Consider the following 142,783-nt stretch of genomic DNA (forward strand, 5'->3'; position numbering starts at 1 on the left):
TGAGCGACTGAACTGAACTGAACTGACCTTGGTATAGGGCTCCATATATCTATGACGGAAAATGTAAGTGGTACAAGAGTATACGATGAAAAATAAGCCTCCCTCTCACTGCTGTGCTCAAGCCATCATACTCCCTCTCTTCCTAAAGACAGCCTCTCTTTCCAGTTTCTTTCGCATCTTTTCAGGTATATGGGCCTGTGGAATGAAACAAAATCCCTTCCCAGATGACACTAGTGGTAAAGAAACCTGCCTGCCATGGGGGTATAAAGAGACACGGGTTCTATCCCTGACTCAGGAAGATCCCCTGGAGGAGGGCATGGCAACCCACCCCAGTATTCTTGCCTGGAGAATCCCTTGGACAGAGGAACCTGATGGGCTACAGTCCATGGGGGTGGCAAAGAGTTGGACATGACTGAAGCAACTTTAATGCATAGAGGGGACAGGACTCCTTAACATGTGGTCAAGACATATGTATCTGGGCCATCCACATGCGAGTTAAAAAAAAAACAGTACAATGGCAGCAGGAATCTTAGTAACTTGTGAGAATATCAGCAAAGCTGCAAATGCTAGGGATATTCATTACAAAGGGTATGATAATTTCTTGGTTTACAAAAAGTCTACACATACATCAATTCAATAAATACTTATTAAGGGTCATTACGTATCAATAGAAATTTCTAGTAAATGATATTTGTGGAATCTAGGTTATGGATAATTTGTCAGAGTTAAAATAACTACACATTTTTGTGATTATTATGATTTTTATCTTATGTGAACAAGATCTAGTAGCTTTCAGTTCATTTTCAATTATTTTTCAAATGAAAACAAAGTCAAATTTTATTTTAAAATAGAATTTATTGAATACATAGTGAATTCAATACACTAAAAAAACTTTTTCTTGTCAGTATTGGCACATAATGAAGAGATTTAAAGCACTGCCAAATTAACACTTCAAAAATTTTTAAATCATGTTCCATAAAAAAATAAAGCCTAGTAGTATTATAAAAGTACTAATTTACACTAACATATCAAAGGTTTAAAAGAATTCCACACTCAAAATTTTAAGAAGTAAAAATTCAATCATGTATTTTAAAATAGGTTCTCATGTGATAAAAAGACAACAGAAGGTATAAAAGGGGCAAAATCCACCTAATTTATACTGACTTGTCTCACTGGGAAATCCTATAGGCTGACCAGGTAAATTTTAGATATTGAAAAAAAAATCCATATTCTGAAGGAAAAGCAGTTGTTTATATTTTATGCCTAATCAAAGAAATACATGATGACATTAAATATTCTACATTTTTTCTTTTAGTTGTCCCTTAATTGCCAACAATGTAGGACTATTCTAAAAAACCTAGTTTAAAATTTTTTCCCCCAATAAACATTTTCTTAGATACAAAAGCTGTCCTTAATTATGGAAACATTAAACAAGGACATTTATAATCTTTACTGTAATATGGCCACTATAATACTCTTGTGATCGAATCATAAGATTCGTAATTTCTTTCAAATTCCAAAATGTTCAGTAATTTGATTCAGATCTCCTGAATTTACAGAGTATCTTTCTTGCAGGAAGCATAAAATGATTTTTGTTCAGGATTTTGATTTTATTTTCATTACCCTCCCCAACCCCCTTTAGAGTTACCTCTGAGGTAAATAGAGCACTGAAAACATCAACAAATTTTTAAACTGCAAAACTGGTTATCTGGCATCATCTTGAATAAATTCAGCATTTTCCCTTGTTAATGGGAAAATACAAAGCCTTCAAACTAGTATAATCCACTAGTTTGAAAAGCAATTTCTATTTTTGAAGTCTCATTAACTGAGATTAGGTTGAAATTTTAGAGACAAATCTTAAATAAATTAGTTCAAATATGAAAATAAATTTTGCTTATACCTAAGGCAGAAATTGGGCTTTCCAGGTGGCGCTAGTGGTAAAGAACCTGCCTGCTGATGCAGGATACACAAGAAACACAGGTTTGATCCCTGGGTCGGGAAGATTCCCTGGAGGAGAGCATGGCAACCCACTCCAGTATTCCTGCCTGGAGAATCCCATGGATAGAGGAGCCTGGTGGGCTATGGCCCAGAGGGTTGCAGAGTCAGACATGACTGAAGTGACTTAGCATGTACGCACACAAGGCAGAAATTAAAAGAGCAAAGGAAAACTGAAAAGCTCATTTGTATTTACTACAAATGTACCATTTCATCAAAATCTCTATGAACATGTAACTAAAATCAGTGAATGCCAACAGAAGAGTTAAAACTTTCTTCCTTCAAAAGAAAAATAAATTGCTGAGTCTACAAATAAGATATTGCTAATCTAAAAAAAATCTACAAGCTAGAAGAAAACAATGTAGCAGAATTTCAAAGTCCTTTCCCACAAAACTCATGTTTACCTTTGTTGAACTGAAGTAAAAATCATCTGCTTTTACAGTTTGAGAAAAAATGATACAGTCTTCTAAAGGTAAACTTTCATCTTTCCTATCCTCTGTTCATATTTTGATTCCCCAAATAAAATATTTCTGCACTTTACTGTAATTTTTATAAATATTTTCAGTTCAGTTGCTAGAAGGATTAAGTAATACAAAGTTGACACTGAAGACAAAGAAACTTAAGGAATTTCACTTTTTGTTTTTTCTATTTAATCAGTAAGATTTAAATAGCAAACTAGAACAAGATTTTACCTTCTTACTAGTGGTTGGATAAAGTAGAATTTGTATCAAAGAACTAAAATTCCAGTTTTCTAGGTATAAAATTTTCTGTAGCATTCTTCATAAAATGTGGTCGAAGTTTTTGAATATCCTAAAGCTGGAATAAGAATGCAGATAACTTTACTTAAGAAACCTGTATTTTTGGCAAACATTTTATTGATATTATAAATGAAAATATAGTTGGGAGCTTTCACCTGGCACTTAATCTGTTCTTCTCTCTATCCGAGTCTGCCAAATAAATTAGACTCTTTGGAAAAAAGTCAAACTTGATATTATGGAGGCAAAATCATCATGAACTCTTACTTGTCAGATAGTTATTTGTCATTTATTTGTCATAAACCAAGTGACCCATAAGTCTATTAAGTAGAAAGAAGGGCTGTCAAGGGAGCTTCTATATCTGTAAATTACTCAGTAATTTAACAATCTGGGAAGATATCAATGAATCAAAAGCATCTAATTCCCTCAAATGTTAAACTTAGGTCAAACATCAAAGGTTTGATCCATTTTTGAAAGGCATTAACTTTATCTTTTAATCAGTTAAACTGGCCTTAGAATGAAAAATTGTAGATGTGTTCACATATCTTATACATTATTTACAGAGAAATACAAAATCTTGCTATCTTTGCAATCACTTTTCATTTGGGGATTTCTTAAGAGAAAAGAAAACAGACAATTTGACCTATGACTCGCAGGATAATGTTCAAGTTCACATATGAGATTGAACAAAGAAAGAAAATTTTTTCAAGTTGGAAGGTAGCAGAGTGATTACTTGGTCTAACAAACTCATTTTGCAGAAGAGAAAACTGAGATACAATTGCATTGAGCTAATAAAATTTACTCAAATTTTGTAATTAAATTGAGACTAACACCCAGTATCTTGTCTTCTGTCTCCAATTCTTTCCTCTGAAGCACAGTTTGTACATTAGTAAACCATGCTTCACCCAAATTTTAAAAAGCTAACAGTGGTCTCCCATGGGGAAAGGAGTAGGAATGGGGGAGGGGGCGGCAGATAGAGGAAGGGATTATTAGAGATGTTAATACTCAAGCAATGAGTCATATGTATTAATATATAATTTTCTAAGAAAAATAATTTTTACAAAATATTAAGTCTTAACATTAGCAGATCCAAACTTCAGAGATCAGAAATACCACAGTGGAATTACAGGTTAGTTTAGAAATTTAAGCTACATCTTCAAGGAAACAGAAGACCACTGAAAAATGTGGATTTCAATTTTTGTTTCCTTTCAAATGACTAGTTTTATATGTTTCTCTATAAATGGAAAAATATTCTAATATAACATATGCAATCTGAAGTAATTTAGGTTCTCAAGTTTAAAAAAGGATTGGGATTTTTTAAAACTTATGCTACAAAAATACACTTTTATCTGTATTCCCAAATCATGTATTTCTAACCTCTGCAGTGATAAAAGGTCCAAAATTCCACTGCTGAACTGCCTTCTTGAATGATCTTAAACAGTTAGTTCTATAGAGCATAAAGTTTGCATAATTCTTTACAGTAGTATCTGCTCGGAAATTCACTTTGACAAATACTTTTATCTATCATTAGAGTTGAAAGAAACAGACTTTAGTAAGACAAGTACAGGGGTGGGTGAAGAGTTTTTTTTTTATAAAAATATACTATATATAATACATCCTGAAAACTACACAGACCATATGCTTTTATTTAATGTGAAGGCACAACTTTAACATAGTTAAAAGCAATTGTATTTTAATTATTTGTCATGTAATTGTCAGTACCAGCTCTTACAGATACATATTTGCAAGCATATCATTGAAGTTTCTTTCAGATTGTCAATTCAAAAGTCAATTTAAAAAGTCAAACTCTATTTGTAGAAAATCAATCGACACATTATTGCACGTCCACATAATATTATTGTTGGACAATCTGTTCACCAGCAGTCCCAGGGTTTTCTTCATTTGTTGCAGAGTCCAGATGGTCCATCATCTAGGCATAAATAAAAGATGTTAGGAAATGTAAATTTTCAACTTGCCCCCAGTCACTAACTTGGCAAAAGGATTCCGAGTTTAAAAAAAAAAAAAAAAGAAAAGACACAGTGTTCCACTGAACCAAGCACTCCTTTTGGAGCAATGTACTATTTCCACAGCCACATTCCTCAGGACATGCTCAGGGTGACAACTCCTTCAGGAAGCCTAATCACTGGACTCAGGGCCAATCTGATAAGTGCTTTCTCTGGATCTTCCACTATTTCCACCTCCCAATATGAATATCACCCTGTGTGGCAGTGGAGACTCCACCACAAGATATTCCTGATGCTTATTGTAGGACTCTATTTCAAGCAGTGTCCACTCCTAGAGGTAGAAAACTAAAACTGGCTCCAAAAATCACTATGCTGGTTCAGGGACAGTGTAACCTGGTTGATGCCTTGAATATTGACCTTAGGATAATTTAAAAATGACATATGAAATTTTTAAAAGATTGTATGAAAAAAATTTCTACTAAGAAAAAAGAAATTAAAAGTACTTAAAGGTCAAATGATATCTAAAAACAAAATCAAGAAGAATACATTTGCTATAGACTATTTTAGCAGAATTACCAGTTAAAACTTTTCTCAAATGATCACTTCAACTCTTCTCATATTCTCACAAAAATTTATCATATTTGGGAATATGATAACTGCTTAAATATTTTCAGTGTTTTTACCCTGTTCTTCATATAAAACTACCTAAAAATAGAAAAAAAACAATTTCATGTCTTTCTGAAGACTGTCAAAGATTTTTAGATTAGTGATTAAATTTAAATACTGGATTTAGAAAAGGCAGAGGAACCAGGGATCAAATTGCTAGATCATTGAAAAAGCAAGCAATTTCCAGAAAAACATCTACTTCTGCTTTATTGACTATGTGAAAGCCTTTGATTGTGTGGATCACAACAAACTGTGGAAAATTCTTCAAGAGATGAGAATACTAGACCACCTGACCTGCCTCCTGAGAAATCTGTGTGCAGGTGACGAAGCAACAGTTAGAACTGGACATGGAATGAAAGACTGGTTCCAAATCGGGAAAGGAGTATGTCAAGGCTGTATATTGTCACCCTGCTTACTTAACCTATATGCAGAGTACATCATGAGAAATGCCAGGCTGTATGAAGCAGAAGCTGGAATCAAGATTGCCAGGAGAAATATCAACCTCAGATATGCAGATGACACCACCCCTTATGGCAGAAAGCGAGTAAGAACTAAAGAGTCTCTTGATGACATCGAAAGAGGACAGTGAAAAAGTTGGCTTATAGCTCAACATTCAGAAAACAAAGATCACGGCATCCAATCCCATCACTTCATGGCAAATATATGGGGAAACAACGGAAACAGTGACAGACTTTATCATCTTGGGCTCCAAAATCACTGCAGATGGTGACTGCAGCCATAAAATTAAAAGACGCTTGCTCCTTGGAAGAAAAGCTATGGCCAACCTAGACAGCATATTAAAAAGCAAAGACATTACTTTGCTGACAAAGGTCCATTTAGTCAAAGCTATGGTTTTTTCAGTAGTCATGTATGATGTGAGAGTTGGACTATAAAGAAAGCTGAGCGCCAAAGAATTGATGCTTTTGAACTGTGGTGTTGGAGAAGACACTTGAGAGTCTCTTGGACTGCAAGATCCAACCAGTCAATCCTAAAGGAAATCAGCCCTGAATATTCATTGGAAGGACTGATGCTGAAACTGAAACTCCAATACTCTGGCCACCTGATACAAAGAACTCACTCATTGGAAAAGACCCTGATGCTGGGAAAGATTGAAGGAGGGAGGAAAACGGGACAACAATGGATGAGATGGTTGGATGGCATCACCAACTCAATGGACATGAGTTTGAGTAAGCTCTGGGAGTTGGTGATGGACAGGGAAGCCTGGTGTGCTGCAGTCCATGGGTTGCAAAGAGTCGGACACGACTGAGTGACTGAACTGAACTAATGTACTTTTTCCCTTCTTCATCAAGAAGTAGAAGACAAGCAAGATAAATATTCCTATTTTTAAAATCTGCATCTAAAGGCTTTAGTGTTTTTGGGGAGAGGGAGCAGAGAAAAGAATAATTCCAAATGGGGTCTCTGGAATTTGCCAGACAAAGAAGAATACAAACATGAGCTGAAGCTTTCAGTTGACAACTGTCTCAAGTGATGGAGTCAGATTATAAAATCCAAACCTGCTTATATTCTATGAATCATTTCAAGCCCCTAAACAATCAGTTTTGTGGTCCTCTATTTGCCAAAGATATCCCTAAGATTATAGTAACTGCATATTCATAGCACTTCTGGAGTGAGGGAGTAAAGCCCAAATCAGGACAAGTAATAGAAAAGATGAAGTTGTTGAAGAGCTGATTTTAGTTACAATTTAAATGAGAGGGAAAGGAGAAGCATATAAGATATATTTAGGCCCCTTTTTTCCCAGCAATGTAGACACTCTGGGTGTAAGAGGCTGGAGCTGTGGGGACAGAGAACTGAAGAATGGATGGTGGGGAAACACTCTTCTCCAAGACCTGCCGATCCTGGTAACTGTCACCTAATGAAGTAATAGTCTACACACTCTAAGTTATAATATGCTTCTTCTTTCCTAATCCTTTAGACACTTGATCTTAGCCAAAAGGCCGAGAAGCGATTTTCCTAATCCTTTAGTACCTCATTGGTACTGTAATTTAATTTCTAAATAAAGAGATATTAAAAAAAACACAAAACTTGTAAAACCAACTTATTGAGAAGGAATATCTCTACTCTGCATTTATTTTTCATCACTGACTTTTCAATAAAAACAGTACAGAAACAGAGAAGTGCAAACTTGAAACAGGTTTTTAAAAACACAACAAAAATTAACATAGGTATAAAATTAACTGGCAAAATTCATGTAAATTGTTTTATCACAATAAATAATTATTTTTTCATAGTAAATAAGCAAGCTCAAGTTGGAAAGATGTCCTCTGAAATTGGGTCAGCTAACCTGGCATTTACTGATAGCTCTGAACCAATCTCCTGAAACAGACTAATAAAAGTGCTCATGCTGCTGCAGTAACTGGAGAGCAGCTGACACTACAGCAGAGCTGTTCTACGTATCTCTATATTTTGACTTGTCAGTTACAGCTTGTGACTTCTAAAAATAATTAGAAGCACTAGTGACATTTAGCAGAGACAAACTCACTGTTTACTGAATATTAACAAACTGAAAACTTACTTCCCACCCATTGGAGGTTGCTGCATAAATCTAACTCCACTGATTTAGGATTAGAAGCAAAAAAAAATTCTCCCCAAACAATTTTCTATTAATTGTTCTATGTGCCAGAATAATTATGCCATGGCTTCAAGTTTCTCTCTAGAGAAAGAACACCTTAACTTTCTCTACACTCACTAGAAAATAAATGAAACTCAATACTGTAGCTCTTGAAGCAATCCAGAAAAAAAAGATCATAAGAAATACAGGGTAAGTAGCTTTTAGCTATAGCAAAGAATATAAAATTAAGATTTCCAAAGTAGTAGTATATTAGTGAAATCCTATAGAAAAACATTACTTCCCTTGATCAGAGAAATTCATGGAAGGGCTAAAAGACTTCAAGTAAAATACTAAAGTATTTCTATGAAGTCTCTAAGTTTCAGTAATGAAAGAGGTATAATTTGTCCTTTGAAAACCACGTAAAAAGGTCATCAGGGCTAGCCGTGAATTAAAAATTTCCAGTGGAAAGTCCTGCTTTCTGCTACTCTTACACTCAGCTCTACTATCAGGGATTAGAATGAACCAAATGATAGCGGCATAAACAAACGTGCCACCACCTGAGACTCTGGTTTTAATTTGTGTTACTTACTTTACATTTGATTTTTTCAAACAGCAGCCAGAACTTTTGGCACTTGCAAAATGGTTCTATATAAAGACTGTAGAGATATAGAAGTCTAGTTCAGTATTTAAAAAGTGCCATACTTTTACACCTTGTAACAATTCTGGCAATTTTTTGAAGACTGCTAAAACACAATCCAAAAATTTATACACACACACAAAAGTGATTAAAAAGTTCAGTGGATTAAGGACTGAACATTCTAATTACTTTGCATGAATAATACCAATAAATATAGACTGAGAATTTACAGTGTGTAAAACAGTGTTATCAGCACTGTGGGTTCCTAACATCTAGGAGCTAATTAGTGAGGGTGTGCGTGCTCAGTCATGTCCGATTCTCTGTGATACTATGGACTGTAGTCCACCAGGCTCCTCTGTCCATGGGATTTTCCAGGCAAGAATACTGGAATGGGTTGCCATTTCCTACTCCATGAAATCTTCCCGACCCAGGGGAACGACCCATATCTCATGTCATCGTTAGCAGGCAGTTTCTTTACCACTAGTGCTACCTGGGGAGGCATTCCTTCATAAATATCTACACTACAAGGCAGATTTTAATAAGTATTTAACATCAAAGTCTAAAGAAAGTATGGAGAAAGGTGAACCTAATTTCAAATGGAGAACTCCTGGGTATCTGCTTAGAGATGGCAGATTTTGACCTGGGAGTTACATAAGAGATACTCTGGGAACAGACAATGGAGGTAGGGGAGAAGAGTGAACTGTTAGCCAAAGAGATGAACCAGTAACTACCTGAGGGTTGTCTTCAGGGCTGACCCTCAGGTCTCTCCTACACTAAATTTCGACATAGCCTGCCTTTATTTTACCAGACTTGTTGAGGTTCCCTGTTCTTCTTCCAAAGCCTCTACCAGCTTTATCTGATTTCAACATCCACTTGCCTTTCAAGGCCTTGGGCTAATTGATCTCTTTAGATTAGGTTCTCCTACCTGCCTGTAGATCCAACCTCACTTGATGAATGAGGAATCTTTAGAGATTAACTTGCCAGAACTGATGCCAAAGTCTATCATACTACTGTCTCCCACAAATAACAGCATTCAAGCTAAATTAACTTGGACCTTAAAGGTTAGACAAAAGAAATGAGAGGTTTTCTTTTTCACATTAACAGAAGGCATCACATTCTGTAACTTTTATTAAGGCTGTGTGTGTGTGGTGTCTGACTCTTTGTGACTTTATAGACAGTAGCCCACCAGGTTCCTCTGTCCATGGACTTCTCCAGGCAAGAATACTGGAGTGGGCAGCCATTCCCTTCTTCACACAATCTTCCCGACCCAGGGATCGAACCCGGGTCTCCTGCATTGCAGGCAGATTCTTTACCATCTGAGCCATGAGGGAAGCCCTAGCTGTAGGGAAAAATAGACTATCTCCTGGTAGCAGTTTATAATATTCTGCAACTAGCTCGCCTAAAAGTTCGGCAAATGTCCATTCGTAATATTTTAAAATTTAGGGCACTGTGGGAAAATGACCATGTTTAACAAAATCTTTTCTCTGAGGCTTGTGATGGCCTTTCACAAGTAAGTTAAGAAAGCAGATTTAACAAATATCCAAAGTTTTAATATTCAAAACAGGAAAATGGAAATCAGTTAATGAAGAGAAAGATGATCACCAAAGCAACAAATTAAACCAAACAAAAAAACTCAATTCATACAAATAATAATAGCAAATACATTTATAGTGCTAATGATGTGCCATATACTGTGCTAAGCAGTTTGAATCTGTTACAACAACTCTGTGAGGTAGGCTGATTCCCATCCCATCTTACATTGGAGGAAACTGAGGCACTGAGAAGTTAAGTAACTTGCCTAATGTCACATTACTAATAATTAACAAAACTTCAAACTTAGGTGGTCTGGCACCAGACTCCACACTGTTTATTACTATGTGGTATTTGAATTCTGAATGTCTTACCTAATGAAATTATGATGTGTGTGCGTGTGTGTTAGTTGCTCAGTCATGTCCAACTCTTCACAACCTCATGGACTGTAGCCCACCAGGCTCCTCTGTCCATTGGATTCTCCAGGCAAGAATACTACAGTGGGATGCTATTTCCTTCTCCAATGAAATTATGATACCACACTACAAGTGAGAAGTGTATAATCAAAACTGTCCTAACTTTTCAGACTCTTTAAAATGGATTTTCCTACAATCAATTCTTTTAGTTAGCTTCTGTGTCTTACAGTTAAGGCCCTGGAATCCACGGTTCTGGGGTGCTTACTATGGCTTTGGGTCTAGCTCCAATGATCTTAAACTTTATAGTAGCTGCTATGAATGGAGAAGGCAACGGCAACCTACTCCAGTACTCTTGCCTGGAAAATCCCACGGACGGAGGAGCCTGGTAGGCTGCAATCCATGGGGTCGCTAAGAGTCGGACACGACTGAGCGACTTCACTTTCACTATTTACTTTCACGCATTGGAGAAGGAAATGGCAACCAACTCCAGTGTTTTTGCCTGGAGAATCCCAGGGACGGGGGAGCCTGGTGGGCTGCCGTCTATGGGGTCGCACAGAGTCGGATACAACTGAAGTGACTTAGCAGCAGCAGCAGCAGCTGCTATGAAGTAGAATCATCATTTCAAAGTCATGATTTTTAAGAGTAAAATTCAGATGGTCCAGGGCAGAGCACTTATTCATAGGGAATATAAATGCATCCCTTGGTTGAAATCCATTCTTACCTAGCATCTCCTTTCTCCTCAATAAACAGCATAGAAAGGAGGAAAGGTGCTTATAATAAACCACTGCACCCTTAAAGCTGTACTAAAGGAGAAAGAAAAATTTACAAGTAAAAATGAAATACTGGTGATGAAAATAACAGCAAACATACTTAATTCCATAAGACAGTACCATGTGCTCTCACTAGCTGTCCCAAATTTAAACGCTAACTTAAAAAAGACTTAATGCCAACCCTAAACAAAGTTTCCCTGTGTTGAACATCCTCCTCCTGATTTACCTCATACTCAGTTAATAAGTTAAGTGCCCCTAAAAGTAGAAATATCTTGGTCACAGTTCTGTCCTGAGTCTTTTCTTCTGCCTCTACATTCTCACTCACTCAGAGTATGCTAGTAACACTCCCAAATTTCTGTCTCTAATTAGGCCTATCTCCTGCATATCAGATGTTTATTCAACTGCTGATTTCTCTTTTCCTGGTAGTCCTCTAGGTATTTTGAAATTTCCAACACTGAATTCATCATCTTATCTCAAATCTGTTGCCCTTCTTAATCTCAGTGAATGGTATCACTATCTACCCACTCAGTTACTCCAGCCAAAAACCCTGGATTCTACTTTCTTCTCTTCTCCCTAACTGAATCTATCACCAGGTCGCATTTATTAGGCTTCTAAATTTCTCTTGACTTTGTTCACTTCTCTGAGTACCGTGTTAATTCTGGCTACTACAGCTTCTCATTTTAATAGCTGCCTCAAGTTTTGCCTTCTTTCAATCCATTTTCTAGATTTCTTAAAACTCTTAAATGGTCTCCAATGTTCTTAGGAGAGGGTCCAAGCTCTTTAATGTGGCTTGTAAGTCCACACAGCCTCTTTCCCTTGCTTCCTTCTCCAGTCTTCATTTCCTGCACTCCCCTATTCTTATTCAATAGGATGGCCATTCTAACTGCCATGTGGTTCCTAAATCTGTCAAAGCTCTTCCCTCTGAGCCTTTGAAGTCATGGTTCTTTCAACATGGAACACAAGGCTCAGTCTTAAAGCTTCAACATAAACATAACATTATTTTAAGAAGTCTTCCTTGCCCACATCACCTTTGACTGTCTCAAAACCATAAGCACTGGTGTCCCACCTCTAGTCTTCAAGGCACCCTGCCATAACTAATGCATTCATCACACTTTATTGTTAGTGACTCTATCTGTATCCTCCAAGAGACTCTAACTTTCAAGAGGCTATGAGACTAGGCTCGTTTCTAACTTGTTCATCTTTTATCATCAGCACCTAAAATAGTATCTGGCTCATAGACCTGCTCAATAAACATTTGCTAAATGAAGAAACAGATAACTATTTTTAAAAAAAATGATGACAAACAGCACCTCTTCGGATATGACTTTCAAAACTAGTATTAGAGTTTGTGCTGTAGGACATACTTTCACTTTGAAAAAAATCTATAAAACATTCCATGTGAGTGTCATCTTCATGGAAGTTACAAGCTACCTTATTAGTTGAGTCAAGGACCTTGTGGCCATAAACTAATTCAATGTGTATAAATACAAGTTGAGAAACTGGAATTGGGAGGTAGGAAGGGCAGGTATTCTAATCTCAAAGAAATTGCAAGACTTATCCCAAAGAATTCTAGGCTGGTGCTTTTTTCAATTCTGTTAATAGTAGTCTAACTTAATGTGCAAATCACCTCTTGTTAAATAAAGAGGACACTAGAACCAAGCACAAAATGGATATGAACTTTGAACTGTTTGTCTACTAACGGAATTACAGCTATCTACCCAAAGTATCTTTAGTTTTGTTCATGCGATCACTGAAACAAAAGCATGAGAGTGGATGGTGGAACATAGTTTGCTGTAATAGGGCAAAGCAGAGTTAACCGCCTCATGAAGGAATCAATGCCATGACCCTGACCTCAACAGGCTAGAGTTTCCCAACTCTCTTTAATTTCAATGCAAACAAACAAACTTTAGAGGAATACCGATAACATTTAGGAAAAGAACAAAGGGCTTTAACTTCAATGAAGAAACAACTCAAACATCATAGATTCTGCTACCTGGATATCCTCTGTTGTAGGAATTTTACAGAAAAGGCAGTCTTGATCCGTTTAAACCTGAAATGAGTGCCTACTTTCATTTGGTTGGGCCCATTTAGATGCTGGAGAGAGTATACTTTTTAATCTGCAAAACCTGAGGACTCTTACTATAAATAGCTAGTGGTGTCAGCATCAAAATTTAGTACTTAAACATGGCTCTTATCTTTCATGAAGTCGACTTTTGTGTGGATTCTGAAAAGTCATGTTGAAATGCTGTTTTGATTTTCCCTGATGCCCTCCCATACTTCTTGGTACTTTTATCTTGAGTCACCAGAATTTTGGCATCAGATTGCAGTGAGGATGAGAAGTGATGACGCAGCAGGTGACAAGTAAGGGGGTAGTGATGGAAAAAAACTTAGGACACCCTGATAAATTCAAGGCAACTTTTAGGCATGTAAAAGCTTTGAGAATAAATATATAAAGCTTTGATATATACAAGTAGTTCCCAACCAAAGTTAGGCAATGTCATAACGTGGTAACCAAGATATAAGCACATACCTGATAGCTGCTACCTTTCCAGAACTTTTTCATTTCCTTTCGTCTCCAGGCAACAAGTGAGGCAGTAATAAGTGTGCAAGGTACTAAGTAGAGGAGAGCAGGTTGCCCCTTTTTCATCAGCACCAGAACAACAAAGGTAAGAATCATGCCAATGGCATAGGCTGCAAGAATATCAAGTATCAGTCATTTCCATGCTGTCAACGGTGGATTTTAATACCCTCACTGAAGTACTGGTTTTCAATATTTCTCAGAATGTTTTTGCCCTATGACTTCTTCTCATAATTTCATTATTATCCTAGAGAGTAGTCAGGAGAGACATTCTACAGAGCTTTTGAAAAATGTGGAAACTGTTTAGTATTTCCACTAAAATTAATCATTAATAACATAATTAATCCTTAATCATTGATAATGAATTCAAGAAAGTCTCAGTTATCTGCCACTATTAAGGATCTTAAGTTGTTCCACATATTAGATAACTAAAATCTGTGCCTACAGGTACCAAAGGTTGTTTTAAAAAATCTTTCTAATATTGATTATATACTTCCTGGTCATCTTCAACAACTGCATATCAAACTTCATTTGATCTTTTATTAATGACTCTGGGTCTCATTAGGAACACTGGATCTCAGACAACTGGAACTCGTAGGGCTTTTACGGACAATGCAGTCCACCTTCTCGTTTTATAGATGATGCAATGGAGGACCAGTGAAGAGAGTTGCCCAAAGTTACAACGGAGGAATACTGAAGTAAAATGAGGCAATGGAGGACCAGTGAAGTTAAGGGAGTTGGCCTAATTTACAGTCTTTTTTTGTCTTTTCACTGAATGTTTTTTTATTCGATCACACTGACTAGTGCTGCACGCTAACATGTTAATGCCTTTAGGGAGTATCATACTTAATGGCCTCAGACTGCTTTTATTATTTCGTTATAATTTTCCCCCCTTTCTTCATCCTTTCACTAATTTAGCTGTTCTTTCTCGTTGTCAGAGTAACTATTTCTAGAAAAACCCTTTTCTAACTGCTGATGTACACTTTCAATTTACAAGATTTAATTCCATTGTGGAATTAAAAACCTTTCTAGAACAGTATCTAAATGGCTATGGTGCAGGCCTTTACCTAAGAATAAAGAATTTTGGTGTATGGATTTTGAGATATATATTTGACATGTTCAGAAGTAGAAAAGTATTTTTTGGCTTATTGCTTGTTCTTGTCTGTTTTCAACAAAAGAAGCAAGACAAGTAACAACTACCTCTGCTGTCCCAGGTATTATTGTGCCCATAAGTTTATTTATATTAATATGCAATTATTACACAGAATTTTTTAAAAACCTAGTATTATACTAGTATCAACTACCTATGTGCCATATGCTCTAGTAAGCTTTTTATGTGTAGAATCTTCTTTCATATATAATTTCCTTTTCAAACATCAAAAACCTTGTGATATAGGGTAGTAAACTCTATCTCTTTTTGATGGAAAAAGCATCCTATTAAGTAATGGTGAAGAATTAGAATCCAGGACTCCTTACTTTTAGACCTTTTCCTACAGGTGATACAACTCAATATAACAAAAAGAAAAAACAAAAAATTTACCAATTGTGGAGGAAACATAGTATATAGAAGAACCAATCTCAACATCAAATCTTCTACAGTATGCAATCAACAGGCCTAAAGAAAATTTCACATGACAGTCTTAAAATAACAATAGCAATACAAATGCAGTTGTTAACTATGGTAAAAGTACATGTTGCGTTGTATTTAACATTCATTTTTGCGTCATTAGAACATTAAAGTACCTCAAATTAGGACAAAATTTTATATGCTGATTTCTTTAAACTTAATACCATATATTAAGCATTTTCCTAAGCCATTAAACAGTCTTTAAAAACATAATTTTTATTAGTTAGCACACTGTCTTCACCAATTCTATGCTATGTGCTTCTAATAGCACATGGTGTGGAACTGGTAAAGAGAAGAGTAAATTTAAAGACATTCAAGAACTTTAAGGTTACTTAATAGAAAGCATTCCCTACTTTACCAATTACGTGAGAGGAGACTCACTGGGCTAAGAGAGCTGCTACACTGGACTTTGCCATCCAGCTCACATGGCAACACTATTCGTTTCTCGATCTAGCTTTACTATGTCAATGGCAGGGCTTTTTCAGAAGAGCCAGTACTCTTTACCTAGGCACAGCCTGTTAGTACACAAGGAGACAGTAAGAAAAGTGAGGAAGGATGCACTACCAGCTGACTGAGAAACATTATTAATCACTTCTATACTATATTATTCCTGGGCTGGGATTAAGTTTATTCTATAGGTAGCCCAGTGAGGAACAGGCCAAACTGCAGTAACTATCAGAGCAGACATTCTAGGAGAAGGCAATCAATTCCACCAAACACTGTATTTTTTTGGTATTATAATGCCCTACAAGCTGTTGTTCTACAGTGTTTTCCTCTTTATCACGACCTTGCTTAGTTTAAATAACTTAGTTTAAACAAATAACTATTGTTTTAAAACATAAGTAACAGAAATTATAATATATTTGGCATTATTAAATTCAACTTTTAAAGGGGATTTATGATATACTTTCTTGGTGATCCTAGTTACTTCTAAGGCATTTTTTGAGCCATGGGAGATATACTTTGGTTGTTACTATTTGGGCTTTATCTTCTATCCATCAAAACACTTTTTCTCCATTCCTGTCACTGATCCCAGCTCTAGCATTAGCCAGAAATACTTAAAGAGCAGGTAACTTTTAACATTTGATATCTGATACTGCACATCTGACAATTTTAAATCATCAGTCTACTTTCACTCAAATTGTTACAAACAACTGCTTACCTGGTACAATGATGTCTCCAAAACCCAATATTGAAACTGGCATGAGACACACACTCATTACTGAGAAATAGGCCAGTTTTGGTACCCTGATGACTACTGGTAACTGTAATTACAAAAAAAAAAAAAAGAGAGAGACCACCAATAAACCTCTTAGGAATCTTTACCCATATCTTCAGAAAGGGAAGGATTGATGTTAGAATAACTTAATGTTTTAAAATTAACATTTTAGAAATATGAGGAGGAAAAAAGCTTGAAATCAGAGAACATAAATTAGACATATATATACTCTGAATATATAGAAAGCTTGAAAGACATAGATATGCAGTTATGGAGTAACAAAACCCAACACACATGTAGGGTTAAGAGTATGAATCCAGTATCCCCATATCTAACGTTTTTTCTTTCCTTTTTACCAAAAATAGAGGACTCAGGCCTTGAAAGAGATTTTTTTTTTTTTTTTTTTTTTTACAATCTGGATTTTTTTTCCCCAAAGAAGAGTCTTGTCTGAGAGGGTATGATTTAAAGTCCAATGAACATATCTGAAATACAATCCTTACTTTCTCATGGGGAGCTGATGGTTGAGCAGTGGCTTCCACCAAGTTTCCATCATTCTAGGATGAAACCCAAGTCAATAGGTATTTAATAATTTAGAATAACTAACAAAAGGGCTATATTTTGTGAGAAACAAAGCTTTACAATACCTTAACATGCACTACATGACCAATGAATTACACAGGAAGGCAAAATTATTAACTGGACACACACAAAATGGCAGCCATTTGTACTTAATTGCCACCCCTACCTTTTCATTATTTCCAAAAGGTCCAGCTGCAAGTTCAACCATGATACTCTCACCATTCTAAAATTAAGAAAGGTAAAAGAAATTGTTCAATCACTTAAAGTGAACAATCTGTCAGTATTCATGACCTAGGGCTTCCCAGGTGGCGCTAGTTGTAAAGAGCCTGACTGCCAATGCAGCAGACTCGAGATATGTGGGTTTGATGCCTGGGTTGGGAAGATCCCCTGGAGAAGGAAATGGGAGCCCACTCCAGTATTCTTGCCTGAGAAATCCCATGGACAGAGGAGCCTGGTGTGCCCCAGTCCTTGGGGTCGCAAAGAGTTGGACATGACTGAACACACACACACACACACATTCATGATCTCCTGCCATGGCTATGGCCTACCATAAGCTGATGGAAAGTCATCTGTAGACTGATTTTTTCCTAAAATGGTCTCTGTAGATAGCAAAAATTGGAGTTATCTAAAACAAATTTCACCTAGCATGCTACTCCACTTTATTAGAACTCAACAAATAAGAGAAACTTACAGATAAACCACACAAAAATTATTCAACTGAAGGTTTGAGCACAGATTTATACTGACAACTAATATCCAGCATTTCCTCTATGGGCTATACATTTTAAGTGCTTTTACTTATGTCATATACTATGCGTCTTAGTTATTTTTAGCAATAACAATGAACAGGGACAGAAGAAATACTGAAATTTTTTATATACAGATTTGTAATAAATTGATGACTTTATTTAAATACATATTTAACCTTCTGTCTACTCACCACAATAACAATGAAGCCAAACTCGAAAAGATCAAGAACTTGAGAACATGTTTCTATCCTGACTCTTGTCCAATTTCAGCTTTGCCTGCTCTTAATGCACCAATCAAAGCATTAACCTTAGCAGAATTTTTTCCTTGTGCATGTCTAAGGTCTTTTTATGTGGGCTGTGTGAGAAATTCATTAAAAAGTTCTTTCCTGACAGCAAAGTCTACTGGGGAGAGGGGAAACATTTAGATGGAGCAAGCTAAGACTGCATGAGCACCCATCTTACACTTAAAATAATGCCCCAAACAGGTCATGGGAAGATAAATAAATGCTGAATTTTTAGGAGAATTTGACTGATTAGCTATACTATTTTCCATGGGTGTGGAGAGCATAGAATAAATTACCTGAGTTTACTTTTAAGAGGATTTCACTGATACCTGAGTTGAGTAGAAAAAAGAATAAATTCCTTGGCTACAGAAATCTTTCCCTCATGTTAAGCTTTGGGTTACAGAAGGGTTAAATCACAGGAGTTTATGAAAATAAACTAATATTAAATACAGTTGCTTACAGGAAACTCCTATGATGTGATTCAATTTCCAGATAAAGAGCTTATTTTGGTTCATTTTCAAATTGCTATTTAAAACATTTAACTGAAGATTATTACTGACATCCTCTCATACATTCAAAGATATCTACCTGAGAAACTACTATTTGCAAGACACTATACCAAGTATGGTGGTAGATGAAGGAAAAAAAAAACCAAGACAGGCTCTTACCACCTGTACTCCTACGGCTACCTGCCCTAACTCATTAAAAATCTACTAATACCAGGGTCAAGAAGATATTTAGAATGTCTACTATTTAATTCTTGAAACTTACAGTGAAAACCACAAAAATCAGAAATCATGTATCTGATTTTCATTTTGATTTGCCTAACAAACCAAACTGAGAAGACAGTATTAAGCTAAATCTACAAGAGTGAACTCCAAAGAGCACATCAATCTTTTCCATTGGATCATATTACTAGAAGTCACACTTCTAGTCAGTGGGATCAAAGATGAAAAAAAAAGAAGAAAAATTCCCTAGGCACAAAAGAACGAAGACTCAAAGACATCTTTACTATTACCATATATACCTTTAAAATCCTGACATTTTTATGTGTACAGAATGGACATAGTTTGCTGGCAGACAAGTTTGGCATTTATAAAGCGATACTAGTGTTAAAACACAATGGAAAATTTATTTTTAGAAAAGAGTTTAGTTATAGCTTTTATGTTCACTGTGCAATGTAAGTGTCATATGGTATGAAAGTGTTAATCACTTAGTCATGTCCAACTCTCTGCAACCCAATGAACTGTAACCCGTCAGGCTCCTCTGCCCATGGAATTCTCCAGGCGAGAATACTGGAGTGGGTTGCCATTTCCTTCTCCAGGGGATCTTCCCAACCCAGGAATCAAACTTTGGGCTCCTGCATTGCAGGCAGATTCTTTACCGTCGGAGCCACCAGGGAAGCCTAAACAGGTAGTCATATGGTATGACTACCCAGTAACCTATGGGAATGGTTTTGTAGAAAGTGCGCTTTACTTTCATTATGAGATCTGTGATGGAGTGACTTATAGAAATATTTTTAAACCAAATAAATTGACACAAGCTAGAACAAGTTTAGACTGAACTTCAAAATATGCTTTAGTAAATTAACAGTTTTTGCTATAATTCATAATACCAGTTCTATGCTTTTTTAGGTTACCATTGCAAATTAAGTCAATGAGCCAGATGGTTCACCATTAAAGCATGAAAAGGTACTAGTATTTTGGGACAGTTAATTACATTTGTTACCTAGTTGCAATTTTAGCTCCCCAATGGGGCATATGTTTGTCTTATGCCATCATAGCCAATATCAGAAATGTAGATATTTCACAGATAGCAGAGGTTAAAGAATAAAGAACTACTAGGGGAAAAAGCAGTCATTATAAAATACTAAATGTATGAAAGTGACAAAGGATAAAAAAATGATATAAAGTTAGAAAGTGAGACTCAAAGTGGGAAAAGTAGAAGAGTTAAGCAATAATTAGTAATATATTCATGAGATAAGAATAGGGACAAGGTAGAAGAATTAAGCAATAATTAATAACACATTCATGAGATAGGAATAGGGACAAGGTAGAAAAACTGGGCCAATAATGAAGGACTACCACACTCACCCAACACCTCTCCCTTTTTCTAAGGACAGCACCATGATTTTATTGAGGAGCTAGTGGTATAGCTGAAACTTGAAACCTAGGAGTTTCAAGTTGCTGATTCTAACCTCGTGGAAAAAGCCAGTCTGAGACAATGAAAAGGTGGACAGAAGCAGGAAGGAAGAGTATGTGCTCCTGGGTCTAGTTTCTCCTGAGGACAGGCCCTCCCTGGCCTTTGCACGTATTCTGAATAGATGGGACCTCTTTCATATAGAAAAGTTAGGCTGGATTCTGGCAGAAGCAACCAAAAGAATTCTACTGATGGAAACAGAGGATAGAATGCTAGCAATACTCGCTCACTCAAATGATTAGGAAACTGAGGGCTAAGTGACTAGCAGCTCAGGGTTATAAAGTTACAGATCTACACTTTAGGTCTCTAGACTTCCAGTGTTGGGCTCTTTCTTAGTCTCACACTAGGGTTACAGAAATGAAAGAAGCAATGACAGCTTTTCATTCTTTTTTGCTGTCTGTATTATCTACAACAAATATTTATTATTTTATAAAAGTAAGAAAAGTTACTTTAAAATGTGTAGGAAGAAAACTTATAGACATTCTCATGTTTACATCAATCAGGAAGCTTTTTTTTTTTTCTTCAGCAAAATGGTGTAAAGGCTTAAAAATATCCTCTATTAAAATATTAAAAGGCCTTTTTTTTTTTTTAAGGAAATGGCACGGATTTATGCATCCAGTCTAGAATCCATTTCTTTTTTTCCAGGAATCTTCTCTAGTCCATTTCAAAACCCCAATGACCTTAGTGAGCAAATTTACAAGGGGAAAAAAAAAAATTTAACTACTAGTGATTGGCTTTCTGGCTATCCAACTTGCCGTCTCTCAGGACACATCCCATGTTCAAGACAGCTTATGGCAACACACATCTCTGCAGATAGGAAGGTGGTGAAAGACTTCATTTCTACCTCTAAAAACTTCTCTCTGTGGCAGTAGGAGAAATGACAGCCACCCAAAGGCCACCTTCTTCTTTGATCCTTTCACGGATGCACAACCGTCCTAAACTAGCTGAGTATATATACCTGTGAAACATTAGTGTTAAGATATTGCCCTTGACAAAGACTGGTAAGATGGGGCCAAAGTGCAGAAAGCGACAGTTTTTCCCTCGGTTTGTTTCACTGTTAGTGTCACAGTTTTTAAGAGTTCCTGGTGCCACATGACAATCCACAACTGACGATAAATTCCGCTCAGATGAAACCGAAGTCAAGTAATTCATCCTTCTACAGAGCACATTAGTGATAGCTTAACTGGTTTCGCAGGTTTCAAATCCCTAGCGTCCAATGAAAGTCATTAAGAGTTCTCTAGAAAGAAATATGTACAGTTGCTAAAGGGACCGTCCAGGGTATCGTCTATAACTATTTCAGTTAGCTTGGTGTCAATGCTTTGCCTATGGCTGTTATTTGGTTCAATGGCAGAATAAGGTGATGTAAAAGGCCAATTCTCTTAAGAGAATTAGAACCCAGTCAATGGTAAACATCTGGAAAGTCAATACTCTAAGAGCATATTTAAGATTCTAATCATTTAGTATGTTTCCTATGCATTTAAAAATATCATACCTTTGTGATGAATGGTGTTATGAAAACAAAAAATACATCATAGAGGAGAAGAAGGCCCAGAAGTATCACACATGACTGTTGAAGAAACAAACAAATTTAAAGGTCAAACTTCTCATATTTAAATTAAGAGGTATTATTTTGCAAATACAAATAAACATGTAACATACATTTAAACACTACTTTTTAAGGCATTAATGTTTATTACTATTTGTAGTTTTATTCTATAAATCACATTAAAACTTTATCTGTTTCAACCCACTCTTTTAAAAAAGAATCACTGAAACAAAGAAATGTTCTTCCCTGATTTTAGTCTTGTACGGATTATATGAATTTGGCATAGTATGTGAATGATTAAAAATATTTTATGTTAAAAAAAAATATGTAGAAGATCAGTGGTCTCCTGGGTTGGGGATTAGGACTGATTGATAAAGGGCATGATAGAGCTTTTGATGAGGTAAGAAATATTTTATAATCGATTGGGATAGAGGTTACAAAGTTACATATTTGTAAAGTTTTGATAATCTGTACACTTAAAATAGGTGCATTTAATTATATGTAAATTATACCTTAATAAAATTGTTTTAAAAAGAAAGCAATATTTTAGCTAGCAAAGTAGTTTACTTTACCTTGAAGTTGGGTAACTTCAGTGTTTTAATTAAATTCAGACAGAAAGCAATCCCCAAGATATCCTGTAAAATCCAAGCCCACCTAAAATCAAAAGAAATTACTCTATTGTTTTACCCAGTTATTTTTAAGTGGAACATTTCAAAAGAAACATATCACTAAAGCAATACTGTTCAATTGCTATGATTTGACTATTCAACTATTAAGTAGCAGTTGTAACAACAGAAAAACCTCTTAGAGTCTCCATATTTTATTGTTCTAGTAGAATAATGAATACTACTGTGCTAAGAAAAAGTTGAAAGCCTGCTTCAGAAGTATATCAGACAAAGGTACATATTTATCCTTAATCTTTGAATTTTACATGTCTCTTTTTAGAAAGGTAGCTCATAACAAAGGATACGATGTTAATATACATCCAGATAGCTAAAGCATAAAGGAAATGAGAGCTACACATCAAACTCTACCAGAAATAATAGCATGAAAAATTACCAACTGATTATCATACTTGGAGCTGCCTACAATTGTATGAACTTTGCTCCCAAATTTTGGGCCATTACATCCTTTGGGGTTTTAATAATTTTATTAATAAACTGTTAAAATTATTTTCTGTTTATCCTTCCTGCAAACAGACAGAAACCTGTATATTTTCTTATATTTTTTTCTTTCTCACATGAAAGGTAGCATATGCTAGATATTCTTGCATATTCTTTGGCTTTTTTCAGTTAAAAATATATCCTGGAAATCACTGCATATCAATTCACAGAAATCTTCGTTTTTGACAGCTGCATTGCACTTCACTGTGTGGCTATACCATAAATAAGTGTATTTTTGAAGCCTATTTCAGTTTAGATGTCTAAATCCTAGTTTACATTTCCTTCTCTAGACAACCTCAAATCCATTAGCACAAGGTTTCTTTATTTAAGTATTTAGCATGTTTCAAGACTAGGATGTTCTGGGGGAAAAAAAATCCATGATGAACAATTATCAAGGCAAGATATGAAACAACCCATCCTTAGTCTAAGCTAAAAGGAAATACAATGAGTATTCATACCTATCTTCATTTCGAAATACAGCCCAAACAACAGCTACTGCTATGCACAGTCCAGAGAGAAGATAAAGTCTCACTTCAAAGCTCTTGCCACAACAGGTAATCCTAAAAGACAGTTTGAAATAAATTAATTTACCCTAAAGATGAAATACAATGTTCACTTAATGTAACAAATGAATGTCTGCCACAGTGAGAAGAAGTTTTTGAAAAGTCAATTTTAAAGCCTTGACTTTAACTACAATGAATGATGCATAATAAAATATTCACCAGTTCAATAGAACTGTGTTGATGAAAATGCTCTATATCTGTGCTGTCCAATACCACAGCCATTAGCCACATGTAGTTATTTAGTACTTGAAACGTGGCTAATGGGGCTGGGCAACTGAAGTTTTAATTTTATTTAATTTTAATTATTTTTAATTAAAATAGCAACATGCATATTGGACTTCACAGGTTTACAACAAAGCTCCTATTTTTTCCTTGTATTGTTTTAAATTACAAAAACCAATATTATGGGCTTCCTCACAAGAGATACATACGTGCATCGTCCCCATTGTATCTTACGAACTAGTGCAGCAAGACAGTTGTACAGACTCATCGCTGATGCTATGCAGAAAATTGCTATCATAACATAAACTAGAAAAAAAGACACCAAATTATATGAGAAGAGAGGAAACACGATAAGGAAACATGATAAGAAAACTTTTATACAATTAATATTAGTTCTTTAGCTTTCTTATTAGATTGTAATACTTTCAATGCAGTGAACATATCATAATCTGAATTGGTTACTAAACTGAACATACTTAGATCTTGAGCTTTAAGAGTGGTATTTCACGTGTTGTTTCAGCTCCACTACACATTACTAGGATTTCTTTACGGGTTGAAGATAGCTCTGCAGTTTTTTTTCTTTTTTAAAAAATTTTATTATCACAGTTGATTTACAATACTGTATTAGTTTCGGGTGTACAGCTTCAGATTCTTTTCCATTACAGGCTATTACAAGATATTAAATATAGTTCCCTGTGCTATATAATACTCATTGTTTATCTTTATAATAGTCGGGTATATCTGTTAATCCTATACTGCTACTTTATCCCTTTATCCCTTCCCTTTTAATTGTAAATTTCTTTTCTACGTCTATCTTTCTAATTTGTAAATAAGTTGATCTGTATTATTTTTTAGATTCCATATACATGATATCATATTTGTCTTTCTGTCTGAGTTAACTTAGCATAATAATCTTTAGGTTCACCCATGTTACTGCAAATAGCATTATTTAATTGTTTTTTAATGACTGAGTAATATTCCATTATATATATATATCTCATACCTTCTTTACCCATTCATCTATTGATGAGCATTTAGGTTGCTTCCATAATTTGGCTATTGTAAAAAACGCCACAATGAACATCAAAGTAGAAAGACAGTATTAGCTGCTCAGTCGTGTCCAACTCTTTGCAACCCCGTGGACTATAGCCCACCAGGCTACTCTGTCAATGGAATTCTCCAGGCAGGAATACTGGAGTGGTTTGCCATTTCCTACTCCAGGGAATTTTCCCAACCCAGGGACTGAACCTGGGTCTCTTGCAACACAGGCAGATTCTTTACTGTCTGAGCCACTAGGGAAGCCCCAGTGAACATAGGGTGCATATATATGTTCTATTTAGTTTTTTGTTTTCTTAGAATAAACATCCAGAAGTGGAATTCCTGGATTATACGTTAGCTCTATTTTTAGTTTTTAAGGAACCTCCATACTGTTTTCCATAGTGGCCACACCAATTTATATTCCCACCAACAGTGATAGGAGGGTTTCCTTTTCTCCACACCCTCTCAAAAATTTTATTATTTGTAGACTTTTTGAAGATGGCCATTCTGACAGGTGTGAGATGAAACCTCATGCAGTTTTGATCTGCATTTCTCTAATAATCAGTGATGTTGAGCATCTTCTCATGTGCCTATAGGCCATTTGTATGTCGTCTTTGGAGAAATGTCAATTAGGTCTTCCGCCCTTTTTCTGATTGGGTTGTTTGTTTTTTTGATATTGAATTGTATGAGCCATTTGTGTATTTTAGATATTAACCCCTGTTGGTTGCATCTTTTGCAAATATTTTCTCCCAGTTCATAGGCTGTCTTTCAGTTTTGTTTATGGTTTCCTTTGCTATGTAAAAGCTTTAAGTTTTATTAGGTCCCATTTGTTTATTTTTGCTTTTATCTCTTTTGCCTTCAGAGACTGACCTAAGAAAACATTGGCAGGATTTATGTTAGTAGCTGTGCATTTTATCATTCAATGATTCAAAGTCACATGTTTGTTAAAGATGTCTATGAAGTGAGTTGAAGACATTTGTATTTAATTTAAATGTAGCAAATGGAAGAATTAATAAACCACTTAAAATACTTTTTATTTATTTTTTTAGTGGAAATGTTTTACTTTTTTAAAAAATTTACTTATTTTAATTGAAGGATAATTATTTTACAATATTGTGGTGGCTTTTGCCATACATCACCATGAATTGGCCATAGGTATACATGTGTCCCTAAAATATTTTTAAAGAGCTTAAAGGGGAGAACTTCCACCTACCTTAGACATTAATCATGATGTCTACATTTTCCTATGGTGGAATTCATCTCTAATAACTTTACATGTGGTAAAACCAAATCCACTTAAACAAACCTCATTGTCTAGGTATGATATTAAGGTATTAAAATTTACAAATGTTCTTCTATATTAGCTATACTTGGTTGAAAATTACTTAAAATTAAAAAATTTGATCTTGCTGTTGTTAAAAACAAGAAGAAATTATCATACTCTAAAAGTATTGCTTTGTGAAATTTTTCAAAATTTTACAATGGAAATATACATTTTAACTGAATTTTGCAAAACCACTAGATTTCAGAAAACTATAACTTTGTTTTGTATGTGAGAAAAGACAGCAAACTAGAGACAGTAAATATTAAGAAATGGCATCTATTCTAGCCATAAGGAACCATTTGAAAGTATATTAAATTTCACAATATCACACACCATTGTCAGAGTCACAATTAGACCCCATGTCATGGGATAACCATGAGGTTTAATGATCTTCCTCCTCCTACACTGAAAATTACAGTTATAAACAGGGTCAATTTTTAAATAGTGATGAGTTTAAGGAAATCCCTTACCAAAAACTAAAACGTGCGTTAGGGTAAAGTAGAGAAATCTCTTTGTTCTATTAAAGACCACTAAATATATCAACTGAGGGTCAGACACACAATTGAAGGCTGAGAATTTATAACAGAAAAATTAGCTGTGCAATGACGACCTAATACAAATACCACACTGGTATCCACTCTCCCTGCAACATATTGAAATATGAGTGATATTCCAAGAATAATTTTTTCTAATTGGAAATATATATAAGTATAGTTTTAAAACTGCTACCATAGGAGAGGAGAAATTGAAAACTAAGGTGAAACTAACCCAAGGCCCCAGTTTTCCAGAAACTTATACTATTATTCTCTAAATAAACATTTTGTAGCCTGTGGTGGTTTTCACAAAGAGTTTTTGGCTAAGTCTCATTAGGCACACTATCTTTTTCCCTGGGCTCCTTTCTCTTTCTGCTATGTGTTGGCCACAAATGGCAAATTTCCATTTTATCAGAACACTAAGTAGACTGTTCAGGGGATGGGCAAGCCATGACCCCTTCCTTCCTAAAGGAAAAAGTATCATTTACTCTCTAGACTACAAGCAAGTACCTGTGTGTTTTTAGATGTAGTATGATCTTAATGTTCACACAAGTAAAACAAAATTTAAGCAATACAACATTTTGATTTGCAAACTGACAAAAAGGACCAATCACACTTTAGGAATAAGCAGAAGCAATAAATTCATAATTTGAATAATCTTCTATTATATTTCATGCAATTGTATATAGCTACCAAGAAATCCTTAGTCTGCTGCTTAGATACCCCCAGTCTATTTTGCTTTATCTGCAGAGACAAAAACTTAGGGACCGTAGCAATTCTTTCAGGTTGTCCATGAAGCAGTGTTCTTATTTTGAGTCACAGTGTATTTTAAATCAGAATTTTTTTTTAATCCCAGAGTAATAGCGACCTAACACTTTCGACAGTTTAAAAGTTAATATCACTTTTTAATTATTCACTTAAGTTTTCCAGTTGAATGCCTTAAAGGAAAAGATAAATCTGGCAAAGTAAATGAAAATATTGTATGCTAAAAAGTAGCAAATGTAAAATGATTTCTTACCCAACCATTTGTAGAAGAAATAAAGTAAGACCATCATAATACAGCAGATGACCACAAATATTATAACTGTTAGAGGACTAAAAGTAAAATATTCTTCCTTCTTTTTCCTCATTTCTCTATCTTCAGTGTTTGTCATTGCCTTCATGTTTTCCCTGCATAAACACACACAGAAACTTCAGCAATCTCTGCCAAGTACAGTTATTTTTAAAATCTATCTGTAATACTAACTTAAAGTTGTTTCTGATTACAAAGTTAACATACTTAAACAGTTATCACACCATGAAGAAATACTTAATCTAGAAGTAAAAACTCTCTATAATTCTACCCTTCAGAGTTGGTGTGTTATTAACCACTAACTTTTGAAACTATTTTTTTCTGGAGACAAAACTGTTGAAACAGAAGATATTTATTACATAAAAAAATTAATGTTTTTGGTGATGTTTATATTATCTAATTTGGAAACTACACTGATGTAATGTTTCAAATAAAAACCAATTCTTTTTACACACTTAATATTACCAACTTGCAGGTAGTAAACTACTTTTAAAAGCAGCTTCTCTTCAATGTAAAAACACTAACTTATTCTATCAGTCAGCTCAGTATTCACTGTAAGTCTGTATGGTGCTCTTCAACATATTATGAAGGATTCAAAAGAAGTTCAAGACATCGCTTTGTCCTACCCTGATTCAAGGTAGCAAAATATTGTTTTAATTCTCCCAATACCCCTTCTGGGGTCACACAACTAGTGAAAGGCAGACAACAGGAGCTGAAGAGGAAAGGGCCACAAGCTTCTTTTATTGAACAGTTTCTGTTCTGTCACCTTGTCTCTTCCCAGTTACATAGAAGCCACTAACGTACTTTTCCAGCGCCAGTCCCTTCAACTCTGGTCTACTAAAATGGTATTCCTGATCACCTCTTGGCCTTTTGGCTAAGATCAAGTGTAAAGTGGTGTTCCCTGTTCCTTTTTCATATATCCTGATCCTTTTCACCAAGTCTGGGCTCAATACAAACTTTAGGTTAAAAAAAAAAGATTTATTTCTATCAACTTGCTAAATTGCTTATTTATCAACATGCTACTTTATGAGAAAACTGCATATCAAGATGGTTACTATTCTACACATCTGTGACTCTAGGGAGGCTGCCTGGGAAAGGAGCAGGGAGAAGGTTTGAGGAGGAACACACAGTACCTCCCTCAAACCATAGCACCAGATGACAGCGTATTAACAGAGTTTCAACAAAAGTGGTACCTGAGTGGGTAAACATGCCCACCTTTGGATAAATCCATTGCAAACATTTATTTAAGGACATTTCTATCACAGAACCCATATAAGGCACAATAACCAAAAGGCTATATATTCATATTCAGTTTATACCAGGTAATTTATTGAAGGAAAATATATTCTAGGTTTATATCATGTTAAAATAATACAACTCATCTTTTTTTAAAAAACTGTATTCAAATCAGGTCGAGAGCCACAGGCAATAGGAAGCTAAGCTTTCTTTCCTGTCATCTTGAGTTTATGATGAGGACCAGTTATATGCATGCATGCTCAGTTGCTCAGTTGTATCTGACTTCTTTGAGACCCCATGGGCTGTAGTGTGCCAGGCTCCTCCATCCCTGGGATTTTCCAGGTAAGAATACTGGAGTAGGTGGCCATTTTCTTCTTCACCAGTTATATGAGGGCTCATTATAACAGCAGTTTAACTCTCTACTGAAAAGTCTTTATACTGAATCAAGGCATTTTTCATTTTTGCATAAAGTACATCTTTCATTTGGCAGGTTAATTCTGGGTTATGAGGTCCTGTTCTGGTAAACTTTTCCCTCCCTAAGCCATATTCTCTTTTCCCTTCTCTTTCAGCCTAACTCTCTTTACTTGCTAAATAATTGTTCCTGTGTTATTTTTTAAAATTAAGATATAGAAGACATATAACATTAACTTCAGGTGTATTACACAATGATTTGATAATTGTATATATTGCAAAATGATTACCACAGTAAGTTTAGTTCACACCCATCAGCACAGAGTTAAAAAGATTTTTTTTTTCTTGTGAGGAGAACTTTTAAGAACTACTTTATTAGCAACTTTCAAATATGCAGGACAGAATCATTAACTATGGTCAGTATGTTGTACATCTACAGGACTTATTTATTTTATAACTGGAAGTCCGTACCTTTTGAACACCTTCACCCATTTTTCCCACCCTCCACCTCCCCACCTCTGGTAACCACCAATCTGTTCTCTGCATCTATGAGTTCATTTTTTTAGAGATTCCACACATAAATGAGATGTTCAGGTATTTATCTTTGTCTGACTTATTTTACTTAGCATAAGTAATACCTTCAAAATCCAGCCATGCTGTTGTAAATGGTCTTATGTCAGTAACTCTACTTTTTATGAAATGTTTTCCATTTTATCATTGATTAATACTCTTCCTCTATACTGTCACTCCCAACCACAACATACACACTTAGTTTTTTCTATCTTTATCCTACTTTCAGAATCGGTCACTTCAATTTCAAAATCCTTAACTCTGCAGGTAAAAGATCTCTCTTCTCCCAACCTAGTTACTGAAGGCAATACATTTTTTGTTTTTGTCCATCATCATGTTTTATGATTAAGTCAACTTGTATGTACTGCTCTCCCACCTCCAATTTTCTTGAGGAGGAGCCCATCCTGACAGGTACATTAAGCTTGCCTTGCTAACTCAAAGCCCATGGACCAGTTTGTCAAAAAATGCAGAATCTCAGCATTCACCCCAAGCCTACTAAATCTTAATTTTTAAAAATTTTAATGGACATGGGTTTGGGTGGATTCCAGGAGTTGGTGATGGACAGGGAGGCCTGGCGTGCTGCGGTTCATGGGGTCGTAAAGAGTCGGACACGACTGTGCGATTGAACTGAACTGAATGAGATCTTAAGACAGTTTGTATTCACATTACAGCCTGAGCAGCACTACTCTAGAAAAGAAACAGTTTACATACTAATGTAAGTACAGTGAGAATCTATATTAAATGGAAAAACATTTTCAATGAATCAGCAGCTTTTCAGAAATTATAACATTTTACCATACAATCTAGAAAATGATTTTGGAGATCTTCCATACTAGGCTTTATAAAGATTAACAGTGAAAAATATAATGCTAACTTATGTGAAGACATGTGACTAACACATGCTGAAATGTGTTTTCCAAATATGTAAAATATTTTAAGCTCAACATTCTAGGAATCTATGCTTGTTAGATTTCTCTTACTGTAAGTCAATCAAATTTTAGTATTTTAAGAAATTACAAATAAGCTTATTAGCTTTAGCTGGTGTCAAATAAGCCCTTTTTAGTGGAATCTACAGATCAATTCACAAGGTGAACATATTGTCCTTTATGCATAAAATAATGTGCTCTGAGCACAATTTTTTACTCAGAGTTAAGAAAATGAACTGATTCTTCTAAACTACACTGCCTTTGCTGCTGCTGCTGCGTCGCTTCTGTCGTGTCTGACCCTTAGCGACCCCATGGACTGCAGCCTACCAGGCTCCTCCGTCCATGGGATTTTCCAGGCAAGAGGACTGGAGAGGGGTGCCATTGCCTTCTCTACACTGCCTTTAATCTACAGCAAAAGGTACATAACTGTAAGAACACTGGGTTTAGGTTGTTATTAAATAGATAAATCCAAATTTCATGTACTTTTGAAATTTCTATATTTAAATTAAAATATGGACATGCTTAATTAATATCCAATTCCTAAAGCACTGACTAGAATGGTGAGGTCACATTGTAATGATTCAACTCAGGAGGAGCTGAAAAAATTCCCATCCTGTTTATTTTCTTTTAATCTAAGCGAATAGGTACATTAGGATGCTAACTATCTCCACCTTTTCTGGGTGAGGTAATTAAACATTTTAATTTAAGAGACTTTGGTGAAATTTCAATGTTTCCTTGCCAGCAGAAGAACAAGAGGAACCTACGACTTTCTTCTTCTCAGTGAAAAGTTAAAGATTTATGTGAGGACAAACCTGCAATCTAACGTTGTCAGCACTATATTCTGAGAACAAGTAGAACTTTAAGTGTTGTTACATGATAAAATGATTAAAGACAATAATTTTTTAACCATTTATCTTAAAAACAATGAAGTTTAATTAAGCTTACAATTCAATTAGCCCGCTCCAGTATCCTCCTAATGCCACAGTGAATACAGCAATTACAAAAATAACCACCATAGTATAGTCAAAGTTAGGCCACGATGGAGAATACATTTTCACAATAATGTTATCTCCGAGAGTCTGAAATGCAAAATAACAGTTAATACACTGGAATTCACTTTCTTTTTACTATAGAGTACGGAAGCAATATTCCAATTTCATTCTGGAATGGACAGGATATATAAGACAGTCAAGAATAACAGAATTATTTTGATAACACAATATAGTCTCTTGTCAAAATTATGAGGCTTTGCTTTATTAAAAGCAAAAGTGTGGTGTTTCACACATTGACATTGTGTTCAAGGATTTAAAATTAAGATAAATGAGATGACACAAAGATTTTAAAGAGGTTGAAACAAAGAAATATCCTCTCAAACATCAAGACTCTGAAATACCTTGCGCTAAATGGGGAGGGGTTGAATAAGACTTGAATGAGACTAGCAAGTTCCATCTTACTAGCAAATGGAACACATATAATAATTTAAATATCAGTGGTTTAAAGCACAAAATTGTACTATTTATAAACTTTATCTAACAGATAATTATTAATTTACCTGCTTCATATCTTTAAAGTCTTTGTGGTTTATAAATGCAATCAATATTTTCACATCAAGATATTCAGATTTGTTCCCTGAGGGAGGAAACTAAAAGAAAAAAAAACATATTATGAAAACTTATGAACTACTAGTAAAGTAAAAATTATTAAATACAAATATCTCTTTAAAGTTATAAAACAATGTTTCATGTGTTTTTTCTTAATATTATAATATTAAAAAGGATTCAAACTGGAATCTTTTCAGCATAAATTTAAACTGCTATTTTATACACACACACACACATTCCTAACATATCTTGTCTATTTTAGGAATGGAAAAGAAACAAAATTTTCCAATTAAACACCTCTTATATCCAGAATGTTTAAGAATACTACCATCATATTATTCAAAACTCAGCCCCTATAGCACAGGGAACCCTACTTAATGTCATGTGGCAGCCTGAATGAGAGGGGAATTTGGGGGAGAATGGATACATGTATATGTATGGCTGAGACCCCAATCAGTCAACCCTAAAGGAATCAGTCCTGAATATTCATTGGAAGGACTGATGCTGAAGCTGAAACTCCAATACTCTGGCCACCTGATGCGAAGAACCGACTCATTGGAAAAGACCCTGATGCTGGGAAAGATTGAAGGTGGGAGGAGAAGGGGACAACAGAGGATGAGATGGTTGGATGGCATCACTGACATGATGGACATGAGTTTGAGTAAGCTCTGGGAGTTGGTGATGGACAGGGAAGCCTGGCGTGCTGCAGTCCATGGGGTCACAAAGAGTCAGACACGACTGAGTGACTGATCTGAACTGAGACCCTTCACTGTTCAGAATCTACCACAACATTGTTTGTTAATCGGCTACATCCCAATGAAAAACAAAAAGTTTAAAACAAAACCCAAAAAACCTCCCAAAACACTCAGCCCCAAACCACACACAAAGAATATAGTTCAGTTCCTATAAAATTTGATATCAAGAACTCAAAAAAAGTTATTATAGTTTAATAACTTACTAGGACACTGTTATTGGCAACCAACAAAGCTTCAGCACCTCCTGTTTGTGCAATTCTGGCTTTTTCCAGAAAATGGCAGGTTCCCCACTGTACCACAACTGCTTTGTTCTTTATTCCATCAGGAGGAATATCAGAAATGTTGCAGAGTGGTGTGGTAGTCAGATTCATCAAACTAGTGGAAGTCTGGAAAGAAGAAATATCTTTAATATTATATATATCATATTTCACCCTAAAGGCATTCAAAGAGAGTATCAACATTGGTTTAACACAAAGTTCCTTTAAATTAGAAACATTTCATGACAATCAGGCTTTGAGGTAGGTATTTTTTAATTTTATAACTTTTTTTTCTCATAAAGAGAAAAATACTAAAGCAAAAGCAATAAATATTTATTAATCACAACATTATAATTAGGTTACATACTGAAACATTATAACCACTCATTTTCACCATTCAATATTTTGTTATAAATAAATAGAAACTGTGATTTACTTACTGCATTTTCTAGGGTACTTGGAAGAGATGTCCAGTGAGGGTTATATAGCATGCAGTAGTCCTTAGATGGTGAAGGTGTGCCATTTCCAGAGGCATGGAGGATTGCTTCGTGAGCAGCTGTCTGGGACACAAACAATAATTTTCACGGTGGCAATGATTCAGCTTGCCAAGGACTAAGGATTTTAATAAAACTATTTATATACAGGTTTGACCACATTTCCTTAAGGGGTAAGGTCCTCCAATGAACTTCTTTGAGGAAATAGTAAAACTGTACATGAAACATTCTTTACATCAGAAAACATTCTTTAAGGAAGTCACTTTCTTAATTGCCCTTTTTATAAGGGCCATATCCCAGGGAGGAATCTTGTTATGATGTCATAACTTCGACACTCCCTTCACACCCTGAAACTTTACTTCCCAATCTCTCATGAGTTATTATTTCATTATTCATATTCTAAAAAGACAATGCACCTGAAATCCCTTAACCTATGTTACCTTCCATATTCTATGAGTTACTAGGGTAAACTTTAAAAAAAAATTTTTTCCCCTTTTATTTTTGGCTGTGCTAGGTCTTTGTGGCTGGCAGGCTTTTCTGTGGTTGTGGCAAGCTGAAGCTGCTCTCCAGTTGCAGGGTGCGGGCTTCTCATTCGGTGGCTTCTCCTGTGACAGAGCACGGGCTGGAGGGATGCAGGCTTTAGTAGTTGCCACATGTGGGCTCAGTACTTGTGACACAGGGGCTTAGGTACTCTGTGGCATGTGGGATATTCCACGTGTCTCCTGCATTGCAGGGTAAACTTCTAAGTGCTATTTTTGGAAATGAACCAGGGAAACTAGAAATCTCAAGTTTTCAAGACCCTGCAAAAAATCTATTCAAAAAGACCAATCTAGAGTTTAAAGTGAAAAAAGAAGATCTAGAAGAATGTTCTTTCCTTACGCTTCATTTCCCACTACTGAGAAAGAAGAGAGACAAGAGGTAATAAGTGACTAAGAGAATAACCATAGTACATGGGGGTAGGGGGATGGGAGTGGACCTGTGATATGAAGAAACAGCCCAAGACAACTACAATACTACTCCACATCACAATTCCCTTTAAACTTGGATCAATCCAGATCCTTCCTCTCTCCTTTGAGAAAATCTTACGCTACAACCAAAGGGAGAAAAAAGATTGTTTGGCAGTTAAAGATGATGTACTACTAAGCCTCTGCCACTAAAACATGCACCAACAAGAAATTGCTGCTATTTGACCATTTTTGACCTATTAATTTTGTAAATTTGTAATTTTGGTAAATACAAATAAGTCAATCTAAATATCTAAGAAGTACAGAAATGTTCTAATCCATGCTCTCCTACCTAAAATCTCCTGTGAACATTTGGGATTTGAGGGCTTTCTGGCATACTTGGGACTTCCTTAGCTTATGGATCTAAGCAAGTGTAAGGAATTCTTCAAACATGCCATCAGATTACATAAAATGTTACATAAGGAAATTATTTCTGGAAAAAAGAAATGCAGTTTTCATTCAGCTAAATACTTGGTGGCTGTGAATGGATTCTGACAGCAGAGGTGGACTGATCTGTTGAAATTCTTACTGAATCTATTGTTTGGGATTGTTTGATGTTCAAGCTATGCCCAATTTGGTCAGTTTGCAAATATGGCCTCTTCCACCTTGCTTGTTTTATCCTTTTGACAAGATCCCATTAGTCTTTGAGGACTTCCTTGTTTCTAGGCTGAATTTATCCTTTACCTGTCACAGATCAGAACCAGTCATTCTCCTAAGCTCCTTTTGGAAAGCACTGTATTTAAATCAGGATTTGGTTTTAACCAAAAGCAAATGAAAAATGAAAGATAAAAGAAGCTAAAGGTAAAGGAGAAAAGGAAAGATACACCCATCTGAATGCAGAGTTCCAAAGAATAGCAAGGAGAGATAAGAAAGCTTTCCTCAGTGATCAATGCAAAGAAATAGAGGAAAACAATTGAATGGGAAAGACTAGAGATCTCTTCAAGAAAATGAGAGATACCAAGGGAACATTTCATGCAAGTTCAGTTCAGTTCAGTCACTCAGTCGCGTCCGACTCTTTGCGACCCCATGGACTGCAGCACGCCAGGCTTCCCTGTCCATCACCAACCCCTGGAGCTTACTTAAACTCATGTCCATTGAGTTGGTGATGCCATCCAACCATCTTATCCTCTGTCATCCCCTTCTCCTCCTGCCTTCAATCTTTCCCAGCATCAGGGTCAATAAAGGACAGAAATGGTATGGACCTAACAGAAGCAGAAGATATTAAGAGGTGGTGGCAAGAATACACAGAAGAACTATACAAAAAGATCTTCATGACCCAGATAACCACAATGATGTTATCACCTACCTAGAGCCAGACATTTTGGAATGCGAAGTCAAGTGGGTCTTATGAAGGATCACTACAAACAAAGCTAGTGGAGGTGATGGAATTCCAGTTGAGCTATTTCAAATCCTAAAAGATGATGCTCTGAAAGTGCTGCTGTGAATATGCCAGCAAATTTGGAAAAACTCAGCAGTGGCCTCAGGACTGGAAAAGGTCAGTTTTCATTCCAATCCCAAAGAAAGGCAAGGCCAAAGAATGTTCAAACTACCACACAATTGCACTCATCTCACACGCTATCAAAGTAATACTTAAAATTCTCCAAGGCAGGCTTCAATAGTACATGAACTGAGAACTTCCAGATGTTCAAGCTAGATTTAGAAAAGGCAGAGGAACCAGAGATCAAATTGCCAACATCCATTGGATCATCGAAAAAGCAAGAGAGTTCCAGAAAAACATCTACTTCTGCTTTATTGACTACGCGAAAGCCTATGACTGTGTGGATTACAACAAACTGTGGAAAATTCTTCAACAAATGGGAATACCAGACCACCTGACCTACCTCCTGAGAAATCTGTGTGCAGGTCAAGAAGCAACAGTTAGAACTACACATGGAACAACAGACTGGTTCCAAATCCGGAAAGGAGAACATCAAGGCTGTATACTGTCACCATGCTTATTTAACTTACATGCAGAGTACATCATATGAAATGCCAGGCTGGATGAAGCACAAGAAGGAACCAAGATTGCAGGGAGAAATATTAATAAATATTAATATGCAGATGATACCACCCTTATGGCAGAAAGCAAAGAAAAACTAAAGAGCCTCTTGATGAAAGTGAAAGAGGAGAGTGAAAAAGTTGGCTTGAAACTTAACATTCAAAAAACTAAGATCATAGCATCTGGTCCCATCATTTCATGGCAAATAGATGGGGAAACAATGGAAACTGTAACAGACTTTATTTTCTTGGGCTCCAAAATCACTGCAGATAGTGACTGCAGCCATAAAATTAAAAGACACTTGCTCCTTGGAAGAAAAGTTATGACCAACCTAGACAGCTTATTAAAAAGCAGAGACATTACTTTGCCGACTAGTCAAAGCTCTTGTTTTTCTCAGTATGGATGTGAGAGTTGGACCATAAAGAAAGCTGAGGGCTGCAAAATTGATGTTTTTGAACTGTGGTGTTGGAGAAGATTCTTGAGAGTCCCTTGGACTGCAAGGAGATCCAGCCAGTCGGAAATCAGTCCTGAATATTCCTTGGAAGGACTGATGCTGAAACTGAATCTCCAATACTTTGGCCACCTCATGTGAAGAACTGACTCATTGGAAAAGATCCTGATGCTAGGAAAGACTGAAAGCAGAAGGGGACGACAGAGGATGAGACAGTTGGATGGCATCACCAACCCAATGGCCGTGAGTCTGAACAAGCTCCAGGAGTTGGTGATGGACAGGGAAGCCTGGCGTGCTGCAGTCCATGGGGTGACAAAGAGTCAGACACGACTAAGGGAATGAACTGACTGACTTGGTTTTAACTGTGTCTAAGGCTGCTGAAGTGGGTATAACCTTTACAACAGACAATTGGCAATATCAATCACACTTTTTTTATTGGATACAGTTGCTTTATAATGTTGTTTAGTTTCTGCCGTCACAACAAAGTGAATCAGCTACATGTGCATATATATTCCCTCTCTCTTGAGCCTTCCTCCCACCTCCTCAAACATTTTTTAATATATATAATTCACTGATTCATATCCTAGTTGTATTAATATTACACAATGCACAAGATTGTAGAAAGATAAACGTCCAGGGATATTCACTGCAATATTATCTGTTATAGCAAAAACAAAAAACATCTTCTACAGATGAGGATCCATTACATTATGGTATGTATTGTACACAGCTTTAAAAAGAACGAACTTGTAGAAATACATATCCATAGTGAGAAAAGCAAATTCTAGAAATATATTTACAATGTTTCCTATTTTTATAAAAACAAAGCTCCCTATATGTACCTGTACATTTATGTAAACTTAAAGAATGACAGAGACACATGCCAGCCTGTTTAAAAAAAAAAAAAAGAGGAAAACAAAAGCAAAGATGAAGATGTAAAAAGACTGGAAAGAGAAAATTAAAAAAGGAAAACACAATCAAAGAAAACAAAAAGGTATGAAATCCCTCTCTTGCCATCCTGCCCACAGTCACCCCTTAGGGGCTTTTCTCATGTCTTTCCAGATACTATATATGAATATTTAAGATAGATAGGAAGATAGATCTCAAATATATACATGGTTTGTTTTACACATATGGAATCATATTATATATACTACTGTATAGCTTTTCTAAAATTTATTTTTAAAAATTTATTTTATTGAAGTATAATTGATTTATAACACTGAGTTAATTTCTACAGTAAAGTGATTCAGTTCTACATATATATATACATATTTTTTCATTATGATTTATTAGAGAATATTGAATATAGTTCCCTGTGCTATACAACAAGACTTTGTGGTCTATCCTATATGTAATAGTTTGCATCTGCTAATTACAAACTCCCAATCCTTTCCTCCTCAACACCCCTTCCGCTAAGCAAGTCTATTCTCTATGTCTGTGAGTCTGTTTCTGTGTCACAGATAAATTCATTTTTATCATATTTTAGATTCCACATGTGAGTGATATCACTCTGTCTTTCTCTTTCTAACTTACTTAGTATAATCTAGGTCCACCCATGTTGATACAAATGGCATTGTTTCACTCTATCATGGCTATGAGGTATTCTGTTGTTTATATGTACCACATCTTCTTTATCCACTCATCTGTGAATGAACATTTAGGCTACTTCCATGTCTTGACTACTGTAAATAGTGCTGCTATGAATATTGCATTGCATGTATCTTTTTGGGCTTCCCAGGTGGCTCAGTGGTAAAGAATCTGCCTACCAATGCAGGAGACATGGGTTCGATCCCTGGGTCAGGAAGATCCCCTGGAGTAAGAAATGGCAAGTATCTTTTTGAATCATAGTTTTCTCTGGATATATGCCCAGGAGTGGGATTGCAGGATCATATAGCAACTCTAGTTTTTTGAGGAACCTCCATGCTGTTTTCCATAGTGGTTGCACCAATTTACATTTCTAACAACAGTGTAGGAGGGTTCCCCTTTCTCCACACTCCCTCCAGTACTTGCTATTTGTAGACTTTTTAATGATGGTCATTCTGACTGGGGTAAAGAGGTACCTCACTGTAGTTTTGATTGGCGGTTCTCTAATAATTATGGGCTTCCTGGTGGCTCAGACTGTCTGCAATGCTGGAGACCCGGGTTCGATCCCTGGATCGGGAAGATCCCCTGGAGAAGGAAATAGCAACCCACTCCAGCACTCTTGCCTGGAAAATCTCATGGACAGAGGAGCCTGGTAGGCTACAGTCCATGGGGTCGCAAAGAGTAGGACACAACTGAGCGACTTTACTTGCTTACTCTCTAATGATTAGCAATGTTGAGAATCTTTTCATGTAATTGTATGTTAGCCTATATGTATTCTTTGGAGAAATGTTTATTTACCTCTTCTGCCCATTTTTCAACTGGGTTGTTTGTTTTAATGTTTCTGAGCTGCATGAGCTATTTGTATATTTTGGAAATTAAACCTCTACAGGTCACTTCATTTGCAAATACTTTTTCCCAGTCCATAGGTTCAACTTTTCATTTTGTTTATGGTTTCCTTTGATGTACAAAAGTTTGTAAGTTTGTCAGATCCCATTTGTTTATTTTTGCTTTTATTTCTATTGCCCTGGGAGACTGATCAAAGAAAACACTGGTATAGTTTATGTCAAAGAATATTTTGTCTATGTTCTCTTCATAAGAGTATTAAAGTGTCATGTCTTATATTTAAGTCTTTAAGCCATAAAATTTAAATTTTATATGTCAGATTTTCCATATTGATACATATACACTATATTCTTTTACACAAAATATGGTATTGTATGTATGTATGTAAAAATATGTCTGATACTCAGCATTACTTTCATAATTACAAAAGCTAAGGGATTTTTTAAAAAGTTTAAAAGTATAAGAAAATACAAAGATGTCCAACTATGAGAAACATTTATTGCTACAGAGGAACTACAATCTTCCTATGATGGTAGAAAACTACTATTGACATAAGCAAAACTCACTGATATGGGAATTACTAAAGTAAAACACGGAGAAGGCAATGGCACCCCACTCCAGTGTTCTTGCCTGGAGAATCCCAGGGACGGGGGAGCCTGGTGGGCTGCCGTCTATGGGGTCGCACAGAGTTGGACGCGACTGAAGCGACTTAGCAGCAGCAAAGTAAAACACAAATTTTAATGGAAGATTAGTATAAGAGAGGAAAGTATACCCACACATAATTGTAGAATAGTTAGTATTGGTTATGGAACATGCAGTAAATTTCTTGAACAAGCTAATATACCCAAACAATTTAAGCATTTCCACTACAATTTAATAGCTCGGTAAAATTTCTCATAGAGATTTTACAGCTTTGAACATTGAGTTTATCAACAATAGACTTCATGTGTTTTTGGAAGTATAGGTCTGGGATAGAATGGCAGTTCACCATTTACTGGCTAGGTTACAAGTCATTTAACCTGTTCTGGGTGTCATCATTAGATTGTTTGGGGTGGGGAGGCGTGGTGGTGCATGGCTTGAGGGATCTTAGGTCCCCAACCAAGAATTGAATATGGGCCCTGGCAATAAAAGCACCGAGTCCTGACCACTGGACTGCCAGGGAATTCCCTCTTCAGCTTTGGTAGGACAAAAATGTCCAGACCTCACAGAGCTGTCACAATGATTAAGTTAGATCATGCAACTGTTAACACATATTAAGCTCATAATAAATGATAACTGTTACTATTAATAATATATCTAGCACCTTGCCATGTACTTGTACCATGCAGGAGAAATACAAGATGATTAGCGGTTGCTTAGGGCTTGGCAGGGGAGAAAGCAATGGCAACCCACTCCAGTACTCTTGCCTGGAAAATCCTATGGATGGAGGAGCCTGGTAGGCTGCAATCCATGGGGTCACTAGGAGTCAGACACGACTGAGCAACTTCACTTTCACTTTTCACTTTCATGCACTGGAGAAGGAAATGGCAACCCACTCCAGTGTTCTTGCCTGGAGAATCCCAGCGACGGAGGAGCCTGGTGGGCTGCTGTCTATGGGGTCGCACAGAGTCGGACACGACTGAAGTGACTTAGCAGCAGTAGCAGCAGGGCTTGGTAGAAGGTGAGAATGGGAGTGATAGCTACACTATCACTATCAAGAAAGTTTCTTTCTTTCTTCCTTTTTTTAAAATGGACTTTATTTTTCAGATCACCTTTAGGGTCACAGCAAAACTGAGCAGGAAGTATGGTGTTCCTACATCTTTCCTTACCACACAAACTCATAGCCTCCCTCCAACCTCTGTTATTAACATTTGTTACCATCTATGAATCTACACTGACAATTCATTACCACCCAAAGTCCATAGTTTACATTTATAGTATCCCCTGGTGTTTTATATTCTATTGGTTGACAAATATATAATGCCATGCATCCACCATTACAGTATCACATGGAAAAAGAAATAGTTTCACTATCTTAAAAATCCTCTGTGCTCTACCTATTTGGTTTCTTTTTGAGGTGATGTCAATGTTTTAACATTGACTGTAGTAATGGCTGCACCTATCTGTAAATATTTTAAAAGCCACTGAATTGTTCACTTTGAGTGGGTGAATTTTACGGTATATAAATTATATCTCAATAAAGCTGCTCCCTCCCCCAAGAAACACTAAATAAGCAATTATAGTCTTGTTGGGAAGATTAAAAACAAACCTGAAACAGATAATCACAAACAGAATATGATTAAAGACAGAGTCTCTAGTAAAAGCTTTAGTGGTTCTGAGGCTTGTTGGAAGGGCTTCACTGGTGGCTCAAATGGTAAAGAAAGTCCACCTGTAACACAGGAGACCTAGGTTCAGTTCCTGGGTCGGGAAGATCTCCTGGAGCATGGAATGGCTACCCACTCCAGTATGCCTGGAGAATTTCCATGGACAGAGGAACCTGGTGGGCTGCAGCCCATGGTGTTGCAGAGCTGGACACAACTGAGCGACTAACACTTTCACTTTTCACTTCAGGGTGCGGGAAATGCAAATTCTTGGACCCTATTCCAAGATCTACTGAATCAGAAACACTGAGAAGTTTACTTTTAATAAGCCCTTATGGAAATTTTGATGCTTGTTAAAAAGTTTGAGTACCACAGCTGTATGGAGAAGGAAAGCGCAACCCACTCCACTATTCTTGCAGGGACAGAGGAGCCTGGTGGGTTACACAGTCCAGAGGGTTGCAAAAAGAGTCAAAGATACGACTCAGTGACTAAACAACAACAATAATCACAAAACCAAAGCTATGTGGATGGTGCTTCTCAAGATTTAATGTGCATACAAATTACTTGTTATCATATTAAAATGCAGATTCTGATTCAGTGGGTCTGGGTGGAATCTGAGATTCTGCATTTCTAACAATGCAGGTGATTGTTAGGTGATCCTGCTGCTGCTGCTCTACGGACTCAACCTTGCGCAGCAAAAGCAATAAGGGAACAAGAGCGCAGTCATCCCTCAGTAACCGAGCGAGATTGGTTCCAGGACAGATAACGAAATCCAGGTATGTTCCTATCCCACAGATTTGCTTCCACACAAATTCAACCAACTGTAGATCACAAGCATAGTAAACATATTGAAAAAAATCCAAGTATAAGCAGACGCACACAGTTCAAAACCACGTAGTTCATGGGCCAACTGGCAGAAACCACATCACTGTGGGCCAAATAGGTTGGGAAGCATAGAGGCCTGAAACACAGTGTCCCTTCAAACATCACAAATATCAAATCAGGTGAGACTGGTGGTCCACCCGTGCTAGTACTATATCACCTGAGAAAGACCCTATGGTGGAAGGACACCTTCCTTTACAGCTTGCCAGTTAGACACATGCTTCAAAACATCTGAATTCTCCTTTGTAATCACTTGTGGGCTGGTCTTCTGTGACTTGACACAACTCTTAAAAAATGTTTATATTTTCAACCAGTAATGAAAATATCCTCTTAGTAAGAAGCTTAGAATCAAAAGTTTGAAGTGATTTAGGGTAACAAAATCTAGTCCCTTTATTTCATAGCTCAAACAGGTCCAAAATGATCAAAATCAAGTGGTCTTGGGGACCAGATTAGAAAAGAGCTCTCTAAAACCCAAACCAGCCATCTTTCAACTCTGCTATCCTTCAAGTTCCTTTATGCAGCTAGACCCCCCCTCCAGTATTAACATTGGCCACATATATCTCTGCATTAGCTGTTAACTCCTTTCCTGCCATGATACTGGGAATGGGTCTCCTACCACTACTCAAATTTCTCTAATACCCAATTAATTCCTCCTACACCCTAAATATCCCAAACTCGAACTTATCTTTTCCGTGTTACTGTTGTTCAGTCGCCCAGTCATGTATGACTCCTTGTGACCCCACGGACTGCAGTAAGTCAGGTCTCCCTGTCCCTCACCATCTCCCAAAGCTTGCCCAAGTTTATGCCCATTGCATCATTAATACTATACAGCCATCTCATCCTCTGATGCCCTCTTCTCTTTCTGCCCTCAGTCTTTCCCAGCATTAGGGTCTTTTCCAATGAGTCAGTTCCTCGCATCAGCTACCCAAAATATTGGAACTTCAGCTTCAGCATCAGTCCTTCCAATGACTACTCAGGGTTGATCCCTTAGGATTGACCGGTTTCATCTCCTTGCTGTCCAAGGAACTTTCAGAAGTCTTCTCCAGCATCACAGTTTGAAGGCATCAATTCTTTGGTGCTCTGCTTTTTTTTACAGTCCAGTTCTCCTACACTCTTTCAAGTAACCCCACTTCTAGGACTCTAGAGTTTCATGGAATTCCTTTCCCTATGACAAGTGCTCCTTGTCATAGGTAAGGTTTGCTTACCCCAAACCTTCCATCTTAATGCCAGTTCCTACAACCATTAGTTGTGGAGTCAAGTGTTCTTCATGGCCATTGAATCATCAGTCTTACATCCATGTCTTTATATTCCACATCTTGCTTGAGCTCACGTGCAAGGGAAGCAAGTTTACTTGACCACAGTGTGAACCAGTAAAACAGTATTTCCTGTTTTTCTGATTCAAATTTATCTCACATAAAACTTCATGGGATGTCTGTTGTTCATGAACATTGCCAAATTTACTTTATTCAGATCACTTGACTTCAATCATATTCCATATCACCTTCTTTTCAAAACAATGCTTCTTTTTTTTTGATTGGTTGCACTGGGTCTTTGTTGCTGCTTGTGGGTTTTCTCCAGTGAGTGGGGGCTACTCTTCATTGCAGTGCTCGGGCTTCTCATTGCAGTGGCTTCACCTGTTGTGGAGCATAGGCTCTAGGGGGCGTGGGCTCAGTAGTTATGCTTGCAGGATTTAGAGCACTGGCTCAGTAGTTGGGGTGCACAGGCTCAGCTGCTCCATGGCATGTGGGATCTTTCTGGACCAGGGATCGAACCCATGTCTCCTGCATTGGCAGGTGGATTCTTAAACCACTAGACCATGGACTTGGGAAGACCAAGTCTATCTTAATGTTATAGTTGCCTATTTTGACCATTTTTCTCCTAAATAACTTGCGGTATGACAAGAGTCAAATGATTACTGAAAGTCTAAACAAATAACCCAACTGTAATAGAGTATACTATACTCACATCCTTGCAGGTACACTATCTCCCCATTTTCCCAGACCAATCAGACCTTAAACAGAAGGACATAAAAAAAAGAGCTGTAGCTCATCGTTGTATTTACACTGAGTCAGTCTTGCGCTGACCTTCATGTCCCTGTCTCTTGAGGCTACATCCATGCTTTATATTCCAATCTCCTGGTACTCCCAAGCACAGGCATTTGTATTCCTGGCCTCTGTTCACAAGGTCTCCTGATGCTGACTCACCAGCCCAATATTAATCTAGGAAACAGGCCCTTCTATTCCTGTCCAACCGAACAGCATAGTTCGAGGATTCTTCTTTGACTGCGTTTCACAGATTTGGTTTGCCTTCTATCTTTCTCCTTCAAAAGGTATCTAGCAGCACCGGACCTACTTTCCAAATTTAAGTCTTCACACATTCCTTTCAAAATAGCAATTCTCTAGCTAAAATTTATCTAACATACACACCACCATGAATCCATGCCACCTTTTCGGTTTGCCAATTGGTCCATTTTCACCTGATCAAGATCAAGCTCTGAAAAACACAGTGTTAACTTTTACTCTTGTAAATATTTAATTCCCTTAAAAAGCCTATGAACAAAGCTAGTGGAGGTGATGGAATTCCAGCTGAACTATTTCAAATCCTAAAAGATGATACTGTTAGAAGTGCTGCACTCAATATGCCAGCAAATTTGGAAAACTCAGCAGTGGCCACAGGTCTGGAAAAGGTCAGTTTTCATTTCAATCCCAAAGAAGGGCAAGTCACAGAATATTCAAACTACTGCAAAAAATGCACTCATTTCACATGCTAGCAAGGTAATGCTCAAAATCCTTCAAGCTAGGCTTCAACAGTACGTGAACCAAGAACTTCCAGATGTACAAGCTGGATTTAGAAAAGGCAGAGGATCAAATTTCCAACATCCACTGGATCACAGAAAAAGCAAGGGAATTCCAGAAAAACATCTGCTTCAATGACTATGATACAGCCTTTGACTCTGGGATCACAAAAAATTGGAAAATTCTTCAAGAGATGGGAATATCAGACCACTTTTTCTGCCTCCTGAGAAACCTGTATGCAGGTTGAGAATCAACAGTTTAGGACCAGGTATGGAGCAACGGACTGGTTCCAAATTGGGAAAGGAGTACGTCAAGGCTGTACTTCTTGTCATGGCCTGCTCCTAAGACCTGCTGGATCAGAATTTGATTTTAATAGAACATTAAATTCAGGAAGCACTGATCTACAATAAAGGATAAGAAAGGCAATAAGAATCATGCTTGACTAATCTGATTGTCACCCTGCTTATTTAACTTATATGTAAAATACATCATGAGAAATGCTGGGCTAGATGAAGCACAAGCTGGAATCATTGCTAGGAGAAATATCATCAGATATGCAGATGATACCACTCGAATGGTAGAAAGCAAAGAGGAACTAAAGAGCCTCTTGATGAGAGTGAAAGAGCAGAGTGAAAAAGCTGGCTTAAAACTCAACATTCAGAAAATGAAGATCATGGCATCCAGTCCCATCACTTCATGGCAAACAGATGGGGAAAAAGTGGAAACTATGACAGCTTTTATTTCCTTGGGCTCCAAAATCAATGGGGACAGAGACTGCAGCCAAGAAATTAAAGACACTTGCTCTTTGGAAGAAAAGCTATGACAAACATAGACATCATATTAAAAAGCAAAGATGTTACTTTGCAAAGTTCCATAGAGTCAAAGCTTGGTTTTTCCAGTAGTCATGTACAGATGTTGAGAGTTGGACCATAAGGAAGGCTGAGTGCTAAAGAACTAATGCTTTTGAACTGTGGTGCTGGAGAAGATTCTTGAGAGTCTCTTGGACAGCAAGGAGATCTAAACAGTCAATCCTAAAGGAAATAAACCCCTGAATATTCATTGGAAGGACTGATGCTGAAGCTGAAGCTCCAACTGGCCACCTGATGTGAAGAGCCGACTCAGAAAAGATCCTTTTGCTGGGAAAGATAGAAGGAAAGAGGAGAAGGGGACAACAAAGAACGGGATGGGTGGATGGCATCCTGACTCAGTGGACATGAATTTGAGCAAACTCTGGGAGATAGTGAAGGACAGGGAAGCCTGGCATGCTGCAGTCCATGGGGTCACAAAGTGTCGGACACGATTTAGGGACTGAACAATAACAACAAAAAGCCTTAACAGATTAGTCAAGCACGATTCTTTTTGCCTAGAGATTATGCTGTAATTTGGGCAGCAATTTCTTATCCTTTATTATAGATCAGTGCTTCCTGAATTTAATGTTCTATTAAAACTAAATTCTGATCCAGCAGGTCTTAGGAGGAGGCCATGATTATGCATTTCTAACAAGCTTCCTAGTGATGCTCTGATGTTGTCTACAGAGTATGTGGCTACAGATCTCATCATGTACAGCAGTGAAACTTACCAGGTTTCCAGATGTTACTGGGGTACTCCCAGGAATTTTCTTAAGAGGTCAAAGTCTCACTATAACTGCAGTATGCTGGTAGAGTCAATGCTCATGTTTTGGCCAGCAGTTCCACCATTTCATCCACAAGTTCACTCAAAAATCTTATGCATGTGTATCACTGGGTCCCAACTCCCCCATCCACCTCCACAGTCTGTCAATTAAACCTGTTTCACATTATTTGTATTGCTATCTATTAGATATACTTAATCCTCTGGTTTGAAAGGACAATGTGTGAATGTGACTAACTCTCACATTAACTCCCCCTGCAATCTTTCTTCATAAAATCTACAAATTAAACTATTCCTCTAATTTTAGATACTGCATGTGAGGGCTGGAGGTTTGGAGCAAGTTTTGCTAACAAACAGAATTTATTTAAAATGAGAACTAGCAATTAAAAAAAAAAACACTTTATTTCTAAACCAAAAGATTAAAAGTTACAGTGTAATCACTGAGTGTTAAATGCTCAGGAATAACAGTCATCCACACATTACCCTTATATCAGAGCAATGTAGAAGGTATCATTTTCTTTACAAACGTCTTCCTCTTCACACAGATTATGAGTTTCAGGTCAACGGCAACACAGTAAGAGTTAAAATGACCTCTACAGGAAAGGCAGAATTGAGGTTATGCGTCTGAATGATAGATGTTCCAAAGTCAGATCTAATTAATTTTTAACTCACTATTATATATTTTCTATGCCTCTTTCCTCCCTAATAAATTCTATCATCAAGACAAGCTTATGTTCTTTCTACTCCTACTTCCAGGATTCGAGGTTTACGGAAATGCTGCACTGAGATTGAGTAGACCAAGATCCTCAGAGATGACGTGAAATCTTACTTACCTCATTAGCGGCTCAACGGAAGCTTGGACCCCCAACAGAGATTTACAGAGAATCACAAGAGTCTGTGTGCCACCGTGGGGAAAGCAGATTCCCAGAATCATTCCTTAGACTTGGAGAATCTGGGGACAGGTAACAAGCTAAGATGTACTAGGGGGCAGGGAAGTAACAAGGTAACCATTTCATCCATTCAATACTCTGCAGTCTATGAGGTGCTATGGGAGACAGTCAGGAAAAATGTCTCCTTCATGGGGCTTATATCCTATTTGTTACCTAGATCCAGACTTCTCCTTGGTTTTCCTTAAGTAATATTATTACTTAACTATTACAGAATTTACGATTTACACTAGAATTCATAAACTCAAATGCCTAAAAGGCCAGCCATAAATCAAGTTGATTTAAGTCCACAGGACATGGTAATGTTTGGCAAATTCTGGTCTAAAAGTAATCAATTTTTTTTTTTTTTTTAGTTAGTATTTTAGGGTAAGTGTCCATACCTGAAGACTTTATGGTCTAGATTTCTATAAACAGATTCAACTGCAGGTAAATTTTTAATAAAATTTAAATGTAATCATAAAAAATGATTACACACATAGTAAACATGACTCCTCCTATCTTTATACCTTTTTTATGAAAATAAATTCACAAATTTATCCAATGAGTCCTGTGATCTATTTTTGATTAAACAAATAAACAAAACAAAAAAAAATTTAGTGAAAAAATATAAAAAGATGTCTAGAAAGCCTGGGTTCTAGTCTTCTTTTTGGTGACTTTCTATATGGTCTAGGACAAACTGTAATCTTCCAGAAACTCCTCTCAGGATTATTTTGAGATGCTAAGGAGATGTATGTGTAGGTGCTATATTCTGAGAATGCAGGGAGAGCAAGCTCCCTGGTGTCTTTTCTCATAAAGGCACCAACTCCATCACAAGAAACCCACTCTCTGACCTCATCTAAACCTAATTATCTCCCAAAGGCCCCATCTCCAAATACTATCAACTTTGGGTGTTGGTGCTTCAACATATGAATTTTGGGAAGACACAATTCAGTTCATGACAGCAGTTCAGCATGTCTCTGATAGGTTGGGTAGAAGAACACAACTACTTTCCTCAGGAAGTTAACAGAGAAGGGATTAAAGAAGATTCTTTGAGTTGGTATAGTATATCAAAGGAATGAAGATTACAGCAAGTGAGTTTTCTGATGGAGATTCTGATGATCACCTCAGAAAGGAGACAGATGGGCCCCGGCTGAATAGTTTCTCCCCTGTGGACAGAAACTCCATAAAATCAGGATGACTGAGGAAGCTGGGACCTACCTAGATAAGAGTTAAAGATCCCATATTCCTCTGTCTCAAAGTCAAGGAGACGTCTGTGACTACACATGTGCAGAAAGGCTCTTTGGAGGTCAAAAAGGGAGGGGCCACTACCCCATTGTAAGTGATGTCAACTACCCATAGGCCTCTTTGCTAGAATCCAGCTTGGCTAAGAGATGCACTTGGACACATGGGAGGACCCTGAGATATATACCAAATACAGACTCAGAACCAGGAAAAGCAAGATAATTAGCCAAAGGAAATCCAGAAGAAATGCCCCATAAGAGTGCTTCAAACCACCACGAGGGCATGATTCTCTGAGCCCATCCGTGTGTCCACGTACCCTTTTCCTCCTAGTAAACACTTCACTTGTTTCACCACTTTCCGTTTCCATGTGGAAATTCATTTGTACACAGCTGACAGGACAGGGCCTTGCCACTGGCTCTGCTGGTCTAGTGGTAGGACTCGCTCTAGCGCTGCCTTGTAGCAGCACTCTCTGCTGCCCAACCTCCATCTCTGGCCAGGAATGGAGATCCTGCCTCAAGTTGCTGCAGGCTGAGACCACCCAAGATCAATACGACACTTCAAATTATTTGAAGTAATGAAAACATGAATAGAACTTTTATAAAACACTATGAGAAAGACTCAGGATTCTTCAAGGAACTTTGAAACAATTTTAGAAAACAGATGCAGGCTACATTTCACTCATTCTCTTTGAAACAGAACTTTGTGACAGTCAGGGCTAGTGGTGGAAGCTAGACTGAGGAAAGATAAATGTAATATGGAATTCTGGCAAAGACAAGCGAGAATTAACTATCTGCCAGGCACTCTTTTCATGTCTAGACTCAAATGTTTAACGGGTTTAGAAGTCATTAAAACAGCCAGACGTGCTGTAGCTTGAGCAAGATACACAGTAAGGTCATTCAGATGTTGAAGGGCCTTTCCAGAGGGTTTACTCTGCCTCTTCTACAAAGATATGACACTTTCTGGAGATTAAGTGCTGCTTCTAGAAGATGATGACTCTGTTCTAACATGACCAAGAGAAGAGAGGCCCCATTGGGCCAGCTTCAAAAGCCCAGAAAGAAGAAATGAAATGATTAAGCTGACATCATTCATTCAAATGAACTCGAGAGGGCACCAGAGCTGTAAAACTAGGGAAGAGGAGTAAACAAAGGCATCAGGGAGAAAATGGTTAAAATAACAACAACAACAATAAAAGTTAAAGTAGAGAAGAAAAGGAACTAGGTATCCAGTAAACAGAAGAGAGAGCTCCCTGCTGAGAAAAAGGATGTGAGATTTATTTTGAGTTCTTCAGAAAAGGAAAGGAACAAGAGACCATTTCAGGAAGAAAGAGTGAAGAAGAAAACAAATCCACTGAGAAATCAATAAGAAATAGAAAATCAATACTACTAGTTGGCAGTAGAACAGATCTTTTCAACTTAAAAACATATTGTCAAGTATATTACAGTTACCAGCACAGCTCCTTGCATATAAGAGGTGTACACTATTTGTGCAGTGAAAGAATGTTATGAAATCCCCATAACAACCCTGTAACCAGGGAGTACTGAACTCAAAGATTAATATACTGAAATATGACAAAATATATACATGTAATATGAAAAGAATAACATCTAGAATATGGGAGAGACAAACTAGTTACAATTTAGAACTGGGACAAACTTTTAGACTTGCGAAGCACCTGAAATTAAATGAAAAGTTTGTTTACATTTTTCTTGTGAGAGGCATTAGAGCTTTTAAAAAGATTCTGAAAAAAGAAAAAGAAAAAGAATTTCGATATGAGTTTAGTAAGAATTTTGGGGGGCGGGGTTCAGGATGGGAGCAACACTGTATATCTGTGGCTGATTCATGTTGATGTATGGCAAAAACCATCACAATATTGTAAAGTAATTATTCTATTAAAATTAATTAAAAAAGAATTTCAGTGTGAGTTTACGAGCAACTGATGTACTTGTTATTAGTTTAATTATTAATTTGCACTCAGAAAGGATAGGTGGGAATTTATACACATGTATATATTCTCACAATTAGTTTAAGAAGTTCGAATAAAAGAGTGCAAAACCACTAAAAAAATTTCATACCTAGGTTATAGTTTTATGTGTATATACATCTGAATTAACTTTTGGACACATCTAATTACAAAGTAAACAAAATCTCAACAAAGATTCAGACCAACACTACTGCTTTGTTATTCTCTTTATATCCTACTCCCCACATGCCATCCCAAACAATTTTTAGATACATTCCCTCATTCATGTTCCTAATACTGCCTAGCAGTTATGAAAACACCAAGGACACTTCGGGCTCTAAATCTGGTCTTTCAATAAATGTTAAAGACACTTTCACATTGAATACATTCACTAGTAGTAATTCTTTAAACTGGAGAGTAAGCAAAATACACTATTTCAGAAAAGTTACACATTCTAATGGAAAGAACTAGACAGACATACACCACAGCAATTCTATATAAAGCTCATGAAAGCTTCCAACTTTAAACTCCCTGCGGGAAATCTACAAGAAACAAAACTGAAACAGACAACACCGGTGCCCTGCCCAACCACTTAATGAAGCTTCAACTACTTGGCGTTGAATTTTAAGACATTATTACGTTTCTCTAATTATGAAAACAAACTTGAGGACACATATTTGTTACTGTTACTTAACTGGCTCTCCTTGCCTTTAAACTAGGCAGAGAACTGAAAACCACTAAAAGAATTACTCTGGTGTGTTCTTTAAAAAGTTATTTTGCATTATTACCAAAAAACCCCAGACATGAAATCAAATGAACCCTAAGACGAAGCAGAAACACTGGGCGGGGGAATCTGTTTAAGAGCAACTAAACTAAAGCGCAGTCTTGGAACCGCTGAACATTCAGGGATCAGGTATACTACTTTTCCTTCTTTCAGAGTTAGGGCTTGGGCGGTGGGGGGTGGGGGGTGGTCAAGGTTAAACAGCTGTAAGAAAGGCTGGACAATAAAATCAGAGGTCAATTAAAAATAGCCTGGAACGGTGAAAACCTATAGAGAAGCATCAAGGTCAAAATAGTATTAGGGGTTGGGCAGATAGCTTTCTCTGGGATAGGTACTGGGAGATCTCAAACGACACGAATGGGGGCTGGAAGGAGAGGGCGTAGCGAGGAAGTCAGGGGAAGAAAGAAAAAAACCCGGCAGGCCGCGTAGGAGACGGAGCAGGGAGGCCGAGCCGGGGCAGGGACGGGTGGGGGAGGTCTGGCGGAGGAGGAGGCGGAGGAAGAGGAGGGGGCCCGGCCCCGCCCCGGGGAGGCCCGAGAACCCTCCCGCCCCCCTTACCAGAGGGAGCAGGAAGCCCCAGAGCAAGGCGGCCGCGGCGGGGGGCAGCGGCGGCTGCCGACCCATCGACCTGACGGGGGGGCGCCGGCGGCGCGTGCGGGCTCAGCGGGGCAGGCTCCGGGGCCCGTCGCGGCGCTGCCTCGGTGGCCGGGCAGGACAGGGTCGGACCGCGGCGCTTGACTGGGGCCGCCGCGGCTGCTGGAGCCGCCGCTGCGGCGCCGACTTCCTCTTCCGGCCCCGCCCGGAGGACGCGGAAACCCCCACGGGCCATGTGGAGTGCGGGGCGGCGCGCGCCTCCCGCCAGGCTCCCGGAGCTTCCCGACGCTGGCGGGCACAGGCGGCGGGTCTGGGCGTGTCTCTATCCAGCTGCCTGACCTGAACTGTCCCCAAGTCCGGGCAGGCGAAGGGACTTTTTCCAAGGCCTTCTTCTTTGAAGCCGCGGAGCGTCTGTTCTCTTCCCCAGTAACTACCGAGGTGTTCGAGCCAGAATCCTACAAGCTCTGAGTCTTCTCCTCTGCTCTCCAGCAGTCCTAGGCACGCTCATGCTATGTCCCAAATCGGGTCACCTTCTCCCGAATCGCTGTGATCTAGGCCACTGATGTTTCTCTCCTCCAAACTGGTTTCAGTTTCCACTCCCCACAGACCATTATCCACCCAGCTGTCCAGGAGAGATCTTTTTGAAAATGTAAATCAGATCATGTCACTCCTAACCACACTTGGAACAAAATCAAAACTCTACTGTGGACGACGTTTATATAACATCGTCCTTGCCTTCTGTGACCCCATCTTCACGATTTTTCCCATGCTTGCTTTAAGCCGCGTGGGCCCCCTTTGTTTCTTCTGGTCTTTGTACTGGTAGTTCTCCCTGCTGGAATGCTCGTCTCTCTAAATACACAGCATTCTGGCATTCACTTAGCAGCTTAAATGTCCTTTCCTTAGTGGGAACTTATTGACATTAATCTAAAGTAGCCACCCAGTCACTGTCATATCACATGATTTATTTAAATTCTCTGCATAGCACTTTTCACTCTTGCATTCTCTTATTTACCTCATTTATTTATGATATTGATTCCCATTTGATAGAAAGGAGTATCTTTGATTTGTTCACTCCTCTATCCATTACAACATTTGGCATAAAGTTGGTCCTCAGATATTTGTTGGATGAATATTCAATACCAAACACTGAATACAATGCTGTCCCTGCCATCCCACAGCTCAGGGTTTAGGAAAGAACAGAGATGTGTGAGCAAATAGTTCAAGGTGACTAATGACTCTTTTGTTTGCACAAGATGCTATGGGAGTATCAAAGGAACACTTAAAGGAGTGCCAGGAAAAATTTCAACTTAAGCTGAGTCTAGAAGGCTGAGTTAATTTTAGCCAGGCAATGGGTAGGGGAAGGGGGAGACTTCCAGGAAGAGTGAACCATTAGTGTCAAAGCGAAAGGTGACATTGGAGGAACTGCAAAACTCAGGCTTGGCTGAAGTTATGAGTGATGATAGATGAAGTGAGAGAAGAAGGCAGAGGCCAAATCACAAATAGATGGGAGAATCCTGCTTGGAATTTTAGGCTTCAGCTAGTTGGTGGTGGAAAGTGCAGTGATGGACAATTTCTGTTTAAAAGCTCACTGTGATGGCAGACAGAGTGGCAGATAGGATTGAAACAGAGCAATACAGACACCAGGAGAACTGTTAGACAACAGAGTAGCCTGGCAGGCTACAGTGCATGGGCTCACAGGAGTCGGACCCGACATAGCAACTAAACCAGCACCACCACCACCACCAGTAACCTAACCCAGGCAGGAGTAGTGAGGGCCTGAACTGAGACAGAAGTGGCAGAAGAAATGGAAAGGAGAAGGAGGTGGTGGATCCTAAGACTCGTGGCAGGATTTGGTATAACTGAGGGGACATGGGAGATGAGGAGAGGGATGGTTCTCAGGACCCTGCCCTGGGTCTTTTATTGAGATGATCATCACAAGAGATGGAAGAGACTGGGGATGGGAGAGGAGGAAGAAATAATTTTGAACTTGAGTTTGAAATGTTTGTAGGACATTCTATTGCAATTGTCTGTAGGTTAATGGCTAAGTCTGAGACTTAGTGGTACAGTGAGGCCAGAACTCAGGTCTCCTGTCTGTCAATCTGAGTCTCTTCACATTTTCTAGCTGCCTAGGGCAAGTCAGAGTTCCCTTTTGCAAAATGACTGTGATTAGATGACTTCATCTCTAAATATTCCCTTCTGCCCATAATGGCCCTTTGCCTAGTGAATCTCCAGGGTGGCTCCTCCGGCTGTCTGAAAGTCTCTGGTTTTCCTGTCTGGAGTTACGCCATTTTTCTCTTCTCTCAGTTGGGGAAAATTTTGTACCTGCAGTCAAAGAACCTGTGGTATAGGCTAGTTCTTGTGCAGTCTCTCTTTACCTGCTTTAGTTTTTTTCAGCTGAAAAATATGAACAGTAAAACCTGTTCTGACTGTCTCATATGAGTATTGTAAAAATTACAGGATTTGTAATTTGGATGTAATTACTCCATTTTTTTTTTAAATAAAAAAGTAGGGAGAGGAGGAGAAAAAAATAAAAGGCTGTGCTATTGCAGTGTTAGCACTGTTTGTCGTAATTCTGCCAGAATTTTTTCTCATTGGTCAAAGTCCCTGTGCATGATGAAGGAAAATTGAAGGGTTAATGGAAATTTTAAAAGAGTTTAATAACTTTACTATTGGAATGACTGTTAAAGGATTTAGAGTATACCTCTGTTACACAGTTAATTTCCTTGGAAGTGTCAGGTAGGGTTAAAGTTATGTTGGATAATTTTTAGTCAATATTTTTCTTCTCTAAATAAACTATGTATCAAAACTCATTATGGAAAACAAATATCATTAATTAAAGATTGTTTTAATTTCTAAATATATTGAATTAATGAAATTTTTTTCCCAATGATAAAAGATAGAATGCTATTGGTCGTCAGAATCTTTCTGTGTTCTAGGAAACGGGCAGGAACTATAGGCCCCATTTTACAAATGTGCTAGGTGAAGCAAAGGAGGAGGAGCTAACACTGTCTCCTACCCTAGTTCACTAGAGATCATTCATACAACCTGTAATTTCCTGGTACTTCCACAGTATTTTTTACTCAGAGGACATTGATGAAGTTTTGGTCATGAGCCCCAAAGACTTCCCTGGGCAATCTAGATCATTGCTAAAGTATAGAGCAATGATTCTCAGGGCTTCCCTGTGGCTCAGATGGTAAAGAACCTCCCTGCAATGCAGAAGACACGGGTTGGATCTCTGGATCAGGAAGATCCCCTGGAGAAGGAAATGGCAATTCACTCCAGTATTCTTGCCTGGAGATTTTCATGGACAGAGAAGCCTGGTGGGCTACAGTCAATGGGGCCGCAAACAGTCTGACACAACTGAGCGACTAACACACACACACAGTGATTCTCAATCTTGATTATTTTTATCAGAATCACACAGGAGAGCTTTAAAGGATACTGATGTCTGAGTCCCACGACTCCCCTTACCCCATGCAGATCTTCTATTTAATTGGTCTGGATGTAGTCTGGGTATCATAATTTTAAAAACTCCTCAGGTGGTTCTAATATGAATATAAGGTTGAGAAGCTTTGGCTTATTCGGTGATTTTAAAACATGGCCTCTTGAACACTTGAGGCAGTATCAACTTGAACACAGTATCAGCACTACCTGGGAACTGTGAGAAATGCGAATTCATCCAGACCTGCAGAATCAGAAATTCTGAGAGAAGGGCCTAGCAATCTGTGTTTTAATAAGCACCCTAAGCAATTCTGATGCACGTTGAAGTTTGAGAATTATTGGTAATGGAGCAACACCCCTTAAAGCTGCCTGCATATTAGAATCAGATGTAAAGTTAAAAAGCAAACCCTGTGCTCCAATACTAATCAAACTGAAAGAAAAAATAGACACATCCACGATTATTATTAAAGATTTCAACTCTTCTCTCTCAATAATTGAAAGAACAAGTGGGCAGAAAATCAGTAAATACAGAAGACTTGGTCAACATTATCAACCAACTTGACCTAATTAACACTCCGCCCAACATATGCATAAAACATATGATTTTCAAGTCTACATGGGACCATTTGGTCATAAAACAAATCTCAATAAAGTTCCAAATAATCCAAGTATGTTCTTTGCCTACACAGAATTAGATTCAGTTCAGTTCAGTTCAGTCGCTCAGTGGTGTCCGACTCTTTGCGACCCCATGAATCGCGCACGCCAGGCCTCCCTGTCCATCACCAACTCCCGGAGTTTACCCAAAACTCATGTCCATCTCGTCAGTGATGCCATCCAGCCATCTCATCCTCTGTCATCCTCTTCTCCTCCTGCCCCCAGTCCCCCCCAGCATCAGAGTCTTTTCCAATGAGTCAACTCTTCGCATGAGGTGGCCAAAGTATTAAAGTTTCAGCTTCAACATCAGTCCTTCCAATGAACACCCAGGACTGATCTCCTTTAGGATGGACTGGTTGGATCTTCTTGCAGTCCAAGGGACTCTCAAGAGTCTTCTCCAACACCACAGTTCAAAAGCATCAGTTCTTTGGCACTCAGCTTTCTTCACAGTCCAACTCTCACATTCATACATGACCACTGGAAAAACCATAGCCTTGACTAGATGAACCTTTGTTGGCAAAGTAATGTCTCTGCTTTTTAATATGCTATCTAGGTTGGTCATAACTTTCCTTCCAAGCAGTAAGCGTCTTTTAATTTCATGGCTGCAGTCACCATCTGCAGTGATTTTGGAGCCCCCCAAAATAAAGTCTGACACTGTTTCCGCTGTCTCCCCATCTATTTCCCATGAAGTGATGGGACCAGATGCCATGATCTTAGTTTTCTGAATGTTGAGCTTTAAGCCAACTTTTTCACTCTCCTCTTTCACTTTCATCAAGAGATTTTTTAGTTCCTCTTCACTTTCTGCCATAAGGGTGGTGTCTTCTGCATATCTGAGGTTATTGATATTTCTCCCGGCAATCTTGATTCCAGCTTGTGCTTCTTCCAGCCCAGCATTTCTCATGATGTATTCTGCATATAAGTTAAATAGGCAGGGTGACAATATACAGCCTTGACGTACTCCTTTTCCTATTTGGAACCAGTCTGTTGTTCCATGTCCAGTTCTAACTGTTGCTTCCTGACCTGCATACAGGTTTCTCAAGAGACAGGTCAGGTGGTCTGTATTCCCATCTCTTTAAGAATTTTCCAGTTTATTGTGATACACAATCAGAGGCTTTGGCATAGTCAATAAAGCAGAAATAGATGTTTTTCTGGAACTCTCTTGCTTTTTTGATGATCCAGCTAATAATAGAAAGATACCTTGAAGATCTTCAAATAATTAGAAGATTACCACACTTTTCTAAATTACCCATGAACCAAAGAAGAAATCACAAGGAATTAAGAAAATATTTTGAACTAAAGGAAAATGTAAACATGACATGCCAAAAGTTGTGGGGCGCTCAAATTTGTAGCACTTATAATAGAATGGTATAAGCATTTAAAATCAATGACCTAAACTTCTATTTTAATAAACCAGAAAAGAACAGCAAATTAAATCCAAGGTGAGCAGAAGAAAGGAAATTAAAATGTCTGAACAGAAATCAACAAAATAGTAAACAAAGAAACAGACAAACAAAAAATGGGAGAATTAGTGAAGCCAAAAGACTGACTTTTTGAGAAAACTGATGAGTTGAAAAACTAAAACATGGAAGATCCAAATTATCAGGAATGATAAAAGGAATATTACTAATGATCCTAAAGATATTAAAAGGATAACATGTAAATATTATGAACAACTTCATACCAATAAGTTTGACCACCTAAGTGAAATGGGGAAACTCTTTGAAAAACAAACTACTCAAAAAAAAACAGGTTTTTTAAAAATTTGAATTTGTCAACAAAAGCCCTCCCACAAAAAAAACTTCAGGCTCATGTGACTTCAAGAGTGAACTTTACCAAACATTTGAGGAAGAAATAATATCAATTCTATGCAAACACTAAAAAAAACTTGAAGAGGGGGTAATACTTCCCAATTCATATTTTGAATTCAGCATACCCTAATACCCAAATGAGACAGATGTTAAGAGAAAACTATAGACTGCCGGGAGCCATTATGGGAGATCCCACCATGACGAGGTCATGAAGAAAATACCTGACAGGCAAGGCCGTCCAGGATCCCATCCATGATGAGGTCATGAGGAAAAAACCTGACACGCAGGGCCATTCAGGATATAAGGGACCCTCCAGGTTGGCCTCGGCCTCTGCCCCACCTTGTATCCTCCCCCCTTTTCTGTTGTTATTCTTGTTTGCCCTGCGGCAGATTCTTGTGTTGCCTGCCAAGCATTCTCCTGCTCCTCTTTCACTGAATAAAGACCAACTTAAAACCCTAATTAATAAATCTCCTGGACGCTGGTACCCTATGAAGGGTCCAGGGATGAAAGAAATGCTTCAATTCAAACCGTTTTGCTGGCATTCTGGCTTGTTTGATAAATGTGTGCTCTCATTGCAAAAAACGCTCATGATTGTTCTAAACATCCTAAGCACAGTACGCTAACAAAAGAAACTATTAAGCATAGGCCCCTTCGCGGGGTGAGAAAAGCTCCACAAATATAATAGCCACAAATGTGCCTAATAGAAAATACTTTAGATAGAGATTAGCTGGCGGCTTCTTGCAGGTAGTTAACTAAGACTAAGAGCCTGTTTGGTGCCATATCTGCTGTTTTTGCAGTCCTTCACATTTCTGTTCTGTAAAAATGTAATCCTATCTAGTTCCCATGGAGATGATGCCTATTAGAAAGAAAATAGATTAATCACAAGAAAAACAGGGTCCGCTATGAAGTCGCTTAAGTCACACCAGGTGCAAGCCATAAAATGTTAGCAGGCCTGAAGGCCAAATGATAAGAAAGACTCTTGTGAACGAAAAGTATGTGGGTGACATCCTGTTTCTGTTGAAGGTCAAGTTGCTGTAATGTTTTGAGATGACTTGTGTGTAAGCAATATGCTCTTCCCCCCAAAAGATGTTGTTAAGGGTATAAAGGGGCCGTGCAAAAATAAACTCCAGACTCAGCCCCGAGCTTTGTCTCACTGTGTGTCTCTCTCTCTCTCTCTCGCCGACACCGTTTATCCTGAGGGTTCCCCTGGATCCTGCTGGGGCTGGACCCCGGCAATAGACCAATATGCTTTATGAACATAGGTGCGAAAAACCTTAACACGATTTTAGCAAATTGAGTCCAGAAATAAATAAGACTGATACTTTAATTCTAATTAAGACTCATGCAAAAAAAAATGCAAACAATGCAAGATTAATTCAATGTATCTAATAATTCTTTGTAAATTAATCAATGTACCTCACCATATCAACACTATAATATCAATAATAAAAAACTCAACAGTATTTCTCTATGCTAGAAATAAATATTTAGAAATTGAAATAGAAAGTACCATTGATATAGCATCAAAAAAATATCAAATACTTAGGGATAAATTGGCAAAGATGTGCAAGACTGAAACATCAGAAACTACAAAACGTCACTGTGAAATGTTAAATAGGGAGCTATGCTATGCTGGTAGATTGGAAATATAAAAATACTGTTAAGATGTCAGTTCTTTCTAAAGTTATCTTTAGAAATAATGCAGTTCTAGTCAAAATCACAGCTAGGTGGTTGTGGTTGTTGTTGTTGAAATAAGATATCAATTACAAATTTATATGGAAATAAAGAAGAGCCAGAGTACCCAAATTAATTTTGAGGAAAAAAAGGAACCAAGTTGAGGACTTAAATACCTAATTTCAAGACTCTTTCTGTAAAGCTAGACAGTAACTGAGTGTGGTAGTGGTAATATATATATATATTATATATGCACATATATAATATTATATGTATAATATATATAGAGAGACATACATATTAATGAAGGGGGCTTCCAAGGTGGCACTAGTGGTAAAGAATCCACCTTCTAATGCAGGAGATGCAAGAGACTCAGGTTTGATCTCTGGGTTGGGAAGATCCCCTGGAGGAGGAAATGGCAACTCACTCCAGTATTCTTGCCTGGAAAACCCCATGGACAGAGGAGCCTGGTGGGCTACAGTTCACTGGGCTGCAAGGAGCTGGCCACAGCTGAACACAAGCACATACATCAATGAAAGGGAACAGAGAGTCCGTAATTAGATCTACACATATATGGCCAATTGATTTTTTACAAAGGTGCTAAGGCACTTCCGTGGGGGTAAGGATAATCTTTTCAACAAATAACTGCTGTTAGAAAAACTTAGTATCCATGCCTCCTAAAACAAAACTCCCCCCAAAATGAAACTCAGTTTTTCACTCATGACATACTCTAAATTTAGCTTGAAATACATCATAGACCTAAACACAGAAAACTAAAACCAAAAAATTTCCAAGAGAAAATCTTTTTCTCCTTTTTCTCTGGTACATTTTGTTAGGCAAAGATTTTTTAAATAAAATACAAAACCTAGAAACTATAAAAGATAAAAAATTGATAAATTACACTTTATCAGAATGAAAATTTTCTTCTCTTTGAAAGATAATGTTAAGAGAAGTTAAGGTTAGCCACAGACTAGGGGAAAATATTTGTAAAACATATCCAACAAAGGACATATCCAAGATGTATAAGGAGCTCTCATATCTCAATAATTAGAACTCAGAAAGCCCAACTGAAAAATGAAGAAAATATTTGAACAGTTTACCAAAAGAGAGAAAAATATGTTTGTATAAAACATATTTAATATTTCATAAAACATATTTCATAAAAATATGAAAAGATGCTCCACATCATTAGTTTTTAGAGAAATACAAATTTTAGAAAGTAAATACCTACTAGAATGGCAAAAATTTAAAAATTGATCGTACGAGGTATTGGCAACGATAGGGAGAAAACAGAACTCTCAGACACTGCTGATGGGAATGTAATATGGTACAGTGACTTTGGAAAACTGACAGTTTCTTACAAAGTTAAACATATACCTACTGTATGATCCAGCCATTTCATTCCTAGATGTTTACCCAAGAAAGCATATATCCATGTAAAACATTGTATTAATACATGATTGCCTAAAGCTTTTCTGCTTGTAATAGTCCAAAACAGTAAACAATCCAAATATTCACCAATAAGTGAATTAGTAAACAAGATGTGATATGTATATATGAGGAATGCTCTGCTGTGTGCTTAGTCACTAAGTCATGTCCAACTCTGCGATGCCATGAATTGCAGCCCGCCAGGCTCCTCAGTCTACGGGGATTCTCCAGGCAAGAAAACTGGAGTGGATTGCCATGCCCTCCTCCAGGGGAATCTTCCCAACCTAGGGATCAAACGCATTGCAGGTGGATTCTTTACCAGCTGACCTACCAGGGAAGCCCATGAGGAATGCTACTTAGCAACAAAGAATAATGAATTATTTATGCACAGTATAAATGAATCTCAAAATCATTAATCTGAGTAAAATATCCAGACCAAAAAAAAAAAAGTATATAATGTATGATCCCATTTATATAAAATTCTGAAAAATATAATCTTAGGAATAGTCTCCAAAAGCAGATTCATTGTTCCCTGGAGAGGGTGTGGATGGAACGGTGGGATACAAGAGTGCATAAAGAAATTTGGGGAGATGATAGAAATATTTATTATCTTGATTGTTGTGATAGGTTCACAAATGTATATTTACATCAAAACTTGTCATACTTTCAATATGTACGGTTTATTTTGGCCATGTATACTTCAAAAAAAATCTGTAAAAAAACAACAACACAAAAAACAGGCACAACTAATAAGTGATACCAAAAAAGATCCTCTGCCCAAAACTTATCACCAAGAAATTCTGATTTATTTGTTCTGGTGTAAGGCCAGACATCAGTATATTTTAAAAGTTCCCTAGGTTATTCTACTGTGCAGCCAGAGCTGGGAATTTACTGGTATAGAGAAATCAACTGCTTATTACTAGTACACTCAGAATTTCTAGGCATTTCCAGTCAAGGATGCTATGGGCCAGATTTCATTCTTTCTTCTCTAAGAGTGGAAAAAAGGATCCCACGAGTTTTCATTTAATGTTTCTGTTGTTGGGGTTTGGTACTTGTGTTGGTACCTACCTCTGAACACAACTTAGGAGACAATTTTTTTAAACAGCTCTCTTGAGGTATAATAAACATATAAGCATTGTATATGTTTAAAGTGTACAACTTAGTGCTTTGACATGTATACACTGGAAATGGTCTCTACAATCAAGTTAATTAATATATCCATCACCTCTGCGTAGTTACCATTTCTGTGTGTATGTGATGAAAACTTCATTTAAGATCTAACCTCTTAGCATATTTCAAGTATACAATAGTGTTGTTAACTGTTGTTAGCATACTGTGTGTTAAATCTCAAGAACTTACTCATCTTGCATAATTGAAACTTTGACCCCATTTCCCTCCTTCCCCAGTCCCTGGCAAACACCATTCTATTTTTCACTTCTATGAGTTTGACTATTTGAATTCTTATATAAGTGAAATCATGCAGCATTTGTCTTTCTGAGTCTGACTTATTTCACTTAGTATAACGTCTTCTAAGTTCATCCATGTTTTTGCAAATGGCAGGACTTCCTTCCTTTTAAAGGCTAAATAATATTCCAATACATATGTGTGTGTGTGTGTGTGTGTGTGTGTGTGTGACATTTTAAAATCCATTCATTCACTGAAGGACATCTGAGTTACTGCCATGTCTCAGCTATTGTGAATATTGCTGCAATGAATGTGGGAATGCAGATATCTCTTTGATATCCTGATTTCAATTCTTTTGGATATATACCCAGAAGTGGGATTGTTGGCTCACATAGTAGTTCTATTTTTTATTTTTTCCAAGTACTTCCATACTATTTTTCATAGTGGCTTCATCATTTTACATTCTCACTAACAGTGTGCAACTCTTCCAATTTCTCCACACTGGTTAGCTTTTGGGGTTTTTTGATAATGGCCATCCTAACAGATATAAAATATGATACATCATTGTGGGTTTTATTTGTATCTCCCTGATGGTCAGTGACATTGAGCATCTTATCATACACTGGTTGGGCACTTGTATGTCCTCTTTAGAGAAATGTCTGTTCAAGTTCTTTGCCCATTTTAACTACATAGAGTTTTAAAAGTCCTTTATACATTTGGGAGATTAATGCTTTATCTGATACATAGTTTGCAAATATTTTCTCCCATCCCATAAGTTTCTTTTCACCCTGTTGTTTGTTTCCTTTGCTGTGCAGACATTTTTTAGTTTGATGTAGTCCCACTTTGTTTTTGTTGCTTGTGCCTTTGATGTCATATCTATAACATAATTACCAGGGCCCACTCTTGTGACGCTTTCCTCCATTATGTTTTCTTTGAAGAGTTTTAGTTTCAGCTCTTATGCTTGTCTTTAACCCATTTTGAATTTATTTTTGTGCTTATCAATCTTTTGATAAGAGTAATCAAGTTACCACTTCAGCTCAATAATTATTTCATCCATAGATTTAAAAACTGCTCAGTTTCCTGGTATTGTTTTTCTGTAGTGACTACATGGCTTTGGTTAAACAGTTTCCTCTTCTAATACCTGTTTATGAGGTATTTATCCTTGAGCAGAACTTGTGGTTTGAATGCTTCCTGGGTCACAGGAGGTGACTAGGAGCAGAGACGCAAGCTGTCAGCTAGCTATGGTTTCATCACTAGATCTTCTGTTTACCTGTTCAACATGTACTTATTACTGTTCTTGACAGAGCTGCCTCCCAGTTGGAATTTTGCCAGTAAGTGAAACATAGTAGACACTTCCTACTGCGAAGTAAATTTACATATTAATTTGAATCTTGGGGCATGAGAAGTATTTAACAGATGGAAATATTCTAAGAAAGAATTCATGAAACTCACAATTTTGGGGGAGCATGTGAACAAGGTGAGAAACTAAAATTCAGGCTCTGGTCACCTTCTCTTAGGAAACATGTCAGCAAGGGAACTTTGTTTTTTTCTTTCTGCCACATCATGTAGCATGTGGGATCTTAGTTCTCTGACCGGGGATGGAACCCGCACCGCTGCAGTGGGAGTGCATAGTCTAAACCACTGCACTTCTCAGGAAGTCCCAGCAAGGGAACTTCTTGAATGTAAAATCATGCAAAGTTTAATAATAATCTCTTATAAAAACTATTTTTAATTATCTTTTTAAAGCTCATATTTACTTCTGTGTTAGGTACTTTGTATATATTATCTCATTTAATTCATATGAAGCAACTTTATGAGGTAAATTATTGTTTCCATTTTGCAGATGAGGAAATTTAGACATCAAATTATGTATATGAGATCTTCCAGCAAGATATGGAGCAAAAATTTAAACCCAATCAGGTGGGATTCTGGAAAGAGGGCAGAATAGGAAGCACCAGGAATCTGCCAGTTGAATTCCCATGTATATTATCATAGATTCTCAATAAATGTTTCCTAAATTAATAAAATTCGAGAATAATTAAGAGCCTGTATCGTGGTTTTGAATATTTTTTGGTTCAACTAAATTACTTCCTAAGCATCATCTAAATCTTACAGAAATCTAGTCTTTTAAGAAATAACTGGATCTAATTTTTCAAACAAAATCAGTTCTTTGGATTCTGAATTGCCTGGGAAAATCGGAACATCTCCTCACTGCTGGGACCAAGGAGGAAGAACTTAAATTAGAGATTCAATATTAAGACAAATCATTTTGGTCATTAAGACTTATTAAATCTCAGAAATGTCTTTTCAATTGTACAACTTTCTGAACAGTTTAAATTCACAAATGAGTCTCTGATAATAGCTTGTATATGATATATTATTGTATATAATTTATTCATATAAAAGAATTGTTTTGTAAACTAGGGTTTTATTGTTCTTGGTGTTGAGGTGTAACAAGGGGTGCTATTGTCTATATAAATCAGGAGTAGTGATTGATTTTAGATGTTTCTGTGAAAGGTAAAGCCCAGCTCATTTCTAAGCTTCCCAGGCAGAGCAGATTGACTCACATGTTGCTAAAATCCCCCTCTGGCTCCACATGAATTAATTGATATGGTATTCTTACTTGGAAACTACAGTGTTATCTGTTGACATGTTGAGACTACTCTGGGCTTTTAAAACCAAAGATTTTTATTTACAGGAGCCTCCAGATTAAGAGCCTATCACCCTCAGATGCTCTTTGATGCACAAGGATACCATCAAGCCTCTAAGTATCATACATTATACAACAGAGTACTTTCTACATGACCTTTCCAGTTCCATTTTGCTGGGATTCTACGAACTATTAACTGCTTAGAAGAAACCAGACTCAGGACTTTTGGGCTAATAGTGCAATTCAACAACAAAACTATATTGAACCTCTATTATGTGCAAGATGAATAAGGGATACTTTTGGTCATAAACCAGTGTCCTCCCCACTGCCAGATAAAAGATGATACAAATTCACAAAAAGAAATTAACACCTTAAATCAATGTTTTATCATTTGTCTGAGTTAGCAGGAAACTGGCAGGAAACACATGACATTCATCCCAATGTGTAGGCTGACCTCCATAAGTTATATGCTTAAAATGCAAGGTATATAATTATATTTTCTCATTAACAAGCCTTGACAGTATTGAGCTTTTCCCCCACCTTTTCCTGTTTTTCATTAACCTATACCTGGCATTCCGTGTCAGATGTGCGTGCCAGAGATTGTGATGATAAGGCCGTGTGATATCCACAGCCTAGTATAGGCATTACTGTGCAACCCCGTCAGCAATTGCAGCCGGTCATTTCCAGCCGCTTGGATCAGCTGAGATGAGAACACCAGTTTAAATGAAAGTGTATTTAGGGTGGTGACCCATTGTCATGAGACACAGACTTAAGGTCAGGAGTTTAAAATTCAATAGTGAAAAGATGGAGCACAGGAAATAGGAAAGAGTGAGAGAAGCATTTTACAACTTATGAAGACAATGAGCTCTCTACACCTATAAATTAACTTTTTCTTCAAGTATAATATACAAACAGGAAAGTGTACATATTGCAAGCATGCATCTCGGTCCTACACATCTGTGTATCTAGCACCTAATCAAGAAACCGAGCATTACTATCTCCTCAGAAATCCCTGTTATATTTGCTTCTCGCTAGTAGTCACTCCTAAGAGTAACTGCTTTCTGACTTCTTTATTTCCACAGTGTTATTGAGATTACAATTGACATAGCATTGTTTACCTTTAAGGTGAAAAATACGATGGCTTGATATTTGTACATACTGTGAAATAATTACCACAGTAAGTTTAATGGGGTTTTTTGCTTTTTGTTGTTTTGGTGGTGAGAACATCTGTCTTAGCAACTTTTAAGTGTACAATACAATATTGTTGACTATCATTACTATGCTGAATATTAGAACCACAGAATTAATTCATTTTGTAACTGGAAAGTTTGAACCTTTTGACCAATATCTTCCCATTTCTGCCACCCTACAGCCTCTGGCAACCAGCAATCTACCGGTTCTATGAGTTCAACTTTCTTAGATTCCACATGTAAGTTAGGTCATACGGTATTTGCCTTTCTCTGCTTGAATGATTTCATTTAACATAATGTCCTCAAGATTCATCCATGTTATCACAAATGGCAAGATTTCCTTGACTTTTTTTTTTTTTTCTTTTTTTTTTTCCTTGACTTTTTATGGCTGGATAATATTCCACTGTAAATATATGCCATATTTCCTTCATTCTTCTGTTGAAGGATGCTGAGGTTGTTTCCATGTCTTGGCAATTGTGAGTAGTGCTGTAAATAATGGGCACAGGAGTGCAGATATCTCTTCAAGATCCTGATTTCATTTCCTTCAGATATATACTCATAAGTGGGATTCCTAGGTCATATAGTAGTTCAATTTTTGATTTTTTGATGACCCTCCATATTATTTTCTATAATGGCATTCCCACCAGCAGTCTAAAAGTGTTCTCTTTTTTCTAAATTCTTGTCAACAGTTGTGATTTTTTTTATATTAACCATGCTAACAAGTGTGAGGTGACATTTCACTATGATTTTGATTTTCATTTCCTTGATGATTAGTGACGTTGTACACATTTTCATGTGCTTGTTGGAATTGCATTCTGACTTCTATCTCCACATACTAGTTTTGTCTCTTCTTAAACTTCAGATAATCAACATCATACAATCTGTGCTCTTTTGTGTTTTGCTTTTCTCTCAACTTTATACTTGTGAAATTCATCCACATTATTGCATATGGTTGTAGTTCAGTCATCGTTACTGCTATATAGTATTCCATGTTGTAAATGTACTACAATTTTTTTATCCATTCTTTGCTCATGGGTATTTGGGTAATTTTCTACATTTGGTTAATACAAAAAGGAAAAGAACATGTATTAAACAATGAAAAAACTTAAACTTGATTTTACAAGGCCTTGGTGACCTGCCCTGAACTCATTCCTCTAACATTAGGTCTTATCATATCCCTGATCATACTGAACTTTCTTTTCCTTATCTCTTGGCCTTTGAACATTCTGTTCTCTTTTCCAGGAATACCTGTTTTCAACCACCTATGCCTTAACCTGGAAAACACCCACTCCTCTGTTTGTCTCAGTTTAGAAGATTCCTCCTCTAGGAAACAACCACCTCCCTCTACTAATTAGTTTATTCTTCTGTATTTCCAGTTTACTCAAATGTGCCCCCAGGAGACTGCCAGACAGAGGCTGTCTTATCCTCTGTGAATTCTCTCTCTGGTACTTACTGCAGAGTGGGCACAGGTTTGACTGAATATATTATTTTTTATAATCTAATAGGTAATTTAATCCAGTAATAGACACTAGCCATTTTAAGACCCAGTAAACTTTAATAAAAATAAGATATGATCTGGTTATTTTGTGACTTCTCCTCAGTTGTACTGAATACAGAAATTGAATATGCACATTTTCAAAAGGAAAATATGTTTCTTTTCAAACATCACTCTTGAAACACAAAATTCTATAAGCCCTGCTGTTACAGTGGTATTTTATACTTGCTGGTTAGAGAACTGGAACTATTGTGAGTCTAGATTCAAAACATGTCTGCAGTATTCTCGTGCCTCCCTGTCCTGAGGTAAAAGAGGTATGTTGAAGGGTTGTCAGTTTTCCCACCTGAGTCTCTGTACTTTTTTTTAGGGTGAGGGCTGGTTTCTCCAGATCATCTGGCACAGGGCTGGTCTTCAGCTTTGGAGGGAATAACCCGAGTGGAAGGTGGATGTGGATTTGGCTTCCTTCATGATAAGAAGCACTTAGGGTATTTGTTAAAAATATAAATTCACGATGTAAATTGGTGCAATCACTATGGAAAACAGTATGAGGTTTCCTTAAAAAACTAAAAATAGAGCTACTATATGATCCACTCATGGCTCATATTCATATTCAGGAAAAAATGAAAACACTATTTTGAAAAGATACATGTACCCCAGTGTTCATGGCAACACTGTTTACGATAGCTAAGATATGGAAGCAACGCAAATGCTCATCAACAGATGACTGGATTAAAACATACACATTATTTATCTATCTATAATGGAATATGCAATGGCAGCCCAGTCCAGTAATCTTGCCTGGAAAAATCCCATGGACGGAGGAGCCTAGTAGGCTATAGTCAATGGGGTCGCAAAGAGTCAGACACAACTGAGTGACAAAAAAAAAAGGAATATTATGCTTAATGAAATAAGTCAGAGAAAGACAAATACTATATGATATCATTCACATGTGGAATCTGAAAATAAAAACAAATGAATGCATATGTAAAACAGAAACAGATTCACAGACACAGTAAAAAAACATGTAATTATCAAAGGGGAGAGAGGAGAGGGGAGAGGGGGAAGAGACAAATTAGGAGTATAGGATGAACAGATACAAACAATTACATATAAAATAAACAACAAAGATATGTTGTTATAGCACAGGGAATTAGACCCATTATCTTATAGTAAACTATGCTGCTGCTAAGTCGCTTCAGTCGTGTCCGACTCTGTGCGACCCCATAGACAGCAGCCCACCAGGCTCCGCCGTCCCTGGGATTCTTCAGGCAAGAACACTGGAGTGGGTTGCCATTTCCTTCTCCAGTGCATGAAAGTGAAAAGTGAAAGTGAAGTCGCTCAGTCGTGTCCGACTCCTAGCGACCCCATGGACTGCAGCCCACCAGGCTCCTCCGTCCATGGGATTTTCCAGGCAAGAGTACTGGAGTGGGGTGCCATTGCCTTCTCCGCTCTAGGATGTCACAGAGCACCAGGTTGAACTCCCTGTGTTATCAGCAACTTCCTATTAGCTATCTATTTTACATATGGAAATATACATGTTTCAGTGTTACTCTCTCAATTTCTCCTAACCCTAAAGAAAAGTGAAAGTGTTAGTCAGTTAGTTGTGTCTGATTCTTTGCAACCCCACAGACTGTGGCCCACCAAGCTTTTCTGTCCATGGAATTCTCCAGGCAAGAATAGTAGAGTGGGTAACCTTTCCTTTCGCCATGGAATTTTAACCCAGGGATCGAACCCAGGTCTCCTGCATTGCAGACAGATTCTTTACCATCTGAGCCACCAGGGAAGCCCTAATACAACAATGTAAAGCAATTACCTTCCAATTAAAAATAAACTTAAAATAAAGAGAAATGTAACACATAAAACTTAGAGAAATGTGACAGAAAAATTGGAGTTCTTTATTATATTTAGAACCATGAGGAAATTAAACAGTTTAACTATAGTGGAGTGTAATCTGCAAAAATACTGAATCACTATGCCATACATCTGAAACTAACATAACTATGCTTCAATTTAAAAAAATTAAATTCCCAGTCCCCATCCAGAACCTCTTAATCAAAATCTCCAGGGGAGGGGATTGCCTAGTTTTAGTCTGGTTTTAAGAGCCGCAGGTGATCAAGAGCAAAGTGTAGGAAATGCTGTTTGAGAAATTCTAAGTGTTTTAAAACAGGGATATAATTTAGTGATGTGTTGGAGCTGGCTTGAATTGTAGGCTGATTGTCCATATCTCTTTCTAGATCCATGTTGGGTAACCAACTCTTCTTGGTAAATTGAAATTGGTCATAGTAGGTGTATTTATACTACAGAAATTGGCAAATGCTACAAATCAGGGCATTTCCCCCTTCAAAGAGCCAGTTGCAAATATTTATGAGCATACCACGGACTACAGAAGTGAACAAAAAAATGAAAATCCTTGCCCTTATGGAACTCATATTCTAATTGGGGAGATAGGCAAAATAAGTAAGTGAATTATGTTACAAGTATATTGTGAAGTGAGGTGAAGTTGCTCAGTCATGTCTGACTCTTTGTGACCCCATGGACTGCAGCCCACCAGGCTCCTCCGTCCATGGGATTTTCCGGGCAAGAGTAGTGGACTGGGTTGCCATTTCCTTCTCCAGGACATCTTCCCCACCCAGGGATGGAACCTGGGTCTCCTGCATTGTAGACAGGCGCTTAAGAAACAAAGTTGCAGAAAGAGATAAGGAGTCCAGGTGGTGGTGGATATTGCAATTCTGAATAAAGTGGTCAAGAAGGTCCTCACCGAGAGCGTAATATTTTAGCATTAATTTGAAGGATAAGAGGGAGTAAGCCACACATATAGCTAAGAAAAGAGTGGTCTAGACAGAAAGAAGTGTTAGTGAAAAGGCCCTGAAACAGCAGTGCTGCAAGGAGCCACTAGGGCTGGAGTTAAGTAAGGAAGGAGTGGAGTCCTAGGAGCTGAGATCCTAGAGGAATGGGTGAAGAAGCAGGGGAGGGGAGAAGGCCAGACCTTGAAGGGTCTAGAAGGCCATGTGAAGACTTGAGAGAAATTAATAGAAGCAACTTCAGTTTTTTACAGGGTTAAAATATGGTTTATCAAATGTTAACTTGTTAGATTCCCTGCTGAATTCAAAGGTGACTTCCAAATTGCTTTCACTCAACTGCTTTAACCTCTAGACTTGCCTTGGTAGCAGATAGTTACAGATGGCTATTTAAATTAATTTAAACATAAATTATTAATTTAAATCTATTAAGTTAAATAAAATTAATTTAAATTATTTAAAATAAAATAAAATAATAATTTACTTCCTTAGGTGCCGTGGCCAAATTTCAAGCATGCCATAGGCACAAATGGTTAACAGTTATCATGTAGGACAACATAGAGGTAGAAGATGACCATCATTGCCGAAGTTTCTGTTGGATGGAGCTGCTCTAGGCAGTAACCAAGGTGTGGTTAACTATAGGCTGGGTCCTGGTTCTTAGCCTTTTCATGGATGGTGCATTTTTTAAAACTAGAAATATAGTTGACATACAATGTTATGTTAGTTTCAGGTGTACTACATAATGATTTGACATTTGTATATATTAGGAAGTGATTACCATGTAATCTAGTAACTCTCTGTCCCCATATAAAGTTATTATAATATTATTGGCCACATCCCTTATGTTGTATATTACATCCCTATGACTTATTTGTTATACAACTGGAGGTTTGTACTTCTTAATCGCTCACCTATTTTGCCCAGTACTCACCTGCTTCTGCTGGAAATCACCCATTTGTTCTCTGTATCTACAAATCTGTTTTCATTTTCTTTGTTTGCTATCCTCTAGATCCATCCATGTTGTTGTAAATAACAGAATTTCTTCTTTCTTATGACTGAGTAGTATTTCTCTCTGTGTGTGTATGTATGTACATACATACATACCACAATTTCTTTGTCCATTCATCTATTGATAGACACTTAGGTTGCTTCTGTATTCTGGCTACTGTAAATAATACTGCAGTGAACACTAGAATGCATGTGTCTCTTTTGAATTAGTGTTTCTGGGTAAATACTCAGAAATGAAATTTCTGAATATGGCAGTTCTATTTTAAATTTTTGAGGAAGCTCCCAACTGTTTTCCAATTGTACCAATTTATAATCCTACCAACAGAAGGTTCTCTTCTGTCTACATTCTCACAAACACTTGTTATTTCTTGTCTTTTTGATGATAGTCATTCTAACAGGTATGAGGTGATATCACATTGTGGTTTTGATTTGTGTTTTCCTGATGATTAGTGGTGTCAAGCATTTTTCCTATGTCTGTTGGCCATCTCTTAAGTCTTCTTTGGAAGACATTTATTAATGCCCTCTGCCCATTTTTAATATTTTAATTATTAATTTTTTGGGCCTTGATGCATGGCTTGTGAAATCTTCGTTCCCTAACCAGGGGTAGAAGCCAGTCCCTTGGCAGTGAAAGTACAGAGTCCTAACCACTGGACCGTCAGGGAATCCCCTCTGCTCAGTTTGTGAGTTGTTTGTTGTTTTGACGTTGAATTGTATGAGTTCTTTGTGTATTTTGGATATTAACCGCTCATCAGATATATTATTTGTAAATATCTTTTCCCATTCAGTAGGCTGCTTATCTGTTTTATTGAAAGTTTCTTTCATTGTGCACTAGCTTTTTTAGTCCTATGTAGTTCCACTTATTTATTTTTACTTTTGTTTCCCTTGACTGAGAAGACATATCCAAAAACATATTGCTATGACTAATGTCAGAGCATACTGCCTATGTTTTCCTCCTTTGTCGTAGATTAATTTACCATATGTGTGTGGGGTTATTTCTCAACTCTTCTGTTTCACTGATCAATGTGTTTGTTTTCGTGTCAGTGTCAGATTATTGTATTGATTATTGTAGCTTTGTACTATGGGCTTTCCTGATGACTCAGCGATAAAGAATCTGCCTGCCAATGCTGGAGATGCAAGTTTGATCTCTGGGTCGAGAAGATCCCCTGGAGGAGGAAATGCAACCCACTCCAGTATTCTTGCCTGAAAAATCCCATGGACAGAGGAGCCTGGTGGTCTACAGTCCAAAGGGTTGCAAAGAGTCAGACACGACTGAGCACACATGAGCACACACAGCTTTGCACTGCAGTTTGAAATCAGGGTGCATGATACTTCCTGCTTTGTTCTTCTTTCTCAAGATTGTTTTGACTGTTCACAGTGTTTTGTGTTACAAATTTTACAATTATTTGTTTTAGTTCTGCAAAAAATGCCACTGGCATTTTGATAGGAATTGCATTGAATCTGTATATTGCCTTAGTTGGTTTAGTTATTTTAAAAATATTAACTCCTCTAACCCATGAGCATAGCATATTTTTCCATTTGTTTGTACTGTCTTCAGTTTCTTTCCTCAATGTCTTATAGTTTCCCAAGTACATGCCTTACATCTTCTTGGTTAACTTTACTCTCAGGTATTTTATCCTTTTTGATGCAATTGTAGATGTGATTGCTTTCTTAATTTCTCTTTTTGATAGTTTGTTATTATTGTACAGAAAAGCAGCAGATCTTTGTATATTAATTTTTCATCCTTCAACTTTGCTGAATTCATTTATTGTTTCTAATAATTTTTGGCAGAATCTTTAGGATTTTCTATATATAGTGTCATGTCATCTGCAAACAATGACAGTTTTACTTCATCCTTTCCAGTTTGGATCCTTTTTTATTGTCTGATTGCTGTGGCTAGGACTTCTGATACTGTATTAAGTAAAGTTGGCAAGATTGGACATCCTTGTCTTGTTCCTGATCTCAGAGAAATTCTTTTAGCTTTTCACCACTGAGAATGATGTTGGCTGTGGGTTTGTCATATATGGCCTTCTTTATGTTGAAATATGTTGCATCTATACCCTCTTTGTTGAGAATTTTTTAATCATAAATGGATGTTGAATTTTGTCAAAAGCTTTTCCTGCGTCTATTGAGATAATCATATGATTTTTATTCTTTGGTTTGTTAATATCGTGCGTCACACCGATTGAATTTCAAATTGTGAACCATTCTTAATTCCCTGGAATAGATCCCACTTGATCGTGGTGTGTGATCCTTTAATGTGCTGTTGAATTTGATTTGCTAATATTTTGTTGAGGATTTCTGCATCCGTGTTCATCAATGGAATTGGCCTATAATTCTTTTTCATGGTGTCTTTACCTAGTTTTGGTATCAGGGTGATGTTGGCCTCATAGAGGCCATGAGTTCAGAAGTGTCCATTCCTCTTCAGTTTTTTGGAATAGTTTGATAAAGATAGGTGTCAACTCCTTTTTAAATATTTTGTAGAATTCATTTGCAAAACTATCTGGTGCTTGACTTTTGTTTGTTGGAAGTTTTTAAATTGCTGAGTCAATTTCATTACTGGTAATCCATCTCTTTATATTTTCTATTTCTTTCTGATTATGTCTTGGGAGATTGTATATTTTAAGGAATTTACCCAGTTCTTTTAGGCTGTCCATTTAATTGGCTTGTAATCGTTCATAGCAATCTCTTACGATCTGTTGTATTTCTGTGGTATAGGTTGTAACTTCTCCCCTTTCATTTCTAATTTCATTGGTTTGGGCCATTCTCTTTTTTCCTTAATGAGTCTGGCTAAAAGCTTATCAATTTTGTTTATCTCTTCAAAGAACTACCTCTTTGTTTCATTGATCTTTTCTATTTTTTCTAGCCTTTATTTTATTTATGTGCTCTGATCTTTATTATGTCTTTGGGTTTTGTTGTTTTTCTTTATCTACTTCCTTTAGATGTGACATTAGAATTTTTATTAAAAACTCTTTTTGTTTCTTTGTATAGGCTTGTATTGCTATAAACTTCCCTTTTGGAACTGCTTTTGCTGCACCTCATAGTTTTGGACTGTTGTGTTTCTAATTTCATTTTTATTCAGGTATTTTCTATTTACTCTTTGATTTCCCCAGTGACTTATGGATGGTGTACTTGCGCTAGCAGATGTTTTGGCAAGGACAACTTGGCACAAGCTTCCTGGAGCCATTTGATTTCTGCTCAGATTGTAAGTTTCTATTTCAGGACCTTATTTCTGAAAGCAGCTTTACATGAAACCTATAATCTTCTCCAGAGACATCCTCCAGTTCATTTATATATTCATAAAAAGTGAGTGGTCACTGGCTATTACCTGGCTTGTATAACCTGTTGTTGTGAAAAGCAAGGATGAGGTAGATGCAAATTACTGGTCAAAAATGGCCCAAATTACAGCCTAGAGACTTTAATTTATTCATTTATTTATTTTGTGGTTGTTTTCAATACTAAGGATTCACATTAAATAGTGATTAAATCTAAGATGTAAACTGCTCAGAGTCAAGAAATACAAAACAATTCCTTAAAAGAAAGGATGCTTTGTAGGGTTAACTCAGGAATTCTTCACCCCCTACTTTTTAGTGTTTCCTGAATTGGGTGTGGAACCATCAAAGTTTGGTGGTCTGACCAGGGTCTTTTCTCTAGCTGATTCGGTGTGATGAAGGTAAAGGAGTCTCTAAACTTCATAAAAATGGCAGTTATCCTGTGAGCTTCCAAGTTAGCTTATTTGGAGCAATGTGATTTGTCAGCAGGTGGGAGTTCATTCTTTATATTCTGCTAGAGATATGTCCCGTAGGGGTAGGTGAGCATGGATCCTTTGGGCCACTGAAGCTTGGTTGGCCACTATGGTTCCTTGTGGGTGACTCTCTGAGTTGAGGCTAGGTCTTAAGGTCAGGATCATTCTCAGACTTCTCCAGCTTCCCTCATGTCATGTATTTTCTCTTTTCCCTCAGCCCAACACAGTGCAGAATTCTAGACTGGCCTTTCCTCTCCTTCCAAACGTTCCCTCTGGGAAGAATCTGAAAGGTTTATTCATGTTAAAATATAAGTTACTTTTCCTAGGAGTAATTTTATGGAAACTGAATCAATCCCTTGTTGGTTTAAGGCAAAGAAATAAAGCTTTGATTGTGGAATTTCAGACATCAGCTAAGAATTTGTGGAATTTCAGTTATCATGTACTAGACATCAGCTAGTAGACCTCTATCTACTCCCTCAGAAATAACATCATGGTGACTAATAGAGAAACTATATGCATCCAATTTGATTGGAACAGTCTTGATTTATATCTGTTACTCTTATATATTTATGAATAGTGTTCCCTTTCACTCAAAAATGTCTGGGTGATAAATTAGTTAACTTATTTATAACCCTTTCTCTACCTAAAGCCTGGAGAATAGGTGCAAGGTAGAATCTTTTCAAAATAATTTTCATGAGTTGACTGCCCCTAATAATCTCTAAGCCTTTCCCCTCCATTTTCAAATTTCATTCTCAAGTAGGAAAGTGACAGGAAACAAATGACAGCATGTAAAGTATTAATTTTTTTTTCAGCAAAAGGTTAGATAATGTAATAAGTCTTGATCCTTGAATAAAATCTTAAAGGGGCACATCTTTTCATCATATTGATTTAGTAATCCTGATTTCAAATATTTTCCTTTCTGTTTATCTAGGAAATCATGCTTCCTCTAAGAACTCACTTTATTGAATGATTTCCTTATATTGGCATTTTGATTGGATTGATTCTATTTTCTATTTCTAGAACTGCAGTGAGTTTATTTACAGATTTTTGTATGGAGGGTTGACAGTTAGAATTTATTCCAATCTTGCATTTAGGCCCCATATCCTATCTGAGATAAAAGCCTGGAGTATATGGCATTTGCAAAATTCATTCCCAGCTAGACTAGCCTAGAGGCAAACTGGAACATCAGTCACTAGCATGAGCTATACCTGCATGCATATAAATGGCATTTTAAGAAGACGAAAGTATAAAGCCACAAAGTCATAATGTTAATTTACAGCTGGACTGTAGCTATAAAAAGCATACCATGTAGGCATTTACATTTTTAGCTGTTCTAGGTTCTCTGTTGGTTTTTATGAAAGCATGTGTGTATTCATTTGGATTTTTATATCAAGGAGATAGTCTGACAGTTCTCTTTTCTTGTACAGCTGTTTATGTTAAAAGTTTCATTATATATCTTCCAAGTTATCTTTATAAAAAGTCAGGCTAAAAAAAAAAAAAAGGTCAGGCTAAAAAAGTATTTCTCTGGATACTTTGTTTAGCCAAAAAAGGATTTCTCTGGATACTTTGATTATAGAATTTTCAAATGCAAGCATGACATAAGAATTTTCATAATTTTGTCCCTGTAACCCTTGGATTCCCATTAGTTAGAAATTAACCTATTTAATGTCCTTGGAAGCAAAGGGTTAAATCATAGCATCAAGGTTAATTTAAAACAACAGTTGACCTCTTATGCAAACAGTCTTTTCCACTCAAGGACACACTCCCCTCTCCCTTTTTTTCCATTCCAAATGCCAGTTTACAATTCAGTGAGCTACTTTTCTATTTATAGTCTCCTCACCTTAAATGCGATTCCCTCAAATAGTATCAGAAGTTATTTCTAAAACACAAAAAAGGTATATCTGTCATCACAAACTCCCAGAAATCTACCTTGGCCAGGAAAATTATCTGTGGTAATAATGTGCTTAGTCACTCAGTTGAGTCCGACTCTTTGCGACCCCGTGGACTGTAGCCCCTGCTAGGCTCCTCTGTCCATGGGGATTCTCCAGGCAAGAATACTGGAGTGGGTTGCCATGCCCTTCTCCAGGGGATCTTCCCAACCCAGGGATCAAACCCAGGTCTCCCGCACTGCAGGTGGATTCTTACTGTCTGATCCACCAAGGAAGCCCTGTGGTAGTAATAGCAGTGACAATTTGAACACAGTGCAAATGAGAAGATATTAACAGTCTAACTAATTCCATTAAATGAAGAACTTAATTAGACAAAGGAACAGAAACTGAGTAGAAATAAAAATGAATTTTCTATCTGAAGTAAAGGGACGATACATTCTAATTAGACAGAAAGGTGATATCCAGCTTTAATAATTAGCTAATTAGCATCTCCAAACTTACAGTTAGAGAGACGTGTTGATTGTGGACTAGGAAGGTGGATTACTTAGGGGGCTGACTTTGCTGGGTCTTCACACCTGGGTTCTGACTCACTGCAGACCCTGAGACTCATTTTTGAAGGTAACAGCTATAAAAAATCACAAGAAAGGTAGTGAACACACAAGAATCATGTGTTCATTTTTAACTTTTAATAATTTATATTTATATATGTATATATAGATAACTATGTCTGTGTATGTGCTTGCCTGCATGTGCTAATGTATTTACTTGGATCTCAAGTGCAGAAGGTTCAGTTAATGACATTATTCAGTTATAGGTTATTACCATTATTGGTCCTGCTAAGACTCCTCTGTCCTATTTATGTATCTATCCATTCATTTTTTTTAATAATCATCATCTATTCCCATTCCCCATCCTGTAGGTAATTTAATGTATATCTTTTATTTGAATGTTATACAAGCTTCATATTTTTTATGTGCAGCTATGTTTTTAGTTTTCATGAATCGTATTGCGTTCTGTATCTTCTGTTATTAAGTACTATATTTTAAAGGTCTGTTCTCCTTATGTGTGCTCAGTCGCTCAGTCGTGTCTGATTCTTTGTGACCCCATAGACTGTAGCCTGCCAGGCTCCTCTGTCCATGGGGTTTTCCAGGCAAGAATACTGGAACAGGTTGCCATTTCCTACTCCAGGGGATCTTCCTGACTCAGGGATCGAACTTGTCTCTCTTGCATCTCCTGCATTGGCAGGTGGATTCTGAGCCACCAGGGAAGCTGATTTCTTGTTATATGGTACCTCTAATCCATTGCATTCAACCTATCCACTCTCTCAGTGATGGTTGCCCAGGTTACCTTCAACTCCTCAGCACCATAAACAATGCTCTAGTGAATACCTTCCTATGTGTTCCCTAAGAGACCAGTCTAATTGATGCAAACTTCATATCACATTGTCTTTGTGAAATTTTGTTTAAAAATTTTCTCCAAAATGGGGAGCCAGTTTTCCCAATGTCTCCTAAGCAACGTAGTCCTTTTACAATGATCAGTGGCTCCACATTTATTGCATAGTAAATTTCAACTTGGAAATGGGTATGTCTCTGAGCTCTTCTCTTTGTCCAAGTGCAAGTATTTAATTCCAGTGGGAACTTTGTATTCTCAGAGAAACAATAACTCTTGTAGACTTCAGGGGAGCTCCCTTTCCCTTCCTGGTTTCTGATTACTTGGCAGATCAAATGAAGGGCCAGAAAATTTCCTTGTGAGCATGCAGTCAAGAGACTTTATTTTAAGGGATATTTTTTTAAGGGATATTTTTATGTGTACATCTAATCCAGTTGAACAATCTCTGCTCCACAGAAGAACAGGTTTCTACTGAGACGAATCTTTGTGACTTGTGCTTATTTGGCTCTTCACCTCTAGGTTCCAAACAGATCCATTCCCTTTTTAAAAATTTATGTATGAAGTACATTCATTCTTCAGGCCGTCATGATACAAATAATCAGAGTCGAGCGTGTTTAAAACAACGGCATTCCAGTTTTGCCTTCTGAGATGATTTCGAATCATTTCACTGAAGTCCATATAGTCAAAGCTATGGTTTTTCTAGTCATCATGAATGGATGTGAGAGCTGGACCTTATAAAGAAGGCTGAATGCTGAAGAATTGTTGCTTTCAAATCGTGGTGCTGGAGAAGACTCTTTAGAGTCCCTTGGACGGCAAGGAGATCAAACCAGTCAATCCTAAGGGAAATCAATCCTGAATATTCTTTGGAAGGACTGATGTTGAGGCTGAAACTCCAATACTTTGGCCACCTGATGAGAAGAACCGACTCATTGGAAAATTCTGACTCACTGTAAAAGTCACCTGATGCTGGGAAAGATTGAAGACAAAAGGAGGAAGGGGCAACAGAGGATGAGATGGTTAGACAGCATCGCTGACTTGGATATGAATTTGAGCAAACTCTTAGAGATACCAAAGGACAGGGAAGCTTGGCGTGCTGCAGTCCATGGGATCACAAAGAGTTGAACACAACTTAGTGACTGAACAACAACTGCTACAGTTAATTCAAGAGACGTGAGGTAGTTAACTTTGGACACAGATGGGTTGAATTCTGGCTATACTATTTCTTAGCCATGCCATACAAGTTTAACGCCTACCCTCCATTTTCCCCACCTCCATTCTCACCCACTTCCATATCTTCCTTGCTAGATTTTTTTTTGAGCTGGCAATGTGCCCAGTCTCAGGGGGAATGAACTGCATTTCTAACCAGATACAAACGTGACATCTTTGGAGCAGGGATGGTCATCTTGAGGAAATGGCCTAGGATAAAAAAACTTATTTAAGATGGCACGTCAGATAAATGGAAAAAGTCTGTGTCCTAAAAGACACTGTAGAGCTGCTTAATCAGTCCAGGATCTGCCTAACTCCAAGCCTCTCACTAATAAGTAAACAATGAGTGTTCTTGCAGTTAAACACTTACTATTCAGTACTGTGTGGTCTGCAGACCAGCATTCGCATGGTTGCTTATTGAAAAGGTAGAATTTCACCCCCGATTCCCAGTATACTAAATTAGAACCTGCAGTTTAACAAGATCCTAGATAATTCTTATGTACATTAAAATATGAGAGGCACTGGTATTAACCACTCCTCATATGTGTTTATTTCTTGCAGCCAAATTCATCCTAATTGACACACTGTGACATTGACCAAGTTACCTAAAGCATCCAAACCTCAGTTTCTTTATCTGTAAAATAGGGGAGATAATAATAATAGTTGTGAAAATTAAGTGAAAATGCTGCAATGTGTAAAGGAGTATGTAAAAATGTGCTGCACAATGTCTGACATATAGTTCACACTCACTGTTAGCTATCTCACTGTAATCTGCAAACATCCTTAGTATAGATAATAAAGTTTGAGTGAAAATGCAATTCTCTGTCCTTCCAGGATGGAAACTGGGTGTTTCCAGGACATCTGTGGGGCGAGACTTTTATTGTCATTGTTGCTGCCAGGAGTATGTGAAAGCCAAAGTTGCTCAGTCGTGCCCTGGAAACACCCAGTTTCCATCCTGGAAGGACAGAGAATACTGGAGTGGGTAGCCTATCCCTTCTCCAGCGGATCTTCCCAACCCAGGAATCGAACTGGAGTCTCCTGCATTGCAAGTGGATTCTTTACCAACTGAGCTATGAGGGAAGCCCAGGAGTATAGGATAGACTAATTCTAGTGGCTGCTTTCCTGAGAATTGACTATTGGCAACTTGTACCTACTTGCAACAGGTTTGATTTTATTTTGTAACTTCTTTAAACTCAATATTAAAAGTCATTCTTTAGAAATGACTTGGTCGTCTATGGCCATACCACCCTAAACGCGCCCGATCTCGTCTGATCTCGGAAGCTAAGCAGGGCCTGGTTAGTACTTGGATGGGAGAAATGACTTGGTCTATTTGGCTAGACAGTAAAGATATAAGCCAGCAAATGGAAGCAAGGCACATTAGGAGAGACTACAGGACAAAAATGAGATTAAAGAAGGAAGGTATTTTAAATGCTTGTGTACATTGTGACTGTGTAATAGGACAACTGCTCAGACCTTAGCAAACTTGCATACTAAGTCATCAGATGTTAAGCTGAGGTCCCAATAGACTTGATTTAGCACAATAAAATAATGTGCGTGCCTGCCAAGCATGCCCTAAATGTAGCATATCCATATCTCATAAAAAAAAAAGGCCCTAAAACCATTAGCCTATTTGCTATACTCTACAGTTTAAATATATTTGTCATGATAAAAAGCATTCACTGAAATACTGAATGCCAATGGAAAAACAGACCTGATGACACCTGAACTGTGCTAATCTCAGAATGCCCGTGTGAGGCTGCACTGTTACTTTAGGCTGGAGAGGACCATCAGGAAACTTCGTCCGGACCCACCCATCTCATGACTACAATCAGACAGAAAGCCGACTTTTGATGCTCACCATGGTTAATTAGCAGGTAATGGCCTCTAGATTAGGGGGTATAACAATGGTGCGAGTCACAGCAAAAGTGAAGAAAGGTTTCATTCTTAGGCGCTTCTGGGATATTAAGCTCAAAACCTCCAAAGCTGGACTAAGTTTTATACACAGTATTGGAATTTAGGCTCAGGAAGCAATGCTCATTACCAGCACAGGGCACCTTGTGGGCATAAATAACTGCAGTTCCTTAGTTCTCCAGTGGCGGACTGACTAAGTCCCATGCTAGATCTCAGTCAGGGAGCAAGTGGAGGAAAAACAGGAGCCAGGATTCAACACTACAAGAGGATCTGCTTCTTTCAAGCACACACAGATTGGGAGTGATGACTAGGGTGTACAAAGCTGTGTAAGTGCTGTTTATCCCAGCCCTGACTGGATGAATAAAAGGCTCTGAAGGTGATTAGCAATCCAAAATCCCAACGCCAAACACAGTAATTATTTCCTATTAATCTCGCAGTCCAATTTGATTGGTTGGCCTGAGGTAAATAAAGTGAGTAGAACTTTACCCCACACAGTCTTTCAGGCACTCAAGCTTCAAGTCCTTTCCATCCAGTGGCTCCAGCACCTTTTCAGGTCTTGGTATCCTCCTCTGGTTCCTCTGCATTCAATAGAAGGGACAAATGGTGAGGGAGGACCTCAAGGCAGTGCTGGGAATAGAACTGCAAACAAAATCAGACAATGTTGCTAACTTCTAGTTATTCGTAGGTTAATGGGGGATGTAGACATGGGTGCAAAAAATACAGTGGAAGACAGTAAATGTAATAGAAGTGCTCTGTGAACTGAGGGGAAAACACACCTGAATTTAGGGTGGTAGAGACCTGGAAATAATAATACAGTAAGTATTTTTCCTATGTGCCAAACATTGCACTAAGCAATTTATATCCCCAATGTGATTTAATCTTACAAATACCCAGTGAAGTTATTTTTGTCACTTTGTAGATGAGGAAACCAGAGCAGGAAAAAAGTTAACTAAGTTTTCCTATGTTACCTAGCTTTTAAGAAATTAAAACCTGAACCTAGCAAATTCTGAAACGCATACCTTTTCCTTGACGTGCCATGTTGCCTTTAATTAGGTTTAAGAAGACGTTGCGGTTGGAACTGGATTGATGGTTGAGGTGCTAGGACCTTCCAGTTATTAGAACACTGTGTGCCAAAGCATGATGAGTGTAAGAATGGGTTGCCTTTAAGGAATTGTTGTGAATTGGGACAAACAAACTAAATTCTTGTGAAAAACAACCCCCAAAGTCTCAGTGGTTTAAAACAACAAAAATTTGTCTCTGTTCCAAGAAGATAGGCAGTGGGCTTTCTTCCACATGGTCATTCAAGGATCCATGACACCACTTGAGTCAGAGTGGAAAAACGAGGAAATCTAGAGAATCAAGCAGTTTTTTTTCTGCCTTGGCCTGGAGGCGACACATGTCAGTTCTCCTCAAAGCCCACTGACCAGAACTAGTCACATGGCACCAACAACCTGCTATAAGCTGGACAGAGATGGGAGAAAATGAGTACCGTGTGAGTATTACTGTCTGCTGCATCTGGCATTTACTTTAGAAAATATTTCTTTTTAAATAAGGAAGGTAGGGACTTCCCTGGCAGTCCAGTGGTTAAGACTCCAAGCTTCCAATGCAAGGGGTTTGGATTCTATCCCAAGTCGGGGAACTAAGATCCCTCAGGCTATGCAGCCAAATAAATAAATAAAATAATGAAGGTAGAACGCATCAAAGTCAAAAATTCTCATTCCTGACTTAGACCTTGGTCTGATGTTATCTTCTTTTAGGTTAATTCTCACTGGAGATTTCCAGAGGGACTAGTTCAATTCTAGGCCAAACCAAGACTTTGAATCTCTCTGAGCTGGTAGAGAGAGCCAAAGTTTTAGATCAAATCTTCCTTAGGTCCAGAACTGAACCACTATGCTTTGTGGAACACAGATTAACCTGGACTGGACTAAACCTCTTGGCACTTGGACCAGATGAAAGTGTATTAAATTATAACTTCAGAACATTTTACGTAAGTACATTGAAAGTATTTCTTAGAATAAGACTGTGTGGTAAATCAATTTTAAAATGAAAATAGCTGGGAAAAAAAGAAAATAGAAATGATTTTTCAAATTTAATGGGTTTATAAACCTCTCAATAGGCTTTCTGTTTAATGGTAAACAACTGGGAAAAAACCCACCAGCAATCCCAAGATGATAGTTCCTTAAAAACATGGAAAATGAGTATATTTTGATAAAATATTTCATATTCCAAAACTGTGTGTGTAACTTTTATATTAGAAGGATGAAGGGGTTAAGCAGAGGTTGGTGAAATTGAGAAATTGATTATTTGTACTCAAATCTTCTGTTACCAGTCTTGTGATTAGTCCCTCAGGATTTTTTGGACTGGTATACTTTCCTTATTCCAAATTTGTATCAAAATCTGGTTCTTAACCTTTCAACAGCAAAGCACAAAAAAATTCCTAGGTACTCACCATTGGTGAGTGTTATCATATTCTTATTTTACAGATGAGTAAAGCAAATGTCTGAAAAGTTAAAATCTGACCAAGGTGTCAAGCTGGAATTTGAATCCAGGCTGACTGATTTCGGAGCCTATAACTTTTCCCATGTTTCCTTGTTCAGTAGAGGAGGTGAGAGCAAGCAACAGGATAATTGACAAGAGGGTGAATGAAAAGTGCTCTTTATGCTATGGCCTATATTTAACTCTGGGCCATTAAGCATAATCTTCAAAGAAGTGTTCTTTACCTTCCCAATCTGATCATGCAAGAAATGTTCTTGCTGCCTACCCTCCGGATCCTTTTTTAATTCCCTGAACTGCTGTGGGTGGGCTGGACACATTTACAAGTCATAAAATGAAATCAACCATGACAGGCCTTCATCTGTCCTGTCATCAGCTTCCAAAGTGTCAGAGAGTTGGCTCAATTTGTACTTCAGTTTATGTTGTCACCAACTAGAGAAAAAAAAAATGTACTGGGAATACTCTGTGCCAACCACCTCAAGACAAAACTCTGGTAATTTCTTTTTAATAACATAATTATCCCATTAGAGAAAGTATTTACAACGATAAGTTCAATTCAGTAATGGTGAATAGAATTTTTAATTAGACATTATTTTTTAGAGTAATTTTGTGTTCACAGCAAAATTGAGTGGAAAGTACAGAGTTCCCATATACCCCGTGCCTCCACACATGATTGGCCTCTCCTGTTATGAACATCCCTCACCAGAGTCATACTTTTTTTTTTCCCACTTTGGCTACATTGCACAGCTTGCGTGACGACCAGGGATGGAAACTGGGCCTGCTTGGTGAAAGCACGGAGTCCAAACCATTGAACCACCAGGGAATTCCCATCAGAGTTATACATTTATTACAACTGATGAAATTACACTGACACATCCTTATCACCCAAAGAATAGAATTTTTTGACTTGAAAGATTTAGTTGTATCATTTTAAATGACCCAACCACACAACTGATGAATTCATTGTGAATATTAAGAGTAAGAATGATCAAATTTCACCTTGAGTTAGAAATATGTATTTCTAGTATGATCTTCAGAAAGTTTCAGAAGATTTTGATTTTTCAAATGGATATATATATATATATATATTTGTCATGTGGCCTGTGGAATCTCAGTTCCCCAACCAGGGATTGAACCCAGGTCATAGTAGTGAAAGCCTGGAATTCTAACCACTAGGCAATCAGGTGACTTCCCTTCCCCCTGCTTTTAAATCCATAGAGGCAGGAAAGAATGGATTGGCAGGACACCTACAAAATGACACTCTAACCCTGACTAGGGCTTCCCTTGTAGCTCAGTCGGTAAAGAATCTGCCTGAAGTGCAGGAGACCTGGGTTTGATCCCTGGGTTGGGAAGATCCCCTGGAGAATGAAATGGCAACCCACTCCAGTATCCTTGCCTGGAAAGTCTCATGGACAGAGGAGCCTGGTGGGCTGCAGTCCATGGGGTCGCAAAGCGTCGGGCACGACTGAGTAACTAACACTAACACTAACTAACTAACCCTGACTAACCCTGAGCCATCCTCATTCTCATTATCATAAAGTAATCAGCGTGAGAGGAAGGACTGTCTTTTCTAAGACAAGTTGGAAAGACAGAAATTCAAAATTTTGCTTGGAACCAGCAGAAAATGTTTTAGAAATAATAACATGAAAAGTTCATACTTATTGATTAAACAGTATTTATACTGTGCCAGACCCTGTGTTTAGTCGTTTGCATGTGTTATCTCATTTGATTCTCAGAAGCATTCTATAAAATATGTATTATTATTACTTCTATCTTAAAAATGGGTAAATAAAGGCTAAGTACACACAGAAGTTCACACCAGACTGGTAGATTGCAGTACTGGATTTTAATCCCAAGTGTATTAGCAATCCCCAATCATAAGCAATATAACACAATAAATGTTTCTTGTTTGGGGCAAAGTGCAGTGTATATGGTCCTCATTAGATGGCTCTCTTCAGAGAAAGCAATGGCACCCCACTCCAGTGTTCTTGCCTGGAAAATCCCATGGACGGGGAGCCTGGTGGGCTGCCGTCTATGGGGTCGCACAGAGTTGGACACGACTGAAGCGACTTAGCAGCAGCAGCAGCAGCAGATGGCTCTCTTAAGCAGCTCACCTCTAACCAGTGACTCATATACACAGGCCCCTTGCATCCTGTGACTTAAGCATGTTGTAGCTTCAAGATTTCTTCACCATCAATCAGCCTGGAGTGATGGAAAGAGAGCATAGAAGATTGAATAGGACGTTTCAAGGTCAGACCTAGAAGTAGTGACGTTACTTCTGCCCACATCCCGTGGGCTAGAACCCAGTCAGATAGAAATCTGGGATGCAAGGGAACCTGGGAAATGTGGTTTAGCTCTGTGTTCTGGAAGGCAGGGAAATTTGGTGACCCCAAGAAACTGCCACAGCTGTTTTGTCTGACTCAGGATTCTTAGCCACTAGACTCCGCTGTAACCTTAATCTCCTCTACTTTTTGACTGGAGGGAAACTATCAAGTCTCTCTGAGACTTAACGTTGTGTGAAATAAACCCACTTGGGGGTTTAAAGAGCAACAAGAAATGACATGGTGCAGCCAGTGTGAACCTGGAAACTAATGCTAAATCTGATGACCTGTTTATTAACTAGGTAATCTTGGGCACATTTCTGAATTTCTGCCTTTCCTTATCTGTAAATTGAAAATACAGTATTTTCCTTTGCATGTCTCTTTTTTTTTAAATATAGATTTATTTTAATTGGAGGCTAATTACTTTACAATATTGTAGTGGTTTTGCCATATATTGACATGGATCAGCCACGGGTGTACATGTGTTCCCCATCCTGAACCCCCCTCCCATCTCCCTCCCCATCCCATTCCTCTGGGTCATCCCAGTGCACCAGCCCCAAGCACCCTGTCTCATGCATCGAACGTGGACTGGTGATCCGTTTCACATACGATAATATACATATTTCAATGCATGTCTCTTAAATTGCTATGAGAGTCAAAGGGAATACTTTGTGTAAAAATACTTTGTAAAACATAAAATGATACACAAATGTTAGAGTTGTTGATATTATTATTACTTCCTAAGTGTCAATATGATTGATATAGATAATGATAATCACTCTATAATATTGGAGAAGAAATCACTGTGAGTTGGGCTGGTCAGGGAATGCTTTACAGGAGACCTGGGGTTTGAATCTGATCTGGAAGGATATTTACATAGTAGAGAAGTAAGAAAAATGCATTCAAGGCAGAGAGTATTGGCCCACCAAAGAAGTAGAAGGCAGAAGAAGCAGAGTGCTTCTTTTTTCAGAAACACTGACAAAACTGCTTGCTCTTGGAGGCTTCTGAGATTGGGGTGGACAAGAGCAAGTGAACTTCAGACTGCTGCTACCTCTGTCTCACTTCAACCATCTCTTGAGACATTTCTCCAAGGGCCATTCCCATCTCTGCATGTCTTGGAAATGAGGCACTGACTGCACTTTGTGCCAGACTATCTTATCAAGAATGTTTGATGGCAATAATGTGTCCTTCTGGAGTAAAGGGTAGGCATGTTAACTACCATTATAAAAGGTTCTGAGGAGGTAGCATCCATCTCCAACCCAGCATCATGACTGCTTTCAGACACTTTATGAAGCCCCAAATCATCCAAAAGAAGACCAAGAGTTTCATCCAGCACCAGCCAGCCTGATATATCAAAATTAAGCATAACTGGCAGAAACCCAGAGACATTGACCACAGGGTACAGAGAAGATTCAAGTGCCAGATCTTGATGCCCAAGATTGGTCATGGTAGCAACAAGAAAATGAAGCACATGCTGCTTAGTGGCTTCTAGAAGTTTCTGGTCTGTAACATCACAAAACTGCAAGTGCTGCTGATGTGCAACAAATTTTACTGTGCTGAGATGACTCACATTTCCTTCAAGAACCTCAAAGCCATCATGGAAAGAGCAGCCCAGCTGGCCGTGAGTCACCAATCCCAAAGCCAGGAGGCACAGTGAAGAAATGAATAGAGAGCTCATGTGTGAGTTTTATTTGGTTATATAAAGCCATAACAATCCTAATAAGGAAAACAAAGGTTCTGAATCCCTAAGCTCAGACGCTAACTGGCCCTATACCCATCACCCTCTGAAAACTAGGTCTTGGGGAACCAACTTAAAGAGGCAGATACTACTAGCTACTTTCTCTCTGACTCAGGAGTCTTATGTCTTCTACTAGCATCCATGAGACTGTGACAGGCTAACTTGTTAACTTGCAAGTAGGGTAAAACTCAGACCCTTTGCAGTTCTTGACAGAATCTATCTCTAGGAGTGATTTCATAGAATAATACTACATTCCAGGCAGGGTACTAAAGTGCTCGGGATACAGAACCAAAAAGCACAGCTCTTGCCTGTAAGGAGCCTCCAAGTGTACAAATCAGGAGCTTACTGAGCTTGGTTCTGGTAATTTCAAAAGAGTTAAATCCCTAAGCTAGTGAACACACACAGGAAAAGATCAAACTCAGACTAATAAAATTCTAGCTGTGGTTACAACTGTATCCCCAAAACAGGGTAGAGACCATGTGGTATTTTAATCCTCTGAGAGAAAGTGTATTCTCTATAGATAGCAGAAGCTGAAAAACATAGAGTTACCTGGAGCCTTAAAGAAGCCTTTTAAAACAATACCCTTCAGTCCTCAGCTGCCAAGAAAGAACGTTGGTTTTAGATGGATTTGCTCATTCTATAACTCTTCTTTAAATAAATTGTCCTGAAGAGTGCCAGTAGAGGCATCACTTTCTGGCCCAGAGATCAAAGAGTATCTCTTGTGCAGTCATCTGATGATGTTGGTAAGGGAATTTCTAACTCTGGGATTACATCTAGGATGGGAGAGAAGGCAGATACTATGTTAAATGCAGGCACAACCAATGAACAGAATTATACTCTGAAGGGCAGAAAAATTGCATATAGATGGAGAAGGATCTAGAACCCTAAGGCTCTGGTCTTTGAGACAGAATTGGTTTCGCATACAGGACCCAAGAAATGCTAGATTTATGATAGTTAGTTAAGTTAGTTAGTTAAGTCGCTCAGTCGTGTCCGACTCTTTGCGACCCCGTGGATTGTAGCCCACCAGGCTCCTCCATCCATGGGATTCTCTAGGCAAGAATACTGGAGTGGGTTTCCGTTTATGATAGAGGCTCCATCAAATAAGTGGGATGAGGGCTTTCAATAGGAAAGGAGTGAGGAAACCTGGCAGGCAGAGTACTTAGTTTTCTGGGCATAACAGACAGGGCTAAAGTTGCTCAAATGATTTAATAAACAGGGTGTTCTAGGCTCATCTGACACATCAGATACAAATAAGTATCACGTGGTATCTGGCAAAAATAAGTACCTAATACTGACACCGAATATATGACAGCACAAAACCAGGAACTTTACACAATGTAACAGGTGTGAGGCCGGTCCTTGGCACTGGAAGCAAGAATCCACTCACTCAACAAAGTGTATTGGCACTGTTCTACATGCTAGGGATAAAGCAGAGAAAAAGACAGAAAAAAATCCAGCCCCTATTTTGTTTTAAATGAGGTTAAAATGAGCTGCTTCCGAGCTATCTAGGTATAGGGAGATGAGAAATTCAGGATAAGTCATGTTTGCTTTTGGGGGAAGATAATTTATTAAGGATATCTATACCATCCCAGGGCTTCCCTGGTGGTTCAGATGGTAAAGAATCTGCCTGCAATAAGGGAGACCCGGGTTTGATCCCTGGGTTGGGAAGATCCCCTGGAGGAGGGTATGGCAACCCATTCCAGTATTCTTGCCTGGAGAACCCCCATGGATCGAGCAGCCTGAAAGGCTGCAGTCCGTGGTGTTGCAAAGAGTAGGACACGACTGAGCGACTAAGCATACATATATATACACCATCCCAGGGTCCAACACACTCCATAATATTCTGAGATGAGCCCTCTGGTCTTCAGACCCATTAGCTATCACTGTTGGATGTTCATGATCCAAGTCCTTACGGTTCCTGGCCCAGGCCACCCCTAATATTTACAGGGCCTAGAACAAGAATGCTTCCCAGGTGGCACTAGTGGCAGAGAACCTGCCTGCCAGTACAGGATACATAAGAGACACCGGTTCCATCCCTGGGTCACAAAGATCCCCTGGAGGAGGAAATGGCAACCTACTCCAATATTCTTGCCTAGAGAATCTCATGGACAGAGAAGCTTGGCAGGCTTCCATAGCGTTGCTCAGAGTCAGACACAGCTGAAGTGACTTAGCACACACACAGGACAAAAATACAAATGGAGGGACTTCCCTGATGGTGTAGTGGATGTGAATCCACCTGCCAATGCATGGGACACAGGTTTGATCCCTGGTCTGGGAAGATTCCACATGCCTTGGATCAACTAAGTCTGTATGCCACAAATACTGCAGCCCAAAGGCCTTTGAGCCTGTGCTCTGCAACAAGAGAAACCACCAGCCCCCCCGAGAAGCCCCTGTGCTACAAGGAAGAGTAGCCCCCGCTCGCCAAAACCGAAAGCCTGCACAAAGCGACAAAGACCCAGCACAGCCAAAAATAAAAAAATAAAAATACTAAAAATGGAATACAAATGGAGGAGGTTCATATATCATATGTTAAATATCTTTAAGTTATAAATCAAGCTGAGAATCTGTTAAAGAAAATAGGTTCTATCATTCTATCTTGACACAATTTTGTAACAAGCTGGCCACCATCAGAGGCCCTGGATCCTGCTACCCTATGGGAGGAGACCACATGTCCCTGACTCTTTTGAAATCTCCTCTAAATGTGAGGAGATATTTCCCAAATAGCTTTCTCTCCCGTGTTGGTCCACTTCTTCTCCTAACCCTTGATGTCTCCTGCCACCTGGAGCAATCCAGCTATATCACCTTCAAGACTAGACCAAAGGTTCTGTTCTGAGTGTCAGAAAACTTTAAATTTTGATCCTGCATTAAAGCCGATAACCTCTCCCTGAGGCAGAAGTGGTTGCTTTCCTTGGATTGGGGAGGCAGAAATACCTATAGCAGCCTGAACAAGATATAAATTAACATCTCACACAGTTGCCCAACCAAATACATATTATCTCATTCATTTCTTTTTAACAGTCTTATTAAGGAAATAAAACTGAAGCTCAGGAAGAGTAAACAATGTGCTGCATGCCGCAGAAGCAGAAGAACAGGAATTCAGACTCAGAGTTGTCACCATCCACACTTGCAGTCCATGGGGTAGCAAAGAGTTGGACATGACTGAGTGACTGAACTGAACTGAGCAGACACTTCCAGCTACCTCATCTAAGAGCTTTGAAGAAATTCAGAAACAAATTTGTGAAACTGCCTGCCAAAGTGAATATTGTATAACTATTCCAGTCACTAGAATAGATCCTGAATGTGGTGTCCCAAGAACGAAAGAACAGAAAAAAACAAGGAGGATCTTGGAATGCAGGAACCTAAAAAACCAGACCCTTATCATCCTTCCCTCCCCCACGTTGTAACTAAAAATGGATTTCAGGTCCTCCTGAGCAGTATAGCCTGTCTCCTTTCCTACCCCACAGGGAGAAGGTATTTGCCTTACTCTTCCCCACCCAGTATACCTGCCTCATCCAATCAGCAAATGACCCGCAAGACCCCTGTCCCGCTCCTCATACCCTGGTTACAAAAATGGACTAAGGACCCGTGTTCCACGTTGGCTCTCCTTTGAACTGGCCCGCTGTTCTAACAGCACCTCCCACTCTAATAAACTTTATTTCCCTCTCATTCTGTCTCATGTCTGAAAATTCTTTTCCAACCCACGCAAGGTTCACGACCCTGAAGTTTGTTTTTGACACTCCAGAGTACAGTGCTTCCCTCTCTTATCCACAGGGATACCTTCCAAGGCCCACAGTGGATGCCTGAAACCGCAGATAGTACCAAACTTTATGTATGCTATTTTTTTTTTCTAACCAGTGGGTAGTGTATACTCCAAAGATATACTGGATAAAGGGATAGTTTGCCTCCCAGGTGTATGGAGCTGGTGGATGGAACAGGATAGCACAGGATTTCATCACACAACTCAGAATCGTGCCCAATAAAAAGTTATGAATTATTTCTGTAATTTTCCATTTAATATTTTCTGATCTTGGTTAACCACAGGTAAAGTAAACCATGGCTAAGGGAAGACTATTATATTATGAGATACAACGAGAGAGGAATTGGAGCCTAATTGAGGATGCATTTCTGTTTTGTGATCTAGCAGCGTTTTATCAAAATGTGGATCTGTTGCAGAGAAGAGTCATTTCTGGCTGGGTTGGATCTGTTTCCTTGACTTTAATCTTTGTTTGTCGTTGCTTTTGTAATTATAGTCATACATATTGGCCTATCTCAGGGAACCCTGCCCCTGTACATAACGGTTTAAGTGCCTTTTTCAGCTCACAGGGAGATAAGCCTGTACACCCGTGAATGGCTACAAGAAAAAGACATTAAAACATTCCCAAAGTTGGCCAGTCCAGGAGAGATTTGCAAGATAATAGGCCTTTTACTTTACTTCCTCAACTCCTTCCCCTCTCTGTTCTACAAAAGAACCTGGCATCCAGACCCAACACAAAGTTTATTTTGAGAATTAGTCTGCCATCTTCTTGGTCAGTTGGCTTTATGAAAAAAGTCATATTCCTTGCCTCAACACTCCCTCTCTCAGTTAATTGGCCTGTTGTGCAGAGAGCAGAGCAAGCTTGGACTCACGAACAGATCAACTCACTTTGCACTACTGTTTTAGTTCCCAAAAGCCATAAGAAGCTCAACAAAAGAGCCAGACATTATAAAAAAATAAAATTAGAAAAATATCACTTATAAATAAAATAGAATTGATTGTGAAATGCCATTTGGTTAGTTCTCAATGTTTGATGTCCTCTTGTTTCCTGATACCTATTATCTTGCTCAGGGCAGAATGTGTCCTCCCAAAGGGCAGGGCACAAAGGCTCCCAGGTTGCGTTTTTTGTTGTCCTTCAGCCACTCAGTGGTGTCTGACTCTGTGACCCCATGGGCGGTAGCATGCTAAGCTTCCCTGTCCCTCACTATCTCCTGGAGTTTGTTCATACTCATGTCTGTTGAGTCAGTGATGCCATACAACTATTTCATCCTCTGTTGCCAACTTCTTCTCTTGCCCTCAATCTTTCCCAGCATCAGGGTCTTTTCCAATGAGTTGGCTGTTCACATCAGGTGACCAAAGTTTTGGAGCTTCAGCTTCAGCACCAGTCCTCCCAATAAATATTCAGGACTGATTTCCTTTAGAATTGACTGGTTTGATCTCCTTGCTGTCCTAGGGATTCTCAAGAGTCTTCTCCAGCACCACAGTTCGAAAGCACCCATTCTTTGGCACTAGTCTTCTGGATGGTTCAACTCTCACATCCATACATGACTACAGGAAAGACCATAGTTTTGACTAATGGACCTTTCTTTGTCAGCCAAGTGATGCCTCTGCTTTTTAACATGCTCTCTAGGTTTGTCACAGCTTTTCTTCCAAAGAGCAAGTGTCTTTTAATTTCCTGGCTGCAGTCACCGTTCACAGTGATTTTGGAGCCCAAGAAAATAAAGTCTGTCACCATTTCCATTGTTTCCCCATTTATTTGCCATGAAGTGATGGAACCGGATGCCATGATCTTTGTTTTATGATTGTCGAGTTTTAAGCCAGCTTTTTCACTCTCCTCTTTCACCTTCTTCAAGAGGCTCTTTAGTTCCTCTTTGCTTTCTGCCATTAGGGTGGTGTCATCTGCATATCTGAGGTTGTTGATATTTCTCCCAGCAATCTTGATTCCAGCTTGAGCTTTATCCAGCCTGACATTTAGCATGATGTACTCTGTATATAAGTTAAATAAGCAGGGTGACAGTATACAGCCTTGCTGTACTCCTTTCCCAATTTGGAACCAGTCCATCGTTCCATGTATGGTTCTAACTGTTGCTTCCTGACAGGCATACAGGTTTCTCAGGAGGCAGGTCAGGTGATCTGGCATTCCCATCTCTTTAAGAATTTTCCACAGTTTATTGTGATCCACACAGTTAAAGGCTTTAGCATAGTCAATGAAGCATAAGTCTTTCTGCTTTTCTGGAATTGCCTTGCTTTATTTATGTCCAATGGATGTTGGCAATTTGATCTCTGGTTCCTCTGCCTTTTCTAAATACAGCTTGTACATATGGAAGTTCTTGGTTCACATACTGCTGAAGCCTAGATTGAAGGATTTTGAGCATTACCTTGCTAGCACATGAAATGAGTGCAATTGTGAGTAGTTTGAACATTGTTAGGCATTGCCCTTCTTTGGGATTGAAATGAAAACTGATCTTTCTAGTTCTGTGGCCACTGTTGAGTTTTTCAAATTTGCAGGCATATTGTGTGCAGCACTTTAACAGCATCATCTTTTAGGATTTAAAATAGCTCAACTGAAATTCCATCACCTCCACTAGCTTTGTCCATAGTAATGATTCCTAAGGCCCACTTGACTTCACACTCCAGGATGTCTGGCTCTAGGTGACTGACCATACCACTGTGATTATCTGGGTCATTAAGACCTTTTTTAGTGTAGTTTTTCTGTAACCTCTTCTTAATTTCTTCTGCTTCTGTTTGGTCCTTACCGTTTCTGTCCTTTATCATGCCCATCTTTGCATGAAATGCTCCTTTGGTATCTCTAATTTTGAAGAGATTTCTAGTCTTTTCCATTCTATTGTTTTCCTCTATTTCTTTGCATTGTTCACTTAAGAAGGCTTTCTTATCTCTCCTTGCTATTCTTTGGAACTCTTACTTACTTCACCACCAACCCATCAGAAGAATGCAAGCCAGTTACTGCGTTGATCCTCTGCCTGTAAGAACTCTCCCTATTCCCCAGGTAAGAGGGCACAGTTCTTGAGGCTTTAGCATACTGTGTTCCCTCTTTGCCTGGCAAAGAAATAAAGTCACTCTTTCTTCATAAGTCTGTCTGCATATTTCTGTTTGGCATTGGTGCACAGAAAGCCAAGGATCAATTTTATACTATTGCTCATTATGAGTCTCAAGAATATGCACATAGGATGAAGAACAAGGATTTACTGTACTGTAAACTTTTAAATCACGTAACTCAGAACTTTTTCTCCCATTATTTTTATGCAAAAACTTAGACAATATTAAATTCAGGTCCTAACTGTCTCAAAGACACCCTTTTTTAAAGGAGTAGAGGAAGTAGGATAGGGGTAGGGGAAAGTGATCAAGTGGGGGTGCCGGTGCCCATGTTTCCTGAAGTCCTGGGCTTAGCCTGATCTTGTGAGGAACTCTGAAGCATAAATTATACCCCAGGGTTTACCCAGCCTTCAGGCAGAAGAGGTGGGCACTGATCAATCAATGACTATTGTTCTCCCTGGGCAACATTTCTGCAAATACAGACAAAGCAGCTTCTTTGGAAGCAAAGCAAATGTAAGTTAGGAAACACACCCCAGAACTGATCAAAAGTGATCAGAGGGGCTGTGAGTGATACACCAACATTAGCTATGCCACTGGCCATCTTTTCTGCGGTTTGTGATTCTTTCAATATAGGTTTGTCTCTTCTGATCAATAGACAAAATGTCCATTAACAACCAGTAAGTGGTGGAGAAGGAAATTCTAAGTAGTTTGAATTGTTAGAGCAGTGAAGGGAATTTTTAGGAGATCCAACACTTTACATGTTTTGTTTTATTTGGCCACACTGCATGGCTTGTGGGAACTAAGCTTCCCAACTATGGATTCAACCTGGCCCTATGCAGTGAGAGTACAGAGTCCTCATCACTGGGCTGCCAGGGAATTCCCAAAGGAATTTTTAAAAAAATCCCCTGTTCAAACTTCTAGGGAAGTCAGATTCGCAGGAATTCAGGCATATATCCTTATATAGTGTTAAAAAAAAAAAAAAAACCCAAAAAACCCTTTAGGCAATTGATCACTAAGTATATGCCATATCACCAGCGCTGTAGGGAAAGCAAACCACTTATCTGACTCAGACAGTCCTTATCTTGAGATGCTTACACTGTAGTTGGGTAGATGAAGTTCACAAGCATGAAACAAGTATAAGCAACATCAACACTTTATAATTACTGTTGGATTCCGAGAAAAGGGAAATAGACTTCCCTTGGCTACATTTTTTTCAGAGACTCATAGGAGGAGTGGTTATGGTCAGATCAAGTCCATGCGAGCACTGACTCAACCAAAGTGACGTCCATGTGCCAGATGGTAGGCATGTGAGGGCTGGGGAGAGGGAATCATAAGATACCATGATAAGTACAGTAATAAAGTATGTACTTTGGGAGATTATTTGGGTGCTGTTTGTACTTTTGAGTGGAAAGGTCAATAACTCAATTTCATTGGATTTAAGATGCCATGAATTGTAAGATTTACCATTATTTTATTTAGCATTAAGAAAAAAACATCCCGTCAATCAAGCAATGTAAGACATACCCCTATTTCAGAGATGTTATAATATGAAATAAATGTTCATTTTAGAATCGATGAACTGGGGCTACAAGAGACATGACTTGGCTTAATCCTCTTGCCTGACTATCGTTTCAGAGGATGGACAGAAGAGTGCCTGCTTTTCCCTTTCAATAGTTCTTAGTGTTGTCAGTCTCGGCATTTCCTAAGAAAAGAGGGAAAATTATAACAACAAGGCATTTAGTCTTTCTGTCTCTTATTTCTAATGAGAAATAGCTCAGTCATGTGATGGAGGCGGATAATAGTACTTTAAATTGTAGCTAATATTGATCAGATGCTTAATATGTTTCCAGCACTGAGCTAATTGCTTTTTACCCATTGTTTGTGTGCGCATGCTAAGTTGTTTCAGTGTCCGACTCTTTGTGACCCTAGGGACTGTGGCCCATCAGGCTTCTCCGTCCATGGGATTCTCCAGGCAAGGATACTGGAAAGGGTTGCCATGCCCTTCTCCAGGGGATCTTCCCAACCCAGGGATCGAACCCTCGACTCTTAACGTCTTCTGCATTGGCAGGCCAGTACTTTACCCCTAGTTCCACCTGGAAAGGCCCTTTTACCCATTACTTAATTTAATTCTTGCTTAATCCATTGAATAAAGGTATTCAGTTCAGTTCAGTTCAGTCTCTCAGTCTTGTCCTACTCTTTGCGATCCCATGAACTGCAGCACGCCAGGCTTCCCTGTCCATCACCAACTCCCGGAACCTACTCAAACTCATGTCCATCGTGTCGGATGCGCTATCCAACCATCTCATCCTCTGTCATCCCCTTCTCCTCCCGCCTTCAATCTTTTCCAGCATCAGGGTCTTTTCAAATGAGTCAGTTCTTCGCATCAGGTGGCCAAAGTATTGGAGCTTTAGCTTTAGCATCAGTCCTTCCAATGATTATTCAGGACTGATTTCCTTTAGGATGGATTGGTTGGATTTCCTTGCTGTACAAGGGACTCTCAAGAGTCTTCTCCAACATTACAGTTCAAAAGCATCTATTATTCGGTGTTCAGCTTTCTTTATAGTCCAACTCTCACATCCATATGTGACTACTGGAAAAACCATAGTTTTGACTAGACGGACCTTTGTTGGCAAAGTAACATCTCTACCTTTTAATAAGCTGTCTAGGTTGGTCATAATTTTTCTTCCAAGGAGCAAGTCTTTTAATTTCATGGCTATAGTCAACTTCACCCCCCAAAATAAAGTGTGTCAGTCTTTCCACTGTTTCCCCATCTATTTGCCATGAAGTGATGGAACCAGATACCATGATCTTAGTTTTCTGAATGTTGAGCTTTAAGCCAACTTTTTCACTCTCCTCTTTCACTTTCATCAAGAGACTCTTTAGTTCTTCACTTTCTGCCATAAGGGTGGTGTCATCTGCATATCTGAGGTTATTAATATTTCTCCCAGCAATTTTGATTCCAGCTTGTGCTTCATCCAGGCCAGCATTTCTCATGATGTACTCTGCATATAAGTTAAATAAGCAGGGTGACAATGTGACAATATACAGCCTTGACTTCCTCGTTTCCCGATTTGGAACCAGTCTGTTGTTCCATGTCCAGTTCTAACTGTTGCTTCTTGACCTTCATACAGATTTCTCAGGAGGCAGGTCAGGTGGTCTGGTATTCCCATCTCTTTAAGAATTTTTCAGTTTGTTGTGATACACACAGTCAAAGGCTTTGGCATAGTCAATAAAGCAGAAGTAGATGTTTTTCTGGAACTCTCTTGCTTTTTTGATGATCCAGCAGATGTTGGCAATTTGATCTCTGGTTCCTCTGCCTTTTCTAGATCCAGCTTGAACATCTGGAAGTTCATGGTTCATGTATTGCTGAAGCCTGGCTTGGAGAATTTTGAGCATTAATTTGCTAGCATGTGAGATTAGTACAATTGTGTGGTAGTTGAACGTTCTTTGGCATTGACTTTCTTTGGTATTTGAATGAAAACTGACCTTTACCAGTCCTGTGGCCACTGCTGAGTTTTCCAAATTTGCTGGCATATTGAGTGCAACACTTTCATAGCATCATCTTTCAGGATTTGAAATAGCTCAACTGGAATTCCATCACCTCCACTAGCTTTGTTCATAGTGATGATTCCTGAGGCCCACTTGACTTCACATTCCAGGGTATCTGGCTCTAGGTGAGTGATCACACCATCATGATTATCTGGGTTGTGGAGATCTTTTTTGTATGGTTCTTCTGTGTATTCTTGCCACCTCTTCTTAATATCTTCTGCTTCTGTTAGGTCCATACCATTTCTGGAATAAAGGTATTAGTATCTCTATTTTACTGATAGGTAAAGGAAGATTAAAAGATGATAAGCAATTTGCCTGAGGTCACACAGCTGTTAAGTATCTGAGCTGAGACTGGAATGCATATTTGTCTACCGCCCAAATTTAAGTTTTTAACCACTATGCCTGTAGGTGATTTGATAAGACCTGATTTTCTGCAAAGCAAAAGAATTAAGAGATTTCTTTTCACTCAGCATTTATCAGAAACATCTTTTCTTGAGGATCTTTTGGAAAGCAAAACATGGTTATACAGACGAAGAGAAGACTGAGTGACCTTTCCTAAACTGTGACTATATTTCTGATGTCACTGTTGCATAACTAGTCTTTATCCAGTCTTTGCGAATTATACTGCTGGATAATGAATTTTAAATTGCATGTCTAAGTAGACTAAGAACTCTGTAGTTAGTGGGTTATATTTAAGTAACCACAAAATAGATAAGGTGCACAATTAAAGAGTACACATCTTCCAAACCCCTAATTTGTGTTAGAGTATTCAATTGCCATCCTCTATGTGCAGGCATGAATTTTGATCCAGTAGCAATGAGGTCAGGCCCATAAGTTTTCAGATTCAGAATTATTTACCGGAAAGTAGTATTACTTAGCCCATATTTGAAAGAACGGTTTATGTTCATGGACATTTTGGGTTATCTGAATTTAGAAGAGGTCGGAGATTAGCCTGATTAACTTGAAGTAATGGATAAAATTTTAGGAGACAAATGTCAGTTTGCTGGCATCTTAATGGGTTTAGTCTGATCACCCTATAGACTAGACCAGCAGTTCTCAAACTTTTGCATCTTGGGACACTTACACTCTTAAAAATATTGAGAACCCTAAAGAACTTTTGTTCATGTGTATTTTATCAATCGCTATTTTCTATGTAAGAAATTAAAGTGGAGAAAATTTAAAAATACTTATAGAGATCAAACCAGTCAACCCTAAAGGAAATCAACCCTGAATATTCATTGGAAGGACTGTTGCTGAAGCTGAAGCTCCAAAACTTTGGTCACCTGATGCAAAGAGCTGACTCACTGGAAAAAACCCTGATGCTTTGGAAGATTGAAGGGAGGAGGAGAAGGGGGTGACAGAGGATGAGACAGTTGGATGGCATCACTGACTCGATGGACATGAGTTTGAGCAAACTCTAGGAGATAGTGAAGGACAGGGAAGCCTGGCATGCTGCAGTCCACGGGGTTGCAAAGAATCAGAAATGACTTAGCAACTGAAACAACAATTAATAATTATATTACATATTAAAATAATTATTTTATGAAAATAACTATATTTTCCAAAACAAAATAACTTCATGAGAAAAGTGGCATTATTTCACATATAAAAAAATCTCTCTAATGTCTGACTTAATAAGATAGAGTTAAATTCATGTTTCTACTTCTGAATTCGATCTTTTGTGATAACATGTCATGTGACCTCTGCAGAACTCCAATATTTACTCATGAGAGAATGAAGGTTAAAAAAACACTAATAGCATCTTTGTATTACTATGAACATAATTTTGACTTTATGAGTTTCCTGGAAAGGTATTGGAGACCTCCAAGTGTCTCCAAATCACATGTTAAGAACCCCTCAACTGGAAAAATGGGTTATTCATAGTTCAAAGCTACAAAATAAAGAGCTAAAACAACATCAGATGCTTTAAATGACCAATATTCTTTAAGAATTTTTGTCAGAAGCTTTTATTTTTTTTATTGTGGTAAATATATATTATATAACACTTATCCATTTTTAAGTATGTAGTTCAGTGGTATTAAATACATTTACATTATTGTGAACAATTACCACCATCCATATACAAAACGTTCTCATCTTCCCAAATTGAAACTTTGTACTCATTAAATAAGAACTCCTCACATTTCTGTTCCCTCAGTCCCTAGCAACCATGGTTCTACTTTCTGTCTCTCTAAATTTGACTATTTCTAGGTACCTCATTTAAGTGGAATCATACATTATTCATCTTTTTGTACCTGGCTTATTTCACTTAGCAGAGTGTTTTCAAGGTTGATCACATTAAAATATGTGTTGGAAATTCATTTTTTTAAATTGAATAATATTCCATTGTCTGTATTATCACATTTTAAGAAATCCATTCACTTGTTGATTGACATTTGAGTTATTTTCACCTTTTGACTGTTGTGGATAATGTGACTGTGAATGTTGATATACAAATATCTATTCATGCCTCTGCTGTCAATTCTTTTGGGTATATATCCAGAAGTGAAATTGCTGGATCATATGGGTCTTTTTTTATGCTTCCCAGATGGCTCAGTGGTAAAGAATTCACCTGCCAGTGGAGGGGATGCAGAAGTGGATTGAATCTGTGAGTTTGGGAGATACCCTGGAGGAGGAAATGGCAACCCACTCCAGTATTCTTGGCTGGGAAATCCCATGGACAGAAGAGCCTGGAAAGCTACAGTCCAGGGGACCTCAAAGAATTGGACGTGACTGAGTACACATGCATGGTTGTTTCATATTCAATTTTTTGAAGAGCCACCATATAGTTGTCTCATGTCAATATTTTTAACACTACATATTTCTTGCTAAAACTATTAAAAATTATTTGTAGTACAGAAACATTTTAAAAATTCTCATTGTATTTTGTTCAATAACTAACATTCAACGGATTTTATATAAAATGTAAAAGTTATGAATTCTCTGGAAGATAGCTTTCCATAGTCCTAGCTTTCAAAGAACTCTCAAACTAAATATGCATGTGCTCAATCACTCAGTCGTGTCCGACTGTTTGCGACCCCATGGACTGTAGCCCATCAGGCTCCTCTGTTCATGGGATTATCCAGGCAAGAATATTGGAATGGGTTGCCATTTCCTCTTCCAGGGTATCTTCCTGATCCAGGGGTTGAACCTGTGTCTCCTGCTGCTCCTGCATTGCAGGCAGATTCTTTACCACTGAGTCCCCAGATTTGGACACACCAGTTAAATTCCGCTAGTGAAACAATAAAGCTAAGAGAGAAGAAATACTATTTATTGGGCAGTGAATAAGTTCCAGGTACAGTTCCACGTATTTGGGGTACAAGTAGTGAACATGATGGAATTCTTGCCCTCACCTCAAATGTGAACTGTAGTTGATCACAAACATTCTGGAACAGTGACCCTCAGACAGCAAGCGATTGATGTACCATCAGGTGGTCTGGGAGTGTCAGAAAAATCAACAGTAAATCATCATGATAGTGTGTGTCCTTCACCAGTGGTGCAACACTGGGCAACTTTGAGATATGGTTCCAGTAACATGAATCCCTGCCACCTAGAATTCAGAGAGAGATAACCACGAAATGCTAAATATCTCAGCTTGCCAGCACCCAGATCTCCAAGGGTCAGATAAATTTTTAGAAGTTTTTCTAGAAAGAGCATAAGAACAGGAGAGGATAAAGGAAAGAAAACGTGTCAGAGGGGAGTGGGCAGTGGTTCTAGATGTGTTTATGCTCCCTTTACCTTGAAGCTCTAAGCCTGGGTGTCCTTAGGTGAACCTAAGCTGTCACCTCCCCCTCCAAGATCTGGGAAGCTGGGGAACAGAGTAGGCTCAACTGACTGTCCATCTATCCTATCCTTCAAGGAATTCCATGGCTAAGTAGCAGTGACGTTCACAGCAGAAATGATGTCTTTATCTGGTAATTGTGGGAGGAGGAGGAGGTGTTAGAAGTAGCCGTGTGTTTCTTCCTCCCACCCCCACTTCTTCTCTTACTAGCTTTCTTTCTCTCAGTTATCAGTTGCTAATGTGCAACTGCATATTTGAGCATGATGACTCTTTTTGATGCACATATTCTGCTGTGTCAAAATATCCGAGTTCAGGTCATATTTTCCACAGAACTTTAAAATAAAAGAATATCAGTAGGATTGATTGACATTTGTTTGTTCCAAGTGCAAAGTCAATAGGATTATATGAATTCCAGTATGAAATTATGGCCAGTATGAAAACTATAACTTCTGATTTGGTATCCTTCTGAACATGTTGAGAAACAGATCCCAGCACTTAGTAGAGTCTATACTGTGAGAAGTAACCATGGTGAAACAATGAATCTCTGCTTTAACTGTGACAGTTTATACACTCCACTGAAGTCCGATCTTGAACCTGAACAGAAGGAATGCATCAAAACGATAAAAAAAACCACCCACACTAAAAATATACATTTAAAAAAATCCATAAAAGAAGCCCTGATTGCTTATTGTTTCTCTTGCGAGACACACTAATGTTACACAGAATAAGGAGGTACCATTGGTAGTAATAAATGATGCAGATCACACTGTAGGAAAGAACAAAAGAGGATTGAATTATATTAGAATTAAGGTAAAGAATACCACAGAAGAAACTTTGAAATGCATTCTATAAGATCAAGAAGATTCATGACTGATGATGTAGAATGTGAGCACTTCATGTTATTGTCAGAGTCTGTCCATTGCATTTTTTCCATGTCTCCCTTCACACAGAGGATGATGGTTCTAAGTTTCAGATATGGTCTGTTTTGGCTAATCAGGATCAGGCTAAAACTGATGGCTATCTGCTACCCATAATGTCCACTGCCATTAAATCAATGAAATCTTTGATTGCTACAGATCTCCTTTAATAATGTGTATATTTAACTCCTCTCTGTTGGAACCATATTGCTAATACCATAGCATCTTTTTGTTTTTTTCTCTTTTGACTGTTCTTATTACACAGGGCTACAGGATGAACACGGAAGGAAGTCTTGCCAAGTTAATCACTGCAAAGTGTAAAGAATGACTGCTAAAAACAAATAAAGGTACTGGAGAAGCCATTCTCCAAAAAAACCTGTAGAAAAGCAGTTCAAACAATTCAGTGTTAGAATTACTGTACCTTAACAAAACCTATGTGAGTTGGGTCATTGGTGGCAGTGAGCATTCATTCATTCATTCTTTCTACATTTATTGGACGTGTGCTATGGGCCAAGCACTGTGGTATAGCACTGGATATAGAGTTAAAATTCTTTAACTCTCTGGGTTAAAATAGCGAGTGTGGCTTGTGGCTCCTGACTGGATCCTGACTGACCCTGTCCTTAGACCTATTTCTTGCCATCCCAAATTTATTTATTAATTCTGTAATGATACTGTTTTGGCTCTTGTGCCAGTTAATAAATATCATCTTTCACCTCCATGCTATGCTGTGCTCAGTCACTAAGCTGTATCTGACTCTTTGCAACCCCATGGACTGTAGCCCACCGGACTCCTCTGGCCACGGGATTTCCCAGGCAAGAATACTAGCGTGGGTTGCCATTTCCTTCTCCAGGGGATCTTCCCGACCCAGGGATTAAACCTGAGTCTCCTACACTGGCAGGTGAATTCTTTACCACTGGGCCATATGGGAAGTCCCTCTCCCCTCCATACCACCCTTTAATGCTCCTGATTTGTGATGTTGGAGCTGGGAACATGCAAACCACATTTCTACTTTGCCAATTTCCCTCTATTAGGTGCTTATAATAGGGAGTGTCAGAAAGAGACCTAAAGACTGGAGAATGGATTCCCTCCTTTCTGGTTGTTTTCCTGCTCTTTTCAGTGGCACCCTGGCCTTACTTCTTCACTAGGGCAGTGTTGCTTAGATCCAGGAGAAGCATAGTTACAGAGACCCATTTACAGTCATTGTTTAACTTTGCAGAACTAGCCTCACTGCAGCTCTTCAAAGACCTTAGCACCAGCTAGTCAACACCCCTTCCTTAGATGTTTGGGTCATGGTTTTGTTGAACTCCTCTTCTGAACTAAGAGACATTAGAACCAGCTAAGCAATGCTCCATGCTCACAAGTCTGGTGCTCAGTTTCTTGGGTTTCCTCAAAGCTTCCAAGTTTTAATTACCCTAACCTCTTCCCTTTGTTCCCCAGCCACAAGAGTGGAAGCTCCGTCTTGCAATATGTCTATACCTATGTCTACATTTATCTTTACCTATCTATAATCCTAGTGTTCTCTTTTTCCCTTTTCAGTTCTTCAGTACTTAGTCAACAGTTCTTTAATTATCATGGTTAAAATAGCTGGTATGGTTTTTGGCTCCTGATTGGATCCTGACTAAAACTGTCTTAATTTGTTTCCTAAATTCTATGATCTCTCTTTTACAAAGCTCATTTTGTTATTTTATCATTTTATGATAGGTATTAATTTTGTAATAAACATGCCAGCAAAAAGAACTCTTAAATTTTTCCTACACTTTGAGTTACATTTTCCAGATTGCATTTGGTTTCCCATGTTCCTTTCCTTGTTACTGGGTTTTTTTTGTTTGTTTGCTTTAGGGAGCTTTTTTTTTTTTAATGAGTATATTTGCGTAGCTGTTATATGTTTTCTTTCATCTTGCCCATGCATAACATGGGAACTCTTTTCTAGACATGTTTTGCTCTGATACTGTTTGGGTAATTCTCTCTTGGCAGCCTTTCTTCCTATCTGACAAGTGTTTGTCTTTTCCTGTAGCTGTAGTTTGAGAATTTATACTAGATTGATAAAAAAGCAATTGTATTTTTGGACTGTGAATTTTAAATCAGTATAACTAGGCTCAATCACATCTTTATTAATCAAAATAGACACCATTACAATCAACACATTTTTGCCAATGAGATAAGTTGGTTTATTCCTGTACTGTAAAAATCTGTGCTTCGGGATTTGTCGAACTCTTGAAAAGCATTTTCTGCTTCCTGCTGGTTGTGGAAGCATTTTCCCTGTAAAAAGTTGTTGAGATGTTTGAAGAAGTGGTAGATGACTGGCCAGAGATCAGGTGAAATGGTGGATGAAACAAAACTTTGTAGCCCAATTTGTTCAACTTTCGAAGCATTGGTTGTGTGACTTGTAGTGGGGTGCTGTTGTGGAGAAGAATTGGGCCCTTTCTGTTGACCAATGCTGGCTGCAGGCATTGCAGTTTTTGGTGCATCTCATTGATTTGCTCTGCATACTTCTCAGATGTAATTTTTAAAAATTTATTTATTTTTTATTGAAGGATAATTGCTTTACAGAATTTTGCTGTTTTCTGTCAAACCTCAACATGAATCAGCCATAGGTATACATATATCCCCTCCCTTGTGAAACTCCCTCCCGTCTCCCTCCCCACCCCACCCCTAGATGCAATGGCTTTGCCAGGATTCGGAAGGCTATAGTGGATGAGACAGGCAGCAGACCACCAGTGACCATGACCTTTTTTCAGTGCAAGTTTGGCTTTGGGAAGTGCTTTGGAGCCTTCTTTTTGGTCCAACTGTTGAGCCAGTTGTCACTGGTTGTCATACAAAATCCACTTTTTATCGCACATCAAAATCAGATTGAGAAATGGCTTGTTGTTATTGCATAGAATAAGAGAAGACAATAGTTCAAAATGATTTTTTTGATTTGCGGTCAGCTCATGAGGCACCCACTTATCGAGCTATTTCACCTTTCCAATTTGCTCCAAATGCTGAATCACTATAGAATAGTCACCACTGAGTTCTTCAGCAACTTCTTATGTAGTTGTAAAAGGATCAGCTTCACAGATGGCTCTCAATTGGTCGTTGTCAACTTCTGATGGCTGGCCACTATGCTCCTCAAGGCTCTCCTCTCCTTTTCAAAACTTCTTGAACCACCACTGCACTGTACATTCATTAGCAGGGCCAAATGCTTTGTTAATGTTGTGAATTGTCTCTGCTGTTTTACTATCCATTTTGAACTCGAATTAAAAAAAATGCTCAAATTTGCTTTTTGTTTCATATAATTTCTATAGTTTAAAATACACAAATAAACAGCAAATTAGCAAAAAAATTAGTCTTTAGCAAAAAAAAAAACATATAAAGTGAGAAATGTGTATTAAAATGAAGCCTGGTATATAACATAACCACATTTATTTAAGAATGTATTTCAATATCAAATAGCAAAGTTCAGCAATGCAAAACCACAATTACTTTTGCGACAGCCTATTATTAGGAACAGATTAAGACCTATGAAGTGAGAAATAAATATATTATATTTTCTTACTATAAAATCACAATAATTGTTACATAATGAAATCTCTCCCTGCTGGGCTTTGACCTTTTCTTATTTCATAAGTCTCTCTGCAAATAAGAATCATGATAAACCATGTATGGTTTTGTTTTATTTAAAAAATGAATACTTAAGTGCAACTTGTATTAAGTGCATAACTAAATACTACTCATTAAAAAACTTTTAATTTTGTCTTTCAGGTTGCAAAAATAATGTAACTTCAAGATTAAAGAAAAAAAGCATATGGTACAAACTTGCTGTCCTTGCTACTATTAATTGGACTAGGGCTATGGACATTGGATCCTGGTCAGAGATCTCTGATATAGTCTTGTATAAGAGCTCTGCTGAACAAAGATCCCCTCACCCCAATATTACATACTGAATGGCCAAACCTATCAGATACTCTTTTTGAGGGCGTTTGAGCTTGAGACATAAGAGAAATAGTTAGTACTAGAAATAGGTAGTAGTAGAAATAGTAGAAGCAAAGTTAAAGAGTATCCAAATCTCCTTAAAAGCAGAGTACCAAAGTTGGGATTGAAATGTTAATATTGCTTCCTGATGGCAATACAATTTAATGTCTTATACTTTAAGACTTTGCAGTTCTGGAACTGTGATGTTGCTACAAGCCATGCTATTATCTTTCAACATATTACCACTATTTAACATGACTTGAAATTTAGACGAGCATAACTTACCATTTGTTTCTGGTTTTTCACTATTCTATATAAACAGCTTCATGCTTATAATTTTTTTTTTTACCATTTATTTTTATTAGTTGGAGGCTAATTACTTTACAATATTGTAGTGGTTTTCGCCATACATTGACATGAATCAGCCATGGATTTACATGTGTTCCCCATCCCGATCCCCCCTCCCGCCTCCCTCCCTACCCCATCCCTCTGGGTCTTCCCAGTTCACCAGCCCTGAGCACTTGTCTCATGCATCCAACCTGGGCTGGTGATCTGTTTCACCCTTGATAATATACATGTTTCGATGCTGTTCTCTCAAAACATCCCACCCTTGCCTTCTCCCACAGAGTCCAAAAGTCTGTTCTGTACATCTGTGTCTCTTTTTCTGTTTTGCATATAGGGTTATCGTTACCATCTTTCTAAATTACATATATATCATGCTTATAATTTTAATCTTTGGTTAAATTATTTTCCATAGTATAAACTCCCAGAAGTGGTCTTAACGGTTTCAAGAAATAAATATATGGGTTTTGCTTCCTAAGTTGCTATGTTACTTTCCAAAAGTATTGTAGGGTTTTATCAGTAAGATTTGAATATGGAATTTACTCTAGTCTTAAGTACTGATTTTGTGTTTAAGTTAATTTTATAGATATAAAATGGTATCTCAAAGCCTTCTTAGTTTGTATTTCTTTGATTTATATCCAAAATATTGTTGAGAAAAGTTTGGTGAACTTTTGTGTAGACCCCCACGTCCACATGCCCTATGGACCAGCAGACAAAACTTCAAAGCTACAAGTTGACGATATTTGAGTCAGCAATGTGTAAATCTTAGACGGAATTCTAGTATTTGTGCACTTGGAAACAAAGACTTTATTAAATATAGACCACAATATGAGATTGACAGGCTTCTGCTTGGACTAGACTATCATCAGTGCTTCAGAAAAGCAATGACTATTCATTGCATTGATTTTAATGTGAGGATTGGCTTTTATTCCCTTCCAATTTGGGCTTAACTAACAGGAATTATTAAAATGAATTTATGGAGCTCAGAAATTTTTGTGTCCCCAGATCCATTTTCCACTTGAACTCCTGTGTAACTGCCAAACCAATGCTTTCATATGCTTCTACCATCATATAGTTGTCACTTTAGATTTCATTGTGGTCCTTAAGTTACCTACTCTGAATTAAAAAAAAACTCTTTCAATTTTGTTTCAATGGTTTTGATAGTTAACTGAGAACTTCCAGCACGGAAGGGCAAACAGACAGAAAGCACCAGTTAATATCTGCTTCTGGATCTACTCTGTGATTTCTCAAGATTGTCTGAACCAAAGTGAAAGAAGTAATGTGGAGGAACTCAGCCAAGATGGTGAACTGAAAGAGAAACATTTTACCCTATTCAGCACACAGAATTCTAGGTTAAATAATAATTGAAGAAATATATACCCAAGTTCAAAGTTGGGGGAAAAAATTCTCCAGAAATCTATAGACATAGCAGGGAGAAGGAGTTGACATTTTGCTGTCCAGGGGAGGGACCAAACTGACCTGTGCCTTTGGGGTGGGCACATCTAGGCGTGGAAGCTGAGGCTGTTGGTCCTGCGCCTGCAGGGAGCTGTGAAACTACTACACTGCCCAAGAATGAGGACCAGGAAAGCCCAAGGGCCCAGAGTTCTTGCAAACGTAATCCAACTCGCCATGAATGAAAACAAGATGACACGCAAGTGATGGAGACCGGGGGTACTGCTCAGAGTGAGAGTTACCCTAAATTTGGATGGCCCAAATCAAGAAACAAACATAAAAATGTGTGTAACCTAAAACTAAAAGGAGATTGACTAGAGAGGAAAAACAATCAGATTGCTCATCAGCAAATAAATGCTAGAAAACAGTAGAATAATACCTTCAATGTGCTGAGATTTCAATATGATTGTGTGACTGTATAATTTCATTTTTTATAATTGTCAAATTTAATGTCTATATCATGACTACCACTGAATAATAAGCACAAAAGACTTTTTCATATGTACAAACACTAAGAGAGTTTGTCATCCATAGATCCTTTCTTTAAAAAATTTTGGCTGTACCACACAGCTTATGGGACCTTAGTTTCCTGAACCCCAGGGATTAAATGCTCACCTCTTGCAATGGAAGCATGGAGTCCTAATCACTGGACCACTAGGGAAGTCCCATATCCATAGATACTGGATGAAAGAACTACGGAAGAATGTGCTTTGCAAGGAGAATGAGTACAGAAGGAAGAGTGGACCTATATAAGCACTGAATTTGGGAAAAATCACAGCTGAACTTTAAAAAGTGTGTAACTTTCCATTTTGCCTTGGGAAATGCATTTCTATTCAATGTCAAATATAATGTTGAAAGACAAATTCTTGCTTCTGCAAATTTTTCCAGTAAACACTGAAGTTATAGCTGTCATCAGATGGATCAAAAACATTTTTTTCCCTTAACATAATGCCCAGACTTGTACTATGAGTATCACAAACTCTTAAAAATGAAAATTATACATTTACACAGTCATAATTAAGCATATAGCTAGAGGCTGAGAAAAAAAGAAGGGTCAGCTTTTAATTTGGACTTAACTGTTTTAAATTCTAGTAAGTGTTAATACCTAAAGTGAGATAGAATTCCCAGTATTAATCAAGAATAAATGACGTCAATCTCTAAATGTCCTAAACTTGGTCCAAGGTGAGCCTATCCTCATTATGTTTGACTTTTTGTAAACTTTTCAACTTCTTTCTTGAATTAAAGGGTTTGAAGAAGACTACAATACTTACTACTGTAAACCTATATTTCTGTGGTTGTAATGGGCATATTAGCAGTTCTGAGGTTGACCTCAACTTTTAAATACCTTATCATTTGCTATCTCATTTTGAACATGTTATTTTCTACTTGCTTCTGCCATTAGTATTTTTCTTTGTATGAGGTCAGGTGAGTTAATTCAAGGTGAAAATAGTTGCTCAAGTGAATTTTAGCCATTTCATGCAAAGCATAGAGCATAGAGCACTCAAATAATTGAGTAAATTTTAGCTGACTTAAGAAATAAGTGAGTGAGTGAGGTCGCTCAGTCATGTCCGACTCTTTGCGACCCTGTTGACTGTAGTCTACCAGGCTCCTCCATCCATGAGATTCTCCAGCAAGAATACTGGAGTGGGTTGCCATTTCCTTCTCCAGGGGATCTTCCCGACCCAGGGATCGAACCCGGGTATCCCACATTGCAGGCAGATGCTTTAACCTCTGAGCCACCAGGGAATAGGGTGTCCTAAATGCCTGGTGCTGCATTTTTTAATCATGACATCTCCCAGGATATTGGTGAGGAGGTATAAGACATGGTACCTATCTATGTGGAATATACAATCTGCTGGGGAGATAAGAGAAATGGGAAACTGAATGAGGTAAGTTTACAGGTGTCTCCACTGACAGACTTGAGCAATTGGATTTGATCTGATAGGGAATGGAGACCTGTGACTTGCCAGAGGAATCAAGTGATGTGCCAAAATGGTGTTTCAGAGTGACATAAGTATAAATCCAAACATTATCTTAGGATCTTCGTAGTTACTGCCAGTTTTTTTTTAATGATCTATATCAAAGTTATCTACCTATCGTGAGAATTAACTTCAGTAGATATTTAGACTAAAAACTGGAATCAGCCTGTCATTCAGCATGCTTGTGGCTTTCCTTCCTCATCATCTGTTAACATGCTCTTTGAAATTCAAATTTTAACATTTGCCTATCCACAACAGAATTAGAAAGATAACATTGCTGTCAAATTATAAAATCTAATATAAATGATTTCTGCTATAGTCATCTTTATGATGCCACAAAATCTACATTGGCATCTTTATGATGCCAAAAAATCCACTCTCTTGATGGCTTCTTTATGGTACAACATCATCCTGTTTTTCTTTTGTAACTGTAAAAATATTACCAGGAAAATATCATCATGATCTGGTTGTGGGGAAGGACTTTTTAAACAAGATACACAAAGTGCAATCCACAAGGCAAAAAAAAAAAAAATCAGGGCTATGTATGGCTGTATATGTTATTCACTGCACAACTCCAGGGGACCATTTACCTAGATCTTGATGTGAATGTTTCTCCCAGAGTTGTAGAATGTAGTAGTCTGGTGGAAAACTGATGGATTTCTTAAAAGACACCATAAACAAACTTAAGATGGAGCACAAAGTGAAAGACAATATTTCCAATGTTTGAAACCAACTAAGAATTTATCTTTATAACAGTATGCCCAGTAGTAATATGAGCCACAAATGTGAGCCACTTATGAAATTTTAATTTTTCTAATAGCCATATTATGAAAAGTAAAAATGAACAGGTAAAATTAATTTTGACAATATATTTTGTTTAAAACAGTTTTATCTAAAATACTTTCATTTCAACATATAACCAAGGAGATGCTTTACATTACTTTTGCATGAGTCTTTAATATTTGGTGCATATTTTACACTTCATTACATGTCAGTTTTTGTGCTTACAGCAACATGATGTGGTGAGAGAAAAAAATAACATGAGTTCTACAGCACAATACCATTTATTTACATTCAGACACACAATTCCCCCACACATTTTACAGGAATATATACATATTTAAGGATATATGATGAGAGTGGACATCTGGGGTAGAGGGGAGAAAACAGATCAGGAATAAAAATGGAAAAATGTAATATAGCTTATGGTTAAAAAAAAAAAAAAAAAAGTTCACTATATGGAAGTCCTCATTCTAAATTCCCCAAACCTCTTCTACTGATTCTTTTTGGGGAGTTCTCTTTTTTTCCTTGTAATTTGGAGGAGAGTTTTCACCATTCCTGCTCACCACTTTATTCTCTAAGACAGCCTTATCTGCTTCAATAGTCTTCTCTATGCCAAATCTTCCTACATCTATATCTCCAACAAGATTCTGTTGTAGTACTTAATCTTCTCACCTCTCACTGCACATTTTTACTATTAACACCATGAGCATAATCTTCACCTCCAACCTAGATACTGCTCTTTCTAAGTTTTCTTGCTTCTATCACCATCAATCCTTCAGTCTCTGAGAGGAACATTTATAGTCATCTTTGATTCTCCCCTCTTCTTTCCTTAACGTCTCAGCAGTTATCAAGACTTGCTGCTTCTACCTTGATTATCAGTGCTGTCTTTTTCTCATTGCGACACTCTACACCTGGAGAACTCACCGTCTGTCATTAGGTTCTTTTAAGACTATTTTTTTTTTTAAAAAGAGTAGTTTTAGGTTCACAGCAAAGTTGAGAGGAAGGTAAGAGATTTCCCATATACCTTCTGCCCAACATATGCATAGCCTTCCCAATTAGCAGCATCTCCTACCAGAGTGGTATGTTTTTTACAATTAATGAACCTACATTGACACATCATAATCACTGAAAGTCCATAGTTTACATTAGGGTTCACTCTTGCTGGTATACATTTTATAGGTTTGGATGAGCACATAATGACATGTATTCATTATTATGGTATCGTGCAGTAGTATTTCATTACCTTAAAAATTCTCAGTGCCTCGCCTATTCACCTCCACCCATCACCTTTAGGTTTCCATCCCTCTAGTCCGTTTGCAAATTGCCAAACCTCTCTGTAGCACTGTTTTCATCATATTGCTACCTTGCTTCAAACCCCCAGTGGTGCCAATATGTTGTCTTTTGGCTGCTCAGCATTTATTTCTCTTTCACACCTCAACTCCCTTTGAGGAATTATCTCTTCCCATTAGCTATAGTTTGGAAAAACTGTTAATCTAGAACTCACCTTCTTCAGCTCTGAGAAGGGTATGTGACCTAAGTTACACACTGGGGCTTCGGACCAGTTTATCCCTCTGTTTGAATCGATAGCAATGGGACAAAGAGATCAAACAAGGCTGTGTATTCATTCATACTAGCAAGTAGCTCTGGCTTACTTTAAGAAAGTGAAAGTGAAAGTTGCTCAGTCATGTTGACTCTTTGCGACCCCATGGACTAAAAGTCCTTGGAATTCTCCAGGCCAGCATAGTGGAGGGGGTAGCCTTTCCCTTTTCCAAGGGATCTTCTCAACCCAGGGATCGAACGCACGTCTACTGCATTGCAGGCAGATTCTTTACCAGCTGAGCCACAAGGGAAGCCTACTTTTAGTCTGCTTTAAGACCACTCTTCTATTTCCTGCTTTTTAGCCCTTGGAGGCCGCTTTGCTTTCTAATGTTTCCAAACTCTGTTTTCTAGCTATGGCATTGATTCTAGGCACTCCTGGTATCTTTCCACTAAACCCCTCTCTTGAAATTTGCAAGAGCTGGTTTCTGATGCTTTCAGGCAGGAGCAGACTGATTCCTTCTCTACCATACGAAGCATATAAATTCCTTTCCTGGTTTCGTATCCTCTGTGATCCCACCTCCACCTATCTTTTCTTACTCACTAAAGCCTTAGCCAGGCCAGTCAGTTTCTGACTCTGAAAATGCCATGTTAGTCCTGCTTCCATGCTTTATGACATCCTGAAATGACCTATTTTCTTTCATGCATCGGCTCTCTGTTGGATACAATGTCCAAATATATGTGAAAAACTTTGCTGAAATCTGTGATATTCCCCTGAGCTACTAATCTAGTTACTCTACCAAAAAGAAAATGAGTTATTTTGTCATGGTTTGTTCTTAGTGAATCCATGTAGGCTGCTGATAATCACCACATGCCCTTTTTAAATGTTCACAAACCAACTGTTTAATAATCCATTCTAGACTTATACTGATCAGTCTGAAGCTTTGTGGTTTGCAATTTCCAGAAACTATTCTTTCCTTCTTTCTGGAAGCCAGAGCCCTTGACTGTTTTCAGCTCTGCCAACTCTTATTTTTGTGAATTCTTAAGGTTGTTGATAACAGACAGTGAGAACTCAACATATTTGGACTGTTCCTCACTTCGATGCTTGTTTTGTCTGGGTGTAGGCATCAGAACAACTTTAAAGCAATTACATTTTCTCTGACTCTTTACTAACTTTAGGATGTAATAACCTGACCACATCTTTTTCCCCTTGATTTGCATTTTAGTATGTATTTTAAAATTATGGAAATGGTATATGTTTATCATTAAACTACTCAAATATTACCGAACTGCACAAATGAAAAATAAGTCTCCCCAGTCAATCCTGGTGTTAACAAATTGGAATGTATCCTTCTAGACATTATTTATGCACTAATAAACATCTCCTTATATATTTTTTAGATGAGATCATACCCTGCATATTGTGCTGCAATTTAGTTTATTCACCTAACAATATATCATTAACATCATTCCATGTTTGTTGTATAGAGTTATCTCATTTTTGCAATGAGAACATGGTATTCCTTTGTAAACACTGCAAAAATGCATCATTTTGACATTTCATTTACGTTTCATTCAAGTCTGTGAAGTAGATAGGCCAGATAGTTAAATGATGTCATTTAATAAAGTCTTGGAAGTGTTAAATGCCCTGCCTCGGGCGTCACAACTAGTTAGGGGCAGAGTGAGGTTAGAATCCACACCTTTTGTTTCCTAAATCCACTACGTTTATTACAACGTAGACAGCTGCTCCTGTGCCCGCTTGTGGGAAGAAAACAGGACTAACAAAAAAAACCTGTGCATGACTCACAGGGACCTCAGCATATGGCTGTCAGGACGTGCTGTGTCAGTCCCCTGGTGCCATGCTGAGCAGTGTTGGTTTGGGGAGTTTTTTAATATGGTGAGAAGCAAAGAGAATTAAAGTCTTTCCATGTGTTTCTTAGGTTGAACAATGACGTCTGCTTACTCATAGAGACAATCATAGTATGCATATGAATTTATATTCTTATATGTAAGGCTGGGATTATTAACCTTGTCTGCACACTGGAATCACTTGAAGAGTGATTAAAAAATAACCACCCTGGGTTTATCAACACCAGGTAGTCTGACTCACTTGTCTGGAAGTGGAAATCTTCTCAGGTGATTCTAAATATGCAATCAAGAACCATGGAGTGGGAGGGCAGCCTGAATCGTGAGTTAAGCTTTACTAAGCTTCTGGGAGGAAACTTTTTCTTCCTTCCCTGCAAGTTTGCCCTTTAAGGGTTTCCAACTCCTTGAATTTTTACATTCTTCCAGCAGAAGACATAGATTTTGGTTGATCAACTGGTCTGATAGGTAGAAGGTCTAGCTCTCAGCAAAGAGAAAAGACAGGAAACAAAGCTTCTATCTGGGGAAAGGGAAAAAAATAAAACAAAATGAAAAGGAAGTATCATAGAGTGGAAAATCAAGATTTTCTTCCTAAGGGAAATTTCATAAAGTAGTATGACTTGATCTTTTGAGTAGATAATACGCAGTAGTGTCAGGAAGAGTCAGGAAGGTTGTTGTGCAATCTTTCCAGGAAAGGGGGAACTTGTCATTCCCAGGGCCTCCCTACGTCCTATTTAACCCCATGTTCACCTTCAGGATTAAAGCAGTAATGCATTCCATTTCAGTTCCTGTTTATAGTTCTGGGGTCTTAGACCCTGGGGTCAAATATAGAACAGTCAAAAATGAGAATAGTCCCTAGAAAACATGGTACCCATTTAGGGGGATATTTATCTTTTAACTAGGAGCCAATCTAGACAGCATATTAAAAAGCAGAGACATCACTTTACCGACAAAAGCCTGTATAGTCAAAGCTATGGCTTTTCTAGTACACATGTACGGATATGAGAGTTGGACCATAAGGAAGGTTGAGTGCCAAAGAATTGATACTTTCCAACTGTGGTGTTGGAGAAGACTCTCGAGAGTCCCTTGGAGAGCAAGGAGATCAAACCAGTCAATCCTAAAGGAAATCAACCCTGAATATTCACTGGAAGAACTGATGCTGAAGCTGAAGCTCCAATACTTTGGCCACCTGATGCAAAGAGTCTATTCACTGGAAAAGATTTTGATGTTGGGAAAGATTGAGGGCAGGAGAAGGGGCGACAGAGGATGACATGGTCGGATGGCATCACCAACTTATTTGACATAAGTTTGAGCAGACTTGGGAGATAATGAAGGACAGAGAAGTCTGGTGTGCTGCAGTCCATAGGGTTGCAAAGAGTCAGATATGACTTAGTGACTGAACAACAACAGGAGCCAGCACCCTGGAGGATAAAGGTTGAGTGGGCTGAAGTCACTTTGTACTTATGGTGACCCTTAGAGCAAGTTTGGTATTCTCTTTATCTATACCAGAAATCATCAAGCAACTTATAGATATCCTGGATTAATGGTCACTCGCTGATCCTAAGAAGGCGGTTAGCAAGAAAATAATCTAAATTTTACATTATAGAATTAAGAAAACATCTTAAAATGTTACATGGTGTGTATCTCCAAACAGTTACTGTGTATGACTTCTACTCACACTGGAAAGAAGATACCACTGGGGTATCAAAGCACAAAACAGCAAGAAACAAAGGCACTGAATATAAGCAGATGGAAAAAAATCTGACAGTAACCAATAGCTCTCAATTTAAAATCAAGATAGAAAGGAGCAAAAATTAAACAGGTAGTTCTATAAAGGAGTGATAATTTTTTGTATCCAGGAATTTTTAAATACTAGTATGTGGATAAATATATTAAAAGATATTTGCAGGTAGAATAATTAACCATCTCTGTTAACTGTCCTGATTTTAACACAGAACGTCTCTTGTATTGAGAAAGTACTCAATTCTGAGCAAAGATGAGAGAGTAGGTCACCCTACCTATGGGGTCATCTTCTTGGAGAATTAATGAATATAAGAAAGTCTGTTAGCTAGGGTCCCACTGTACACTCAAATTATAATAATGGTGAAAAGTGAAGGTGAAAGTCGCTCAGTTGTGTCCAACTCTTTGTGACCCATGGACTATACAGTCCATGGAATTCCCTAGGCCAGAATACCGGAGTGGGTAGCCATTCCCTTCTCCAGGGCATCTTCCCAACCCAGGGATCAAACCCAGGTCTCCCGCATTGCGGGTGGATTCTTTACCAGCTGAGCCATAAGGGAAGCCCATAATAATGATAGGAGAGTATAATAAAGTGAGTATTTTAAAAGGTGTGGGCATGTTGCAGGAAAATCACAAGGGAGAATGTAGTACCTTGGGACTGATAACAGCAGTACTACTTGTTCAGTAGTACTTGAAGGCTTCAAGTAGAGAGTGAGAGTATCTGGAGCTAGATGGATGCTAGAGACAGAGGGATGAATGAAGAGAGCCACTTGACTGAGGCTGAGACTTTAAATGGAGGGACATACCTGATGCATAACAATCCTTCAGGGAGTGGGCCAGGGTATAAATATTTTGATGTCATTCTCCCTCCTCCCCTTGATCTTCTGCAGGTGCTTCCCATTTGGCTAAAACCTACTAGAAATTAGAAGAAAGGAAGCTGTTGATCTGCCTCCTGGGGTACAGAGCAGTGTGAAAAAGAGTGGAGGGTACATCTGAAGGAAAAATAAAAACTATCTGACACAGAAAGAAAGATTGAATATGTTTATCTCTGAAAATTAAGGTGGATAGTACAGTGGCTGTTTTCCAAAGATTAGGTTTTAGAGAGAGAAATGTGAATGGAAGGAATAACAAGCTTGACCTTGGGATTAAAAATGGCTAGAAGTCAAAAGCTCCAAACTGTTCAGCTCAGGGCCATCCAAGAAAGATTTTGTGATGATAGAAATGTTTTATATTTGCCCAATACTATGACTGTTGCTTCTCTGGTGGGCTCAGATGGTAAAGGATCTGCTTGCACTGCAGGAGACCTGGATTCAATCCCTGGGTCAGGAAGATCCCCTGGAGAAGGAAATGGTAACCCACTCCAGTATGCTTGCCTGGGAAATCCTGTGGACAGAGGAACCTGGCAGGCTACAGTCCATGGGGTCACAAGAGTTGAACATGACTAAGTGACTAACACATGATTGTTGCCCAAATGGAAATCCTGGCTAATGTTACTGAGTATGTTAATTTTAAATTTTATTTAATTCTAATTAATTTAAACTTAAAAAGATGCTTGTGGAGTATGGGCTGCTGGATGTGACAGAAAGAGAGAGAGGATTCACAGCCCATCACAGGGATGCCAAGTTACAACTAGTCCCAGGGAAATGTACTTCCATGAATCAACGGCAGCATAACTTTACTCTTTGGACCTTATTTCACTGCATTCTGGAGGGTTTCATGTGAATAAGACATGGTACTATGAAAGGTGAGATTAAACCTTAGAGAAAGGAAAAAAAAAAAAAAAAAAAAGATGCTTGTGGCTTCTAGAGACTGTATTGGATGGTGCAGGTCTATATGTGGAGGCCAACTATGCCAATGTACAGTTGCAGCTGGATAGAAGCCAAAATGAATTAGATTTCACAGTACTCTCTACCTCATCTTAACTGCTTTGAAACATTTTACACTGTTGACTATTCCTTCTTTCTTAAACTGTTCTTTGTATTTGGCTCTCATGATACTACACTCTTCTGGTTTTCTCTCTGCTTCTTTGTCCATTGCTTCTCATTCTCTTTTACAGGCTGGTCTTCTTCACTTTCCACTTAAATGTGCCTCAGCATGTGAGGATACTTTGGTCTACAAGCAACAGAAAACCCATGAAGAAATTTGAAAAATAAGGAGTTTCAGAATTCAGGTGATTTAAGGGTTGCTTAATTTAGTGGCTCAATTAAGTAACTGAAGTCCCAGATTCTTTTACATATTTCTTCTTCTCTGCCATCCTTAGTTTGTTAACTTTGTCCTTGGACTAACTCCTTTCATGATTGCAAGGCAGCTGCTGCAATTCCAGATATAATGTTCAAAGGAAGAGGTGGTTTCTTTTCCTGTAACTCATAGAAAGCTGTCCCAGAAATCCCAGGAAAATTTCTTATATCTTATTGGCCAGAGTTGCCCACCTGGAAAACTAACAATGATTAGCTCAGCTCAATGGTTATAAAGCTTTGCTGCACATTTGGATCACCTAACAAAGTTTTTAAAAATCCTAATATGCCCCAATCCAATTAAATTCTGATTTCTGGGGATGGATCCAATAATTTATATACACACATAGATATATTCATGGTAGCTTTATGGAGATATAAAATTTAAAGTGAACAATTGAGTGATTCCTAGTAGTATATTTACAGAGTTGCGCAACCATCACCTTGGTCAGTTTGACAGCATTTTCATCACCTCCAAAAGCTCTCATTAATAGTCATTCCCCATTTCCCCTAAGCCCGCAATCCTAGGCAATCACTCATCTTCCTTTCTCTATAGATTTTTCTATTCTGGACATTTCATATAAATGAAATTATTCAACATGTGGTCTTTCGTAATTGGCTTCCTTCACATAGCATAACATTTTCAAGATTCAGCCATGTTGTAGCATATATCCGTACTTCATTCCTTTTTAATGATTGAATAATATTACATTGTATGGAATGCTACTTTTATTTATTCATCAGTTAATGGACAGTTGGGTTGTTTCTGCTTTTTGGTTATTAGGTATGAGCCTATGAACATTTGTGTATGAGTTTTCATGTGGACATATTTTTCATTCCTCTTGGGCATATACCTAGGAGTAGAATTGGTGGGTCATGTGATAACTCTGCTGCTGCTGCTGCTGCTGCTAAGTCGCTTCAGTCGTGTCCAACTCTGTGTGACCCCAAAGACAGCAGCCCACCAGGCTCCCCTGTCCCTGGGATTCTCCAGGCAAGAACAGTGGAGTGGGTTGCCATTTCCTTCTCCTGTGATAACTCTAGTCCTAACATTTTGAGGAACTTCCAGACTGTTTTCCAAAGTGCCTGAACCACTTAATATTTCCACCAGCAATATATGAGTGGTCTGAATTTTCTACATCCTTATCAATAATTATCATGTCTTTTTTATTGTAGTCATCCTAGTGGCTGTAAAGTGATATTTCTTTGTGGTTTTGATTTGCATTTCCCTGGTGGCTAATGATATTGAGCAACTTTTTGTGTATTTATAGACCATTTTTATGTCTTCTTTGGAGAAATGTCTGTTTGCATCAGATTTTTCTCATTTTAAGATTGGGTGGTTTTCTTTTCATTGAGTTGTAAAGGTTCTTTATATATTTTAGATACAAGTCTTTTATCATATATATGACTTGCAAATATTTTCTCCTATATTGTCAGTTGTCTTTTCACTTTCTTGTTGATATCCTTTGAAACATAAAGGTTTTTAATCTTGATGAAGTCCAATTTTATCCATTTCTTCTGCCACACGTGCTTTGGTGTCATATCAAAGAAATCTTTGCAAAATCTGAGGTCATAAAGATGTATTCTTTTAATTTCTTCTAATAGTTTTTATCATTTTGGCTCTTGTAATTATGTCTATGGTTCATCTTCGTTAATTTTTACATACGGTACAAGGAAGAGGTCCAATTTAACTCTTGGCATGTGGCTATCCAGTTGTCCTGGCCCCATTTGTTGAAGAGATTATTTTTTCCTCATTGAATTGTTTTGTCATCCTATACCAAATCAATTGATTGTAAATGAGATTATTTATTTCTGGGCTTTCAAGTTTATCCCATTGACCTTTATGTCTGTTCTTTTACAAGTACCACACTGTCTGATTACTGTAACTTCGTAGTAAGTTTTGAAATCAGGATGTGAGTCCTCCAACTTCTTTTTTTTTTTTACATTTTGGCCACACCTGGCAGCATGTGGGAATCTTTGTTCCAGACCAGGGATCAAACCCACACCCACCCTGTGGTGGAAGTGACAAGTCTTAACTACTGGACCACCAGTGAAGTCCCCCAACTTTGTTTTTTTAACAAAGATTAGTGATTTCAGGTCCTTATATTTCTATATGAAAATTAGCATCAACTTGTCAATTTCTGCAAAAAAAACCCAACTTTTATTTGATAGGGATTATGTTCCATCTGTAGATCACTATGAGGAAAATAGCTTACTCTTTAAGAAAATTTTTTAAAAAATTTATTTATTTGGCAGCATTGGGTCTTTTAGTTGTGGCATGCGGAATCTTTAGTGTGGCATGGGGGATGAACTCTTAGTTGCAGCATGTAGAGTCTAGTTCCCTGACCAGAGATTGAACCCAGGGCCCTTGCATTGGGAGACCCTGGACCACCAGGGAAGTCCTGAGGGTTGCTTACTGATAACAATATTAAGTCTTCTATCCATGAACATAAGATGTTTTTCCATTTAGTCAGACCTTTAAAAAAAATCTATTTTAACAGTGTTTTGCAGTTTTCAGAGTATAAGAACTAGTGCTAGGATGGTGGAGTGTAGGTTGTTGCTGGTAGTAAGATCTTTAGCTTCCCCTAATGCACATGAGTTGCATGCGGGAAAGGAGGCTAACAAATAAAAATCTAGATTCTCTTCAGACAGAACAAAAGGTTATACAGTGAGAAGTAATTCCTTAGGCTTTGATTGGTGCCATGGGAACCCACACTGAGGAAGGGGAGGTGGGACATGGCTTATTTTTCACTTTTCTTGCTCCTACTCTTTCGCCGTTTCTGACTTCTCCAGAACAGGGAGGGATGAATGGATGAGGTCAGTGAGCAAAGGCTGGTGCTGTTTATAGTTTTCTCTTGGCTGTGGAATGCCTTCTATAACAGCAGGTGACCAAATATTTTTCGGCACTTTTACGGGTTCTTCGGCAAACCTGTGGTGGACCTCCTCACACTTTTCTGTGCCAAAGGTGATCTCTCTGGGTGACTTTTGGTGGTCTCTCCTCATCTTTTCTGTTTTCTTGTTGTGCATTCCCTCTTTTTGGTGAGGTGGGGACTGTCACTCAGAGATCAGTTCTCTCAGACAAGGTTCTTTCAGATAGCTCACACCTGGCTCCCTGTACCCAGGTGTCCGTTTGGCCTGGTGAATTCGTGTATTCTTGCCATGCCACGTGGTAGAAGAGCAGTTTTTGACAAGTTCTGACTCCCCTCCCCTTGATTTTCTATCATGGTAGCTCTAGCCAGTCTCCCGCCTTCAGACCTCTCCAGATAGAGAGCAAGCATTAAGCCTAAGACTCCTGGGACACTTATCAGACTCTCCCAGGACTCCCAGGCTCCGCTCTGATAGTACACAGCTTGGTGCAGGCCTGAGAGTTTCTGTAACTTAGCCAGCATTCATTCAGGGACTGATATGTTAGTCTTTCCTGTTGCAGGCTATCCTGACTTCTCTGAAATTTTCTTTGAACTCTACATAGTTGGCTTGGGGGAGGGTATAGAGAAGAAGGAAAAGAAATAGCGCCTTTGCTAGCACATACGCCTTTGTGTGAATTAGATATCTTACTCCTCAAGATACTTGACTGCCATCTGCTGGTAAGGTGGTGTAGTGCAATACAAATCTCCATTGACTGTGAGGTGAACGGTGCCCCCTGTGGTTGCGCAATATGCACTTATCTCAGCTGTAGGGGTGTTCCCAAGAACAGAAACCTTTGATTCTACGAATTTCTTTCAATGACTTTTTTCTAACGAACATTTTCCCCCTTATGTTTAGAGTATGTGTGGATAAGGGTTTTGTCTTTTCATAATCCTGCAGAGATGTATCTAGCACCTTTCCTCTCAGGGTGGGAGTATTTATTCTCCCTTGTTTTCAACCTTATGTCCTTAAAGGAAATTCTGAGAAAACAGAAAAATCTCATTTTATTTCTTGCTATTGCCATTTGTTAGCCAACTGTTAGGCAGGATATGAAGGTAACTTATGAAGAATTCAGAAGATGACAGCTCTTTTGAAGTACAAATATCTACAGTAAGCTTTCTCCCACCTACAGAGTTAGTAGTAACCAGATTTACCCTGGTTAATAAAGTATCAAAGAATCTAGAAAGTCTCAGCCATATTTTACAGCCAAGTATATAAGAGATATTTGATGAATGAATGAATGAGAAAATGAGTGAATACATGACCAAATGGAGGCCATCTAAGAATCTAAGAGTCATTTGTTTTCATTCATCAGGATATTTCTGTGAGAATCTGCCTGTAATTACCTACCACAAACTGGTTTGCTTAAAGCAACTGTAAATTAGCTCTCATAGTTCTTGGGCCCAAAGTTCAAAATCAAGGTATTTGCAGGGTTAGTTTCCCCTGGAGGCTCTGAGGAAAAGTCCGTTCTGTGCCCCATTCCTATCTTTTATTAGCAACTCTTCACGGTGGCTGGAAATTTTGGAATTCCTTCGTCTGAGGTGTGTAACTCCAATCTCTGCTTGCGTCTTCACATGGCTTTTTCCCCTGTGTCTCTCTTGTGTCTCAGATCTCCTTCTCTTTTTTCTTGTTAAGGACTCGGCGATTGTATTTAGAGCCTACCCTCAATCTAGGATGATCTCACCCCAAGATTCTTAACTTAATTACATCTACAAACACTATATTTCCAGATAAGGTTGCTATATGGGTGTGAGCATAACTGATGGCATCTTGAGGCCCATGCAGTTTCTCCTGTTCTTCTGTTGACCCTACTCAGGACCGTACTGTGTGGTAAATCACTTCCCTGTTGTCAAGACCTTTGTAATTAATAGATACTGTTTAATAATCATTAGGAGTAGGTGGCTTCTATGCTTCATTAGTTCCCAAACAGTGATGAAGACTTGTTGACATATTCCTGGTGCGCCTAAGACTAGTTACTCATTCAGTCATCTTGACTCCGGAATGCATTTCCTGTTTCCTAGCAGGCATCCCCATTCCCTCAGTTAACTATAAAATTGTCCCAGTGCCCTCTCCACAGTGCAGAGTGCAGCTGCAAATGTTTCAAATCATTGTCCAGCCAATCCCATAAATTTGTTATTGTTGTTGTTTAGTTGATGCATCATCTCTGACTCTTTTGCAACCCCATGGACTGTAGCCCAGCCAGGTTTCTCTGACCATGGAATTTCCCAGGCAAGAATGCTGGAGTGGGTTGCCATTTCCTACTCCAGGGGGTCTTCCTGACCCAGCGATTGAACCCAAGTCTCTTGCATCTCCTGCATTGGCAGGCAGATTCTTAACCATGGTGCCACCTGGGAAGTCATCCTATAAATTACCCAGTGGTATATTGATCCATTCACTATATGGAGCTGTCTGCCTCCTTTTCTGGTCACAAGACATCCTCTCAGTTTGGTGGGTACTTTTCATTCCCTCCATCCTCCAATAATTGTGTTCACAGGTATTGGGATTAGAACTTGGAAAGCTCATTTTGCAGGTTATTATCCAACACATTGCACCAGTGAAAATCACTCATACTATGGTTCAGACTTGAGTTATGCAATGCAAGTGAATGAGCTTTTCCACACTTTCCAGCAGACAGTAAGATTCTATTTGGCCAGTGCAAGTGTGTCTTTGACTTGATACACATGTTACCATCAATCATGAGGAACACAGCACCCACACTATTGAAGTTACATTAAGTGTCTGGACCTTGCATGATAACAAGCTAAGGGCAATCACGAATAGAAAATCATCTGTCCTTAATATACTGAGAGGTACTGTTATCAAATAAATTAAGATGTAAAAAATGACAGTTTCTTTGAGAATAGAGAGAAACAGGAAGCACACTAGAAGATTCCTTCCTTGCTGGCTCAATGGTTTTTCCTAATATTGAAAATTTTTAAGAATGTTCAAATTTCTCAAAAGCCTCTGCTACAGAAGTGAAGTGAGAAAAATTCTTCAGCAGATATGTATTGCTTCTGAATTAGAATGAACCCATCATAATCCATTTTTTTCAGATATAACATTTTTGGTGAGCATGGAGGCCTTGTTTCTTCTCACTGAATTGCGATTATAAGCACCTGGCCACCCCTATGCCGAATGAGGATCTGTAAAGGCACCAACTGCTTACTCTACTCATTCAGGTTTGAACCGGAATCCTATTAATCCTTACACTCCAGTAGGATTCCTCCATGAATAGCAACCATTGTTCCTTGCTAAACTCCTTCTTTCTGAAGAATATCCTTTGTGTTTATGTGAAAATTTTGTCAAATATACACAAAGATACAGGGAACTCTCACAAAGCCATCACCAAGATTCTAGAATTATCAGTATTTTATTATACATAGATAACCTATCTATTCTCTCTCGCTCTCTCTCTTTGCTGAGATATTTTAAAGAAAATCTCCGATATCATGCCATTTTATCCCCACATACTTTGGTAGGGATATCTATAAATTAGAGACAGTTTCTTGTATACAACAGACAATATCAGTATCATAACCAAAGTAATTCTTCAGTATCATTTAATACCCAGCCTATATTCAAATTTCCCTGAGTGTTTCAAAAATGTCTCTTTGTGGTTTTGGTTTGTTTAAACCAGGATCCAAAAAAGAGCCAAACACTAAATTAGATTGTTGTCTCTTTAATCTCCTTAGAGAGCTCCTTAGTGGTCCAGTGATTGGGAATCCACCTGCCAATGCAGGGGACACGGGATGGATCCCTGCTCTGGGAGAATCCCATGTGCCACAGAGCAACTAAGCCTGTATGCCACAAATACTGAAGCCACTGCAAGGAGAAGCACATACCACAACTAGAGAGTTGCCACTGCTCTCTGAAACTAGAGAAATCTCTTGAGCAGCAATGAAGACCCAACACAGCCAAAATAAAATAATTAATTAATTTAAAACATCTCCTTTAGTTCAGGGTTTCTCGACAGTGGCACTATTGATATTTCAGACCAGATAATTCATATAGAGGTGGGAGTGGAGGATGTTTTGTGCATTGTAAGATGTACAGCAGCATACTTGACCTCTGCTTCCTAGATTTCAGTAGCACTCCTCACATTGTGACAATCAAAAATTTCTCCAGACATTGTTACCCCCACTGAGGACAAAATCATCTTTGGTTGAGAAAACTGATTTAATAAGTCATCTCCTCCTCCTTCTTCTTCTTTTAAATATGACATTAATTTACAGAATAAATTAGATGAGTTGTTTTGTACAATGTCCCACATTCTGAATTTGTCTGCTGGCACCCGGGATCATCTACCTTATTACTCTATCACTTATTCCTGTCTCTGGAAACTAGGTTAAGGGAGGCAAAAAAAAAAAAAAAAAGTGAAAGTGTGAGTCTCTCAGTTGTGTCCAACTCATTGCAACCAAATGGACTATAGCCTGCCAGGCTCTTCCATCCAAGAAATTCTCCAGGTAAGACTCTAAGAGTGGGTAGCCATTCCCTTCTCCAGGGTATCTTCCTGACCCAGGGATGGAATCCAAGTCTCCTGCATTGCAGGCAGGTTCTTTCTGTCTGAGTCATAAGGGAAGCCCAAGGGAGGCAAAGTTAGACTCAATACTTCCAGCAGAAATACTTCAGAGTTGGTGCCATATACTAGACTTCATATTGTATCAAATCAGGAGGCCTAACATGTCTGATTGTATCATTATTAGTGGTGCTAAGATTGATCAGTAGGTTCAGATGTGACAGTCTGATCCCTTCATTGTAAAGTTCTCCATCAACCTTCTATTTAGGGTTTCGACCATTGGTTAGCTTTGCTTGTATGAACTATTAGATTAGGTTGAAAATTGGAGAATTTCTAATTCCATTTTTGCTTTATATTTATTAACTGAAGTTTTTTGTGAAGAAATTTCTCTCACCAACTATTTGGTTATCGTGAGGCATAGCTCCTTCAGGAAAGGCAGGATAAGTCTTATTATTTTTAATTGCCAATTTTCAAAATAAGCATTTGTATTCTAGGTTTCAATAATGACCAATGCATGAAAATGGTGTGTGATTGCATATCTTACTTGATTTTGATTCTGAAAAATTATGAACTTGGGTATTTTTATACATTTAGTATGTTTTAATCTAAGGCAGTCAATATTTTATTCGATGCCCACTTTTTCTCCTATATTTGGCCAATGGAAGCTTCTTAAAGTTTTAATTTTATTTTTCCCAAATTAGAAAGTTTTGCAGTTCTTTCAATGAGGAGCTGGGCAGTAAATTACCTTAGTCTTTAAATGTCTGAAGAAGTCTTTATTTTGGCTTCATTATTAATTAAGGATATATATGTAGATTACATTACTATTATTTTTCCTCAGTACTTTGAAGATATTAATCCACTGTTTTCTAAAATCTACTGTTTTGAGGAAGAATCTATTATCTCTCAGATAATATTCTCTTATAAGTATTTTCTTTTTTCTCTCTGGTATTTTTTTTTATTTTAATAAGATACATTTTATTTTTTCAACTATTTTATATTTATAGTGGAAAGCCCAGAGTTCCCATATACCCTCTGTCCCCACACACCCACAACTTCTCCTATTGTTGACATCCTACACCATGTGGTATATTTGTTACGATCGATGAACGACAATATTATCACCCACAAGATCAGAGTTTACATTAGGGGTCATTCTCAGTGTTGAACACCCTATTGGTTTTGGCAAATGTACCCACCATTGTAGTATCATACAGAATAGTTTCACTGTCCTAAAATTCTCTGTGCTTTATCCCTCCTTCATGGCAGGCTACAGTCCATGGGGTCACAAAGAGTTGGACACAACTGCGTGACTGAGCATGTACACACAGGCTCGCAGCAGGATTCCTTGTTACTTCTGCTGAAGTCCATGGTACTTTAGATTTACTTCAGGGGCAGCCTTTTTTCGCTCCTGGCATTATGTGGGGACCTAGGTTTCAGCTCCTTTTCTTTTATTAATATTATGATCTTATTTTTAAGGTTTGTATTTATTAAAATAATTTTTATTAAAAATTGTGGCAAAAATATATAAACTTTTACTATTTTAACTGTTGTGTACAGTTCTAAAGTTGTGTACAGTACTTAAGTGTACAGTTCAATGTCATTAACTATGTTCACATTGGTATGCTATCATCACCACCTCCATCTCTAAAACTTTTATCTTCCCGAAGTGAAATTCCATCCCATTAACAATAACTCCCTCCCCATTTTTCCTTCCCCTAAACCCTTGGAAGTGACCATTTTACTTTTTGTCTTCATGAGCTTGACTATTTTAAGGGATCATACAGTATTGTGTTTTGGTGATTGGTTTATTTCACTTATCATAATGTCCTCAAGGTTTGTCCATGTGGCAGCATTTCCTTCAGGAATTTCCTTACTTTTCAAGGCTGAATAACATTCTATGTATGTATATATCATTTTGTTTTTCCAGTCTTCCCTCAGTGGACACTTGGGTTGCTTCCACTTTTGGCTATTGTGAATAATGCTGCTATGAGAACTGATTTACAATCAGCTTCCTGATCTCTATGACTTAAGATTTATGGTCCTTTCTTCAAAGATGAACTTAACTCTATCCCTCTATCCCCCCTTTGAAATTTCCAGTTTCAAAACCCCTCTAAGTGATTTAGCTTCGGCTTCCACTCATCACGGCCACTAAGTAAAATTGTACAGATTATGTCCTATTTAAGGGCACCTGGGCAAAGTGGTATACTAGGGCAAAATCAGGCTTGAGCACCATTCATAGAACCCTGCAGCAGCCATGTGGGTGAATCTACTCAGAGGGTGGTCCATTTTCCGATTTATGCAAAGACACCTAAACAGTTAACTACCTTGGCTCTCACTTCTCTCTTGTTATGGCTTTTAGTTTCTGCTTCAGTTTTAGCTTCCAGAGACTTTGCTCTCTTGCTTTTGAACTTATCTATGCATGATATTTGATAAGCCTCTTATCCCTATCCATCAGAGGGCAGACAGAATGAAAACCACAATCACAGAAAACTAACCAAACCGACCACATGGACACAGCCTTGCCTAACTCAATGAAAATATGAGCCATGCCATGTAGGGCCACCCAAGATGACCATCCAAGATGGACAAAACATGGTCCACTGGCAAGGGAATGACAAACCACTTCTGTATTCTCGCCTTGAGAACCCCATGAACAGTATGAAAAGGCAAAAAGGTATGACACTGAAAGATGAACTCCGAGGTGAGTAGGTGCCCAATTTGCTACTGGAGAAGAGTGGAGAAATAACTCCAGAATGAAAAGACAGAGGCAAGGCAAAAACAACACCCAGTTGTGGATGTGACAGGTGATGCAAATAAAGTCTGATGCTATAAAGAGCAATACTGCATAGGATTCTGGAATGTTAGGTCGATGAATCAAGGCAAATTGGAAGTGGTCATACAGGAGATGGCAAAAGTGAACATCGACATTTTAGGAATCAGCAAACTAAAATGGACTGGAATGGGTGAATTTAACTCAGATGACCATTGTATTCACTACTGTGGGCAAGAATCCCTTCGAAGAAATGGAGTAGCCATCATAGTCAAAAAAGAGTCTGAAATGCAGTACTTGGATGCAATCTCAAAAATGACAGAACAATCTCTGTTCATTTCCAAGGCAAACCATTCAATATCACAGTAATCCAAGTCTATGCCCTGGCCAGTAATGTTGAAGAGGCTGAAGTTGAATGGTTCTATGAAGATCTACAAGCCTTCTAGAACTAACACCCAAAAAAGATGTCCTCTTCATTGTAGGGAACTGGACTGCAAAAGTAGGCAGTCAAGAGATACCTGGAGTAATAGGCAAATTGGGCCTTGGAGTACAAAACAAAGCAGGTCAAAGGCTAACAGAGTTTTGCCAAGAGAATGCACTGGTCATAGCAAACACCCTCTTCCAACAACACAAGAGAAGACTCTACACATGGAAATCACCAGATGGTCAATACTGAAATCAGATTGATTATATTCTTTGCAGCCAAAGATGGAGAAGCTCTATACAGTCAGCAAAAACAAGACCGGGAGCTGACTGTGGCTCAGATCATGAACTCCTTATTGCCAAATTCAGACTTGAATTGAAGAAAGTAGGGAAAACCACTAGACCATTCAGGTATAACCTAAATCAAATCCCGTGTGATTATACAGTGAAAGTGACAAATAGATTCAAGGGATTAGACCTGAAGAACTATGGATGGAGGTTCATGACATTGTACAGGAGGTAGTGATCAAGACCATCCTTAAGAAAGAGAAATGCAAAAAGGCAAAATGGTTGTCTGAGGAGGCCTTACAAATAGCTGAGAAAAGAAGAGAAACTAAAGGCAAAGGAGAAAAGAAATGATATACTCATTTGAATACAGAATTCCAAAGAGTAGAAAGGAGAGATAAGAAAGCCTTCTTCAGCGATCACTGCAAAGAAATAGAGGAAAACAATAGAATGGGAAAATCTAGAGATCTCTTCAAGAAAATTAGAGATAGCGAGGGAACATTTCATGCAAAGATGAGCACAATAAAGGACAGAAATGGTACGGACCTAACAGAAGCAGAAGATATTAAGAAGAGGTGGCAAGAATACATAGAACTATACAAAAAAGATCTTCATGACCCAGATAACCACTATAGTGTGATCACTCACCTAGAGCCAGACATCCTGGAATGTGAAGTCAAGTGGGATTTAGAAAGCATCACTGTGAACAAAGCTAGTAGCAGTGATGGAATTCCAGTTGAGCTGTTTCAAATCCTAAAAGATGATGCTGTGAAAGTGCTGCACTCAATATGCCAGCAAATTTGGAAAACTCAGCAATGGCCACAGGACTGGGAAAGGTCAGTTTTCATTCAAATCCCAAAGAAGGGCAATGCCAAAGAGTGCTCAAACTGCCACACAATTGCACTCATCTCACATGCTAGCAAAGTAATGTTCAAAATTCTCCAAGCCAGGCTTCAACAGTATGTGAACTGAGAACTTCCACATATTCAAGCTGGATTTAGAAAAGGCAGAGGAACCAGAGATCAAATTGCCAAAATCCATTGGATCATCAAAAAAGGAAAAGAATTCCAGAAAAACTCTACTTTTGTTTTATTGACTATGCCAAAGGCTTCGACTATGTGGATCACCACAAACTTTGGAAAATTGTTCAAGAGATGGGAGTAACAGACCACCTTACCTGCCTCCTGAGAAACCTGAATGCAGGTCAAGAAGCAATAGATAGAACTGCACATGGAACAACAGACTGGTTCCAAATTGGGAAAGGAGGATGTCAAGGCTATATATTGTCACCCTGCTTATTTAACTTCTAAGCTGAGTACATCATGAGAAATGCCGGGCTGGATGAGGCACAAGCTGGAATCAAGATTGCCAGGAGAAATATTAATAACCTCAGATATGCAGATGACACCACCCTTATGGCAGGAAGCAAAGAAAAACTAAAGAGCCTCTTAATGAAAGTGTAGAGGAGAGTGAAAAAGTTGGCTTAAAGCTCAACATTTAGAAAACTAAGATCGTGGCATCCACTCCCATCACATCATGACAAATAGATGGGGAAACAATGGAAACAGTGAGAGACTTTATTTTTTTGGGTTCCAAAATCACTGTAGATGGTGACTACAGCCATGAAATTAAAAGATGCTTGCTCCTTGGAAGAAAAGCTTTGAGCAACCTTGACAGCATATTTAAAAAAAGGCAGAGACATTACTTTACCAACAAAGGTCCGTCTAGTCAAAGCTATGGTTTTTTCAGTAGTCATGTATGGATGTGAGAGTTGGACTATGAAGAAAGCTGAGTACTGAAGAATTGATGGTTTTGAACTGTGGTGTTGGAGAAGACTCTGGAGAGTCCCTTGGACTGCAAAGAGATCAGCCAGTTCATCCCAAAGGAAATCAGTCCTGAATATTCATTGGAAGGACTGATGCTGAAGCTGAAACTCCAATAATTTGGCTACCTGATACAAAGAAACGACTCATTGGAAAAGACCCTGATGTTGGGAAAGAGTGAAGGCAGGTTGAGAAGGGGACGACAGAGAATGAGATGGTTGGATGGCATCACCAATATGATGGACATCAGTTTGAGTAGGCTCCGGTATTTGGTGATGGACAGAGAAGCCTGGTGTGCTGCAGTCCATGGGGTTGCAATGAGTCAGGCATGACTGAGTGACTGAACTGAACTGAACTGTTGTATTATACTTAATTTTTTTGTATTGCTATGCATGTTTTATTCCTATATGTTTGGGATGGGAGGAAAGGTGTTTTCATTGACTGGAAGTTACATTCTTTATTGTTATTTTAAAATAATGCATTTCCTCTGTATACTCTTTATTCTTTCAAATTTAGAGGGGGAGAGGATTATAATAAAGAAACAGGAACAGTTAAATTCTAATCTATTAGATCAAGAGCAAAACGATAAAGTGTCCAGTAATGAAGTGTGGATGTAATGCTGAGAGCGTATTTATACTAAGGGAAGCTACTGAAATGAAACCTAGCTGCCTATTTAAAAATTCAAGGGAAATATAGTGGGCTGTATTTAGGACATATTTGGTAATTGATATGTACACAAAGGGTTTCCCTGGTGACTCAGAGGTAAAGAATCCACCTGCAATACTGGAGTCACAGGAGATGTGGGTTCTATCCCTGTGTGGGACTGATCCCCTAGAGTTGGGCATGGCAACCTACTCTAGAATTCCTGTTAGGAGAATCCCAAGGACAGAGGAGCCTGGCAGGCTACAGTCCACAGGGTTGCAAAGAGTAGGACACGACTGAAAAAACTTAGCATGCACTCACACGTGTGCACAAAATAGAATTTGTTATTAATTTTCACATACAAACAAAAGGATAAATCCCTCTTAACCCCATAACATAGAGTTTCACTGTGTACTAGTTATTCTGAATTTGAGTATTTGTAAGTGTAATATTGGCTCTCCCAAGTTTGCTTTCCAATCTCAAGAAACCAGACACTCCTGATTTATACAAAGTAACCGTCCCTGTGGCTCTCCTTGTTTGCCTTCTTGTTATAAGTCTAGCAGGTAGCAGAGGAAGATGTTCTCTGCTCAGTCTCACTGGCTCTATTCATAGTGGAAATTGAAGGGTTTTGCCCTCTAGGCAAAAATTCTCTCTCTGTACTTGCCTTATACAATCATCCAGAAAAACAGACTTGAATGTTGTTTAACTGTTTGAATGGGATGTGAAGGTAGAATCTACAGCTTTAGGATTCTGAACCTGCAAGTGAGGTCAGAGCCCAGAAGTCATCAAGTGCCAGTTTTGAGGTAAATGAGGAGCCTATAATTTTTTTTTTTTGTGTGTGTGTGCATGTTTTCTCTTTTTGTTGGCAGTCACCCATTCCAGTATTCCTGCCTGGAGAATTGCATGAACAGAGGAGCCTTGCGGGCTACAGTCCATGGGGTCACAAAGAGTTGGACCTGACTGAACAAATAACATGTTTGCACAGGGCATAAGCAGATAACCTATGGCCATAAAAGCTGCCTAGAAGCCTGGTGGCAGAGGTATTTACCTGAATCATATAAGAAAAAAACCCAGTCTTCCCAGCCAACAAAAGATGGCCTCACTTTTCACTGGCACCTTATTCAACCTTTAGATAACATACCTACATTCAATTTTCCGTAAGATGGATAATTTCAGAGCAGCAAGGCAGAAGTGAAATTATCTTGATGAATCTCAAAACAGTACTCTATGAGAAACCCATATTCATGCTCACAGTGGGGTAACAAAGGTTCAGTTTGCCTGAGATGGATGTAATCAGAAAGAGGACCAATCAAGAAAGAAGAATGGAATGAGTCACAGAGTACTTTTGGAATATGAAACAGAAATAGTTTACCTCTGTGGTTTTCTGTTCCCTGGGGAGTTTGAAGATGCAGAATATAATTGTCTCAAACTTAGCTCACTATCCTGGTTGCTACCCCTTGTGTTAGTTTCTGAAATAGTCTTGGTGGGGATGGGAGATCAAGACATAAGGTAGCCTGCTACTGTTGTTAGCCAGGTTCAGAGAAAGACATCTTATATGTGTCAGAAGAGACTGAGGATTTGGGTGGTGATATTTCCATAGGAATTTAGGCGGGCAAATGGGCTTGTGCAGCTCCCTTAGATTACAAGTTAGACTAGGTATTAGCAGTTTCACTGCTAAAGAAATTCCACTAGAAGAGTCTAGTCCCTTATAGGATTGCTGCTCCATCTGGGCTACTCTTCTCCCTCTGTGAATCCCAGCCCATACCTTTAAGTCGTGATTCCTCCTCCAATTCTTTCATTGTTCCAATTCCCATACCTGGTGTCCATCAAAAGCCTGTCTTCCTACTTACAAGTGATTGCAGAGTGCCATTTGATTCCTTAGAGGTGGGAACAGGCAGATTGTAATGCGTGTTTCTTCATCTCCTACATTCATTCTCTCTACGACATGGATAGAGTGTAAAAGCATGAGACCCAACCACATTAAAATTTTTTTATTGAAGTATAATTGATTTAACAATGTTGTGTTAGTTTCAGGTATACATCAAAATGATTCAATTATATGTATATATATACACACACACACATGTACATATATTCATTCTTTTTTAAGATTCTTTTCTTATATAGGTTATCACAGAATACTGAGTAGAGTTCCCTGTGCTATACAGTAGGTCCTTGTTGGTTTAGTATATGTTCATCTCAGGCTCTTGATTTATCCCACCCCCCCAACGCTTCCCCTTTGGTAACCATAAGTTTGTTCTCAATATCGGTAAGTATGTTTCAGTTTTGGGAATAAGTTCATTTGTACTGTATCATTTTTAAAAATCAGATTCCACATATGAGTGGTATTTTATGATATTTGTCTTTCTCTGTCTGACTTACTTCACTCAGTATGAGAATCTCTAGGTTCATCCAGTTGGTGCAAATGGCATTATCTCATTCTTTTTATGCCTAAGTAATATTCCATTATATATATGTCCCACATCATCTTTATTCTTTCTTCTGTTGATGGACATTTAGATTGCTTCCATGTCTTGGCTATTGTAAACAGTGCTGCAATGAACACTGGGGTGCATATATCCAAAATCACTGCAGATGGTGACTGCAGCCATGAAATTAAAAGACGCTTGCTTCTTGGAAGGAAAGTTATGACCAACCTAGACAGCATATTAAAAAGCAGAGACATTACTTTGTCAACAAAGGTCCGTCTAGTCAAGGCTATGGTTTTTCCAGTAGTCATGTATGGATGTGAGAATTGGACTATAAAGAAAGCTGAGCACAGAAGAATTGATGCTTTTGAACTGTGGTGTTGGAGAAGACTCTTGAGAGTCCCTTGGACTGCAAGGAGATCCAACCAGTCCATCCTAAAGGAGACCAGTCCTGGGTGTTCATTGGAAGGACTGATGTTGAAGCTGTAACTCCAACACTTTGGCCACCTGATGAGAAGAGCTGACTCATTTCAAAAGACCCTGATTCTGGGAAAGATTGAGGGCAGAAGGAGAAGGGGACGACAGAGGATGAGATGGTTGGATGGCATCACTGACTCAATGGACGTGAGTTTGGGTAAACTCCGGGAGTTGGTGATGGACAGGGAGGCCTGGCATGCTGCAGTCCATGGGGTCATAAAGAGTCAGACACAACTGAGCCACTGAACTGAACTGATATCCTTTTGAATCATGTTTTCCTCTGGATATAAGCCCAGGAGTAGAATTTCTGGATCATATGGAAGCTCTATTTTTGGTTTTTAAAGGAACCTCCACACTGTTCTCCATAGTGGCTATACCAGTTTACATTCCCACCAACAGTGTAGGAGGGTGCCCTTTTCTTCACACCCTCTCCAGCATTTATTATTTGTAGATGTTTTTTGATGATGGCCATTCTGAGTGGTATGAAGTGATGTCTCTGTAATTTTGATGTGCTTTTTGGCCATTTGTACATCTTCTTCAGAGAAATGTCTATTTAGAGCTTCTGCCCTTTTTCTTAAATTGGATTGTTATTTTTATTTCTTTGACATAGAGCTGCATGAACTGTTTGTATATTTGGGAGACCAATCCCTTGTTGGTTGCTTCATTTGCAAATATGTTCTCCCATCCTGTGGACTGTCTTTTTGTTTTGTTTATGGTTTCCTTTGCTGTGCTGAAGTCAACTACATTTTAAACAAATATCTTTTCTATATTGTATTGGCCATAGTGTATTTTACTTGTAATACAATCTATAACAGTGACTTATATTACTTTCCAGTAATTGGTACGAATCACATACTCTTATTAATCTATTAATCTCAGCAGTTTATACTGTATAGTAACTTCAGTTTATTACAGTGCCTACTGCAATGCTACCCGATACTCTTCTCCCTGAGAATAATTTTCTTCTTTTGTGCTTCCTTTTCTCTTTTCTGTTCAAATTCCCTTGTTATAGTTTCATGGTTTGTTGGAATAATTCTGTCCTTCTACCTTCTTATCCCAGCTGGGTTCAGAGAGTTGGGGGGATGCTGAGTTCTATGCTTCCCCACTTCTGGTGGATTCTTTTCTGCTTCTTCTATTTTTCATTCCTTTCCTGCTCTTGTCACCAGTCTGTTTGTCCCTCTCTCTTTCCTCCTTTGCCCAGTCTTACAGCGCCTTCTAAGAAATATGATTAACAGGAAAGTTTCTGTTCTCTGGTATCAATTTCTTCTTTGACTGGATTTTTAGCTTTTGTGTAGTCTGAGATTTCTGCTACAGCAACATTCATGGAGGACAGCTGGACACTAGGGAAAGGAGAGGGGAAGGGGTGGGCAAAGAAAGAGAGGAGGGAAGGAGAGGGGTCCTGGGAGGACCCCAAACAAGCTAACATGGAGCATTTGGGAGTAAATCATAAAAATAGATGGACTTGTACAATATTTTACCAGTTACAAATTGCTTTTTACATTTGTTACCTGATTTATCTGGAGTATAGGTATGCTTCACATTTTGCAGATAACCAAACTGGGGCTATAAATTAAGAATAATATAAACTGTGATGATGCAGCTTGTAATAGCAAAGTTGGGGTTAGAGGCTTCTGACTTCAGCTGTATTTCTCTGTCTACCATTCCATAATGCTAGGAAAGGTGAGCTGGGTGTACTGAGGGAGAATCCCAGTCACTTCACAAAAGGGTATGCCCTTCACTGATTCAAAAACACAGAAAGTCAAGACTTAAACCCTGGATTATGATGATTCATTTCTTGGGGGGGTAATGAGGTAAATTTAAAATTAGGTGTGTTTGTTATAGGAAAAAGTAGCGAATTATCTTCTGAATTAGAAATAGCCTTTAATAGTCAATAGAAGAACGAGAAAAAGTAAAGAGTGACTTAGCTTAAAGATAAATATAAGATCAACCTTAAAAAATTACTGAGGCATTGACAGAACGTGAGAGCTAATTTCTAAGTGGGCAGAAAGCTGTCTTTCTAAAAGCTTTATTGTGGTCCCATGTAGATGCAGAGGGAGAAGGAAATGGCAACCCACTCCAGTATTCTTGCCTGGAGAATCCTGTGGACAGAGGAGCCTGGTGGGCTGCTGTCCATGGGGCTGCACAGAATTGGACACAACTGAAGCGACTTAGCATGCATGCATGCATTGGAGAAGGAAATGGTAACCCACTCCGGTATTCTTGCCTGGAGAATCCTGTGGACAGAGGAGCCTGGTGAGCTGCTGTGTATGGAGCTGCACAGAGCTGGACACGACTGAAGTGACTTAGTCATAGCAGCAGCAGTAGATGCAGAAAGATGGACATGGAGACCATTCAGGGTCCCTTCCAGCAAAGCAGGGATGATAGACATATTCAGGAGACTTTTTCACCTTTTGTGATTTCAGAATCTTGCAGTCTATTATTCTCTCTCTTTGCTGTGCCTTTGTGAACCACTTGTTCTACCTGAAAGCTCTGGAATATTCGGGGCAAACATTCTGAGCAAGGACCTCATTGAGTGTAAGGCCTCTAGAAAACAGACTGCTGTATCATTGCCTTTGGAAAACAATCATTTTAAGATAGTTTTCAGGTAGGTGAAAGACCAGTGCAACAAACCGATAGAAGGCTTCTGTCATCTGATCTTCTGCAGTCATTCCCGATGAGAACTGTGTTCCTGCTAGGAGTCCGAGCAGATGCTCTGGCCAGGAGGCCTCTATTTTGCTAGAATCTTGCCCCAATTTAAGGATCAGATTGCAGCTCTCCCAAAAAATTGCTCTGTGATAGGCTGCATTACTTAGAAAATTCCAATAAAGCACCAGAATGTCTGAGATAAAAGAGCTCTTTGTAAATTAAAGAGAAAAATAAAGGACATCAGTATAATCCTATCTTTAAGCCAAATCTGGATAATGTTAAAGTACTTCCAAACATAATAACACCATTTAACTCTTTCTTTGCCAGAAGTGCAAGAATCTGCACTGGGGAAAATGTCTCTTTCAGTAAAGCAACATCTCATGAACTTACTATTTAAACTGTGGAAAGGGGAAGAAACAAATGAGAATAAAAAAGGTAAAGTGGGAACTTGTTCTGATCCTGGTAAAGTCTACTGACATCTCTGGCCTCACCAGCTCACTTTGTGTGGTGGTTTTAAGTATAAAAATGAGAATATGTATGCAGAGATACATTGTCTACTTAAACAATAATTTGTTTGTGTGTGTGTGTGTGTGTGTGTGTGTGTGTGTATCCTTAGTGTCTAGAACAGCAGTGGCACATAGCAGGTGTTCAATAAATACTTGAACAAAAAGAAAAAGGTAAATTGGGAAGATGGCAAGGAAGTGTCCCACTCTTAAAACACCTAAAAAATGGATTAAGATTTTAATGCCAAGATTTGCTTAAAGAATTTCCTCAAGCCCACTAGGGACCTAGAATCCACTGACCCTGACACCACTTTCATCCCCCACTCTTCTCCTTGTGTCCTTACTTTCCTCCTTACCCAACTTCCATTGATAGACCTTGCATAAACCCCCAATTTCTTTGCCTTCCCTCCTTTCTCCTTGCCTGGCAAATTCCCAACTCTAATAAAACCTGCTCAGGCTTCCCTGATGGCTCAGATGGTAAAGAATCTGCCTGGAATGTGGGAGACCTGGGTTTGATCCCTGGGTCGGGAAGACCTCCTGGAGAAGGGAACGGTTACCCACTCCAATATTATTGCCTGGAGAATCCCATGGACAGAGGAGCCTGGCAGGCTACAGTCCATGGGGTCACAAAGAGCCAGACATAACTGAGTGACTAACACACACACATTGGCTATTTCACACTTACAAGTGTTGGGGAGAAACATACAACCATGCCATCTGGACTCAATTTAAATTTGTGGTCATCGACATCCCATGGCCCTCCCTCCATGCTGCCTGCCTATTGTGTTGCATCTTCCACTCCCCTAGATAACTAGTTCATGCTTGCTCCTTCTTACTCTGTGGGCCACTTTGCTTACTATTTCCTTATATGCAAAATTAGAGAAAAATTCCATGTGTTCCCATTACCCTAATCCTCCCACAATTCATATCTGTTAAATCCTTGGAAGATGATGCTCAGCATTGAATTCATGCTTTAATTGTCGTTTACTTAAAAGCAGTTACTGGAGGTTGAAACAATCAGAGAGCATCAGCATAGCACTGTTCTGGGCACATTCCCTGACAGTAGTGTGCCTTTGCCTTTTATTGCTGTGTCTCTTCTGTTTGAAGTTTCAGTAAAGTGAATGCAAACCTGTGCAAACTAGGAACTGAGCATGTGACCCTTGCCTGTGCGTGCAAAGTCTATTCAGTCATGTCCGACTCTGCGATCCTATGGATGGTAGCCCGCCAGGCTCCTCTGCCCCTGGGATTCTCCAGGCAAGAATACTGGCACGGGTTGCCATGCCCTTGTCCAAGGGATCTTCCTGACCCAGGGATCGAAGCCGTGTCTCTTATGTCTCCTGTATTGGCAGGCGGGTTCCACTAGTGCCACCTGGGAAGCCCAGGGCCTACATTTCTGCTGAACTGCGGGTAGCCTGTCTTCCTGGGCCAGCACTGGGGGGACTCTAGGGGTACCAGCTACTTTCAATTCTTACTGCTATGAACCCTGTCCAGCTGCCACACAGACCCCTGCCTCGGGTTTGCAGGTTCATTTCCCAGGGGTGGGGTGCAACCATGCAGGCCAGCCCTTGTATAGTATTGCCCTCCTTTCTGCCACATCCACCATGTATCCCAGATGAAAAGACAATGGTAGGACTCGGAAACCAATCTTGGGCGTTTTCAAACTAGCTCCTACTGGCTGAGTATCTGTTATGTGCCAGAAGCCTTACACACATTAGCTCACTTAATTTGCACAACCATACTCCAAGGTAAGTTTCATTGTCCTCACTTTCTAAATATAAACACCCTGCTCTCTCCAAGGCCCCAGTTTCAGATTTCTAGATAGTACCTTCTCCCACAAGAATATATGTTTCCCCAGAGACAAGCAACAGGGCTGCCCTGTTCCATTTAGATTCATACGAAAAGAAAAGAAGCATTGCCTCCACCTCAAAAGTGACAAAGTAGGCAGACAGAAAGCACAGACTTGGAAGCTAACAACAATTGTGTTACCAATGAGAATACTTAGCCAAGTTCTCCACTGAGAACATCTGTGTTTAGGTTTCCTCAAAGTGCTTTCCACTACCCAGGGAGCTATGAGTTTTACATTTTGTAAAGGGGTTAGTTGGGTCATTTCACCAGGTGAAAAGGTGTCAACAATGAATAGTCAAGTTTTAACCTCTTTCTAAACTGAAAAATTCTCTAGCTTTGAAGCAATAGCTATTCTAGTTTCTTCCAGTCACCTCCCACCCTCCCCAAATTATAAGTTCTGGCCATCCTGCCAAAACAACCCCATTTAAAAGATTAGAAAACTGAGATCTATATAGACTTGATATCCTCTAGACCAGGCAAGACATGTGCTCAAATTTTAGATATTAAAAATAATTTTTAGATATAAATTCATGTTTTCCACCATAGAACACTATAAAATTAAACTACTATAAACTCACAAAGAATTTGAGCGATATTTCTTAATCAGGTCCCAAGGTTGAACATTCCCCTATGTATTTTGTGTGTGTGTGTGTGGAAAAGAAACTAGCCCCAAATTTCTACATGACTATAGCTGGAAGAATAAATATTGATCTCATTTTTTCCTATAATTCTAAATTCTAGATCTTAGGAGTTTAAAGTTGTAAGCAAATTTTAGACATTATTTAGTCCAATCTATCATAAATTTTAAGTATAAAAGGAAATCCAGAATAGCCTTATTTAAAACAAAAAAATCACCTTTAGAAAAAAATGTTTTGACAACACATTATTGACAAATGAATCTATTGAGACAAAAATAATACTAGAATAGGCTATCTCTGAGGCAACAATATAACTTGCCCTTTTACATTAATGGTAAAATTTAAAATATATATGTTAGGATGAAGGTGAAAAAATTTATGTTACTAAGACCATCAAAGTACAATGAAAGTTTTGGCTTTCATACAAGATTTTGTTTTGTAGATTCTTCTTTGTAATTAGATTTGGGGTT

The 142,783-nt window shown here is 38.3% G+C and overlaps 1 protein-coding gene and 1 pseudogene across 3 annotated transcripts; one reads left to right on the forward strand and one right to left on the reverse strand.

Annotated features, from left to right (window-relative positions):
• Nucleotides 1-835: 835 nt before the first annotated feature.
• Nucleotides 836-53,949, reverse strand: SPPL2A (signal peptide peptidase like 2A). Of its 3 annotated transcripts, none has more exons than XM_043919327.1 (16): nucleotides 53,206-53,949; nucleotides 34,195-34,310; nucleotides 33,701-33,883; nucleotides 32,694-32,783; nucleotides 32,087-32,220; nucleotides 27,945-28,096; nucleotides 24,241-24,337; nucleotides 23,705-23,806; nucleotides 22,656-22,737; nucleotides 22,030-22,104; nucleotides 17,472-17,528; nucleotides 17,227-17,280; nucleotides 16,670-16,772; nucleotides 15,421-15,495; nucleotides 13,833-13,993; nucleotides 836-4,680 (listed from the first exon to the last, which is right to left on the reverse strand). In XM_043919327.1, exons 1-16 carry the CDS (start codon nucleotides 53,474-53,476, stop codon nucleotides 4,606-4,608), a joined length of 1,827 nt encoding a protein of 608 aa, XP_043775262.1. In that variant the 5' UTR covers nucleotides 53,477-53,949; the 3' UTR covers nucleotides 836-4,605. The 3 variants fall into 3 exon arrangements, with proteins under 3 accessions (XP_043775262.1, XP_043775264.1, XP_043775263.1); XM_043919329.1 differs by having other exon boundaries at nucleotides 34,195-34,314; nucleotides 53,206-53,405; XM_043919328.1 differs by lacking the exon at nucleotides 17,227-17,280 and having other exon boundaries at nucleotides 53,206-53,916.
• Nucleotides 53,950-89,009: 35,060 nt separating this feature from the next.
• LOC122705636 lies at nucleotides 89,010-89,445 on the forward strand (annotated as a pseudogene).
• Nucleotides 89,446-142,783: the final 53,338 nt, after the last annotated feature.

This window comes from Cervus elaphus, chromosome 12 (genome assembly GCF_910594005.1).
Source record: "Cervus elaphus chromosome 12, mCerEla1.1, whole genome shotgun sequence".
In the NCBI taxonomy this organism is placed as follows: domain Eukaryota; kingdom Metazoa; phylum Chordata; class Mammalia; order Artiodactyla; family Cervidae; genus Cervus; species Cervus elaphus.

Coding starts and splice junctions, on each gene's coding strand:
- SPPL2A (XM_043919327.1), bottom strand. CDS start 53,476: ATGGCCCGTGGGGGTTTCCGCGTCCTCCGGGCGGGGCCGGAAGAGGAA. Junction 32,221..32,693: donor ACTTTAAAGATATGAAGCAG/GTAAATTAATAA, acceptor TTTGCATTTCAG/ACTCTCGGAGATAACATTAT. Junction 16,773..17,226: donor CATCAGCTCCCCATGAGAAA/GTAAGGATTGTA, acceptor TTGTAATTACAG/TTACCAGTAGTCATCAGGGT.